The 142,593-nt window shown below is 42.1% G+C and overlaps 11 protein-coding genes and 1 pseudogene across 15 annotated transcripts in view; 7 read left to right on the top strand and 5 right to left on the bottom strand.

Annotated features, from left to right (window-relative positions):
- Positions 1–57,814: 57,814 nt before the first annotated feature.
- fzd8a (frizzled class receptor 8a) lies at positions 57,815–60,560 on the top strand. Its single transcript, XM_048267150.1, has one exon. The coding sequence runs from the start codon at positions 58,268–58,270 to the stop codon at positions 60,002–60,004; it is 1,737 nt and encodes a 578-aa protein (XP_048123107.1). The 5' UTR covers positions 57,815–58,267; the 3' UTR covers positions 60,005–60,560.
- Positions 60,561–65,519: 4,959 nt separating this feature from the next.
- LOC125309905 lies at positions 65,520–66,121 on the top strand (annotated as a pseudogene).
- LOC125309136 (myelin-associated glycoprotein-like) lies at positions 65,880–71,318 on the bottom strand. The gene is made up of 8 exons (XM_048265865.1): positions 71,229–71,318; positions 71,052–71,128; positions 70,571–70,918; positions 69,995–70,297; positions 69,621–69,881; positions 69,434–69,527; positions 69,057–69,111; positions 65,880–68,878 (listed from the first exon to the last, which is right to left on the bottom strand). Exons 2-8 carry the CDS (start codon positions 71,095–71,097, stop codon positions 68,717–68,719), a joined length of 1,269 nt encoding a protein of 422 aa, XP_048121822.1. The 5' UTR covers positions 71,098–71,128; positions 71,229–71,318; the 3' UTR covers positions 65,880–68,716.
- Positions 71,319–73,904: 2,586 nt separating this feature from the next.
- On the top strand, positions 73,905–77,043 carry emc9 (ER membrane protein complex subunit 9). The gene is made up of 6 exons (XM_048265870.1): positions 73,905–74,097; positions 74,458–74,654; positions 75,022–75,098; positions 75,228–75,297; positions 75,471–75,565; positions 76,474–77,043. The coding sequence occupies exons 2-6, from the start codon at positions 74,460–74,462 to the stop codon at positions 76,652–76,654; spliced, it is 618 nt and encodes a 205-aa protein (XP_048121827.1). The 5' UTR covers positions 73,905–74,097; positions 74,458–74,459; the 3' UTR covers positions 76,655–77,043.
- irf9 (interferon regulatory factor 9) lies at positions 76,808–84,608 on the bottom strand. Of its 4 annotated transcripts, none has more exons than XM_048265869.1 (10): positions 84,473–84,608; positions 84,015–84,070; positions 81,334–81,456; positions 80,933–81,113; positions 79,763–79,902; positions 79,281–79,359; positions 79,105–79,158; positions 78,604–78,987; positions 78,376–78,491; positions 76,808–78,153 (listed from the first exon to the last, which is right to left on the bottom strand). In XM_048265869.1, the coding sequence occupies exons 2-10, from the start codon at positions 84,066–84,068 to the stop codon at positions 78,034–78,036; spliced, it is 1,251 nt and encodes a 416-aa protein (XP_048121826.1). In that variant the 5' UTR covers positions 84,069–84,070; positions 84,473–84,608; the 3' UTR covers positions 76,808–78,033. The 4 variants fall into 4 exon arrangements, with proteins under 4 accessions (XP_048121826.1, XP_048121825.1, XP_048121823.1 ...); XM_048265868.1 differs by having other exon boundaries at positions 84,015–84,173; positions 84,473–84,542; XM_048265866.1 differs by having other exon boundaries at positions 84,428–84,512.
- A 305-nt stretch (positions 84,609–84,913) lies between these two features.
- Positions 84,914–95,691, bottom strand: LOC125309135 (E3 ubiquitin-protein ligase RNF31-like). Its single transcript, XM_048265864.1, has 23 exons — positions 95,558–95,691; positions 94,889–95,110; positions 94,596–94,742; positions 94,263–94,418; positions 94,109–94,177; positions 93,675–93,975; positions 93,279–93,438; positions 92,644–92,789; positions 92,290–92,462; positions 91,418–91,639; positions 90,772–91,110; positions 90,375–90,560; positions 89,923–90,129; positions 89,319–89,492; positions 88,659–88,757; positions 88,391–88,480; positions 87,097–87,211; positions 86,867–86,979; positions 86,641–86,754; positions 86,117–86,165; positions 85,889–85,985; positions 85,221–85,383; positions 84,914–85,106 (listed from the first exon to the last, which is right to left on the bottom strand). Exons 2-23 carry the CDS (start codon positions 95,081–95,083, stop codon positions 85,059–85,061), a joined length of 3,363 nt encoding a protein of 1,120 aa, XP_048121821.1. The 5' UTR covers positions 95,084–95,110; positions 95,558–95,691; the 3' UTR covers positions 84,914–85,058.
- A 305-nt stretch (positions 95,692–95,996) lies between these two features.
- psme2 (proteasome activator subunit 2) lies at positions 95,997–99,364 on the top strand. The gene is made up of 11 exons (XM_048266333.1): positions 95,997–96,211; positions 96,683–96,715; positions 96,877–96,939; positions 97,032–97,118; positions 97,247–97,289; positions 97,374–97,471; positions 97,712–97,780; positions 97,883–97,950; positions 98,369–98,423; positions 98,588–98,674; positions 99,171–99,364. Exons 1-11 carry the CDS (start codon positions 96,164–96,166, stop codon positions 99,249–99,251), a joined length of 732 nt encoding a protein of 243 aa, XP_048122290.1. The 5' UTR covers positions 95,997–96,163; the 3' UTR covers positions 99,252–99,364.
- A 7,483-nt stretch (positions 99,365–106,847) lies between these two features.
- Positions 106,848–109,232, bottom strand: lsm5 (LSM5 homolog, U6 small nuclear RNA and mRNA degradation associated). The gene is made up of 5 exons (XM_048265959.1): positions 108,738–109,232; positions 107,741–107,836; positions 107,554–107,581; positions 107,384–107,456; positions 106,848–107,129 (listed from the first exon to the last, which is right to left on the bottom strand). The coding sequence occupies exons 1-5, from the start codon at positions 108,781–108,783 to the stop codon at positions 107,097–107,099; spliced, it is 276 nt and encodes a 91-aa protein (XP_048121916.1). The 5' UTR covers positions 108,784–109,232; the 3' UTR covers positions 106,848–107,096.
- An 86-nt stretch (positions 109,233–109,318) lies between these two features.
- On the top strand, positions 109,319–126,355 carry avl9 (AVL9 homolog (S. cerevisiase)). The gene is made up of 16 exons (XM_048265958.1): positions 109,319–109,531; positions 111,935–112,055; positions 113,998–114,083; positions 114,182–114,253; positions 115,539–115,628; positions 115,827–115,893; positions 116,736–116,776; positions 116,951–116,989; positions 117,212–117,281; positions 117,475–117,977; positions 118,260–118,394; positions 118,795–119,014; positions 120,901–121,018; positions 121,548–121,601; positions 124,042–124,130; positions 124,359–126,355. The coding sequence occupies exons 1-16, from the start codon at positions 109,448–109,450 to the stop codon at positions 124,481–124,483; spliced, it is 1,914 nt and encodes a 637-aa protein (XP_048121915.1). The 5' UTR covers positions 109,319–109,447; the 3' UTR covers positions 124,484–126,355.
- Positions 126,356–126,942: 587 nt separating this feature from the next.
- Positions 126,943–136,119, bottom strand: kbtbd2 (kelch repeat and BTB (POZ) domain containing 2). Of its 2 annotated transcripts, none has more exons than XM_048265956.1 (5): positions 135,867–136,119; positions 132,918–133,034; positions 132,257–132,482; positions 130,682–130,847; positions 126,943–130,092 (listed from the first exon to the last, which is right to left on the bottom strand). In XM_048265956.1, exons 2-5 carry the CDS (start codon positions 133,024–133,026, stop codon positions 128,530–128,532), a joined length of 2,064 nt encoding a protein of 687 aa, XP_048121913.1. In that variant the 5' UTR covers positions 133,027–133,034; positions 135,867–136,119; the 3' UTR covers positions 126,943–128,529. The 2 variants fall into 2 exon arrangements, with proteins under 2 accessions (XP_048121913.1, XP_048121914.1); XM_048265957.1 differs by lacking the exon at positions 135,867–136,119 and adding an exon at positions 135,289–135,848.
- A 197-nt stretch (positions 136,120–136,316) lies between these two features.
- LOC125309208 (bucky ball-like) lies at positions 136,317–140,013 on the top strand. Its single transcript, XM_048265955.1, has 6 exons — positions 136,317–136,479; positions 136,683–136,844; positions 136,976–138,529; positions 138,772–138,879; positions 139,482–139,619; positions 139,706–140,013. The coding sequence occupies exons 1-5, from the start codon at positions 136,473–136,475 to the stop codon at positions 139,601–139,603; spliced, it is 1,953 nt and encodes a 650-aa protein (XP_048121912.1). The 5' UTR covers positions 136,317–136,472; the 3' UTR covers positions 139,604–139,619; positions 139,706–140,013.
- A 1,169-nt stretch (positions 140,014–141,182) lies between these two features.
- The window catches only part of buc2l (bucky ball 2-like), a 3,142-nt gene continuing 1,731 nt past the window's right edge, over positions 141,183–142,593 (top strand). Inside the window, exons 1-3 of the mRNA XM_048266701.1 lie at positions 141,183–141,248; positions 141,476–141,663; positions 141,757–142,593. The exon at positions 141,757–142,593 is cut by the window's right edge and continues 1,257 nt beyond it. Of these exons, the coding sequence (XP_048122658.1) occupies positions 141,480–141,663; positions 141,757–142,593 (1,021 nt within the window). The 5' untranslated portion in view covers positions 141,183–141,248; positions 141,476–141,479. The remainder of the gene's footprint in view (positions 141,249–141,475; positions 141,664–141,756) is intronic.

Below are 142,593 nucleotides of genomic sequence, written 5' to 3'. Positions count from 1 at the left end.
TTTCGCTGCATCCTCGTAAAAACACACAAAACTCAACTGTCTGTCATTCCTGCTGCCTAATCGAATCACTAGGAATAATTGTGGCCAAAGTTGCTGTTGTTGCTGTTGTTGTTGTTGTCGTGCTCCTGTTGTTGTGTCTGAGGCATCTGAGCATGCCCACAGGAGCTGCTGGGTGAGTATCCGGGGAGAGGTGGCTGCTAGACTGCCTGCTCATTAGTGCTCGCTGCTCGCCAGAGCCCCAATCTGCCTCGTTTGCATACCGAAGCAAATAGGAAGTGAAGGTGACTCACAGGCAGAGAGGCGAGGCGAGGCGAGGATGCTGCAGCCACGAGCACCTGACGACCGCCTCCAGCACAGGATGGTTTGATTGCGGGATGAGCAACAAAAACAGGAGCAACCTGGAGAAGGATGGGATGGCAAGTGAAAAAATGATTGTTCTGTGCTTATTATGAGGTGCATCACTACGTGGGCTAATCGCAATGCAGCGTACACCAATGTAAGCTCTTCCACCAATCCTTATGCATCCCTGAGCTTCTGCATCCCTTATGCATCCCTGAGCTTCTGCTGCCCCAAGAAGCATCTAACTGTGACAGTGTACAACTTCATGTATTAATACATGTTTAATAACAGACAGAGGGGTGATGTGGCAATGGAGCTGTTAGTCTGCCTTAGTATGGTGAAAATGTCCTGCAGTAAGTTGATAGCTTACGAGGGTCACAGTCAAGTGGTCAATTCCTCATCAGGTTATGTAGAGTGGACTGGAGAAATGCAGTATCTCATGGTCTTGATCTTAGAATTCTGAGTTCCTTACATATTTATAATCATGTTTGTATGATAATCCCAACATGTTAAGTAAGGGATAACGGCCGCCGAGGTATCCTGTTATACGGAATTAATGGACGAGGGCGAGTGGCAAAAAACTTGCCTCCGCCCGAGTCCATTAATTCCGTATAACTGGACACACCTCGAAGGCCATTATCCCGCTTATCACCCGGTTGCCACTGTAAAGCAAAGGAAACACACGGTTTCGTTTAAAAAGAAGCTCAAGGGCCCCAGCTGTGGCGCAACTGGCTGGGGCACCTGCACCGGACGCCGGTGACCCGGGTTCGATTCCCGCCCCGTGGTCCTTTCCGGATCCCACTCCGACTCTCTCTCCCACTCACTTCCTGTCATTCTCCACTGTCACTATCAAATTAAAGGCATAAAAAGCCCAAAAAAAAAGAAAAAAGAAGCTCAAGTTCAGCTTGTTGTACAACTTCCGAGAGCATGGACAGTTAGCTTGTTTACAGTTGATTCCATTGTTGCGAAGCCTGCAACCGTAGTCCTACTATGGTTGTTATAGTTACCATTCATAAGCATTGATATGGAACGTTGTCCTGTTATTCAGAATTAAAGGCAACCCCGCCAGCCAATCAGAAAAGAGTATTTCTTCTCTCTATTGTGCTATTTACATGCACATAACTGAGAAGACTGCTCAGAACTCAGAAACATACTCCTTGTCCACAGAAGTCGTGTGTGACACATGCTCTTCCATGTGGAGATGGCATATTAAGCCCATGAGAGGAGTGAAATGGATGGCCCATTAGGCACTGGCCATGTATGTTGACCTTATGCAGGCCACACTATCATGCGCGTATTAATATTTCAGCATGCTGCTTACCTGGCTGCAGGCAACACTATCCCCAGCCCCAACACCCCCCACACAAGGCAGTCTACAGAACAACATCTCCATACAAACCAGGCCTTGTGCGATGAGGAGGACAAAACAGAAAAAAGATGGGGAAAGTGTTGGCCAAAAGGATGAATCTAAAGTAGCATAATGCCATTGCTGCACTGCTTCCCTCTTTTGAAGAAAACCATGAAAGTAATGGGTTCGGATAGGTTGGATGTTACAATAGTCCACAATGCAAAACCAGACAGAGATTTTTGCAGATGTTCCTCAAATAAATCATTACATAATTAATGGCAAGAATGGGAGGCACCACTCTTACATACATCAAAGCTAGTCTGTGTGGTAGACACACAATTCAGAGAGGGCCCAACACAACACCTGAGCTTCCACAGCACTGAAGGCTGTATGAAATAAAAGTTTCAGAGTATTTCAGGAGTTATACATATTTCTTTTCCCACCATTTCCCTCTCAATTTGTTCTTTTCTTTCTCTAAATCTAAATCTAAAATGGGGGTGGTGGTAGTGTAGTGGTTAAGGAGCTGGGCTAGCGTGCAGTAGCCTGAAAGTTGTCGGTTCAATTCCCGGCTTCCACCGCTGTGCCCTTGAGCAAGGCACTTAACCCCAAGTTGCTCCGGGGACAATGTGATCCCTTGTAATAGCTGACATATGTAAGTCACTTTGGTCAAGAAGTGTCTGCTAAATGCAATGTAATGTAATGTAATGTAATGTAATGTAAATCTGTATCTCAGTCAGCCTACTTGCTCACCCAAGGATGAAGGTAACAACTGTTTCCAGTTGAGTTTACCAAGGTATGTTTTTCATTTGTACCCAAATTTTAATTAGTAGCCTACCTTTAATTACATCTATGTTGTAATCTTTAATATTTCAGTGAATAATCATTGTAATTTGCCGGTGATCTATTAAATGAGGGCCATGTCTTGTTTAGTTTTGGCATACCTGGAGTGAATAATTCATTAACTGTAGTTATTAGCTATTCACTCCTAGACGATAAATGTTTAATACGCGACGGATGGTAGCTTCCTGTGGGTGTTTTCCTGGAAGACAAACCTCTCTGGTTTATTCCTGAATGCCAGTTACAACAGCGGCAACCTTTTTAAATCTGTCTCTAAGATGTGTAAACAATCATTAAGGCAGAGAAGTCTGCGTTCATCCCTTACAGGAGCTTCATAGGAGATGAACACATCGCCAGTTCCCCGACACACACACACACACACACACACACACACACACACACACACACAAAACTCTTTGCACAAGCACAAGCACTCAGGAGGCGAGAAGTGCGGGACAAGCTTTTCTTAGGCAGAATCAGTGTGTGCCTACATGGGAAATTCTGTGTTCCCACATACACACATGTAAACAAAAAATACCTTTTCACACACTCTCTCACACACACACACACACACACACACACACACATTCTTCCTGTCTTTCGTTTTGTTGGTGCTTGCAGCGAGGGATCTACTTATCCTGATGATAATGTACTTTTTTTTCCCCCCCGAGTGGAGCTACTGCTGCCGTTTTTTATATAAAAAAAAGAAAAGTGCAGGATAGCTGGGCTTCTTAATTAGCGCAGCGCTTTGAAAGGGCCTCGCTTCCCGCCATGGCAGGTTGGCAGCACCTGATTAGCGAGGGAGTGTCGAGAAATAGCATACACGCACGAGTACAAAAAGTTTCCCAAAATAAAGGGTGAGAGACATGCAGACGCTCCTGGGCTTCTCTCCTTCTTCCTGCGCACAGAGGGGTGAGGAGATGGGGTTTGCATATTTGCCTTTTTTTAACCTGACAAATTAGAGAAAGAACCAGATAGAGCACAGTACTGCACGTCATGTTTGCTTCACCAGCAATACTTTGAACAAAAGACACATAGCCTGTACCTACATTATTACTCACACAATGTTATTTTGTTTGCTAGTTTGTTATCCAAATAACTAAAAAAAAAGGTCACCATCGTCTATTTTGACTCCACCAGAATATTTTGTCATGTTCTGCATTGTTCTGAGTTGAAGTCATCCAGTCTGCCAAGATCCTCATCTCTGGAGTCTGCAAGTGGTGGGGATGAGCATGCAATTAGTCTGAATCCAGAGGGAATGATGTCCAGGACCTCCCTGGCTAGGTTTCCTGATGCTAGCTCATCTGAGACAGAGATTGCTGAAACAGCCTGTAATGTTACATCTGTTATGGTTCAGTACAATCCAGTTATGGGTGTTCAGAGCTGTGTTTGTTGTTTTTTGTTGTTGTTTTGCTTTGTTTTTCTCAAATTGCTCAAAATGTCAGTAGTATGTTTAGTTATAAATACCACCCACTTGGATTACTCATCCAGTGTTCCCATGCTAAAACCAAAACCGCTCTCATAAAGTTGTTTCTTTTGGTTTCAAATTCCCCAAGATATCTGATTCAGCGGCATGGCACAAACTGTGCTTTTCGCCGATGGAATATTATCTGCATGGGAGAGGTCCGCCATCTTGACCCTGTGGCACAGACAGATGGGGACCACCAGAGAGAGAGCAGGGCGCAGGACGTGTTGCCCCGATCAGTGTGTCCCGAAGCAGGCCTGTGTGGACATCTGTCCCAATCCCCAGACAGGTGACCAGCAGCCATCCACCACATCTATTAAATATGTATGAAAGCTGGGTTAGGCCTGAAACAGACAGAGTTTTAGGGTGAAAAATTAAATCAGGGGAGGAGAAAGAGATAGAGCGACAGTGAGAGAAAAAGAAAGGGAAGAAATGGTACGGCTAATCAATAATTCGATCCAGCAGCGCACTCATTCATTATACATATCTTTTCATGCAGTCAATTTTATGCATTCGTATTCCACGCCGAGTGACACCGCCTGAAAATCAGGCATATTTAAGAAATAGATTTCAAAAATTTAAATAGCGCTGCTTGCCTGGAGGTCTATTCCCCCTCTATTCTTCCTGCGTGGCCTTTATCCATATCTGTCAAGAGGAATATCATGAAGCATTTATGATTTCCCCCTCTTCCTGTCCAATCTAATATGAGCAATTATAATCCACAATGACATACACCCACACAAACTCATATGGGGCCTCTCCCCCCTGACGCACAAACATCCATGAATGCATGCACTCCACATGCTGAAATAAGAGCGCAACCTTAACATTCACAATCATGTAACATTCTTCCTCATTATTCTCCATACATATCATGCGTTTTGCCCCAGATGGTCCTGTTCCTCCATTAGTACTCTAATTAAGTGAGAGTACCTGACTGGGGCCTTGCACATAATTGACCTGCACTAGAGTTAAGCGCGGGGAGCCAAGGGCACGGGCGACTAATGTAAGGAAAATCCAGTACCTGGGGAAAAGGGCAGCATTCAGCCTAATCCCCTGGCCTGCAGGCTGCAGACTTAATGACTGCACTGTGGGGACCCGGTGTTAGCACTACAGGGACATGAGGGCCATTGTCCACACTAGGCCTGTTTTTTTTGTTTTTTTAATGGAGGCCACGCAACATGTGAGGCCCTTGCTCCTTTCCAACCCTAGCCAGCCCACAGTCATACATATCACCCTCATCTCCCCACCCTTCGCTCTTGCCAGGGACTGCCTACCAGCTTTATCTCTGCTGATGGAACGGCTTGAGGTTTAAGGCCTTGCATAATAGGTGAAGGCAATTTAGCTTAATCTGCACAAAGACAATGGCAGGTTTGCGGGTGTTGCAACTGTGGTAAATGTGTTTAAACAGAAGTAACTGATTAGCCTGACTGAGTTTTTAATGTCAGCCTCCACACACAAGGAACTCATATTTTTACAACCTAGCCCTGCAGCTGTTTCAGTTGGGTTAGGTGAGTGTAGTTTCAAAGAAATATGTCACAGATTTTCACACTAGTCATACAGCATGTAAAAATAGTCTATTTGATGTCTTCGTACATGACATACACCTACACATCTGCACTTTCCTGAAAAGAAGCACTCATTTTTGTTATTTGTTTCCACATCCAAATGATTTGAAAGAAGATTATAATTGGTTGGCCATGAATGAAGCTGTATGTAAGAAACATTATGTCTTAACTGTAGAGAGTTACTATAATTCCAGCCCATCTTTGTGTCATCAAGCTTATCCAATCTGATTTGATAATGTCTGCATGCTATTTCTTTATCCTATTTCAGATGGGGTTTTTTTCCCCTTTGGCTGACAAGACAAATTACCAGTCAAATTGATCTACCATTTGTCTCTTAAGTATTTAGTGTGTGATATGGGGTGGTTTAGTTCATGCAGTCAGAAAATAAAGTGGTAATATATTGCTTGTGAACAGTTTGGCTTGTGCAGCACTGTTGAAGCAAAACTTTCAATCAGTTTTCCTACGTAAGGCCTGGCCATGTCTTCACACTCATGTTCCACAAAAGTGTGACACAACCTGACATGTTGTAGGTGACAGGATCAGGTAACGTTGACATGGGAAGGCATGTTAAGTCATATTTGTGGCATGTGGAATGTGTGGCTGTCCGAAATACCTTCGTACTGAGAACTGATGCCAGAGAAGTAGTGTGACACTTGTCCTTCGATCCAAAGCCAGAAACACTGTTTAGAGTTTATAGAAGGGGAGGGAACATGATGACTCACTTCAGGCAAAGTGTTGTTCTGTTTGTATAGATCAAAAAGATACTGGATTAATTGCACTTATTCGTTACATATATTTCCTTCTCCATTTATTGATTAGGGTTATTCATTGAACACAGGATATCACTCCCCGGATGTCAGTCTGGTTTTCATTTGAGGGAGTGTTTAACTGCATCTGGTGAAGGTGGTTAATGTTTAAGTAAGGTGATTAGGCAGCCGGTAATGACTCTAAATGTAAATGCAGCCCTGGGCTCGTCCAGCACTCGACCGTGACTGCCCTGGCTGGACGAGCACGTAGCACACCACAGCTATGGCAGGAATGTAGAGGTCAGCTTCATAATTAACCTCTCTTCATTTTTGGAAAGGAAAGCATCCTCGTCCACCCTAAACTCATCATCTCACTATAGGAGAGAGAGAAAGAGAAAGAGAGAGAGGGAGAGAGAGCGGGAGAGAGAGAGAGGGAAGGATGGAGGTAGACACATGGAAGGGATATCGGAGGATGGATAGAATAAGACTGAATAGGGGGAGGGGAGAAGGGAAACAGTGAGGTAGAGCCAGACAGATGACAGAAAACTGGCAGAGAGCAACATGGCCAATGTCATACTTAGTGTGCTCACATGATCACTTTGCTCCTCAGTCAGCTCTCTTTGACAGAAAATATCTCTATCATAAAACATTTGCCATCTAGTAAACCTGGTGTCACCATATGTTCAGGGATGTAACTCCCCATGGCTGAGATTATTCCCTTACTTCATTTACACTGAGCCCTCAGAGATTAATTCAAAATCTCACCAGGGAAGATTCTCTCTACATTTTATCTCATTTCACTCCTCAGCTTAGCCTTTACTCATATACTACACAAAAATGACTTCCTCACACTTGAGACGCATATCACCTCCTCCCCCCGCCTCCTTATGATGTTGCCACGGTGAAGGCTGCGTGAATGAGGTCAAAGGTTAATGGCTGGAATTTTTTTTGCAAGGCTTTACCACATGAGTTCCTTGTACAGTCGGCCATGCTTTGAGCTTCAGTATGTTGCAATTCCTGAGGACACTGGCCTCCACTTTGCTGTAAAATACAGTGTAGGGACATTTCTCTATCTTCTTTCATCACCAGCTGTAATTAAGGAGATGGACCTGAAAGGGCAATTTCCGTTGCCTCATCCCCACAGGCCACTGAGGGAGAGGCACAGGAAAACTTGCCTTCCTGCTCGCCTGCTCTCCCCTTCTCACTGTAAATCACTGTCTCTCTCTCTTTCCCCCTCTGTCTTTCCCTCCCTGCCTCTCTCTCTCTCTCTCTTTCTGTAGACATAATTGAGGGTAGAGCTGTCAGTGTCCTTGCTGACAACCGTATGTAATTATTACAGCCTGACAGGCTTGTCTGTTAGCTGTGCACTGGTTGCTTCCCTGCAAAAGGAGAGGAGGGAACAATAAGGACTGGGTACAGAATAAGAAAGGACGAAAGATCAAATCTATTAACTGACGGTTGGATTTTTCACTTTATTACTTTGGATAATCTCTCTCTCTCTCTCTCTCTCTCTCGCTCTAGATTTTCCTTTCTTTAAGGTGATACTAGACCTGTTTGGTTCGGGTTCTATCTATAGATTGTTTTGGTTCAATTGCAGGTTCGATTTGGGAAGCTCACAATATTTTGGTCTTCCATGTGGCAATTAGGATGTCAAATCAAACGCCATAAAAGCCAGGAGCAGAACGAACTTCATCTCTATTTTCAGCCTAGCGTCTGGTGTATTTTTCACAAGACCCTAAAGTACAGTTGTGGGAAGACGACACACACACACACACACACACACACACACGCACACACACACACACACACACACACACACACACACACACACACACGTGGATGGACACTGACTAGGGAAACTACCTAATGCAACCAAGCACATACTGATACTGTGGACCAAAAATGCATAGACAAATGGACGCACACACATACATAACCTAGGCCTCTTTCCTCGATCACAGTCATATGGAAATTACCAAGAGAGCATAACAATGTCTCAGTTGCTGGCTGGGGCCACATAAATCTTAGTGTTTCAGCAAGCGCCCTCCTCCCTGACCCTCCACACCATCCGTCATGGGCTGTCCCTCCCCATGACCTCTCCAACCCACACACATATCCTGTTCTCTCTCTTTCTCTCTGTATCTCACACACACACACACACACAAACTACTGCCTAAGTGACAGATAGCACTTTAAACACCCTCTTGACTGATTAGCTAAACATGCTGGAACACACTCTTGTATCTCATCACCACCCAGTGCTGTGAGACTGAAATAAGAAACCTTAATTATTGTATCAGTTTGCTTGTATATGACAGAATTACTGTATCTGAGCAAAAATGTTTATTGCCTTACATTGTTGTATACTACTTTAGTATGTTCTGTGGGCATGTGAACAAAAAAAACAGCCCATTTTCTTTTCACACACAGACCTCACCCGTTAACAAAGCCTGTCCAGTGGCAGATCACCACAGCTAGGTTCAAGCAAGGACACTGAGGAATTCCATCTGCATGTGAGGGGGCAGTGAGTGACAAACTGCTCATTCACAGGTCACTTCCTCTGAGGTCATCAATCAGGAGCTTGCATAATGTAATGCCAGTCCATCTGCCAGTCATGCCATGATAAAAAAAAATCGAAACAGCATGCAATGCAATGACATAATTCACATTTAATCATTAACATTATTAAACTGATTAAAATAATCTCTGTAACTCAAAGAACCTGCAGCGTGATTTACTTCTTGAGACACTGATCCAACAATTTATTGTCCACTATAGTCTGTGTGTTTGAATTCAGGACAGTAGGAGAGAGAGAGAGTGTGTGTGTGTGTGTGTGTGTCCATGTGTGCCCATGTGTGCCCATGTGAATGAGTCGCGTTGGGCCTGCCTCTCTTCAGTAATTACTGGGAGAGGCATTGCGCTGTTGGGGTTGGGTACAAGCCGCCTCTCCGCAGATGCCTCCTGATGCGATGACAAGCTCCGAAGGCCCGCTGCACAGCTGGAGCCCACCCCTCCCATCCCCAGACATCAGACAGACCGCCACAACCACCCCCCCACACACACACACGATAGCACTTTAAAACACCCTCTTGACTGATTAGCTAAACATGCTGGAACACACTCTTGTATCTCATCACCACCCAGTGCTGTGAGACTGAAATAAGAAACCTTAATTATTGTATCAGTTTGCTTGTATATGACAGAATTACTGTATCTGAGTAAAAATGTTTATTGCCTTACATTGTTGTATACTACTTTAGTATGTTCTGTGGGCATGTGAACAAAAAAAAACAGCCATTTTTCTTTTCACACAGACCTCACCCGTTAACAAAGCCTGTCCAGTGGCAGATCACCACAGCTAGGTTCAAGCAAGGACACTGAGGAATTCCATCTGCATGTGAGGGGCAGTGGTGACAAACTGCTCATTCACAGGTCACTTCCTCTGAGGTCATCAATCAGGAGCTTGCATAATGTAATGCCAGTCCATCTGCCAGTCATGCCATGATAAAAAAAAATCGAAACAGCATGCAATGCAATGACATAATTCACATTTAATCATTAACATTATTAAACTGATTAAAATAATCTCTGTAACTCAAAGAACCTGCAGCGTGATTTACTTCTTGAGACACTGATCCAACAATTTATTGTCCACTATAGTCTGTGTGTTTGAATTCAGGACAGTAGGAGAGAGAGAGAGAGTGTGTGTGTGTGTGTGTGTGTCCATGTGTGCCCATGTGTGCCCATGTGAATGAGTCGCGTTGGGCCTGCCTCTCTTCAGTAATTACTGGGAGAGGCATTGCATGTTGGGGTTGGGTACAAGCAGCCTCTCCCGCAGATGCCTCCTGATGCGATGACAAGCTCCGAAGGCCCGCTGCACAGCTGGAGCCCACCCCTCCCATCCCCAGACATCAGACAGACCGCCACAACCACCCCCCCACACACACACACACCCCGAAACAACATCATCCAGCCACCCAAAAAAAGAAAAACGCCAAACTGTCTGTGCCCCGCACATGCACTCTGTTCCATTGCCCTAGTTGTATACAGTACATACATATTTGTTACTGAGAGACGTTACATTAGGAATACATCAGGAACTACTTTGAAATCCTTTGTTTACAAAATGTACTCATTTGCTAACTGTAATGGTACAGCTCTCTTGTCTTGTGAGTGGTGGTTTGAATCACTCATGAAGCAGTAGCCTGTGGAGACCAATTGTGTACAGCTGATACAGAAACATAGTCATGAATATTTCCATTCATTCATTTTCAATAATGAGGGCTCGATGAATCATAAAAAGAAGACCTCTGTCATGTATGACGGAGACATAAACATTAGAAGGTGTTCTTCATAGACGTAAAAATGGATGTTACTACTCTGTCTTTTGTTTTGCTTTTTTCATTTATGGCATGGTGGGGAGATAAATAGCCAATGCCATGCTCTGAGGGTCTGTTCCATCAGGACCACTGTTCTACAGCCAAGTATTTGATCTACACATCTGTTTTGATAATAGATGAAAAATTATGTCTTCCAGGGGTGCACCACCGCTTTAACAAATGCCTTAAACATCACTTCTTAAGTGATGCGATAATATAAGCATTTACAACCTTTGAAGATTTCAAGTCACATCCCTGGCAGCTGTGGGACATTTGCATGCTTTTTAGAGGCGAGTGGTAGTTGCTACATTGGATTACACTAACCTCTAGGTGAACCTAACACGGGTCTGCAGTGAGTGCTAAATATCCCGGGCATGGGCTTAGATGTGTCTAAACCAAACTGCATAAATATGTCAAACATGTCAAGATGGCTGTAAAATGGTGGGCATCCATCATGATGCTAGAAAAGTTGGTATGAAAATGAGAGCTAAGTAGCTGCTTGAGTTTTAGCAGGCTAACCAGCAGGGCAGGTTTTCAATTCAATATGTATTTGAATATATGGTAAAACTTTACACATATTTCAACAAGACTTGGTTTGCTGAATCATTCTTTTAAACCACAGTTTAAAGCCAATAGTATTGACAAAAAAAAATAAATCTTACAATCTTGTGCTACTAGTCCAAGGCCTTGTGAAATCGTCTGTGCCCCACATGCATCACAAACAACAGTCAAACAGAAGGTAGCTAGCTAGTTTTTCAGTCTGCAAGTTAGCCTACTGTAAACTGAAGAGATCAGTTCTTCTGTTTTTGGGAACACAAGAATGTCTACACACCTGCCATGTGTTTGTAAAAATAACCTTAAGTTAGATTTAGATAGAGGTAGATTTAGCAGATGCTTCTATGCATGTGTTTTTTCCTGCAGCTCAGGGTGTCTTTTTAAAATAGAAAAAGTTCAACTGCTCAGAAAAAAGCCCCTTACATCAAGTGCTTTTTTGACAGCTGACCAATTACAAGCTGGTAATGAGATGTTCATAACCAGCAGAAATTGAGACTGAAGAAACTTATTACGATTGACTTTGAGCACAATGAGCTAATGATGTAAGAATTAAACTGTTTCACCATATTCATTTATGAAGTTATAAACTGGACATGTCCCAAATTGTTTGGTCAGCGTTTGTCTTTATTGCAGTCGCTCGAAAAAAACTAGCATGTTAGCTATCTTTTGCTACCTTTTGATTAGCTCACATTGTTATAGCAGCAAATTGCCAGATTTCTTCAAATCAGAAAAGCGCCCTGGACAACTTTTCTTGTCAAAAAAAGATGCCAAGCGTGAACATAGGCCACCATTGTACTATGTAGATTCTTTAAAAATGCTTTAGGTAGATATCAAACTTTTATACATTAGCTTACCTACTGTTGCGCAGTTGCCTAGCTGTTAGCCATAGCCTAGTGGTCATCTCCAGACTTGGTTTCAAATATAGCTGTTTGGTGAAGTAAATGGCTGTTGATTTTATGTTTCCATACTTTAATTAGGTTATTGCAACTTGCCTACCTTGGGAAACTGAAGTTTCCATTTTCTTACCATTTCTTACCTTTCAAGGACATGGAGGTTTAGCAATCAGGTGTATGAGAGGCAATGCTTCATTGTCATATTTTTATACAGACCTTTTTTTATTTAATCTTTACTTTAATTTCACTTAAACCTGACATTGTCCAGTCCTGGTGGGAAAAGATGGTTTCTAGATGTGTACTTGGTTTGCATTTGTATACCTTTATATTTAATATGAACACACAATGGCCTCCTGAACATTATCCTTGGATGAATATGCCTTTTTAAAGAGAACAAATCCTTCACTAACTGCACAAAGTTTGGAGAAAAGCACTGCCTAGCCAGAACAAAAGTCAACCCTCACCCCTGAATCGCTCCAAAACGTGGGCAGGGCGCTCCAGAATTTGCCTTTAATTCACAAGGACCAATAAGGACTGCTCAAGGAGGGCCTTTTAAAAAACATGACCAATTTCCTTCTTCAATGGCCGCCTTTCCCTGCAGCCCAAGCCACTGCAAGCTGGAGAGGGCAGCCAGCTGGTGTGTGGAAAAGGGGGGAGAAAGAGAGAAGGAGGATGACGAGGAAGGATGGATAGAGTGTAGAAGTATAGGGGGGAGCAGAGGGGTAAAAAGGTGAAAGGTTACAGAGAACTGCTCCCAATCAGCACTGTTTAAACAATTCCACCCTTCCCCCCCTGTAGAGTGGACAGGTTGCATGAAGAGAATCGTCCGTGGGCCAGTGGAGTTGTAAGAGAGGCAGAAAACTGAAGGGGAGGAATGTGGTGTTTACTCACTGGGTGGGGAGTGAGAGAGTGGAGGAGAGAGAGAGAGAGAGAGAGAGAGGTTGAGCAAGCTGAATAGACTCAGGGTTGGGGGGTGGGCAAGCTCACTAATTAACATCTACTTGACGCCACACTGTCTCCCTAAGTCCATCCAGCTGCATTTTTCAGTATGTCAAAAAGTTTTTTGTCCTCAGGACCAGTTAGGTATTCCCTACCTCGTACAGTAGAGTTTAGTGAAGATTGCATAGACTAAAACCAACTTCTTATTCTAATTCAAATGTCCTTAAATTCACACATTGTATCAGGAGAATTTAGTTAATTAAAGAAATTATGAGTTAATTAACACATAGTTAATATTGGAGACACAGGACTTTCCCTAATTGCCTGAAAATGTTTTAAATCCATTTAAATGAATCTGTGTCGCCCCATCTGTCTTCGGCGATTACTTTCCCAACAGCCACTTGGCTTCATTCTGAAAGACAGACAAATAATTGTCACGCATTTTGTCACATATCTTCACATCGGTTGTAATCTCCTGCTTTTCCAAAATGTGATTTAAGTGGGCCTCATTTACATAGAGAGGAACTGAAGACTGACAGCAATTTAGGGTTTAGTGTAGGAAAGCTGGATTAGTGTTATGCGAACTCGGTGTCTGGTCTCCTCCACATCTCCATGTGTCTTGAGGGAGTGACTGCGGACTCTGAAACTCAACCTTAAACTCCTAATCCCAATCAGCAAATGGAGCTCCTGTCCGAGGTCCTACCCCTCCCCACTGATACCTCCAATCGTGGGCCTCCATTGAATGGAAATGGTGCGTAAACAAATCCAATATGCACTGCATTGTGCAGGGGCTTGTGGAGCCCAGATGGAGATATTTCAGTGGTACAAATCACTACTCGTATTGGCTTTTCCTACAATAGGTGGTCTTCCGTCTGTTTTTTTTTTTTAAACACCATCATAATCCCATGGTATTTGCATGTGGGGTCATTTAGCGACTGCAGTTTGCCCTGAGGCACCTAGTTAAGAGCCAGGGACCACCACAGAATGCAAGACAACACTAAACTGACAACCTGTGAGGCCCAGGTCCACAAATATGACACTCTATCAGCCATGGTGAAGATGGATGACGCAGCTCTCTTTTACAGATGCATATATCTTCTCTTCGTCATGTGGGTGCGTCTGTGTGTGTAAGAAAGAGAGAGTATGTGTGTGTGTGTGTATGTGTGTTTCAGTAGCCAGGGAGGGACAATAACTCACTGCCGATGGAACGTGTGAGTGTAAGAGTCTGCGTCTCTTCTAGGGTGGAGTGTACAGACTAGTTGAGGCGCTGCTGAATACAGTGCAAAACCATTTCCTGTCCCGCACACGTCTCAGACGTGGTCGCCGGCCCTCACGGCCCCTCTGGAGACCGACCAAAAGGGTGTGGTGGTGGTGGTGGACGCAGGACTGTATTGTTACAATGGGCTTTCAGGGACTGAATGTGTTCTTAGTTGAGATGGGGCCAGGCCACAGATATGGACGTGAACATAGCTTCCGAGGGAGCCAGTTTCCACTGCTGCCTGAATGGAAAATGAACTAGTTTGCTGTCTAAACACAGCGCTGTAATTTCTTGCATGGCCAAGCGAAATCACCTGTATTCTACTACATTAAAACAACACAAAAGGGAGTGTGTGAATTCTCCTGAGACGGATGGAGTTGTGCATTTAAATGAAGTCAATTATGTTAGTCTACCATATCACAGCTGCAGGACTTCTTTTCCACCATGTTAAGCAAATTCCCTTTGCATATTTCCTTCATTTGGTCATTTGCTCAAAGAGCACTAATTGAGTTCCATCAACCATGTCTGACATTGATAAATTTCTCTCGATGTGGGGAAATGCCAACATGTCCTGGCTTATGCACTGCTGTTCTGCACCAGAGGACTCTACCTCACTTGTTCAAACATAATTCACATCTACGTTGGTGCTCAAAGTTCCATGACAAAGGCTGTGGGGACACTGTTGACAAAAGACACTGAGCCTCCAAAAATGTCCTTAAAATTATACCTTTCAGGGAAATGTGTGTTATTCTTTGTCCAACATTCACGCTACCCACAGACAGTAGACGGACACAATTATACCAGCCTTCCACTATTTGGAGCTTATTTATATAATGTGATGACTTTGTAATGGACTCATGCATTGCCCTACAGACACTCTGCTTTAGGCCAAGGCTATTACAGGTATCTCCTGTGAAGCCTTCTTGCCTCAGTTGTCTTGTCTCTCCTGATGTGCATGGAAATCAGACATACAGCTGCAGATGTGATCATGTTTTACAGCGTTTAACTTTTTTTTTTTCACGCAGTGCCTCTTGCAGTCCTCTAATTTGTCATGGTGAACAAGGTGGATACAGGAAAGATGTTCTTTGGTCAACACGCACGCCTGAAAAAGGTACACAACTTGATGAACCCCTTATTAGGGATCAGCCTTAACAAATAAAAAATAAGAGCCTCCACACACAAGACAGACGTTACAATCCACCACAACAACGAGATGTCAAACTGCACAGATCTGGGCCCCTCTCTCCTGAAAGCTGTCACATACCACATCACGTTCTTGTTCACTAATTAAATAGCACTGACGTGTAGATTCCCATGTTGTCTTACTCTTCTGTGAGCCCACTAGGCTGCTAATACAGAGCGACATGTGTTGTTGGTGTTATATAAAGGATATTCATTTTTTTATTCCTGTCACTCTTCAGTGTGACAAAAATCTGAGCGGTATGTGCTTGATGGATAGACTCAAACTACAAATGAAAATTATGAAAGTTTTGATTTTGAGAGGGCTGGGTGAAATGATAACAAACCAGATAAATAATGAAAAAAGAATAAAGAAAATGTCAAATCAAACTTAATGACTGACAAGTAGATGTCTCTCTCTCTCTCTCTCTCTCTTTCTCCTTCTCTCACTGGCATGGAACACAATTTGCAGAGGGAGCGTGCAAATATGAATTATAGAAAAATGTAATGGATCAGGACTTTGATTTCCTCTGGAGGTGCCTTGAGATGGTATCCTTTCTGAATATGAATGTGATACATATTTTCATTATCTTCAACTATCACCCAGATAGAGATATGCTGCAGAATCAGCTATCATTTCTGTAGAGGGTTCATCATATTGGATGACAAGTTGTAGGAATTAGGTAATTGTATCCATCCAGTGTATACTCACTGATCACTAATGTTATGTTCAGTGCTGAACTCACATATTAATGAGTAAAGGATAAAACAACATGTTAGATACTTATCCATTATTATTTAATGACTACTTGTGAGCAGAATTATCTCAGAGAGCTGATGTAATCTATAACTTAGACCTATTGAGATGCAGTTAAGCATTAACTATCATTGCTATTCTTTTAGATACAGTATGCGTATCAATATACAATACAGACTTGCAATATTTAAGGTGTACTAGAATTTTGAAAGAGACTTACCTGAGACAATGAATAACTATATGTGATCAATGCACCAGTTGTTAAGTAGTAATGATAGGTTTATGTATTCCATACACATATTGCTTGTTAATTGTTTTTATTTGTTTGTTTGTTTAACATTTCAAGGAGAATATCATGCATTACTCACACCCTCACACTCACTCACTTAAAAAGATTGATAAATCTTTAAATGCCCGGTCAGTAAGAGAGGCTCTCTGATTAGGATACATTTTGGAGAATATTTAAAGGTGGTGTGTGGTGAGGTTGTTGCTAAGGGCAATTGCATTTTCAGCAGTGGTCAGTGATTTTGTTCACCTCACCTTCTTTTGGAAAACCTGAACTCTAGCAGCCTAAAAATCATATTTTAAAGACAAAACCTGCATCTCCTCTGTGGCTTTCACCTTTCAATAATGCATCACTAACCATCACCCAAGGGTCTCCCTCCTCTCCTTCCTGCTCTCTTCTTCTCTCCTTGAGTACACTGGTTTGAGTGCAGGTAAGGCAGTGGGTATTGATTTGTGATCTGAAACACTGTTCCCTGCCTCTCACCCCTCAGACAAACACACAGAGACAAAAACAAAAACACACACACACACACACACACACACACACACACACACACACACACACACACACACACACACACACACACACACACACACACACACACACACACACACACAGTTAGAGAGAGAGAGAGACAGAGAGAGAGAGAGAGAGGGGAGACACTTAGACACTGGATTCTTTGTTCATGTTTGTTCAGGTTCAGTAACAACCCCCTTCCACACCACCACCCCCCACTCCTCAACCTAGTTGGTCTGCTGAGAATGGGCTCACAGGAGCGAGGAGGAGGAGGAGGGCAGGGGGTGGGGTGGAGTGGGGTAGGGCGGGTAAGGAAGGAGTCCGAAAGAGGCCGCCTGTGGTCTCTTAACCTCTCAGCTTCTCTGTCCACATGCAACATGCCCCCACCCCCATCCAGCCCAGCGATGGTCCCACACACACACACACACCCCCTGCACCCCACTCCAACCTTCAGCCACCCTCACTGGGCCCATCTCAGAGACGAGTCCCTAATGACCTGGGCACAATGCCTTCACCCTGCGCCACAAAGGGGCCCAAACCAGATGGCAAATTAGCAGCGATTGTTCAAAAACAATGTGGTCTGTTACTGACAGGCGAGTGGGGAGATCTGGAGCCTTGTATGGACAACGTCTTTTCTTCCCCCCCTCTGGAGCCCCATCTATCTCTCTCTCTCTCTCTCTCTCTCTCTCTCTCTCTCTCTCTTTCTCCCTCACTCTCTCCCCATTCAGTGTTTGGACTCCCACTTTGAGGGGAACTGGTAATAATTATGTCTGAGTCAGAGGCAGTGAAGCCTTTCAGCACATGCGTCTGCCATGTTCAATCTGTACTCAGGCCTGATCACTGTCAAACTCTCTCTGACTAACTCGCTCCCTCTCCCTCTCTCCTGCAGTCTTGCTCTCATTCAGGATACTGCTGCAGATCATTTGACAGATGTCATTTTGTAGCAGGTGTCACTACCAAGTGGAGGTTTTTGAAAAGATGTGTTGGTCAAGGTTAGAGGAGATGAGCGATACATTTGGATTTGATGATTTTGAGTCAACAATATCAGTATGAAAATGTGACATTTGCTTCACTAAATTTACACAACTATACTTTATTTGTCTTAGGAGATAGACAGATAAAAATCAATAATGTTATTTATCACCCATATTATCCATATATCTTTAAAATGTTTAATAAAAGTCTTTATAATGTGTTTTTACAATGGTTTCAGTGGCTCCGTGGATCTGTAGAAGCACTATATTAGTGTGATATAAATGTATATCTCGGCCAAGCTGTAAATATGAAAATGAAAACCAGGTCTTTTGGACAACTGGTGCAGTGCTGTGTGTGTGCAATGGCAACAGCTTGTGATGAGGTCGTTCATTTGCGCTTATATTTGGATCTAACAGGATCCATCAGACCACTAAATGAGGGGCCTTCCTCAGCCATAACAAACCAGGCCTTATTTTAACCCTCATGCTGAGAAGGTTTGGGAACCTACTTCTGATGTCAACCACTTCGCTATTCGCCATTACCACGATTTATTACTATTAAAACCTAAATCAAAAGAATCCAAGGCCAACACAAACCACCATTTATATAAAAATGCTCTGTAGTTCTCCTCCAGGGTACAGAATTATTCTTTTTTTCTTTTCTTTTTTTACTCATTTTGCTTGGTTGGTTGTTTCTACACCTCAAAACTTGGTGCACTATTAAAGAAAAATATGAATGTAAGTGTTGCATGACGTAATATTAACAACATAACTTTCCAAAGTAAGATTAATGTGACCGGTGTGATGTGTGCTTTTGGGTAACACTGGGTTACACCATACACTAAGGTAAAACAAATTATAAATTAAAAGCGTAGACAAAACATTGCACCATTAACATTAAAGGGACTCACACAGCTTGCTGTGGGTCTTTTTAGCCTCAAAAATGCCCTCACTCCAAAGGTGGATCATGTAAGCTTGGAGGGGACCACACAGTCAGCTCAAGTCTGGAGACGGCGCTGGCACCGAGTTCAGTATGCAAACATTCGCCCTACTGATGGTCCAACAGAAACCGTCCGCCTGTGTCATCGGCTTCCATCCGACTAGCATTAAAGGTAATTAGCTCATAATTTACGGACAGAGCAATCAATTTCAACATTGGCTTTAGAAAGAGAGAGAGAGGGAGGGAGAGAGGGGGAGAGAGAGGGAGGGAGAGAGAGAGGTTGGCAAAAGCGGATCAGGCTGAATGCCCTCTCTCCAGCATATCTTGCCAGCCATACTGTTAGCAGTGAAGAGAGAACGCACAATGAGGCCTTCACAGGAAGTGACTGAACACGTGACGAAGGGTTTTAATTCAGATTAAAAAAAAAAAAAAAAAAGTGACGTTTTCTGTGTATTCACTAAAGGTGCTCTTTTGAACCTGGTGCATGGAGGAATTTGTTTGACTATGTTGAATCACACCAGTGGTTTAAGTGAAAATAACTATGTAAGTTTTCTAAGCCCTGCAGCTAATTCTTTACTGACAGACTTTTTTCCTCGACAAAATAACACATGACTGGGTAAATGAGTCTGCATCAGCACTCATTCTCAAGTGTTCTGACTTCTCTGTCATCTCAGTGTAGTGGACAGAAAGAAAGACACCTTAACAAAGAAACAGAAGTAAAAGAAAATGGCAAAGGCTGTTGCAGAATTATGAACCCATTTGTATGCCTGCGATCTTATGATGCATGCTTTATACAGACATCTACATCAAGATCCAAATCTCCAGAGAACTGTAAATTAGTGCATGAAAACAAAAGCAAACAATAAACTAAACTACGGCAACTGTTTCTGACAGCATTTTGATCCCTTTGAACTCTTCACTTTTTCCCCAAACCCTCTCCTCCACCTCACATAACGCTGATTTACAATTCATGACCTCATCTGAAGCTTCGTGTGGAGGAGAGGTGTGGGAGGGAGACTGAGAATGAGCCAGGGAGGAGTAGAGAAAGCAGGCCCTTAGGGTAGGGGGAGTGCTCTGTGTCGAAACATGTCAGGTTCCAAGGAAGGTACACAAAGCAATGAGCACGTCCCATCCCCGATTCACTCTCGTTCTCTCTCTGCCTATTACATGTTTGGTGAACAAGGGGCTAGTATTGAGACTGCTATGTGTATTTGCTAGAGAGGAGAGATGCTTTGTGTCCCACTTCTCTCTCTCTCTCCCTCTATCTCGTCCTTTCCTACCTGTCATCTGCGTTTTGAGCCACCTTCTTCCTGTGTCTTTTCGGCTTAGCTTTGTAGTCATCATGTGCCTTTGTGTTCTGCCAGCTTCAGCCTGATTGAGGATACTCCCCTGCCCTGAATTCTATTTGTCTCGTTTTTCCTCTAAAAAAAACAATCATTTGTAAATCTACACTGCAATTAAGTCATTTCACTGGAATTCAATTCTATTATTACTGTGAAAGCGGAGATGTTGGATGATCGTCTTCTGCCGTGCCAAGGTGAGGATGTATCGTTTGTTGTTCTCTGGCTCGCGGCATTGTCATCTCTGTCATGGGTCTTGGCACTGGTGCAAACTAAATATGTGATGAGTAGCTGGAGGCTTTACTACAAGTGTTCCTTTTTCACCTGCCTCCACCAACACCCACTATCCACAGCCCTGTGGTTAATTATCTACTAAATATCAAACAGGTGTGATCAGTTTACCAACAGTGCAGCCCTCTGTCACTCTCCTTGATTCCCGCAGTGATAAGACAGAAACACAGTTTTTCCCTCTCTAAATCCTTTTCCCTCATTCACTTCTCGCTTGACACGCAGATTAACTGCTGCCAAAGCCTGACAGACACGCAGCCCTGCTACAAGGTTACTGACTGAAATCTGGAATGAGGTGCGAGTGTGTTTGTGTGTGTGTGTGTGTGTGTGTGTGTGTGTGTGTGCGTGTGTGTGCGTGTGTGCTTCCTCCCTCCTGCCAAACCCACTTCCTGTAACATGTCAAACAAAGTTTTTTTTCATGGCTATAGGCCTCAGGGCAAGTTTGTGTCAGGGCAAGCACATACACAGAGAGGCAAGCAATTAGACAGGCAGACAGACATGTTGATGGGACGACAGACAGACAGCGACATAGAGACACAGACTGTCACACAGATGAAGAGGTAGGTGGGCAATTTAAAAGACAGGCCAATAGAAAAACTACCCACACCTCATTCAGATGTGTAAATAAATAGAAACATTTGTAATAAAACAGACCAGGTCTGCAACATGTACTTTCAGCACAATATCATCCACCACAACTCTAAATACCCTCACTGGAGTACAACACTATTAAAACACATCCTTCTTATTTTTAAACATCAAATGCTATTTAAGGGACATTTTCTTTTTTTTCTACACAGCACAGGCAGTCAGATAATTGCTTGATCAGCAGAGTGCTGTCAGACACCAGAGGCATACCTAAGCAGAAACAGACAGGCCAGGTATGCACTCCCCCTCGCTTCATTGCCTTGGGCCTGTTGTGGATTTAACAAGCATTAGGTGATGTGCTGCTATTCCCCTACAGTACACTAATCGGATGACTGACCACTCCATACAGGTCGTGGAGATTTTACTGATGCCTGTTAGCAAAAAGGTGCGATTGCAGCAAAAAGAATTGTTAAAGCAAAAAATAGGCATATTTTTTAACCTCTGTTATTTGAACCATGGTCCTATAAATAACATTATGATCAACATAAATCTTTATAAAATGTTGCTGTTGCAGGAAATGCTGCTAATACACCATTTCAATCTAAAGGCTGTACTGATATGATGAATGCCCCCCTGCCTTGTCTGATCTTTTCATCCACACTTCACTACTAACTCTTCAATCAAGCTGTAATGCCTTGCTACAACAGCTTGCTTACAAACTAATGGGTTCCTTGTGCGTCAAAGCCGATATGAATCATTCACTTTTTTTAAATGAGTCAACTTCTCAAATAGGTCAGCAAACCTCCGTTTTTTTCCGTTGGTTATTTGGTGAAAATGTTTTTGATAGAATTTCATGCATTACAGCTTAAAACCAAATATAGAACTTCTTAAACTCAACCAAAAAGTTAGACAACTATTGGTTTCTGAGATGTACTAGAGTGGACAAATGAGCCAAGAGCATTGATAAGATGTGGAATATCTAGACAACCAACCTGTACCTCCTGAAGAAGTGTTCCATAACAATGTGACATTCTCATCTCACTCGACTTGGCCTCTGAAGTTATAGCCAAAGTGTAGAAAATTACAATCAACCATTATATTTGCCACTGTAAATAAGAGGACAAAGGACATAGTTTAGTGGACTAACAAAATCTATGCTGAATAACACACAGGCTGTGAGTGGACGACCATCAGGACATAATGACATGAAGATAGTTGTCTTACCAAGTAGCCCAAATGACCCTCTCAGACAACAGAGCGGGCACTAGGTAACTGCAGACACTCTCTAGAGCCCAAACCCAGATAAACTAGTGCTGACAGAATGTGTAAGTCTACAGATCTATTCTACTGCTGGTGCTAACAATAATTTTGCCACAGTTAATCTCTAATAAAAACTAGCTAAACTAATCTAGGCCCCTTAAGAGCATATCATGATCTGCTACAAATATAGCATGCAGTGATGCACCTCAGCTACTGCTGACTCATGAATTAATAATTTCTAGAAACATAATTCATGACAATCGGCAGAGCCTGTACTGTCAACCTGAATTATTATGTATGCCAACAGTTTTGCTACAGCCTCTGCCTTCTTTTCCATACAGCTGAAACTCATGTTTGAGCACGTGGACAGCTCCCATTCTATTGTCCCAAATAAATGACTGTCAATTTCAGACAATCACCTCACTACCATAAGACGCTCAGTGGTGAGAAAAAAAAGTCACCCTTGAGCTGCAAGCACTGAGAGAGTTCCACTAGTATGACTACCACCACCTGGCAGTCCCCTGACTGTCCTGAGAACCGTGCTTAGATACATCCTCAGTGTCATACTTACAGAAGCTCCGATGTGAGGTTTATCTGAGAATCCTTAACTTTTAAACAAACCCCAGAAATAAACAAAACAGTGTTTTGACGTCATTTCGCATTAGCCTCATTTCGCAAAACACTTCTGTTGTCGTGACTAAGGGCAGTTTTGCTTGCTCCTTATTTAGGAGATGTTTTTGTTTCCTGTCAAAACCTGCTGTGGTCTCAGCACCCCTCAGCCTGTAGAAATCCTCTGGGGTTAAAAGCTGTGAGTTTCTGTGCCTCCAGAACCACAGTGGCAGAAAACAGTGGAAGTGGCTTATTTAAGAGGTGTTCTCTGGTTTTGGCAGTGCTCTGAGTTAAGTGGAAAAACATTAGCACTAGCTGGCTTTTTCCTCGATCCCCGCCACTTACTCAAACTCCGTAGCCATCGACCCTGACAGCCCAGGAAGCTGCTGGAAACCAAACATTAGTCACCGCTGCGCGGGTTGAGCTCTCCCAATATATATTTCCCGCTCAGGCTGGGAGAGTGTATTATGAAAATATTTGCACAGTGCTGCAGAAATCAGCTCTGGTCGTCACCTTCTACAGGGGGGGCTTGGATTGAAGGGAGAGTCAAAGGGTGGCTCAAGATTTTTCTATGTAATGTGTCTATGGCAGAACAGAGCCATGAGTTTCACGCTGGCAGGTTGTTGCATGATGTACGAGCGTGTCACAATCCAACAGTCCATCATGTATCATAATGATATGTAGTATGAATAGTATGGATGTGAATGTGGGTGTAGGGGTACATGGCTGGGTATGGTTTGCGTGAGTATGCACCCTTCTTCCGAATATTAAAGACCGTGGAGTGTAAAAAAAAGCCAGCCTGCCAAAGTCAAGAAGATAAAGCTCTTAAAATAGAGAAGTCAACCACTACATTCTAGCTGTCACCACGAACCTCTCTCTCTCTCACTTTTTTCCTCTTTCCCTCTTGGTCCTCCAGGAGATTATCTTGGCACTGTGTCTCTCCTAGTCTTCTGAGGATTTCATGGCTGACAAGCGTTGACCAAACACAAACTAAGGCACACACATCTGGTAATTCAGTCTCAGCACAGGACCCTGTTTGCACTGGGAGCTACAGGGAAGAGAAGATACTCAAAGGTGCTATTTAACATGATGCTAACCTGTCACAGGAGAATGTGCAAGGAAAACAACCGTCTGGGCCTCTCTCTCTCTTTCTCGCTCTCTCTCCATCTCTCTCTCTCTATCCCTCCCTCTGTCTTGCTCTCTTTCTGCCTCACTCGCTTTCCTTCCCCCTCTCTCCCTGCTGCTTTCTTCATTACTCTTCCAAAGGGCTTAAGTTAAGTGAAGGTATAGTCTTCCTCACTCTTCGGTGGTCATATACACATGTCTATATTTGTGGTTATATAACATTATATATACAAATAAGGTATGCGCTGACCGTCTAAGAAAAACAGATATAGTGAGTTTTAATGAACAGTACAAAGCCAGCAGGGGAACCATTCATCTGCTGTCAGTGTTAAACTGATGAAAATGTCCCTTTTGTGTATCACCTAAATACTGACATACTGATGGATGCCTTTTTATGTTTTCCCATCAAGCTAGTGGAGCCGAGTGATTTATTCCTCTCATAAATCTGCTAAATGCATCATCAGAAAGAGCCAGCAAGGTAAGGCTGTGTTGGAAAAGTCTTCCATTAATTGACATTCCTGCCAGACACCATTCCCACATATTCCCTGCTAATATACTCATTGCAATTCTCATTGCCACCGCACACACTGCACCTAACTATCCCCTTTCTGCCGTTATTTCCTCCTTGGACACATTCCTTCATTCCTGTACCAGGAAGGTGCTGTCCAAAAGCAACAACGTTTTCTTTGCCATGTATCAAACCAACCCTGGAATCCAATCTTTCCCAGAGGTTTGTAGAAATAATTTGTATTCTTCCAAGTCTGGAGCGAGCATCTGTCAATAAAGTATAAGTGAACAGTATGATTGTACAGCTGGCTGGCCAAACGCCATCTTCCACAGAAGAGGAAGGAGAGAGAGAGAGAGAGAAAAGAGAGAGGGGGGTTGGAGAACTTTCCAGGATTTGGTTGTTTTACTTTGGTCAGAAACTGACTTCATCTCTTCTACAGTGCAGCTGCTGCCACATAGTGAAAAACAGCTCCTGTATAGCAATTTGTTTTCACCTCTCTCTCGTTTGCCTTTCACCCACTTTCTCTTTCTCTCGCTTTCTCTCTCTCTCTCTCTGCATATAACATTTATCAAAGTACTTTGGAAATCGAGTATCACAAAATCTTAGTATTATACCTTGTGACTAACCCATGTCCCAGTTTAACTTTTAGACCTCACTTTTTTTCTCTTTTGAAGTGCTTGTTTAGTTAGACCCACTGAACCCAGAAGACTTTGGAATTTGAACAGGGAAGTCAGCATATTTAATAATAAAAAAAAACACTTATTTAGAAAGACCTGATGACTCTTCTTGAGTCCTGTTCACACTTCACATCTTGATTCACACTTCTTTCTGCTGTTACCTCTCCTATGACAAGGACAACCTGAGCCGTTCAGTTTTCAACAGAAAGCTGCCAGCAGGCATCTCGATTAAGTTGTGTTGTGTGGCTCTCCGGCCTCAGCGCACACACAAACACACGAGGCGGTTTACAAAGCAATCCCGAGTCCCAGTGTGAGGAGAGTTAATATACAATCCAGAGGCGTGCTGTTAAAGCAATAGCCTTCCTCTCCTGAAAATTCATGAATACACACTCGGTGGCTCCTGGAGGACAGTGCAGGTAAAGTTCCTGCTGACGCAGGTGCTTTGTGTTTGCGGTCTCAGGACCCGGTCCATGGCGGCTGGCCAATCGTATGTCCGTCAGTGTGAGGACAGGGTGGGGAGACATAAAGGAGGCCCAGGCCTGGTGCGCCTCTGTCAGCCACAGTCACTCAGCTCCTCTGCATGTGTGGAGGTCTCCCCTGTCCCGTAGAGCAACTAAACCTGCCGAGAAAAACATACACAGGCGCCTATTCTCCCTGGTCCTACACCTCAACTTTTCCAGCAGTCGCCTTTTCCTGTTATTTTTTCTTCTTCTCTGCTCTCTCTCTCTCTCTCCCTCTCTCGTTCTCTCCTTCTCTCTGTTTCATTTTCTTTCTCTTTTTTTCTCTCTTTCTCCTCTTTTCACATGCTTTTACAGTGAGGTACACTGAAAGCTCTCTTTGTTGCCATGGTCTACAGCATCTGAATGGGGCTAAACAACCCCCCCACCCCACCCCCCACCCCCCCAGCGCCCCCTCTTCCTCCTCCCCTCATCCATGGAGCCCCACACACCAGACTTCAGCGCTGAATAGAATTCTTCCCCTGACTTCTCCCTCGCTGGGCCACAATGAGAAACCACTCCTTTTCTGTCAGCCCTCGCTAATGGATAAGACAATATTTGCAGGAATTGAGGAGGGGGGTGGGGGTGGGGGGTTGGGGGTTCATTTGCATTCAGGCACACTGCGCTGGCTTTCAGTGAAGACTGGTCCTCACTCAGTTCAAACTGCAGAAAAGTCCATTCTGTCCAATTTGCTTTGATTCTCCTTCCAACATTTTTTTTAGATTCCTTAGTTCTTTTAAAGGTCATTTGTGGTCAGATGCTTGGTGTCTGCGATTCAGAGCTGAGAGACAGGTGTGTGTGTGTGTGTGTGTGTGTGTGTGTGTGTGTGTGTGTGTGTGTGTGTGTGTGTGTGTGTGTTGTGTGTGTGTGTGTGTGTGTGCACATGCATGTGTGTGTGTGTGTGTGTGTGTGTGTGTGTGTGTGTCATTGGTCTGAAAGACTTAAAAGAAAACTACTCAACTTGATTCATTTTAAATAGTCTCAGGATTGTCGTTTAGTAAACTGATATTGTTTTGGGGTAGTCAGCAGCAGTGCATAATTGATCTAGTTCATTCCCGTATCAAATAAAGTAATTCTTGAAATATCTTAAACCAATACCACTTCACAGCAGACTTATAATGAGTAATGCAGTAACACTAAACACATTTCTTTCTCAAAAAGGTTAAGCATACAGTTGTAATTATTGTCAGAGTAAAGATATTTTTATATTAATGTTTGATTATATATCTGGGGACAGATTGGCAGGAAGAAGGAGGCTAAGCAAGAGTTTTGATGCAAAGGCTGAGACCATTCCGTGGAGTGTTGCCATAGAGATGTCTTGACATGCACATTGCATCCATTGCAGCTGAATTATTGACTTTTGTTTTCTGAGTCAATGCGTTGCATTAACACTGAGGCAGATTAGCGTATTAAAATGAGCCTCTGGAAGAAAGCCATATGCCACCAGTCTCCAGACAGACCTGCACTTTGCATAATCACAAAGCAACAATGAAAACTATATTTAGCTGCCTTCATTGTAAAGATACTGAGCTACTCTGGCCTATATTTTATTCATGACATTGTTGGGTCAGAGTCCTTGGCTTAAGGTAGCCTATCTATACTCTTTTTCTTTCTTTTAACATCAGAGGGTTTGTCCACACAGCAAGCATTGTCTACTCAAAGAGAAATCGAAAAGCTAGCAGGCACCAATTACAAAATAGGGCTTTTCCATGTGAAAGTCACAAATCAGACTTTTCAAGTGAATACAATGTGATCTATTGTTAATGCTATCGGAAAGTCACATATTACCAACCGTCCTGTATGTCCACCTCTTACGTGTATGTGTCACTTAATATTAATTTCATTACAAACCAAGACAGCGGATTCCTAAAGAAACGCAAGCACCTACACCATAAGTGTATCTAAATTAGCTATGTACCAAAAACTTAATTTTACCATGACTCGAAGAGCTGTAAAGAGTGTTGTAAGGCTGCGTGTACAAATCCGCTTGGAGCTCCAGTGGAATTTTGAATTGCGACGAGAATTCTCGGGCTAACCGTTGATGTGCCGTGAGAAAGGTTGGGAATAGGCACCCACCAGCCCAGCACTAAACTCCGAGCGTGTGGTAAACAAAATCGGATATTTCAGGCACTAAAAGTTTCTCGGTAAGAATCAAACTAGATTTTGTTTAAATCTACACACCTATGCCTACTGCAATGTAAGGTTAATTTATCAAATGTTATTTTGAAGTATTAAAAAACATTGGTGTTTTAGAATTTTTGAACGAAATGGTTGGTAATTAGCACGTTTACGATATAAACAAATTTAAAAATTGAAAGTGCATTGTCACTCTATTTTTACAAAGTATACGTCTGGTAAACTTCAGGGGGATTTTTATTTTCTTGGGCCTGGCTGACTCGTTTAAAGTGTCCAGTGTGTTTCTGAGTGCGTCTGAAGTAAAGAGATGTGCACAATGTCTGGGCAGGACTGATCCTGTAGGGCCTCCAAATATCTAAATGTGCCATGACAACATTTCATATCTCATATTGCGTATCTTTAAATTTACATGTGCACAATGTTGACTCAGGGTGTGTATGTGTGTGGGTCTGTGTATGTGTGTGTGTGTGTGTTTGACTGTGTTATTTGCACAGGGAAAGGCAGGTGAGAACTGTACAGGAGGTATCATTAGTGGCACGTACCACACACTTCTCTGTCTTCCTCTCTGTCTCTCCAGCCGTGTGTGTCTGCCAACAGGGCTGTCATTATTTTCTCACTTAGAGTCATTTATGTCTGTGCCCCCTCGCACCGTAACTTTGCTTTCTAACTGAGCATGCCTGTGATTACCTTCTGTGGTCAGACTGGGGGGAATCAAACATGCGCCAAGTGAGATGGGAAAGGAATCACTGGATTACCAGGCATCGTTAACATAATGACAGGACCAAGCAGACTCAAAAAGGTTCATTTGGCTAAGTGGCTAAAACCGCCACACATATTTCATGTCATTTTTTCCTTGCACGTTTCTGATACACCTGTCATCGTTTTTAGCATCTCCGTAGTCTGTATGTTTGACTTTCTGTTACCGGTGACTCAGTTAGGTGAATAACACACCTTGCCAGCCATCCGGAGCTGTGTGTGCTGTGAGTTAAATCTCAAATCTCTGCTAAAGCACCCATGTGAGTCGCAGGTGAGGTGGGGAGGTCCTGGCGCCACAGTGTCCACACCATCACATCCTCCACAACGTAGCCTGACTCGCTGGCTGGCTGGCTGGCTCGTCTTGTCTCTTCTCGCCTCGTCACGTCTTGTCTGCTCAGCCTGGGAGGGGGTGCATCTCCACGGCTCCAGCGTAATCACATGCACCCAGACTGCCAGGGCCACTTACTTTTAATTATTATTCCACCCCAAATTGCCGTGATTGAACTCTCTCCCTCTCCTCTGCTCACTGTTTCAAGTTGTTAGATGGGGGTACGTTTTCCTCCGCATTTCTGTGGAAGGGGAGGGATACGGGGGAGAGCCTGTGAGAGATGGAGCGTGGAGTTATGCATCTGATTTTCCTGTGGCTTCCTCCCGCGCTTGTTTTAATGCATTCAAAATGATTTGACATCATGCACTCCAGAGTCTAGAGGGGGAAGCAGTGTGTCGACAGCCGAGCCTGAATATCTGATCAGTGAGAGGGGGCAGAGTGGAGAGAGACAGACCTCGGTGAGAGAGAGAGAGAGACGGACAGACAGAGAGAGAGAGAGAGAGAGAGTGAGAGGGAGGGAGTGATAGACACTGTCAGAGGCAGACAGAAAGATCAGGCTGATGGTGTGTAGAGAGAGAGAGTGAATGAGGGAGGAAGACAGGGGCCTTCCAAAAATGATAGTTGCGGCCGGCAACACTCCCCAACTCACTTCTGCTGCCCTGTGGTCTGCGCCTGGCAGCCTTCTCACCGCAATCCACATTTTAGCCTGCAGTCATGAGCAGTCCATCCAGGATAGCGGGTCCAGCAGGCCTGCGGGCGCTTTCCAGGGCCCCTATGTACCTGCCTGCCAAAGTAGCACACAGCTGGAGACGGCAGGCCAGGGCCAGGACCAGGCAACCCAGCTCTGACTTTTCCACGGGGCAAATACCCACAGGTCCATCTGCCAAATTAACTTGACACAGGAGCTGGAGAAAAAACACTGACAGAATGTGCCCCCTAACCCTCACGCTGCATGGGCAATCCAACCCTACAGCACATCTGGTGTGTGTGTGTGTGTGTGCGTGTGTGCGTGCGTGCGTGTGTGTGTACAGTTGTGTTGGTTAGACGGATGGATAAGCACATGAAGTGCTGCATCCAAGCATCTGACCACCATGATCAAACCAAGTGTTGGTTATTGTGAATGAGTCATCCACGTTCAGAGTTTCCGATGACTGAGGACGCCCAAGGGACCATCGATTTCAATGCCATATCATATATCTCACTCAGATTCTCCCTAACATCATTCACAACCACTATTAGAATCTTACCACATGATTTAGACTAACAAAGGTCGAGGAACATAATCATTTTCAAGACACACAGGGGAGACTAAAAATGACACATTAATGCGGGAGCGGGACAAAATATTGCGGGAAAAATCAGTCCCGCGCAGACCTCTAGCGCAAACTGCCTGTCGTGGGAGCTGAAAATGGCAAATTGCGTTTTTCGTGTCATGCATATGCATTCATGGGAGGATCCAGGGGAAAGTGGGAGTTTAGCATAAAGAGATGGGAGGGGAAGCGTAAAGAGCGCCTAATTATGCATTCCGTGGTATGTACAAAGAGTGCTGGTGAAAGTGCACGTCTATTCTGCGCCTAAATACTTCCGCCTTGTAAAAGCAGGTGTTAATCCAAATTGCAGTTCAATGCGTCAATAAGAGAACCTTTCAAAGACAACAGAATCGCTATTTAGAGCACCAGTCTTTGTACTATCAAAAGCAACCTTAACTTTCGTTGGCCTTTCGAATGTCTTACTTTCACTTTTACGTCATTCACTTGAACATTTTCACGACTTTCCTACTTGCTAGATTTGACCAATCTTTCATAGCCTACGTGCAAAAGCAGCTTGAGTAGAACTACTGATCTTCATTATCTCCCTGCTTGTTCACATCTTATTATGTATGGTATTATTTCACAATCACTAAACATTTTATTCTTTTTAATGTTGTCATCAGTTAACTTCATACAACTGCGCTTGTATGTAGGCTATTCTGTTCAGTTGTGGAAGGCACAGATTACACTATGAATTGAAAGTTTGATAAATACAACGTAACCTTGGGTCTGACAGTATTCGCAAGCTGTGGTTTTTCCATGGCGCTGATAACGCTACGTTCGCAAATGTACGTACATCTGGCCCTAAATGAGGAAGGCTATGTATGGCAACAGTACACCTGTTTTAACTTGTTCTTAATTTGACCATAGCCCACACAGAGTTTGCACGTCTTGAGTGCTTGTCAGCTGTCATGTCCACACTGCAGGCCACTCAGTATCCCACTGCTGGAACATACAAGCTCTCAGTCATAAGTCACTCCCTTCCTGTCAGCTGAACATATTACCGTGCAAAAGTAATTGTTCCATGCTCAGGCACAATGTCTTCGTCCACATACAGAGGTAGGAGAGTCCAATGAATGCCAAAAAGGACAATGTTTGTCTTGTTCTAATCTTTGTTGGGCCAGTGAAAAGGCTGAATGAATGCAGCGGGCTCTCGCTGTGCCTCTGACCTCACAGGTCAGAGGTTACCACGGTAATCAGGTCAGGAGGGGTATACGGTTTCCCACCAAGGAGACGACAGAGCAGGCAACCCATCTGTCATGGATAGAGAGAGAGGATGCATACTTTTTTATACAACCACTTTCTCTCTCTCTCTCTCGCTCTCTCTCTCTCTCTCTCTTCCTCCAGAACCACAGACACACAATGGCATACTACATGCCTAGCTAGACTTTCACAGTCTGCTGAATGGTCAGATCATGTCGATAACAGGAATGTTAAAGAGTGAACATAGATTCCGTTCCCAGCTCCCCAAGTTTCTACTAGCATGCTGCTCAATTGATGCATTCAGGTAAACCAAAGGCAGCATGTTTAAATGGGAAATCTGAGTTCCTTTTCCTCCAGGCTGCTGCTTTGTCACATGGTCCCATTTAGCTTAACAGAGTGAACTACTCACCAGTGCAAAAAATAAATGAATGAATCACAACCACATAAGTATACAGTGCAAAGTCAAATGGGCCAGCGCGTGTGAGTGGAATGTAAGCAGAGAAAGAGAGCGAGATGTTTAGAATTGCTAATGGAGCATCAGACCATTTCAAAGTGTCTAGCATTCCCTTACATCAGGTTCCAGCCCCCTAAATGGATGCCCAATCAGATAGCGAACCCCCACTTGATCCCAAAGAGGAAACATTAATGCAGGAGGGGGAATGCAGTGGATTTCCCAGGGTGCTCGGCAGCCGGACTGATAGGAAGGGACTTTAATCTCTGCAGCAGGATTTAGATTTCTATGACGGCCCAACCCCCCCCCCTCTCTCGCTCTCTTTCACTCTCTCTCACTCTCTCCCCATCTCTCTAACACACAACTCACACAATTTCTCTCTTTCACTCCCTCTCCACCACTGATTATGGTGTGGCTTGCAATGGTATCATCAAAGCAGCAAGATGGCAGCAGTGACTGTTCCACATCACAATAAAGTCATCAATGCCATTCATGTTTTTGCTGGAAAATACTCATTGGATTCTGTTGAGACAGAGAAGTGACACAGAGAGGTGTGCATTACCCATGGCTCACAAACTGAAGGCATGCAGATATTAAATAAATTTGAGATTTTTTTTTTGTTATTTCTTCATGACATCACTGGCCAGACTTGCCTGTCATTGTGTATACTTTGGACAGACAACCCCAGCCCTCCTCCAAAGGACCTGTAATGTCAACTGACTCTCTGGGAACCTGAGGGAGTGTCCTGCCCAGAGACATGTGAGATCAGATTGTGTGTGTGGTGCGTATCTCTCTCTCTCTCTCTCTCTGCCTCTGTGTGTATGTGTGTGTGTGTGTGTGTGTGGGGGGGGTCTGTGTCTGTGTACGTCTAAAAGTGTATGTGAGAGACTGAGAAATAGAAAGAGTTAGAAAGAGAGAGAGAACATGTCTAAAGCAGGGTGGTCCGGTCCAGAGGGGTCACAGACAATAGGCCTGTCATGTCCATCCTGTGAGGTGTCCATTAGAGAGGATGACAGAAAGTAGGAGAAGCTTCCATCAATGTCAAGCTTAGCCATTTTCACAGAAGTCATGCTATTCATATAACAGGCAAAACATATGGACTCTCATAGGCACTATAAAGTCATTGAGGAAAACAGGAACAATTTATCTAAGAACACATATTACATCAACATACAACTGTGTGTGTGTGTGTGTGTGCGTGTGCGTGTGCGTGTGCGTGTGCGTGTGCATGTGTGTGTGTGTTTGTGTCTATCATTCATGCAAAAAGCCACAGACACTCATTCTGATGGACTGAGAGTACACAATAAGTATAGTATAAGTATATATACTTTTTTGAGGGAAATTTGGTCTCTGCATTTAACCCAATCGGTGAATTAGTGAAACACACTGCACACAGTGAACACACAGTGAGGTGAAGCACACACTAATCCCGGCGCAGTGAGCTGCCTGCTTTATGTACTACCAATGACTATGTGAGTGTATGTTTGAGTTTGTGTGTGTGAGTGTATGTTTGAGTTTGTGTGTGTGAGTGTGTATGTTTATTTGTAAATGCACACAGTGGGATGATAAGGCATGGTTACTTTTGAGGATAGTGCCATAATCCTCCAATTACCTTCAATTGGAGCGGCAGTCACCCCCTAAATTAGGTTGCTCAATAAAAGCATGCTCCTGCTGCCAAACAGCAGTGAAACAAAATAATGAATAAATATCCTGGGTGAAGCTCACCACAGTGTGTCTCAGTCAGTAAAAAACCTCTACAGGAATTCCAATTAAGGCTGAAACTTTTGGCATCATGGTAAACAAAGGGGAGGTGGGATAGATGGCATGAAGGGAGTGTGTGTATGTGTGTGTGTTTGTGTGTGGTGTGTGTGTGTGTGTGTGTGTGTGTGTGTGTGTGTGAGAGAGAGAGAGAGAGAGAGAAAGTGTGTATGTCTAAAAAAAAACTATGTTTAAATACTGATGTATCCATCTATTTTCAGGTGTACTTGGATTTGATTGTGGCCTCTGCAATTGGTTTTTGCATAAAGAAGTGGGACTCAACATGAAAGCTTGGACTTAAAAAATTGATCAAACGGGCAAATGGATGATGCTCTTAGAAGCATGGCTCTTTTCTTGCTCTGACAATGGAGATAATCAGGAGAGGTGTGACAGTTTCACAAGGACATCTAAATCAGTATACTGGTAAGCAATGAAGGTGTACATGTGGAGACGAAGACCTATAGATGTGATATCTCCATTCTTGACTTGCTTCTAGGACATTTGCAATAGACTAAGAAACTAAGAGTGAGTCCTTGTAATAACATTTTCACAAAAATATGGCAGTATGCCTACTTCAAATCTTGAGTAACTGAGATGCCATCAAAAATACAATGGCCTCTTTTCAGCTGTTTACTAACAGTAATTCCAGGGAGAACTCAGAAGTGAAAGCATTTTACTTGTCCACTTATCCACTCCACAACACACATATTTCACATAATTGACAACTGTGTCTAAATCTCAATGAACTGCCTAAGTCGCCACATAACTTTGGCTATAATCTGGTCATGAACTCAAATCTAAAAGTGTCTGTGCAGTCAGCAGCATGTAGATACTCTTAAATAGACAACAGCGTTGGTGGTTCAGCAGAAATGTCATTCAAATGTATAACACCAGAAACAACCGGTCCTGTAACACACACACACTTGCCACACCACACACTCCAGGCACAAAGTCCTAAAAGCATTGTGGCTCTCCTCAGCAGCTTCACTGATTTGGAAATTAGTGAGAATATTCAAAACATAGCTTTAATAATTGTGTTGTTTTATGTTTCTCTAATATTTCATTGAGATTCATGGAATTAGTGCAAAAAAACAAAACACTGAATTTAAGATATGAAAGCTACTTACGCTCAAATTCTAACATTTAAAGGTTATGTTAATCTTGTTACGCGGTTTCTAAGCTAGAACATTTTTTGACACATACAGCAAACATCTCCTCATGATCCGCTAGAATACATTGTAAAAAATGTAGTGCGTTTGGGCCATTTACACGTAAACAGAGTTTTAGCTCCCTCAAACTGATATTTTTTTAAATACCCTCCAAATTGAACATTTCTTAAAACGCTAGATTTGTGGATCCATGTAAATAGAGTAAAATGTAGATATTTTTCAAATGTTGACGTAATTGATTCTATGTGTATGTATCGCGTATCTTAAATACCACCAGTGTCAATGGTAATCTGGCCCTGGTAGGCTACATATGGTACAGTACATATGTTGATTTGTGTAAAGTGTAACCGTGAAGTTGTTAAGGGTGTTGGTAGGTTTTTGCACATTATAATCAATGCTTGACATAACACGTGTGGATAATTCATAATCCATCTTCATCTCACATTGTAGGCCTATCATACTGTGTTATGATCCATGCTGCAATGTTTTCCCATCCCTGTTGTTATTTCCGCCAAACTGATTAACTAACACAACAGTATTATGTCTCCTGTCATTCATGGGGTCAATGCAGACAACTCTGTGGTTTATTTTAGCAAATTAATCAAACTTGTCATTTCATTCATTGACATGGGAGAATGACAGTAGTGCATTCATTGTTTTTCAATAAGAAGCAGGCAGGAGGCATTTGACTTTCAATAGCGCACACCTACAGCTTCCTGCAAACTCGCTAGTCTGTTTTGCAAATGCTAAGAAGCCTTGCCTCATCTTTGAAGGATCCGGCTTGGCAGGGCTCAGTTCTACCACACGTTTGAAAAACAGCCTATATTACAAGCAATGTAACCTGCTCAGAGTGTGGCAGAAGTCAGTGTTGTAGTCAAGTCACTATGCCTCAAGTCCGAGTCCAGGTTCGAGACTCCAGTATTCAAGTCCGAGTCAAGTCCAAGTCATTAAAAAAAATGTCAAGTCAAGTCCGAGTCGAGTCCACTACTCATCCAAGTCAAGTCCGAGTCGAGTCACTATTAAAAGCAAAACTGACAACCTTCGGGGCATTCATGTCTCCAGGCATTTGGCGCCATTAAAGTTAACGTCCGTTATTGTAAGAACATGGCGTGATGTGTGATGTATGACATGAGGCAAAAACACTCCATTGCACTAATAATTTAGATATTAAAATCCTATACCAAATAATATTCTAATGACATATTACAATTATAGCCTAATGACATTACAAAAAAAGTAGAGTCCTCGTCTCAATTTCCGAGTCTGCATGGTCTGAATGTACGAGTCCGAGTCCAAGTTCGAGTCATTCAGTGCTTAAGTCCAAGTCACGAGTCTCTAAATTTAGCTCATGACTCGGACTTGAGTATGAATATAAGTGTATATACTCTTTTGATCCCTTGAGGGAATTTTGGTCTCTGCATTTATCCCAATCCGTGAATTAGTGAAACACACTCAGCATACAGTGAGGTGAAGCATACACTAATCCCGGCGCAGTGAGCTGCCTGCAACCAAAGCGGCAGTGAGGGGTTAGGTTAGAAGCCTTGCTCAAGGGCACTTCAGCCACTTCCTACTGGTCGGGGTTCGAAACGGCAACCCTCCGGTCACAAGTCCGAAGTGCTAACCAGTAGGCCACGGCTGCCACAACTACAACACTGGCAGAAGTATTGTTCACCCTTTTAAGAGTGTATTATTTTAATCATATTAAGGTAAAAAAAACTCTTTAGGGCTGCTTTAATGGCTTGGACTACATCATGTCAGAATGAACTGTACATCTACATGTCTTTTGCACATACTGAAAGTAGTGATATTCACTGATGACACCTGCAATCTCTTACAGAAGTGTACACCATCTTAGTCAACCATTTTCTATTTCAAAGCACATTGAATGACCTCTAAAGCATATTGAATGACGTCTGTGTATGAAATGCACTATATAAATAAACGACTTGATTTGACTATTTCAACTATCATAACCTCCTTCTGCCATGGGTTTTGATTTCATATCATCTCACGATGAGTCACAGAAAGGCTTCACAAATTCCTTGTATTATGTGCATGTGTATGTCTATGTGTATTGGTACTGTGAGTCTGATCACCAGAAATGATTATAGGAATCCAACAGAAACCACAGGGAGAACAAGGCTTCTCCCTGAATGCTGTTAAAATGAACACTGAAAAAATAAAAGCAAAGGAAAACAAATTTCTACACACAATGAAATGGCAAACTAAATGGAAAAACAAAAAAGATGGACCAATAGGTGCTGAGAGACATTTCCACTGGCTTAGGCAAGAGGCCCCCATACATCTCCACTCAATGCTGAAACCAGGTGGCTTCAACAAAGCTGGGCCCTGGCTGGAAAAACAGTATTTGCTCAGTTGAATTGGAACGGATTGTCCAGAGTAAGTGAAAATGCGACAGTCAGTTTGCTCACAGCAAGTTTCCATTTACAAGACAATGACATGGCTTCCCATACCATCAAATAGGGCAATGGGGAGAGGGGGGGAGTGCTTAGAGTAATCACTTGTGTACTTTGTAGGCCAAATAATCATTAGCACCTGCAAATTGGGAGGAACTGCTTTTAAGACTGGCTAGGAACATAAAGAAGATTAGTTTATAGAATGTCTTCCTTTTTAAACTAAACACACAAAGTTCTTTTCATCACTCTATTAGTTAATAGACTGCAATACACGTCTGTTTTGCGCTTAATGTTTTTGGGTGTGACAAAGCAATGCTTGGACAATAACGACTACTCATGTCTGTTTGTTTTAATGACATTAAGATAACATTTTCTCAGATAATTATAGCAAATATTATTGTCTAGTGAAGTCTGCATGGGCTCATTTCAAGCCTTTATTTTTTATGTGGAGTTTGTGTTTCAGATAATCTCACTATACAGATTGTGGGTAAGAGCAGTTGTTGTGTAAGATAACAGTAAGACACTTTGCCTTCATTTTAGAGGAATGGAGGTTTCCAGAAGTGTGAGATTGGTGATCTGTCAGTTAGGTTAGCGTTGCCTCTGTCTAATGAGGCATACAGGGCTGGGCAATGGAAAACTCATTAGCTGCCATTGTCTGAAGCAGAGAAATAGCACGATAGCCCGAAAGGAGGTCCACATTGTCAGTTATTCAACGTTTTGGAGGATCCACCACTGTTCATTGTGTGTTAGTGTGGTTATACATGCATTGAGCTCTGAAATATTTTAACACAGGCTATGATCATCTACTTGCTATAGAAAGAGAAATAGCCTTGGTCAATAGTTGTTAAAAGGATTTTTAAAGCAACATGTTGCAACAATTTTCTACTTCTGATATAGACACTTTAGAAGTAAAAGTTTTGAGCGCAACTATTTTTTGTATCAAATTAATCTGTGAAGGATAGACACCTGTCATTCCCATTAGCCATCCAGGTGTCCATCAATTATATTGCTGAAATATACTAGCAAGATTTGATCTATGCCAACTTGTTATTAAAGTTTGTTGATGTTTATTAATGTTGCATTACCTCTTTTTTAACAACAGACTGTAAATGTTTTGAAAGTGAAATGCTGTTGCATTCTTGCCTGATAGGATTTCAGCGGCTCAACAGTCTGGGCTCTTCGTAATCGTGTTTGTCGTTCCATGATGCAACCAATGTGACAGGTCTTGACCGCAGACCGCAGGCTACTTTAGCATCTGAATTCTAATATATGCTGCATGCCAGGGGCGTTGATTTGCGTGGGGAACGAAGGACGTGTCCACACTAATGTCAGATTACGACTGAAATGTCCCAACCAATATTCAGGTTGAAATGGGGGGAAAAGCTCACATGCGCTACAAAGAGTTAAATACTTTCTCACTTTGCTGCGGATCATCTCGTACAGATCGTGTAATATGCAGTCGCAAATCGCGCTGATTTGAAGTTACCTATAACTAGATGTACCGCATATCGGTACAAAATATGACCGCCGCTCAGTCCTGTACATCCGTTCCGCGAAAATAAATCACACTTCAATTTGTCTCCATATTTTACTCCATCCCCCACTCTTGAAACTTTTGTGTATGCTTGTTTGGCATGCCTGAGTGTGTGTTGGGCTGCACAGAAAGTACCCTCTACTGGTGCTGAAAAGGTGAATAGATTGTAGAATAGCCAAAGAAGATGTAGAATTGTTATAAAACCTTTTAAAATCTCTAAACAATCACAAGTAGGGCAGTTCATCACAGTTCATCCATTGCAACTGGATTGATGAAAGGTCACTTACACCTGTAGGCTACATTGTATTTGGGAAAAGCAAAAAGGTATCAGCATAATGTTATTTTTTTTTTTTTTGTATGTATTTATAAACAAAAACATCTCTGTCAGTTCCATGCCGTTTTCAACAGCTATCAAAAACAAAGGTCATTTTTGGATGGATGGATTTTTTTTGTGAATGTTTCTTCTTCTACATAAGATTTTAGTCATCTTTAGTTCATGTAATACTTTATTGTCAATGCACAAATTAAGTAACAGTAGTCTGAAACGTTATTGTTAATGCACAAATTAAGTAACAGTAGCCTAGTCTGAAACGAAATGCTGTTTTACATCTAACCAGTGGTGCAAATAACTGACATGTCCAAATGGGCCTTGATGAAATGCGCCGCTAGACTGTTCATACACATTTTAACGGGCCAAAGTTGAAAAGCTTTTGTCCGTTATTGTTAGTGCAAATATAGGCTGATTCATGTTCCCTTGCATTGTTTAACTGAGGTCCATGGCTAGTCTGGCTTTCATCAGACCAAGCTCAATCTTTTAAGAAATCAAAAAATAAATAGCGGGGCAGATCAGGCTGGGTTCACCCAGCCTAGTCCATAGGCACCCGATATTGTTTAATTTTTCGATTGAGATATACACTCTGGCTATTCTAAATGCAAAACTGCATCAGGGAGTTATGACAAAAACGGTAACTAACAAACTAGATCCTAATACAAAGTTGTTAGCTTCCCTAAGCTACAGGTAGGATTATAAGGTAGGCCTATTGACAACATAAATTGTCAATAGGCTATGCTGGCGACACAAATAAAATCTCCTTTGGAAACCAATGGCTTTACGCCTTTACAGTATCAAGCGGACTTAAACTGTCATATCATTGGCGAAAAAGTTGTAATAACATTCACGCAGCTCCATGAGTCAAGGAAAGCGAATGAAGTAGCCACTTCTAAATGGGACCCACTACACAGTAGCTTAAGGTGTTTTGCTAAAGCAGCCATAATGAAATGAAGGTGTCATTGTTTGGATACTTCACACACGTGCTTTTAATTTCACAGACTACAACTACCAAGCTGTAATCAAAGCACATCGATTCCCCTCTCACACCCTGCACGCACTTAAAACAAAATAAACAGGCGTCTCAGTCTCACGCATGTATAGGCAAAACTGTATCAGACCGGTGTAACGTTGGTAAAATCTTCCATTGCACAGAATGATTTTGTAGCACGTGCAATAAATGACAGTCGAAAGATACAAACAGTGCTGCTATCAATTTGTTTTGGTATAACCGCATTTATAGTTTTCTACAAATGCAATCAATCAAATGCCTCCATCACTCAACCAACGCTTAACGGTATCATTACCTAGGTCCTTATTGATATTACAAGATTAACGTACCTGCAGTAAAAACCAAGCATGTCCAGAAACATCCTTAGATTTATTTCGCTTCAAGAAGAAATGGGAATTACACTTCATGTGAACATCGCCCTATCCTTATTAGATGTTCGCAATGTAAATTACAGTCCTTGTATGAAGCCCATTGTTTTTCCAACCCACTTTTAACTTCCAACAAAATTACGCTCTCACTGCAACGATCATAAGCCATCTAGTGGACAAAGCGACTACTTCTCGCCAATACTGAAAATGCAGCCATGATGATGATGAATATTTATTTTGGCTTTTCTTTAATCCTACTGATTTTCATTTTTTACCGGGGGCAAATCACAAATGAGTGATTATGAGCCAGGTTGATGTGGGCCCCTTGAGACCAACATACCATAAAAGATTCACAGAGAACTGTGTCTGCCCTACCCTCCCTTTCGGGGTCCAGTCCAGCGGGGGGGGGCTGCAGATGAAAACAAAAAATGACGGTTCCATGCTATCCATGTGGGGGTACATGCTCACCAAGTTTTGTGTACCCCGGTCTTTTCAGTGACCGGGGAATCCTTGTTGGTGTCGTCACTAAATGTACACATAAATTATTTTATTGTAAGGCCCCCCATGAACGAAAGTACACAAAACTTGGCATGCATTCAGAGGGTGTCATAATGATCCCTCTTTTAATTTCGTGCAGTTTTGACCTTGTCAGCCAGAGATATTGAGATGAAAACACCTCATTTTTTGCTTTTTAATTTTTAACTAGGTGGCGCTATACATGAAATAAGTGGTAATGGGATGGGTTGACATGCCCCTTAAGACCAACATACAAAAAAAGGTGGACCTCCTAGGCCCTACGGTTCTCGAGATATTCACAGAAAACTGTCTCCGGCCACCTACAGGCCAGTTGGTGTATAGTAACATAAATTAATTTATTGTGTGGCCCCCATGAACGGAATTCCACAAAACTTGGCGTGCATACATAGGGTGTCATAATGATCCTACACTTCCAATTTTGTGCAGTTTTGACTATGTTAGGTCACAGATACCTTCAATTACACCACCTCATTTTTACTTTTTGTGTTTAACTAGGTGGCGCTATACATGAAATGAGTGGTTATGGAATGGGTTGACATGGCCCCTTGAGATCAACATACAAAAACAAAATGGTCCTCCTAAACCCTACGGTTTTCGAGATATTCACAGAAAACTGTGTCTGCCCTACCCTCCTTTCCGGGGTCCAATTCAGCGGAGGGGCTACAGATCAAAACGAAAAACGATGGTTCCATGCTATCCATGTGGGGTTACATGTCCACCAAGTTTCGGTACCCCCGGTCTTTCAGTGTCCCGGGAATCATTGACGGAAATTTGGGCATCTAAAAAAGAAAAAAAAAAAAAATCTGACTAAACCTATATGACCGCCGCTTCGCTGTGCGGCGGTCATAATAACTACCAGTGAGCCGCAGTCTCCTGCGCTGCGCTTCAGCTTCACTTCACTACAAGGCATATGAAGTGCGTCCAAATTCATCCATTCTTCTCTGTTGAACTCCTCGAGTAGGCTACTCATCACACATGTGTCACATGAAAGAGCCTTTTCTCAGCCTTTAAACGGTGCTATAGCCACTATTTGCTGTGATAAACAGTTAGCGAGAAAAATTAACTTCAAGAGATTTAATAATTATTATCTGTGCCCATCTCCACATCCATTCGTCTCGGTGGAATATCGTAGGCCTACACACTCTTCACGCAACACATGACAACCCAAATATCAGAATAAACAGCAGACCTCACCGAACACAAAGGTGTAATGTATTCCCGTGTATAGTTAGCTGGTCAAAGTCAAAGTCAAAGTCTGCTTTATTGTCCATTTCTTCACATGTCAAGACATACAAAGAGATCGAAATTATGTTTCCCATTATCCCATGGTGGAGACAAGACATATTTGAACCAATTAGGTCCACAGACAAACATAATATTCAAGTAAACAATATAAAAAGTAAATAAGAAGGCACATACAATGAAGAAATAAGAGCAGCAGAGTACCAGAGTAATCCGGTTTTGAAATAAATTGTAGAAAAATTCAACATGGTCTTTCGGCTTTAAGCATTTCTTAAAACTGAGCTGTGCTTACATCGCCTAGATATCTGTAAATATTAGAATCAGAGAATATACAGGCAGCTTATGGTTAAGAGTTGTCAATGTAGCCTTAATGATTCTTTTCACAAAATGCTAAGCATGCATGTATTTAAGTTTCTTAAAACTGAGCTGTGCTTAAATGGGTCAATGCATGATTTCATAACAGACCAAATAGAAAATAAATGTTAAATATAGCCTACATATGTATACATATTAAAATCAGATTATGTGCTACACAGTATAGATCTGTTGGACAGTAGCACATTTTAATCATGGGTAGTTGGACAGTAGCACATTTTAATCATTTTATATATCTATAGTGGCTGGTGAAAGAGTTGAGTGGCGTTTTTTTTTTTTTTTTCTGGGGGATTAGTGGGTAGTGTCCCCACCAAAGCTCAGACCAAACCTACGCCCTTGCTGCATGCAGTTTGCCACTGTTTTTCTATTCAAGGTCTTCCCTGACAGACATTGCCTGGATGTCAGCATCAAAAACCTCAAAAAGTCGCTCAAAACCTAACTGTGCCTTTCAGGTTTGTGTAAACTGCCCATTTGATTGACACTAATGCACCTCCATACCATCAGATGCTGGCTGTTGAACTGCGCAACAAGTTAGATGGTCCTTCTCCTGTTCAACCTGGAAGATGCAGAGTCCATGATTTCCGAAAAGAATGAGACATTTTGACACACATAACTACAGGACAGTTTTCCACTTTGCCTCAGGGCCCATATAAGACAGTTGTGTTGTGTGAGGCCCATATAAGACAGTTGTGTGTGGATCTGCATGTCTAAATATGGTGTTTTCTTTGCATGGTACAGTTTTTAGAGACCAACATGAGGAACATGACTCTTATAGGGAAGCTATAGGCCTACACCAGACTCCTTTTTACACTACTCCTTTTTGCAACTATACTGTAGGTTTACGAGATTTGCAGATTTATCATATTCTGTTTTTATTTACATTTTACACAGCAGACCAACTTTTTTGTAGAGGGGTTTATACTACTATCAATACAGTGTTCTTGAGACATCCTCAGGTGTCACGTCTCTGGGCATCCATATTCATATGGAAAACAGTGTCAAGATGTGAACAAGCATAGGGATTATACTATTCTAACTAACATGTGTAAATAAATAAACATGAACTTGTTTAAATAAACATTAACACTTTCTTTTCATAATTAATACAACAAGAACACATTATAGGCTACTTAATGAACTGCCATTATACAGCAAACTGAAGACTGGGAATAAACACTGGGAAAGTTTTGAGTGTCCTCTTTCATGACGATAAAAAAACAGGCTAATTACATGTCAATAATTAAAGGCTTAATGCTTTATTGAATGCTTTTGCTCTGCTTGTCTAACCCTCTCCAATGTGTTAAAAGGTCTTACAGATTCTTCATTGTGCAGTTTTCAGATCTAGACTAGATGGGCATAACCCCCGCCCCCTCTCTCTCTCTCTCTCTCTCTCTCTCTCTCTCTCTCTCTGTCTCTCTCTCTCACACACACACACACACAGAGGCACTAACAGCCTCTGTCCATTTCTTATTCTAAAATCAAAGATGAAAAAAACATAAACACAGTGTAATGCCTTGCTTCACAATAATTGTAACTTCTTACAGTGAAGATCATTAATCAACTGCCTAAATTGTTACGATGAAAAAAGGTGATAATTTTGAAAGACTAAACTTAAATTAGACACCAAAGTTCTGAATTAAACCTACAACAAACCTTTCATTCTTTTATCATTTATTCCCTGCCATGTCCATTTGAGTGAGAGCCTCTGGCTTTTTCCCAAAGTGTTGTTTTTTGAAATGCCCGAGAAGCAGGAAGTTAGTGAAAAAAGGGGAAAGAAGGCAAAGAAAGGGCTCTTTTTTATACCTCAGCCCAATTTGTCCTAAATGAAGGCATCTCGGCAAGCATTCCTTGTGTCCCTGACAATGGCCTTACTTCCTTTGGGCCTAATGGGGGCTCTGCCCTAGTCTTTGTCATCTGATTAACTGGCCTATTCAAAGCTCAGCCTGCTAATTGCATAGCCTGTATAGCTCCCCTGCTTTACTGTAAGAATAATGAGACACAATTGCTGCACCCAGAAAATCTCTGGCCTGTCCAATCCCTAAGTGCCCACACTCAATGCGCAGTGGCTGAGAATAGAATTCTGTCTATTGTCAAAAAGAGTATGTGGGGTTTTTTCCTCTTGTAAAATAAATGTATTTATTTGAGGCTGCTTCATAATTAGGCACTAGAGAGAGTGAGTGTGAGTGTGCGTGAGTGTGTGTGAGGGAGGGAGAAAGAGGGGGGGAGAAAGATAGAAAGGTAGAGAGAGAGGGAGATAGAGATAGAGAGAGAGAGAGAGAGAGAGAGCGAGAAGCATAGGGCTGGAGTGGCCAGGAGGAGGGAAAGGAATCTAGAAAGCTTCATTCAATACCAAAAGGCCTCCAGATACAAAGGAGAGAATGACATTTCTGATATAAGACTGAAACCCACACAGAAGGGTGAAGCAAAGAAGGAAAGATGGAGGAGGGGTTGCTGAAATTGGCTGCCAATTACATCTCCTCATAATGTGAATCTAACAAATGACATGAACATAGTTACAAATAGTGAAAGACAATTCATACCAAAAATATTATATACTATAGCCTACTATATACAAAACTGTTCTGTAGCATCTATTACATCACTAAATATACGCAAATGCAAATGCCTGTGTATACATACATACATACATACATACATACATACATACATACATATATATATATACCAGTTATACTGCCTGCTCCTAACCCGATATGCACGCACACACACCCAACGCCCCTCCCTCCCACACACTCACTTTCTCTCTCACACACTCGCGCCCACACACACACACACAAAGTGTGTGAGAGAACATGAAGTGGCTGCAGGTGAACAAGAAGAATAGGTGATGTGCTGAGAGCGAGCGAGAGAGAGAGCTTGGCTACCCTGGCAAAAAGGATCACCAAGGGAACGGTGTGTTATTGCTTGTAGCTAGGAGAGGCCAAAAAGGAGACACTCAAGCTTCAGGGATGACTGAAAGAGAATCCACAAACAGACACAGATTACCCTCCATTTCTACAAATATATTTTACATTTTGCTATTTATTTTAGATGCCACAAAAATGGTAAATACTGCTTAGAAGAGAATGACAATTTGAGAGACAAAGAGTATTATACTGACTGAAAATGTGTTTTTGTTTGTTGTTTGTTTTAATTAACTAATAGCTAAAAATATGTTTTAATTTACTAATAGCTAAAAGTACTGAACATGAATTCAATTCATGAATGTGCAAGAGAGATGATGAAAACAAGATTGTTGTTTAAAACCTAGAACCTACATAACCTGAAATATTATTCAGTCACTCTTCTTGTGATGAACGGTGTTCATTTTAGTTTATTATAGTAAATAGTGAGTCACATATTCTAAAGGTCTGAAACAGAAGAACAAAAGATAACATCGAGGAAAACAGACGGTTGTGGTGAGGATACACAGAAAGTCATGTTTCTGTTTGACAAAACAACTGCCATGATACTGGATATCTATGAGGTCATTGGAAGTGTTTGAGATACAATTGCATTTGGTGACAGAAGTAACTTCCGGAAGGAAGTCCATATTTCATTGTATTCATGCATCTCCAGTTACCTGCCGCAGTGAGGGCTGAAAGTGATATGTTGTCCGGATGCAACTGCTGACAAATGAAGGTCTTTGCACAAACAGAGAAAGCCACACTTTCTCACAGGACAGCACTCACACTACCACCTTTTACAAGATGGTCAAGGGTAAACAAAATGAACTATTTTTGTCTACGGTAGCCCTGTTATTCATAGCTCATCTCTGAGACAACACATTTGGCCACCCTTGTGTGGGGAATGTTCATTTTAAACACCAGTAGTCATTTCTGGAATGTCCATTCTGGGGTTTTAGCATGTTTACTCACCTGCCAATCACTTCCTACTCTTCCTACGAGGGAAAAAACAGCATTCAGGTCTGTCTAACGTGCAGCCACAATGTGAGTGCTTGTACATTAGCCTTCTGGCCCTCTCTTATCAGCCTGAGAGTCTGTGTGAGAGGCTCTCTACCTGAATGGCCTTTGTTCCTACTGACCCTCTCCTGCACAAGTCTCTGCCTCAAGCCATTCCTCTCTGGATTTGTCCCATCATCAGGTTACAGAGCGAAAGAAGGAGTGAGAGAGATAGAGAGAAAAACATGGTAGGGTTTAGATGTACGTGTTGTGTTCTAATCAATCACATGTCAGTCACTTCAGACGTGTATATGCCCCTGCCTATACGTTTTTAGCTTAGTTCTGCACTACTACGCCCCTGTGAACAAGCAAGGGTGGTGGGTGTGTGGGAGAGAGAGAGTGAGCACATTCGTGGTTTGGGTGTGTAGCTTTACCTTTGTACCTTTGCATAGCTGTGAGGAAATGACGAGATGCAAATACAATACAATGAGAGGGGTGGCTACACAACTCAAAGTACACAATCAACAGGCAAGCTCTGTGTTGAATTCAACTGAGATTGTGTATCCTGCTGTCTTCTCTACTACTGTCATTGGTCCTTGTATGGTACCATAATTCAATGTATGGTACCTCGCAAAGATTAGAGATAGAGATGCTACCATGTGTAAATATATTATGTTTGCAATACATATGTTTTAAATGAGAAAACTTTCAAAACTGATTTGGGAGGGGACAGTGGAGGGGCTGTGTGTTTGCATGACCACAAATACTCCAGCACTGTGTTGATCCTGGCAGGGAGTATATCTAATTTTAAAGTGGCATATAAATTACAAGCTTGGAGAGCATTACAAAAATCCCCTCGTGTATTTATGTTGGCACTGCATGATATTATATGACATCACTCTGTTAAAAAGACATTTTTAGGCTTGATTAATGACACTGTAATAGGCACCTAAAACTGTAGACAACACAAAGCCAGCACTTACCAAACACACTTACTCAATAGCTTGTTCCTATAGATACAGTCCGTAAAATGATATATTGTATTTATATTCATTCAACTTTTCTGCTTTGTGAGCTAAGAAAAGCACTAGTCACTTATCCATTCTCATTATTAATATTCTGTTTTTCATCATTGCATTGGAAGGCTGTGGAACACATGATAGTTTCTGAATATGTAGCCATTGATTGGTTAAATGATTGACACGACGGTCCTCTGTGTCAGCACAGAGATAACACCCTGGAACATCTGCAGATTATGCTGTGCAGTACCTCAGCAAATCACCTGTGAGTGCAGATAGCCATCTAATTGGTGTTTGCCATTTAGTCTACTCTTTACCTCCTTTGGCCAGATAAGATCTGCCATATGCTGAGGGTGAAACCTCCATTGATACAATCAGCCCCCAAATAAAACAAAGAGCCCCACACAGCTCTCACCACCCAATCTCATTTTGCTAATGCCACACAGTGCGTAAACATGCAACGCCCCACACCGTTATGCAAATTCAATTGGTCCAATTATCATTTGCCAAATTAAAGAGAGGTCTGTCACGAGAATGGCTTTCATCCCCTGGAGCTGTTGTAGAACCTGGGCCTTTTTATTCCTTCATTCTTTTGACATTCTAAAAAGCGAGAGAACACACTCAGAGCTCAGAGAGAACACTGACCTCAGTTCCATGGTTTGGGATCAATCCCTCCTCTGTTTTCAGCACCAAAGAGACATCACTGGATATAATTCTACATGAATAAGACAGAGCGAGTGAGGTTGGGACAGGAGTGCACTCTTGATATTTACACTATAAATATTTAATCATTTAAAAAATAATTAAAAAAACAAACCCCCATCCTCAAGTTGCACAGAGAGCATTAAAAACTGCAGAACAATATGTGTATTCTCCAGGACAATGAGTCAGCGCAGCTCTCCAAGTCCAGGCAACAAGCACACTTACCACTCATGGATAGAGACCGACAGAACATCATTACTTCACCCTACATGACATACACAAATACAAACAATACCCTGGCCCACTCATACATGCAGTACTACATAGAGACATGCCATCATATTACTATCATTACCATATTATTATTAGATTTGCATATATTTGCTGTAATTTACATTATTTTGAGAAACATATTTGACATGTCTAATAAACTATTTTAAATATTAAAGATGCTTTATGTGTTCCTGAATATCTATATGAATAATTCTCGGTGCATAAATAAGAAAACTCAAGTGTGTAGTGCGTTTCAGTTATTTCTTTTCTTGTGAAATCAGGTTAATGTAGTTAACCATCATGAACACACTGCACCTTTGGACTGAGATGGTGTTATCCCAAAGTCAAGGTTTATGTTTATGTGCTTGGGACCAAAGGTCAGTAACAGCGTTCAGAGGCCGTAAAACTGCGGAGGTTTTAGCAGTCCTGATTTCAGGAATCTCTCTCTCTCTCTCTCTCTCTCTCTCTCTCTCTCTCTCTCTCTCTCTCTCTCTCTCTTTCTCTCTCTCTCTCTCTTTCTCCCTCTCTCTCCCTCAGTACACAAACAATTGCAGGTACACTGAGCCCAGAGGCATTGCTAGACACAGACCTGAGGCAAAGCCCCCATTACTCACATCACACAATATATTTCTTGCAATACAATGTGCTATATAAACTCCTTTTGAGTAGGCCACTATTGCATGCTGAAACTTGAACAACTACTTGTAAAGGTAAAATGGGCAAAAAAGATACTTCACATACACACATTGCTGTGTGCATTGCTGCAGTGCACCGGATACAACATACACATGTGCATACTGATTCACACTGCAACATGTGCACCTTAGCTGGTATTTTGGGTTAAACTACTCTGGTTTGACATTGTGGATTAGGGGGAAATATATCCTTTTCCTGTTATTATCCACGAATACAGGAGCTTGTTCAAACTCAAATGTGAAAGTTTACTGGGGCATGGCAGATCCATACAGAGGGTAGAGACACAGTCAGGGTTTCCGTTGTCCGGTAATTGCCGGACATTGGCCGAAAAAAAACTGTAATGTCCGATAAAATTAAATCTCTCCGGTCAAATTGGCCGATTGAAATAGGCTAATAATCCAGTCCTCCTAACACAATTTTAATTAGAGAATAAGCATAAAATGTAGGCCTATACTAAAGCAAGAATACGTTCTTTGGCTATGTTTTAAAGGAACAGGCTCTGAAAGTGGGTTTGAAAGTTATTAAACAACATGCGCATGCTGCGTTTCAAATAGGAAGTGCACGCTTAAAACATCTAATAAACAATAAGCGAATGAGTGAGATGGTTCAAACATGGCCAGGCCCAGGCAGAGTAGCCTTAAAAGTTTTTTTCAGAGGCCAGATGCGATGGATGATGATAAAATGGTAACGCCTGAAGCCTCAGATGTGTCGGGCGTATCTGTCGGATTCAGTGATGTTGGAAGTGGAGTTGCATGGGGTGCGGCCGCACCAAGACACTTGTCATTCTCCGTGTAGACAGACCCATGGCTACACTGGACATGTAACTGTGTTTTGTTCCCAAAGGATGTTTTCTCTGTCTTTGATCGGCAGGGTTAGGGCTTCCTCGATGAGGAGATTGCTGGTCCACGGATAATTTGCGGCACAATCAAATGGTATCATTGAACTGTGGACTGAAAGAAAAAGAAACTAAATATTTTCCAGAATAGGAAATATTTCTTAATTTTGTTATCAAATAAAGAGGCATAGCATTGGTTAGTGGTGTGAGCGCTCATTCAATATGTGTGCGCATCTGAGCGAGTGATACTGTTTAACCACTGGAGATAACGTGGGTAGCAGCAACAAAAAACGTAGCCTATTTAAAACAACGAACAAAGCGAATAGACCTCTCCGGAATAAGTCCCGCCTCCGTAACTTCCGTATCCATCCAACTTCCGGGCGTTGAATGTCTATGGGAAATAGCATGGCGTTTCGAAATATCATACCGGTAAAACATCTGCAGGTGGCGAAGTAGAATGGTGGGCTGATTGGCCTACACACTTCTGCCATCTAGTTTCCACTGGGTTTTTTGATTGTCGGTGCCGTTAAAGTAAAGTGGGGGAGTCGCACGCTTCAGACGCCGCGACTCCCCCAGTCAAGGTTGCATAGCAACGGCAATGTTTCATAGTTTGTCTTTACCGAAATGGAGTTCGTGACACCAGAGCCTGTCTATGGAGGTGGCACTAACCCTGCGTGAAATCATCATGTTTGATAGGTTGTTAATACATTCTGAAAACGTTACTGTTCTGATCAAGGTCATGCAAAATAAATCTATCGACTCAATACGATTCAGCCTCTGATTCCTAGTCTGCATATCATTATCTGTTATTTGTGAAAAAAAATCTAATCTCGTCATGTCTTTAGTGTCTTCGTCGGCAATTTCTTTCTTTTTCAAATATCTCAATAACAGCCAACAAACTCGCACAGTCAAACCAAAGTTAAGTCATGTTGAAAAGAGGCTGAACCTTGCAAACGATTTACATTTATAGACCACTGAACCCACGCATGAATCACACATGAAAATGACCATCACGTTAGGTTGTGACTGGGTTGTGAGCAAGATCTAACGCCCTCCTCCGCCCGCATACATCGGAACTAGCTCCCGGTTAGCATTAATAATCGTTTACTACTTAAACAGCACCGACAATCAAAAAATCCAGTGGAAACTAGATGGCAGAAGTGTGTAGGCCAATCGGCCCACCAGCTTTTTCTACTTTGTCACCTACAGAGTTTGACAGTTACGATCTTTCGAAACGCCATGTTATTTCCCATAGACATTTGACGACCGGAAGTTGAATGGATACGGAGGTCTATTCTTGCTGTCCATGAAAACAGCATAGAGACTGGCTAGATCTTAGCATGTTTAAGTCAGGCTAATGAACATGTTGCATTCTGCAGCCTGATTATGTCATTCTTTAAGCTACATAGCCTGTCTCCAGTTTTCCTCAACTTGACTCATTAAGAAGCGATAATAGGATATTTGACCGGCATATCATCAAAAGGTCTAGCCTGACGAGCCAGACCCACATTAAAATGTAGGGTCTGGGCACTCACCGTTCGCAGTGCTCAGTCCGAGGGGCGGGATAATCGGTTATCTTTCAAATTCTCTCTGCACGCAATAGGACAGCGCTATGAGTCCCATGCATTTCCCACCAGCGGAGCTAGTTTGCTAGTTCAAACTTTTGCCAACTTAATAAAAGCTTAACTCGTGTCACACTGTTCGCCAACAGCAACATTATCTATTTGTTTTCAAGTAGCAGGGAATTCAAGCCAAACTGTTGCAACTCTGCCATCAATCATTACTAACGACTCTATACAGATTTGATTGGCGTGATAGAAGTTTAATTTTTCGAGCTCACAAGCCAACGGAGAGTTGCTAGACTAGCCCTGGCAGCAAATTTTATTTGTCTAGATTTCTCGGCTACAAAAGGTCCGGAAAACCTTTGACCGGCACCATTTTTTTCAAACGGAAACTCTTGGCTTTCCCACGGTTAAAGTCATTCTAAAATCTCTGGCAGTAACTAAACTAAAACCAATTCATTCATATCAGACTATTGCAGTTCCTCTGTCCCAGTAGACTAAGTGGAATTGCTTCATCAGAGTCTGGCAATTCACAAATCCCCTGCAGTATTAAGTCTGCGACACAGTTACGTACACATATCCATGTAATGTAGGTAAATGTGCCATTCGTTATCCAGTGAGCTGTGTGTATAATTCAGCTGGTGTCAGGAACCATCCACAAGCCTGCCAATCTTTATACAAAGACATGGCGGAATGATTAGAAACACCAGTAAAGAAATGTTGATGCCCACAGGAATAAGGAAAAAAGACAAGGGTGGGGGGTAGAAAATGTGTTTATGTGTGTGTGTGTGTGTGTGTGTGTGTGTGTGTGTGTGTGTGTGTGTGTGTGTGGAGAAGTCACTTCTGCTACCTCAGCTGAGTCACAGGTCAACCCAAAGGTCCTCATCCTATAAGCATGGAGAGGGCAGCCCAGTTCTCCTTCATAGGTCTGCATGCCCACAGCAGTGTCAGTTTCTCTTCAGATGTTCTCTCGGCCGACTTCAAACAGAGCGCGCTCCGAATCGGCATCAGTGCCACGTCATACACCACGCAGCCTGTCATCCTCCATGAACCTGCAATGGAAATGAATAAGTAAGCTGCTCTTACCCACTTTTACACACTCACCCCCCCATATAAATAAACCTGTCTTAATCCGGCTGCTAACAAGCTCAGGAGGTGCACAGGGTGGCATGCTGGAGGAGACACGGTATGGCAGTGCAAGAGTTTGACAGGATGGTTGCCTGCCCAACTCCCTGCCTGGAACATCCAAAATGTCAGAATTCTATCATGATGATGTAGCCTTCCAACTGTCCTGTGCTGCCATTTTTACATGCTCTCTCTCTCTCTCTCTCTCTCTCTCTGAGAATCCGTTGAGAGAGAGACATGGTATGGGTATAGCATGGGCATGGCCATAGTATAGAATGAACCTCAACTGAAAAAGTCTTGAGTTGTTAGACTGTGTTGCTGTTCCCCATGCACATCAGTGTGACGCTGAAAGACATGACATCTAAATAAGCATCTAACTCAGCCTAGCCCAGGGCAGGCATCTCAGTGACCTCTGACACGCTCAGAAGCTCAGAAGATGGCTGGGATGAAGAGAGGGGTCCCACAGCTCCTGTGTGGAATTGGCTGTTGGCCTTTATGTCAGCAGTAGGCTACTTGGTAAAGTGAGTAGAATATGAAGAATATGAAGAATATCAAGGTGAGGAATACACCTTGAGGGGATTTTTTTTTACCTTATTACAAGATTTTGTTAACAAGGTTACAAGATTTGTTACAAGTTTCTTTTTTTACATTTCAGTCTGAAAACTTTAAACGGTTTAATTTTTTTTTAAAACTACTAATGTAGTGAATTTAAAATATAACAAATATTCTCGAGGACCACAATAATAATAAAATAATAATAATAATAATAATAATAATAATAAAGCTTTATTTGTATAGCACCTTTCATACACAGAATGCAGCTCAAAGTGCTTTACATTTGAAACATGTAACACAATAATAGTCAGTCAGTCATTATCAATCACTTTTCTTTGCTGTTTATGTTATACTCAGCAACATATCAAAAATATAGAAAATGACGTCATAAGACTGGCAGCCTTAACCCTCTTACCCCCCACAAGCACGCCATATGGCAACTGTGGCAAGGAAAAACTCCCATATTCCAGGAAGAAACCTTGAGCAGAACCTGACTTAATAGGGGGAGCCCATCCGCTTCTGGCTGGCTGCGCCCTCCACAATGAAAATAAGCCTCAAGGCTAAATTATGTTTTCATCCTCAGTGATTTTTAATGTGTATAATCTCTGTACTGTGGAGTCAGTTTGAAAATCATTAAATAAACTCAATCAAATAATCAATCAATCAGTCAATAATTTTTCAATACAAAACCATTAACTCCACATTCTGACGTTTTGAAATGTTTTGTTAGACATTACAAAAATACAGGGGCTCTAGATCACCCAGTTAACTCTGCTCTATGTGTTTTTTTTTATCTGCAGAAAAACAATTAGAATGGGTACAAGGTTTGTTTAATCCAATTTTGTCTATACCCTAGCTGCTCAGTCACATTAATCTTGTATAGTATGGTGAAATGTCCTTCCCATATCTTAGGAGCCTACTGACTGTGCCCTCAGTCAGCAGACAGACACAGTCTAGTGCTAAACTAAAGGCCTACACACACGGCCGGCAACACAACAGCGATTTATGCCTGGCGACCGGCAATATTAAATAGAATCTATTAAAGTGAATGGGGCAACGCATACGGCAAGTGGAATGACGGCCGTCACATTGCTCTAATCGGCCCCTTTCTATTTTTCAGGGTGATTTTGATACGTCATAATAGTAAACAGCTGTCTGGTCAGTGTATCTCCACTGAATCAATGGGTGATCACGTCGCCAGTAGTGTGTGTAAAAGCAATTAACAGAATTCCACTGTCGCGTTTGACTGTCACATCGCCGGCCGTGTGTGGTGAGCATATGACTCAAGTGCTTAAGAAAGGTGATGAACAGCAGCATTACACCTGTCAGTGGCGTCAAATGTCAACAGGTTCAGAACAAAACATCGGGGGCTGGACTCGCTGGGGGTTGGAACCCAACCTTAATAATTTTGTGTTCACAGAAATATAATCTTTTACAAAGCTCTTCCTGAACGGAAAAGAAAAGCTTTAATTCTCATACACCTGCTTTAATGCTGAAAACTCTCAGAGAGTCTGATGTAGTGCAGTAACAGTCCTTAACATTTTAAGACTATGTCATGTTCTGTCTAACGAAAGAAAGAACAACAGAGACAGAGAGAGAGAGAGAGAGAGGGAGGGAAAGATGGTGGAATGGAAGGGAGGAAGAGAAACCAACACTCCATTTCCTTGGCCTGTCACTCCCCAGCAGTGGACTGAGTAGAGGGGCCGGCACTGTTTGTCAAGGTAATGAGGCGAAGGTGAGGTAATTCATGGGGTGCGTGCTCTGTCACCTCAGGGTACCACAGGGGAGGGCCTGGCACAGGGTATCCACTGGGAGATGGGGGTGCCTGAACTGTAGCCCAGCCCCCCAACATGAAACTGATTAGTAGCCAAGCCCAAAGCAAACAGACCCAGATGGACCGAGAGAAGGTGGAGGGGTGGCTGAGTTGAAGAGGGGATTGGGAACTTGCCCTCCCCCCTCCTCCCCTAAGAAGAGCTTGTGTAGAGAACAAACATGGTAAATTAACTCGTAAACACAACACGTATCTGCCACCAGTCTGTTAATTGACTTAGTTGCCGGCTCAAGGGAGAAACAGCCAACCCCCTCTCTGAAATTTACCATGGTGGTGGTTGTCTTTTTGATTTGATTTTGATCGTTTTGATTGTTTGGCAATGCTGACAGAGTAACAGCAAAATACAAAACCACTGACAAGCAACAACTCACAGCTCATGGAGGTTAAACTACACATTTGACCATAGGTAAATAGTGTATAGACAGACTTGCCCTGGCAGTCTTTCTTCACATGCTCCCCTGTCACTCAGCAACCCCACCCTGAGGCATAAATCAGGAGTAAGTGCATGAGTTTGCTGTGAATCATTACCTGTCTCTCAGACTAAGGGAGTCAGTGTGGTGGACTATTTATATTTTACATCCCCTCTCTCTCTCTCTCCCCCTCTCTGTGTTTTGTGTGTGTGTGTGTGTGTGTGTGTGTGTGTGTGTGTGTGTGTGTGTGTGTGTGTGTGTGTGTGTGTGTGTTTGTGTGTGGGTATGAGCGAGACACCGAATATTAACTAAAGAACAAAAGCAAAGATACTATCACAAACACTAATTGGCACAAGGTATTGCTCTGACTAGCCAAACTTGCCTTAATTGAAAGGCACACATATGTAATGTCAGACCTCATACCATTCAATCCAATTGCATTGTGTGTCCTCTCAATAAACACAATTTGAATGGTTTGCATACAAACTAGAAGGTTCATTAGCTATTCTGTATTGTTACATTAGTTTACTTTGTGGGGAGGTCATTACAGAAGATGTGCTCTCCTAAACAAACTGTTTGTTCCTCCATTACACATTTATAGAGGTTTATTATTTGCTTTTTTCATTAATTGCCTCAGTTTTATTAGAAATGCTATTAGTTGTAGACCTAGACTTGTAAACTATGTGAGATATATTGCTCATGATCGACCCACTGACCAGCTGAAACAAACATCCAGATTTACAACGAATAAAAAATATAGGTATAGGCCTACTTTAAAAAATTGCAATTAGTCTTAAAAAATAATTTAAAAAAACATAACACCACTGAATACTCGACCTCAAATGCTGCCTGTATACGTTTTCCTTGCCACATACACAGTCCGTGGTAATTTGAAAATTAACTTTGGAACAGATGCACTAATTCCATTTCTAGGCTCTTAGAACAGGAATGTAGGGATGATGTGTAATTCAACCCTCCTTTGGAGGGAGGCTTGTGGAGGTTTTGCTGGGGTTGAAAAGCAGACTGAGGGAGCTGGGGTGAATGGCTCAACAATTCAACAGTTGGACTCTGAGGCTAAGGCCTATCTCTGTGTTAATCAATATGGGGAGCAGTAACAGAGATGACCAGTATGAGCTATGCTTGATATTTATCTGCTGATTTTATTACAAGCTTCAGTCTGGACACCTGTTTGTCCTTGGCTGGTTCCCCCGAGAATCTGGCTTTGAGTATGACAAAAGATTTGGATTGGTTTCTAAACAAATATGTCCTCTTTTTAAAACATATAGGAATAAATAACACAACTTGTTTACAGGCTAAGATGTGTAATTAATGCACAAATTACAATGTTATGCTGAGTTGCACAATTAAGTGTCTAGGTTAGGAACACTACACTAGGTTTCCTAACGTTGACACTGTTTATCCAGTGGTATTTCAGAAAATCAAAATCTGTATTTTCCACTGACCATGGAGGACACTGTTGGGGGTGGAGGTAGGTTGTCACAGTGGCCCTGTTTTACAAACTGCTGGGCTTGTTCTGAGTACTCAAGTAATTACACCCCCTGCGTGAGACCTATGCAGAGGTGCTAAACGAAACATCAGCACCTCAATTAAAAAAATAAACACTCCATTCGGCGTGGAAGACAACCCCCTGGAAGTCCTATCAAACGCAAATTAACCGGCAAAATAGGAAGCGCTCGTAACAAATTATGTAGGAAAAGTAGAATGTAGCCATTTTAACACCACATGTCAAGCGAACTGATATAGCCTTATTCGTGCAATTGGTTAACTTAATTTCATAAAACTGATTCCAAAACAAGATACCTATTTTACAAATCTGAGAAAATTCAAGATTGGGGTAGGCAATTGTTGTAGGCCTATATGCCGACTGAGTTTAAAAACACATATTTGCACAGGATAATTACTGATAAACGATTGTTATTTAGTTTAACAAGTCCCTGAGCAACGCTGACAAAGACCGAAATAGAGTACCATAAGGAAACTTGATTGACTTGTCCCAATGTTCCGCCCCTGCTGTTCACTGATTAGACCATCCAGCGCGGGGGTGTGACTCTGCAGCCTGCCGTATAAATATGCAAAGCGCCCCATCAGCCGCACGGATTTGTATGGGAAGACGCGTAGTTAATACACGCAACAAATGTAGATTGCGTATTTTAGCGGGAGAGGCAGTTAACTTCAAAACTTCCACCCGTTTTCAAAGACAGCAAACGAGTGAATCCCCTTAAAGCGTGAGGCAAGGCAGCTGTTTCCTGGGTGCTGTGGATTACGCCGCGAACAAGGAGAATAGCCGGTGCTCGGATTCATTCTCATATCCTCAGCCATTTTGACTGCACGCCTAAGGGCTATTTTTCTTTTCCGCTCCTCCTCTGTACGTGTACACGGTTTGCAAATTGGTTGCAACTCCGTGCCAAATAAGTGCGGTGAGATGGATTCGCTTTTCAATATTTAATTGGACAGCGTTATACCGAGACAAGCGGCCAGACGTGGAGGACTTGAACGCAGTTGTTTTGTCAACAGAGGAGAGACCTTATTATCTGAATAAGGATGGCGTGCTACCTGTTGGGAATTTACCTGCTACTTGCTTTCGGTATTTTGCAAAGCTCGAGTGGCACCACTGCAAAGGAGATTACGTGTCAAGAAATATCTGTACCTTTGTGTAAAGGAATAGGATATAACTACACGTATATGCCAAACCAGTTCAACCATGACACTCAAGACGAAGCGGGCTTGGAGGTCCACCAGTTTTGGCCTCTCGTAGAAATACAGTGTTCACCGGATCTCAAATTCTTCCTCTGCAGCATGTACACTCCTATTTGCCTAGAGGACTACAAGAAACCGCTACCGCCTTGCCGGAGTGTCTGCGAGAGGGCAAGGGCAGGCTGCGCGCCGCTGATGAGGCAGTACGGCTTCCCGTGGCCAGACCGCATGAGATGCGACCTGCTACCGGTGCAAGGGACTCCAGACACTCTTTGTATGGACTATAACAGAACTGACTCCACCACTGTTTCTCCCGTTCTTTCAAAGCCTACCAATTATCCAGGTAAGACGTATAATCCTAACAAAAACAATAGTCGCCGACCCAGCAAGCCCAAACCCCCGGGATCACCCTGCGAACCGGGCTGCCAGTGCCGTACACCCATGGTGCCGGTTATTAGCGATCGACATCCGCTTTACAATCGTGTCAAGACTGGACAGACACTGAACTGCGCAATGCCCTGCCACAACCCCTATTTCACCCAAGACGAGAGAACGTTCACGGCGTTCTGGATTGGACTGTGGTCTGTGTTGTGTTTCATATCCACGTTTGCAACAGTAGCCACTTTTTTAATCGACATGGAAAGATTTAAGTATCCGGAGAGGCCAATCATATTTCTCTCTGCCTGCTACATGTTTGTCTCCATCGGTTACATTGTTCGACTAATCGCAGGACATGAAAAGGTGGCGTGCAACCGGGAGTATGACGTGGAACACATACATTACGAGACAACTGGCCCTGCGCTTTGCACTGTTGTGTTTCTTTTGATATACTTTTTCGGGATGGCCAGTTCAATCTGGTGGGTGATATTGTCGCTCACATGGTTCCTGGCGGCCGGCATGAAGTGGGGGAATGAGGCCATTGCAAGTTACTCACAGTATTTTCACCTGGCTGCTTGGTTAATCCCCAGCATGAAATCCATTGCAGTTTTGGCTCTTAGTTCAGTGGACGGCGACCCAGTAGCAGGGATATGCTATGTGGGCAATCAGAATTTAGACAATCTCAGGGGCTTTGTTTTGGCACCCTTGGTCATTTATTTATTTATTGGCACAATGTTCCTTTTGGCAGGGTTTGTGTCACTGTTCAGAATCCGCAGTGTCATCAAACAAGGTGGCACAAAAACGGACAAACTGGAGAAGCTGATGATCCGAATAGGCATCTTTACAGTGCTCTACACTGTACCTGCCACCATTATAGTTGCGTGCTATTTTTATGAGCAGCACAACCGACAGAGTTGGGAAATCAGCCACAATTGTTGCTTAATGGAGCAGGACCTTAAAAAGCCGGACTATGCCGTCTTTATGCTGAAGTACTTTATGTGCCTTTTAGTGGGTATCACGTCTGGCGTATGGATTTGGTCTGGAAAGACGCTGGAGTCCTGGCGGACTTTTTGTACGCGCTGCTGCTGGGGGAGCAAAGGAACCAGTGGCTCAATGTACAGCGACGTAAGCACAGGATTAACGTGGAGGTCGGGCACTGCAAGCTCAGTGTCTTGCCCCAAGCAGATGCCATTGTCGCAGGTTTAACATAACGGGCTGCTAATTGTTGTGGAGATAGCCCATTCGCCTGTCTCTGACATTTGCATACAAATTAACTATTGCTGGTTTTCCATAAGAACGCGTTTGGGGGACTGGTTTTACAGATGGATGCTACCTGGCATGACCACTACTTAATTCCAATCCACTAACATCCCTGACAGGCTACAATCAGTTTCTGGTCAACTGAACTGAGAGTAGGCTAACCGCCTCGCTGCAAATCATTCAGAATGGTTTGCTCTCCAAAAGTGCATACTGCAAAGTGAAACTTTTGTAATGTTAAAGTTGTACCACGGTGTCAGGTAGTTCAGAGTACCTTTCACAACAACTTCGAATATCAAAGATGGTTTCAAAATAAGCCTTAATGTCATAGCGCCCAAATATAATACGGGTTATTAATGTTTTTAAAGGATAAAGTGTATTTATGTAATGTACAAATGTGTAAATTCTGTACAAAAGGAGATTTATAAAATATTGTAAATTTGTACAAATGTAGATGTCACTTTGAAAGCCAATATGACCTTTATTTTGTCAATAAAACTATTCCAAAAAATATTGTATATCTGAATTCTTCTTAAGTCTGCCGACACCTCAACACCCCACAACCATAGGCTATTCAGTAGTAGGCTAATAATGAGTACTCTGTGGTTCCTTGCGGTCACCGTGTTGAGGATGCTTGCAAAGGATGCTTTTGTGATGCTCTCTAAAAAGGAACCCTTTTTAACTATCCGACGCGTAATTAAAGGCAGCGAGCTTGCGTTGGAGAATCTCCATAATTGTTGAACTCTTAACGTGCTTGCCTAGTGGCTTGCTACTTAATTTACTAAAAGAGGGCCAAATGAATGGGGTTTAAATGCAGAGAACGGGCTCTTTTCATCTGCGGAAACTTTGATCTTTCTTTTCGAGCCAAGAATAAAGGTGACATGAAGATAAAAACGTTTTTCGTTTTTTTTTTTTCCTAGTGTCCTATTCTCAACCGTTGTGCTTTGATGGACGTTGCTGAATTTTAGGTCTTGGGGGGCCTCACTTACTGTTACAAGCACGAGAAGAATTTTGGGAGCATTGCATCAATGTCTTTTCAGCAGCAGTTGTCTTATATGAATGATAGACCTACAGGTTAAGACTAAATTGAATGGCTGTCCACAGGTGGTCTACTTAATTATCCCTGCAGAACTGCTGTGGTGAACACATTAATTAGAAAACTTTCTCCTAACATTTTGGCTACATCAATGCATTCGTTTTATCTGTAGAAGTTCATCAATATAACCTATACTCTCATCACGGTCAACAATTAACTTTTTTTCTCTTTTTTTTTGCATAGCCAGGTAAAAAACAACAAAGTGTATTATTTATTTAAGTTACATTGTCATGGAAAATGCCAATCACATGTAGGGCCTACTCGTTAGCCTACATCTGTCCCTGTGCATTCCAAATTTAGTTTTGTTTACTTCACATAGGCCTTGTCAACATTAGTACACAACTGTCTAGAACGCAATTGGACTAAGACACAAGGGAAACACGAACACTATAGGGCTATATAATCCCAAAATAGTTAAAAGGATCAACTTAGATAGAAAATTGACAGTGAATAATCTGCTCAATTTTGTAATTATCAGCGTGAACTGGCCGTCTTATGTAACATTAATCTCCATAACATGGCACACTGCCTACAGGGTGCCAGGTCAAAATGGCTTTGGACTTTTGCGGATTGCGAAAAGAACGTGTTGAAAACACTGAAGTGCCAAAAGTATTTCTGAGTCCGAAAAGGTATAATCATACCATGTTGTGAGTGGACTTGCATGGTTTTGAATCCTTGTTTTTGCAGTCTACCATGATCCCTTACTTGCTTTGATAAATTTGACAATCTTGTGTCTTAAACATTTATGTTCGTCAAAACAGACTATTTTTAGACCCATAAACGCATTTGCAAACTGTTTTGCCGAAGCAAAGCTGTTCTTATTTATTGCATAACGCATATCAATACATACTATGTCACTGCAACTGGTCGAACATACATTGTACCTGACCTGCAACAGAGGAGAGGCCAGCTTCATCCCAAAATGGTCCCGTTGGATGTCTCAGGTATTGGACTTTGTCTCGGCCGGACCATCATTTCAAAAATATGTAAACAGTGCACCCTAGTGGTAAGTACACCAAAGTGTTCAGTGGCAGTATCCATTATTCCGAACACTTTCAGAACATACATGACGTTTGTATTATTCTGTAGAAGAGATGTGAGTTGTTTCTCCCCAGACAGTCCTCCAGAAATTAACATTCAATTAGAATTATGGGGCATATCCTAACTGCTGATGTATACAGCCTATAGGGCTATCAAAATTCCCTTTCATGGACCAGAACCTATCCCCAAGGTCAGATGACTTGTTAACACTACTGTTCAGACTAGGCTACTAGGTAGTAAGGTGTGGTATGGTCTTCACCACTTTAGGCTTGTCTGACATAGAAGTTTCACAATTTTTTGTTTAATGTTTTTTGAGTGTGTGTGTGTGTGTGTGTGTCTTTTCAGGTCAAACACTGATCCAATAATTTACTTCAAATATATATATATATAGATGGATGGATGGATGCAGGATTTATTTTCACTTTCTTTACTGAAAGTCTGACTTGTAGCCTGCACACAAAGACTTGTAGCCAAGAACCCACACTGATGTCATTTAAACAATTTTATTACCTTTTATGATCTGATTGTGCAATGCTTTTTTAATATCTAGGTTTTTTGTTTTTATGTTTTCTCACTGTTTAAACCATCAATCTGCAAAGGACTTTAGCTTGCTAAACAACTTGTTAAATTGTTAACAATACAATTGCATTGGTATGAAAACAATTTCATACTTAATCTAATATATGACAGAGAAATTGGTGTCTACTTGTTTTTTTGAGGTTATGGGGTAGTCCTGCATATGAAGTGAGATTTAATCTCAAACATCCACATATCCTATAAATAGTATGACAAATAATCATCTAATCGTCATCAATCATTTCATATCTTCAAATTACCACTTTTGATCAAAGTACACATCATCATATCCTATTGCGAAACAATTAAAAATATTTCACGTTTTGACTAACTCTCTCAAACATATCGTCCATGCTTTTAAAGAAAGGATGTTCTTACCAGTTAATAGCAAGAGTGAAAGATCTCCTATTTATCACCACAAACATATTCAGATAGTATTGCTTATGATGAGAAATACGGTTTCACACCTTTTAAAGAGAAAAAATGGAAAGGATACAAAGAAATATGGATAATGTGTCTCGCATTTCTGGGAAAATTAACTCTTTCAGGCACACATTGCATCATATACTATGTGATGCATATGAATAAATATATTTAATACAGACATACAGCAAAGACTTCAACTAGACACAGACGTAGACTATTTTAAATGTGTACAGGACACAAATGACCCCCATTACCATTAGCCATTTAATCATATATCTTGTAAAGATAGCATGCTTTATTCTTTATGAAAGCATTGTGATGGGTGTTGTGTGCTGCTTGTGAATGGACTGACACACACTCTTAAGAAAGCCATTCACACTCATCTATTAGTCACTGTCTCCTCTGTTCATTCTCCACATACTGGGTATGTCAGTATTGAAATTACTTCTAGTGTTTGTCATTGTGTTCACATCAGTTGAGAATATTATTCATTAATAATGCTCAAATGTATCACATAAACAAGACTAAGAGTATCATATAAACATCAAGAGTATTATTCCGTAATAAATCACAAAAAATCTCCCTTACAACAATGGGTGAAGCTACGGAGCCCCTAAGGGGACATGAGCAAAACAAAATCTAAGGTTTAGTTTCATGTGCTCACGTGAAACTTTCAGGTGAGCACATGAAAGTTTCACGAGCACATGAAACTAAACTTTAGATTTTTTTTTGCTCATGTCCCCTTATAGGGGCTCCGTATGGATCTGTAATAGGCTCATCAAGAAATAATGATGTGAAATGTTCACAACACATTGGCCCAGGACAGCAATGGCCACCAGAGGGCACTAGAGTAAACCATTTGTGGTTGGGTTGGCACATGTTTAGTTTTTCGTCCTGAGTGCCGAGCAGGGGCGCTGCTAAAATTTGGGCCCTATGACAGGCAATAGTTTTAATATAGGTCGAATATATAGTACTATAATGCTCTTGGGGGCGGGGGCAGGGGGGGGTTGTTACTCGTCCTAACCACACCCCCAGTGGTGTTGAGTGATACAAAATGATTCCCAGATGAAAATGTTTTCTTGTGTGTTTGCTTATAGTAATGTATGCTATGTACTGTAGGTATACAATGAGAAATGGAACGTTTCATTACTGGTGGTGTCAGCAATTTCACTCTGTCCTGTAAGTAAATGTAGAAAAGCTTGTCACCAGACGCGCTTATTATTTTCTAGATTCTGACTGCATTTTTTTTATCACAGACAGTAGGTTTCACAAAAATATATTTTGAAAGACTGCAGATATTTTAGATTGATCTGATCAGAGGATGTACTATCTTATCTAATTGACAATTGTTTTGAACAATGCAATCTTGTTCAATTGGTGATTGATGTCAGGTGTTGGTATACTTGAGCGGTCATAGCCTTCTGTCATAAGTACTGGACTCACAAATGTTAGCAAGAGAGATAAGAGTGTCTATTGATGTGCACAGACATCCATAATAAAACAGAGCAGTAGAACAGTCCAAAAAGGTGCGGAATAAAAGGGGTGATATACCTGTGCAATACATCTTATTTGGTGAAATATGAATATAAGAAACATTCAAACATTATATATCTATATATGGTTAAATTGTTTTGTCGCCATTATATCTAATTAATTCAGTTTAATTTGGCTTTTGGCACTACTTGGCGGCACCATCAAAGAAAGGTAAAAAAGAAAATTGAACAGAAAATTGACCATTTATTATTTTTAAAATGTTCCACATTATCGGTGCTTTTTACATTTCTTCATTGGTTAACCCTAGGATCTACTAAAAGGAATTACACATAGCTTGAATCTATATCATCTATATGTGCAAAGTAATTGCACACAAGCCTCAGATTATAAATCACAAATCGCATGGAATTTGTCATTCTTAATGGAATTGAGGAAAGGAAATGATTTCAGGAAATGATTTACTCAGAATAGGTTTATAGGACAAATGACAAAGACTTGGTTCCATTGTTTTTTACAACTGCCATGGTCATTACAGGTAATATTGGGTAAAGTAATGTGTACTATGTTGTGTTTATTTATGTTGTGTGTTATGTTGTGTGTAATTAGCTTGGCTTTGGATTGAATAGGTTATAATTTCAAAACACACTCTCTCTGTATCACAAAACACACCACAACCATAAAAAGACAATGTGTGGTAAACATGTCACTCTTTTAATTTGAATAGTTAATAATGTTGCTCTTTGTGGAAAAGCAACCCTGTTGGAGCTGGTTGGTGACCCAAGTAGAGGTTCAGGGACACGCCTCAATGCCATTGATGGTAACTGAAAAACAATGACCAAGACCCTTGCGCACACTGTTCATCATCCTAACCCATAGTGGAAAGTTGATTTGCTTAAGAAATACAAAGCCTCTGTGATCATTACCGACAGAGGAGACTGCTGCTCAGAGAGACTGAATGGAGCTGAACTAATATTGGTAACTTCCATGGAAATGATGGAGATCCAGTGTGAGTGGTGTACCACATCACCATGGTGTATTATGTTTTTACTTTTGACAAGAACAACATACTGCTCAGCAGAAAGCAACTCTTTTCAGGTGTGCATGATACATTTACCTTTATTCATTTAGCAGATGCTTTTATCCAAAGCGACTTACAGGAGGAGAATAACATTCAAGCTACAGTGCAGAGGAGACCTTAGAATTATTATATAATACTATTACTGGATAAGAGTGCCGATATGTCAAAGTGTGATAGAAGGAGAAAGTGATAGAAGAGAAGGAAGTGCATGGCGCACTTATATCCCTGCTGGGCTTTCTAAGACCTGCAGCTGTAACAGGATGGATGGTCACTGTGGGTTGTGGTCATTCGTGGATGGTCAGAGTTCCTCACATTGTGTGAGGTGGAGGTGTATTCAACCAGTGATGTGTCTTAAAACTAGAAAGGATAGTTCAAGTGATCAATTGTAACTGTGTGAAGTCATCCAAAACATGAATTTACAAACACCCATCCTTCTACACTATAGGGACCATTTCAGGTGTCCTGGATCCCTGCTGGGACATCCATGACCATAACATGTAACAGTATAAAGTTGCTGGGTTATTAATGAGGACCTTTGATGTGAAGGTGTATGGAGACAGCAGTCATGGTGTGGCTTCTGACTTATCACCTGAGCTTGTGCACTAATGCTCAGTTGATTTATAGTGATGTCTCCTCGCTGTTACTCACTTAATTACATTAATTCAGCAAATGAAATAAACATATTTCAAGAACTACTCAGGAGATATCCTATCTTTACTTTATGTCTTTACAAAATGTGGGTGAATACTGTTGGTTAATTCAAGTCAAGTCACTTTATTTCTATACCACATTTAAGAACAACTTGTGATATATACCAAAGTGCTTTCCAATCAAAGGTTTAAGATAATTAAACATATAATGAACCACTGATAGAAGTTGAGAGAATAAAATATTTCAAAACTAACCAAAAACAAAAGAAAGCAACTTCTCATCTCATCACCACAGATAAAATACTTCAAAGTAGATATTCAGCCTTTCAGAAATGACAGGTATGTCTATGTACAATTGTTTGATCCACTAGTGGCATCACTAGCTAACTGTACTTCACTACTTCAGTATGTTTTCACATTCATGTGTTTTCAAATAGCCCTGCAAGCGAATTCACTGGCAAACGGATTGCTCTCAGAAGAAGCACATTTTGGGTGTGGGTGTGGAATGGTCATATTTTTATTGATTGTAAACAATAATGATGAAAATGTTTACGAGCCATTATTTTTACAGTGAGCACTTGATAGAACATAAGGGCAATGGGATACTTGTAACTTTTGACATTGTCTAGAATTTGTGTGCTCATTGCCACTGAACTAAATGAATGTCAACTCTTACTAGCTTAATAAAATATGTAAACCTAACCATGGGCCAAAATTGCATTGCATTGAAGACAAATAAATTGATTTTATATTTCAAGATACTGCCCTCCCGTGGTCTGTCATGGCTACTACAGGCATTTTACACATTTAATTTTTCCCACCCTCTCTTCCCCCATATATGTACATAAATATATGCCACCTAATTTAAAGACAAAGGCTCCAAAAATAAACTTAAAAGAAATGCCACCTAGCCTCTAAACAAAAAACAAAAACAATTGTAAAAATAAAATGTTGGCCAGATTTGTCTCTGTCTCTTTCTTTTTTACCAGCATATATACATGGCTACCAACATTGTTGGTGCAGCAAATTTGTTCCTTTTTCTCCATGTTTTTCTTTGTGCTATATTAATATTATTATTATTATTATTATTTATCATAGAGATAATGCATATTACACAATAACAACTGGATGTGAATATCTATTATCATTTTCCTTCCTGCCCAAAACATCTGAGGGGGGGGGCTATGAAATCTGCGGGCGGGCCGAATTTGGCCCCTGTGCCGTATCTTTGACACCCCTGCTCTACAAAGTCACAAACGTTTGTGCACTACCTCACTAAGACAAGCCTGCAACAATGAACAAAGCATTCTTTGGTGACACCTCAATACATCTGTATTTGCATTGCAAGTATAGACCCCTTCAATGTTTGTAATCATCTAGAGCCTAGGTTGGGTGTACGCACAGCATGGGGTCAGAAAAATTGTGCAGCTAATAAACCAGCATGTTGAGCTGTCAAGGCATGCACTGTCACTGTCAAGGGCCGCAAACTGCGAATCTTAGCGATTGTCTGCCTGATCCTGAGCTGAAAGCAAAATGGGTAGACAACGTTAGCAAGTGGCCAGATATTTATTAGCCCTATATACGGCTATCTGGTTGACAAGCCCAGCGTGGATACATGCAAAACAGTAGTAAATGGGTGAGTGTGTGTGTGGTGTGTGGTGTGTGTTTGTGCTTGAGTTTGTGTGTGTGTGTGTGTGTGTGTGCCTTATATATGTGTTTGTGTATATGTGCCATAATTTGAAACTTTGTGTGTCTGACTCAACTACACAACAATATTAGGGGGTCTTGTGGCTGAACTTACATCACATAAGGGGTAAGTTGACCCATCTGAGAAAACAATTACTATTAGGTAAATTTAAATCACGATTAAAAATTGTGAATATAAATAATACATTTTTACCAACATTATTTCCATGTTATTAGTCAGTATTTAGTAATTAAGTCTCACCATGAGATTGTATTGGTATTCATAAAATAAATACTACAACTGATTTGTCTACAAATTTGAAACCTCCATGTCAACTTACCCCCAAGGCTCTGGTTCAACTTTCCCCACAACCATGCATCATATTGGGAAAAGTGCTCAGTCTAGCAGCCTAGAGCTACCCTAGCTATAGTAATATTAAGATTCAGTACATGCAAATTAAATTTAGGGTCATGAGAAAAATTGTGAATAGTTTCTGAGATACAGGTGCTGGATCAACATACTCAACTTACACTACCGTGGGTTTAGCTTACATTATAGGCTATGCAGACCACTAAAAAGGCATGCTATGCATCAAACAATTTTGTGTCAATGATCAGTGGTTGGCATAAATGGCATTATCCGTTTGTGACAAAAAATCACTGTTGTTTGCTTGGAACTGGTTGCAATACACACTGTCATGTGGCTCTGAGATGCCTGCAGCTTTGTGGAGGGTCTCCTCTGTCACGTTGATGTAAATATCTGGGTCCACCACTCTCTGACAGATAGAACATTGACCAGATTTATGAAAAGCTACTAATGACCCTTACAGCAAAGCAAAACTTTAGTGGCAAAGTGATGATTGTCTGTGAATTGTTAACATTTTGTACAAAATCAGGATAGATTAGATTTTATATTTATCTGACAGGCTGTAGATGAAGAGACACTGTACATACCCCCTTAAGATCAAGCTCCTTTCTGCATGGCTGCTGTGACTGTGGATTCTTATGTCTATAGGGTGTTCAGTGAACATGAATTAATGTTTTAAATCTAACCATGGTAGGAACAAAACTCTGATAGGATTGCAAAAACTAAAACATCTGGCAATGAGTCCGAGTGACAATGTTAAAAATAACTCTAATAAAACATGTCGCTGCTTTTGGATGGAAACCTTGTAACTTCATATTTGTTGTTGGGTTTTTTTTGACAACACAATGTTGAAATATTTTCACAGTTTTTTTTTTTCAATTTCCTGAACACTAATGTATTTGGAGATACAAGGTTTCCACCCGACAGCAGCGATAATGAGACTCATGAATACATAGAATCTTACCTGTGGCATAAGACAACAACAAGCAAACATAGGATAAATCCAGCACCAGCTATTAGCAGCCACCATCCTGGTTTCGAATGTGCACTGGCTGGCACTACAAAATGATAAATTACACACTAATCAACAACACTCCTCCAATAAATTCAGATATGACAGTGGCTATTAACCTAACTGGTCTAATACTCACTCTCTAGTTCCAGCCCTGAAGAGTTGGTTGCTCCAACTGAATTTCTTCCCTCACAGTGGTACACAACAGTGCCACTGTGAGTTACATTGAAAGTGAAATTCTGGGATGTCCAGTCCATTTCCTCCAGATAACCACTTGTGTTCCGGAACCATCTATAATTGTCTATAGGGGGCTTGGATACACCAAGGCAGGATAATGTGATGGGACTCCCGATTTCAAATTGTGAGGTGTTCAGTGACACAGAAAGATTCTTTGGTCCATCTGAAAGAAGGCAATATGAAAGACTGAAAGAGGAAATGGAAGTTGAGAGGGTTGCAGAAAATAATGGAAGTAGCATACATTGGTTTCACATGTGTGAAGCTGAAAAACCTCACAATACACAGTAAGCAGCGCGGTCTCCCGGACGGGGGTGACGCCTTGATGGTGTGTCACCACACAGCTCACATTCAGGCCATCGTCCGAGCATGAGGGCATGAAACTCAGCACAGAGATGACTTCCAGAGTGCCATCTTCTTTTGTCCGCAGGATTTCCCTGCTGTGGTTGAGCTGTGGGCTCCATGTCAGAGTTGGGGGATCCTGGGGGCACAGGGCCTGGGAAGAGATCGTACAGGTCATACTAACCAGGACGCACTCCTGAATGGACTGCGGCAAGGTCAGGTGTGGTTTAGGGAGCACATCTGGAAGAAAAGGTGGAAGTTATACCTTACGTGCATTTCTGTTGTTGGTACAGGTAGATTTTTCCATGAACAGTATATTGCCTTTTAGAATATTAGGCTATGGGAAAAGTCTCAAGATTTGCAGAATCGCAAATTAGATTACAGACAGTACACAGGTATTATAAACATATTCAGAAACATTTGATAAAGCTTGTCCATTTCATTTAAGTACACATCACAAATAAAGACAATAAAGAGAGAATAAAGTCTTCCTGGAAACTAAATTTTTCATACCATTGACTTTGATTGAAACATACTCAGTAAAGGTTACTTTCACATTGCTCTCCAGTCGAAAGAAATATTTGTCCTCATAATCTTTTGTGAAACCATATAAAACTGAGGTGCAGTTCCGCTTTGTAAGGTCACCGAGTATCTCTCCCTGAAGTTTGTTTTGGCTTTTAGAAGAGTTGAACACATCAACACCGCCTTGAAACCACTGGGACCTTTTTCTCCACACCCCTGTGGCGGGACTTGTCACATCTGATTCCTTGGTGGTGAAGGAACATGGGATCAAAATGCAGGAGCCATGGATTGTTTCCAAGTTTGGAGGCATTTTGACAGAGTACTCTGAATATATAACAGCTGTAGCCAAAAGATGTAAGACCAGCATTTACATGATACTTTTTATTTTTCATGGTCAATGGTCAATGAAAATATTGTGATGTCAATGAAGAAACAAATTGAGAATTATATAGTGAACATAAGACATACTCACATGAAAGAAAACATCCACACAAAATAAGTTCTCTGACCAGAATCATATCTCAGTGATATTGTTTACAATAGAAACACCTTGAAAAGCAAATTATATTGTATGTTGAGTTCATTTTTGTAGACTTCCTGAATACCCAGTTACAGCATCAAACTATGGTCATGACTATTGTCTCCTTACCTGATCTGTTGACAGCTGTACAGTCAAACAAATTCTGACAAAAATAAACTTAACAGCACAAGCATATCAATGCTGACTGGAAACAACATAATTCTTTAGACATACTCGATTGGTTGAGAAGCAGAGACAGGAAGACGCTCTCACTTCCTCAGTGAACAACTGCCCCTGAAAGACATAGTGCCAGTAGCCTAAAATAAACGTATCTGCTGATAGTGATGAAATGGTGAAAGGGGCATGCAAACAATTGATCTGCATATTTGACATATTTTCAACAACAGGACAATATTATCTACAGTGTTAAAAATGAGCTAATGGTGTTTTGGGTTAATGCATGGGTAAATGTGCCCTGTTCCTCAACACCATACTTTCACTCCAGATGAACCTTCACACATTGACACTGCCTTCTTTTTTTTTCTGCCAATGCATCAGTGCTGAAAGGTCACTCGCAGCAAAGGTTCGTCACAGCAAAAGTTATCATGGCTCAATTGGTCTCAGCCCTACCTTCTCACTACAAAATAGATGCTTCCAGTGAAATACATTAATTGTGTTTCAGGAAGTGATTTGAAATGAAACAGTGAAACAATGATGTTAAATATTCCCAAACCTAGGTTAATTCAGAGCCTGTTTTGTGTATAAATCACACACCATCATTAAAACTTGTCTCTTACCACGACAGGTTGTTGTCAGCATGGTCGTGTCATCCATATAGGCTCAGAAGCCCATTCAACTACAAACCGTAAACCAGAATAAACAGCAGAGCTTACCGAACACAAAGGTGTAATGCAATCCCCTGTAGGCCTACAATAAGACATTGCAGAGTAGGCCTAATCCTAATGAAATGTTAGCAAATTTCTATATTGTCTCCAACTTTAGGCTTTAAGTGTCTTAAAACTGAGCTATGCTTAAATACCTATATATCTGTAAATATTAAAATCAGAGGATATACAGCTCATGGCTAAGAGTTTGTCTATGTAGCCATAATTTTCATTTTCACAAAATGCTAAGCATGCATGTACTGTATTTAAGTGTCTTAAAAAAGGACAGGCGAATTATGAGTTCTGTCCAACATTGATGGTAGGTTCAGAAAAAAAGTCAGCACATTTTAATCATATCGCAATAATACCAATAACCGTGATCATTTTGGTCATGTGTTTTCATCAAATGTTCATACACCTCTAGTGGCTGGTAAAAAAGTTGAGTGGCTGGTAGATTTTGGAATCCTCCAGCCACAATGGTAGGTGGAAAAAATATTTTATTTCCATCCCTGATACATACGTACACTCATACACACATTCATATTTGTAAGTCTCAATCTGTCCATTTCTTTCCACAAAACTCGCCAGAGGTCATCAGGGGTTATTTTTATTTTTTTTCTACCGGGGGGGCATGCCCCCGGACCCCCCTAGAATTGCTGAGCTACTACCTTTTTCAGGTGGGTAGGGCGGCCCTTTTCATGTCTGTGCCCAGGGGCGCAGAGGCTCATAATCCTCCCATGCCACAGGGTAAAAACACTGGTTGTCTAAATCCCTAAATCAGGGATTATACATAGCAAAAGAGTCAGGGAACAGACATTTTTTAAATTAGCTTTAGGGAAAAATGTAACGCACACGCACTATGACTTCACAAAATCTCACTCCAGCCAAACACCCAAAGTTGGCAACCCTGCTGTAGCTACTTAGTTAGCCACAATTATAGCATTAGCTAATGCCATTGTTTGTCTGGGTGACCATTCGTCTGAATTATATGGCTTGATGGTAGGCTATTTTGGGCCGACGTTGATGTAATCGCTTCCTGCCAGGACTTTTACGGGCTTTTCACAAATCACGGAAGAAACGTCGACACAGTGGTATAGTAGCAGATGCAGAGGCAAGTGTTATTTAAATAAACTCCTTAAAACTCCTGGTGCACTTACAAACTTTCTAATGCCTCGTTATTGGACTAAAGTCAGCGTTGTACTACTGTAGAAGTTTCGTACCATTCAGGGCATTATTAGTGGGGTAATTCTGAGATAAAAGTTGGTTCGTTCACGACTGCAGAGCGTCATTAGTTTCTGACAAGCTTACTCGACCAGGGTTCGACCAAGGGAAAAAAGGTTCTGGGAGGGTGTTTGGCTCGGGGTTATGGTGCAAACGACCCTAGGGTGAAATTACTTCGAACCATCGCTTTAACCCTGACGCCTAGTTGCCAGGTTTAAAAAAGTTATGCGAGGAAAATATTTGTATTTGGTGTGAAACACACACATAGGCCTACCTGTTTTTATGCTTTTTTGTTTGTTTTTATAATTTGTATTGATATTTATTTTATCATTATTTTATTTATAAGCTAAGGTTGCTAGCACAGGTGTCTAAAAATAGATAAAAAGACTTGCATGTTCTGTTTGTAGTCTTGTGTTTGAAAATACATGAAAAAAAAAAAAAACATTGCATTTTAGGAAATAGCCGTTCTTTTTTTGTATTATTCTTTAACACTGACATGGCCCTCCAATCAGATGACATTGGCAGAAGTGGCCCCCAGCGCATTTGAGTTTGAGACCCTTGCTTTAATTTCATGCATTATGGAAAACAGACCTGCCTGTCGCCTATTGGTTGCAGATGAATTCAATGCCGGAAGTGGTCAACTATGTGCTCCAGTCAGGCTCCAGTAGGCAGGCTGATTGTGATGTTTGTAACGAATCACATTGCATTTACGGGCGTGCAAGCTGGTGTCTGTACAGGAAGTCAGAAATTGATCAGTTTTCTGAACGGGTTATTATGTCGCATTCATTTCAGCTTCTGTAATCGACATGTGTTACGAAATATAGTTTTAAACATCAAGTGATTAATTACTTCCTTTGCGCATTTTGTGTTCGACAGGACTATAACCACTGACGGTAAGGACGGGGCGCATAGCCTATAATGCCATCGAACGAGATGTGTGCTAGTTAGCCGTTTTTTGTTTGCTTCATCATCGTTAGATTTCGCCAGTAAAGGTACAAATGTTATCAGTTTGTGCGCGGTAGTTCCTCCACAAAATCTTCACTGCATTTAGAGTAAACATTATGTGTCATGGTTGTGTTGGTGCAGAAACTACAATAGGGTTCGCTTACTAGCTCGTTTCGAGACTAGTCCGCCCATTCATTTTTGCGTCTTGGTCTCTGGTTGTTCTGGAGCTCTAATAAATATTTGTTACAATCTTTTTGACTATTTCTTTCATCTAACTCATAATGATAACTCTCTTGGCATTGAGACAGAGATGGGGGAGGTGGAGTTATCCTGCCTGGCCTATGTGAAGATGTATCTACACGCTTGCTTGTTTCCACGGTGCAGCGTGAACGGCCTGCTGTTATCTTCCAATCCAGCAGGGGGCGGCGTGTGTGTTACAGACTGTGTACCTCTGCTCCACTCTCACCTGCCCCTAGCACCCATCACCCAGGTTGCCCTCACACAGGTAGGCCAATGCTTTGATTAAGTAGGCTGTCTACAGAAATGTCAGTTTAATCCTTTCTCATAAAATAACATGTTTATTGTCGATCATGTAGGCTATGTGTTTTGATGTGTATGTGTTGTATATTGTCAATAAATTGTATTGTATATTGTCTGTACTACTGGAGCACACCATTGGCCAGAAACAATGTCCTTATGTGGACACTTGGCCAAATAAATCTGATTCTGATGGCCATATTGTGAATAGAATATATTTTGAATGCAATTGCTGCAGAAAGAGCTTATAGGAATCTGTTGACTTTGGATGTGAATAAATAAATGGTCACATTGACACTTGCAATGTCTTCTTCAATGCAATGCATTATCTTCAGGTGGATGTATGGTGTGCACAGACACAGCAGAGGATTGTGGGATACTATCAAGCCAATGCGTGCATATCAGATAGCAGGTGTTTCATCATGTTTCCCATCAATACATTTTGTTTCCCCTTACAGCATTAGTATGTTGAATATTGAATATATCTCTATCCCTAAAATATTGTACAAATGTCTGAGCTTTTAGTTTTCATCTCTTGCAGTCCAACACCTTGTGCCTTGAAGATTGCGGATAAGATTGCTGAACAGTGTAATGGAGCGGTGCTGCTTATGGTAAGACTGTCTTATTTGAATACACTGGTAGTACAAGCTACTGTTATTTATTGGGTTCAATAATTAATTAATCAAATGCAGTGTTGAACAATCATAACTAAGTAGAGATGGTTAAGTTTTGCTGAAATGTGAATTTTTATCGGGGACATGAGGTGTTTTTTTTTTTTTTTTAGATTGATGGTGCCAAAATGTCTCCAGGATACAGGGTGCCTCCAATAGTGATGTATGAGCGCAAAGACTCCCGCTGGATACTGAAAGACAAACACACGTAAGACATACACATGCACCTGTATGAAGGGGGGGATTGCACACTTTTTGGAAGAACGAAATATACAGGATGTCTTCCTATGCATTTATTGTGGTGGAATGAACAACCCTGATGGGTTCAGGTCTTTAAAGGAAAGATTCAGAGTTAAAACAACCTGGGGTCTATTTATGGATGACGAGTTCAAACTTTCGTTTGGGAGCAAAATTCTGTTAATCTGAGGAGTTTTGAGCTAAAGTGTTGTTTGCATTAGCAACAAAATGGTGGGCACGTTTAACTTCTTCCAGCGATGTGCAGATATGACTGAACATGATGCATGTTTGTATTGTAAGATTCCGTGAGATCTGTGCAGCGAGATGAAGTCGAACTCGCCAACTAATTTGACGCTACCAGACTTTTCAAGATGCCACCCTTGCGTTTTTTTGAAAATGGTAATGACAGTCCCACCCCTAACCTCACAATGGAAATGCGGAAGAAATAGCCCCATCCCTTGACCTACATGCTGTACATCCGTCAGTTTTGTTACATTTCCCTTCCGTTATGATTTCTGTGCAAGCAGCATCAGCCTGGACCGGTGTGCAAATAGAAGCCAACCGGTTAAGCACAGACGATAACATTACTGTGAGCTCTAGCATGGCAAGATAATGTTCGTTCCCCAATGTAATTTGCTAAAATTTGCACAAACATTATGCCAAAAGTAAAACAACCAAAGACTTGATACTTGTTATTCTTGATATTCAAAAATTACTTTATCAGCTTTAAAGTTGAATTGAAATTTAAAGTTGAATTTCATTTTCTGTGGGACTAGAGATTTATTTGCTAATTTTCCCAAGTGTCCATGCATTGTATGAGTAATTCATTAACTCATTACATGAAAACCCAGATCATGCTAACATTGTTTCTTCTTTCAGGGTAATGCTAAGACAGTGGGAAGAGACACGTTCAATAGCCAACCAGCTACTGGACTCAGGAGATCACACACTTTTGGTGGATTTTGATAGCCATTTGGATGACATAACAAAGGACTGGACCAATCAAAAACTGAATGCTAAAATAGCAGAATTGGCATCTCCTGTCAACGGGAATGTGTGATTTTATGTATGGGTGTAGGAATGGACATTAAATAAACTTTATGAAAAACTGATGTGAAATGTTCCAAAAAATGGCAACTTTTAAAATTATTTGCATTGATTAGATTTGTTGTAATGTACTATACATTGTGTCATACTATACCAGACGCTGAAATAGGTTAAATATGTATTTATTTTTTAACATACACACTTCAGAACCCTTGACAAACAATTATGTTTTCGATAAATACAACAAACAAAAAAAAACTACTAGTTCTGTGCCTTTTACTAAAATAAATTGTTGTAGTGGACATTAGAAAGTACAAAACAAATATTTACTTCTTGTGGTCTGTGTTGCTGTATTCATACACCTGTTAAAGTATGCTTTTAATCTACATTTTGACCAACTAATAGCGTGTCATTGTCTTCTTTGAAACATACTGGAATTTTCGGATTACATTATTTTTCACTATTTTAGAGGATGTGACTGAGCACTTAGGTATTCAGCTCACTGTGAGTGACACAAACAGTAGAATATGTACAGTAAAACACATTTAAGAGCACAAGGAATTCAACACTTTGGCCTGTAATCTGCTTTTTAACTCATTACTGACAGGTTCATTACGAAGCAACAGTTTATGGACACAATTTAGAAAACCTAATGGCGAACATGATTTTCATTTACAATGCAGTGTCATGTGTAACTCTTGTATCATCCTTTTGTCCAATTAATACTAATGTATATGGGGAGTGCAAAACCCTTACTATAAGCCACTATAGACCCATTACAATCAACAACAGTAATCCTAATGACAAACAGGCATACCCACAGCTAGTTTCACAAAGAATTATGCATTTAGGAAGGTAGTCCAGTTACTAAGTGATGTATTAGATCTGAAATACACATTTCAGGTGGCACATTATAGTTAGACAACAAAGGTTCGCATTCCTACTCCCTTCCTGTGTTTGAGGCAATAAGTAATACACACACTGATGAACTCAATTCTAGATAGTCAGTGCTCTGAATTTAATGCTTATCAAGAATGTGTGGCTAGGGATAACGGCGGTCATTTAACTTCATCATGTCAAATCGTGTCTATTTTTTTCTCTCATTCCTCACTCAACAAGGTTTGATACTTCTGGGGAGTTGGACGCCACAAGTATGAAAACAGTACATTGAACTGTTTTGGGTTGGAAGGAGGTTGGAGTTATCTAGTGTTAAGTGTCATTTCCATCGACTTTTTGTCCCAGAAGAGTGTCAAAATACCACCTGTGGACCAAATCCTTCAGTGTAAAGTGCATTGATAGACTTGGATTTTTCCATGTAGAGCAAGTAGTGCTTCTGCCATTGGTAATGCTTCCACAGGTACACCAGGGTAGGGGCTATCACTCAGGATACCTTTAAGACTGGGGTATCTGGATGAGATTGAGAGTGACTTCTCCAAGGTTTTCGAGGATGGACACAGACTCCTTGAGGGTGTCAACCTCCATGATCTGTTGTTCTGCCCAGGGAAAGGAGATCTGATAAAAAAAAGAAAGTAAGAATCCAGAGGAAGGATGGTTGAGTGAAATTGAGGAGGAAGTAACATTGGCTTAATCCAAAGCCAAAGTTGTAAACTTATTACTATCAAACATATTATTCCAATGTAATTACTGGATCAAGGAGTCTGTAATTACTGTTCAATACATTGATCACTGCAGAAGAGTCTGGAACTGATTCTGGCTAAAGTCTAGTTTACATACCTTTACAATGATGAGTTTAGTGGCAGGGTCATCTGAACTGAAGAGCTCCTCCCCAAAGCACATGGTGATGCTGGTCTGTGGAGCTGGTCCCCCATTAGTTTGATAGTCTTGCAGTTCTATGTCCAAATCACAACATGCAATTGTGAACGACAATAACAAGGCAAACAAAAATGGGGATTATTGTGTACTGTAGGCAGCACCTTGAGATCAGTGACAGAAATCACTCACGTTCTCTAAATGCCTCCCTGCTGAATACCATCACTGGCTCGGCAGTACGTTCCATCTTGTTGACAAAATCGGGGGTGTCAGTATGAGGCCCCCTCCAGAAGACCCGTCCTTGGCAGTAGCGCTTTGCGTACACCCCAGCTCCCGTAGACATCAGCACCACACCCCTCTCCATGAAGGGCAGCAGGGTGGAAATGGCCTGCATGGCTGGTTCAGAGGCCATTGAGATAGGAGGATCTGGCAGGGGGATCCGGGGGAAAGTGGTCTGAGATGAGGGAGGGACTGGAGCCACAGGCATGTAGGTGATTTTGACATCACTTCCCCGAACCTCGCGTTTGAGCACCTCCTTGCCCAGGAACTGCACAGAGACCAGGAAGGAATGGGGTGCTGGGAAAGAAGAAAAGCAGTGAGCCTGGACTGACCTGATGTTACAGGGTTTTTAATCAAGATTAACAGAAGCAAACAACTGCAAAACTGTCTAAAGATTGACACATGATACGTTACCTGTGGAGGGAAGCGGTGAAGTCTCGAATGTAACATTCAACTGGATTTCTCTGGCTGCAAGAAATAGGATTTTCATGAGCCTCAACTAAATCACATCTCCTTTCTACATCAGGTCAGTACTATGCTAGAATATGAGGTTAAGATAATGCGTTGTTATATGAAGAACTAAAACTTACGGCCATCATTCTTCAAGGTAACTGTGGGCTCAGTGACCTCTACAACCTGGGTGTTCACCTCCGAGACAGCTTCCATTTCCTGCATGACATTTTCATAATCACACATGGAATTACCTACGCTAACAAGTTAATCCAAGATAAAGAACTGTGCTTCCACATTCTTTTTAATTCAATTCAATGTTATGTCCACAAATGCTGAAATAATTGGTTCTGAACATATACTGAACCTGGGAAATACTGTATTATTTAGCAAAAAAGTGAAACCAAAACTAATGTGATAAAACCAGCATAAACACACAACTTTTACACCAACTGGTGTTATCCGTTAAGTTGTTATTGTTGTAATGTATTATATTGTGATATAGTATTATATTGTGATATAATCCTTGGTCACTTTTGAAACATTTATAACTTGTAAGCAACAGCTCTAATGAGGACAATTGCTATGAGAATAATGACAATTTTGCTGTGAGAAAACCCACCATGTTGATTTTCTGCACTGCTGACTGTTCTTCCTTTATCATCTTGGCTGAGAGCTCCTCCTCGCTCTCTGATTGACTCCTCCTCTTCCTCCTTCTATCAGTGCGTGCCTTCGACGGGTCTGGTTTGACATTCACACATCCTGCATGGGCAAAAGGGAGTTGCTTACGATGGCATTGGTCTCCAGGGAACAAATTACAGTTGTGTAACTGGTCTGATAGCACGTCTCCATTCCAATCTAAAGTGCAGGCAATGTCCGCACTCACTGGCCTACGCTGATAAACCCCTTTTAGAGCAGCTGTGCTGAACATGCTTCCTCTACCAGCTTCCCTTAATGTAAACACAATATGTCTACAAGTGACATGCTATGAGACACCTGTTGAAATCAGTGCAGGGAAGAATGTAATATTTACCACCTAACTATTCTCTGTACAGAAATTCAGAAGAACAAAGGGAAAGTATTTTTTTTTTTTTTTTTAAGAGATGGTGTCCCCAAAATCAGTTCTCAGTAAAGCAAACATAGAGATGTGTTTAATTTGTACACTTAATAAAAAGAAAATGTTTCTTTGTCATCGACCTACTAAGAAAAGCAGTAGAGAGAAGACTTTGGTAATGAAAAAGTCTACTGATCTACTCTACTGTATTTTCCGAAACTTCCTCTTGTGGTTAGCATGAAGTCTACTGCTGCTCACAGTACATGTCCTAGCAGTACAATGTCTGCTTGACTGTCTGTTTGATGGTTTGATGGTAACATCTACCACACAATTGTATCCATTCAAACAGACATAATGTGACCACATCAAATCCATTATTTTGTATACAATACTGTTTCATGAGGTCTGTTACACTGAATAATGAATAGTCTTTTGTTTTTTGGGAGTGTTAACATGCCACCTCAGCCTAAGCAATATAAAAATATAGGTGCCATAAAGTTCGCTGTAGATTTACTCTACTTAAAGAAGCACAGAAGGCAGCTATGGTTGTTTTCATGAAAACACCATATGTTTTTGTATCATAAACCAGGAGCTTCTCAGTCCAAATAAATGGTTGTTGGTGGACACTGAGAATGACAGGGAAAGCGCTAGCTATTGCATCCCAAACTCGATGTGCTACAACTTGTAGCCTAAATGTGTGGATAGTGTGCAAAGAGAGGTAGTTAGATATGTTACTACCTTGCTCAGAGATTGGAACCAGACGGTACACTTTATACGGCTCGGATATATCCAGCTGTGACCTTTCTGTAACCTCACTGAATTCGGGGCTCTTGTTGAGGGCACAGCGAAGACGAGTCTTCCAGGAAGCAGGGTCTGTGCGCCCAGCCTCTGTCAGCTTCCCCTTAAACTCAGCCCAAGCCTGCAGGGAGCGTACACCAGTTTTAGCACACCAGCGAATAACAAGAAAACAAAATTGGGAAGTTTGTTTCAACAATGGGTGTGTCTGCATCTGTGGCCACAATGCTGTAATTTCATAAGAAGACATCACTTTGCCTTTTCTCCAGAAATGCGTACGTTTCTAAAATCTTCTCAAACTGCCTTGGCCAGCTGAGTGCACACTGTGGCTATGTTGGAATTACCTTAAAAATGGCAGCATCCTCTTCGCTACGGAAATCTTGTTTGCCTGCATGTTTCCATGGGATGCGGAACATAGTCTTGTTCTGGTCATCCCAAACCAGTCCTGGATACTTTCCACTGCTCACCTGTTGAGTTCACAAACACATGGGGTTGTAGGTCTCTGTCCCCCCAGAAGGATATACTAGAAACAAGGCATGGCCTACCCAGGTAACTTCAGGAGTAACCGCTGGCATGCCATTAAAAAAAAACAGCAGTGATCTTTTAGTGATCAGGGATTAGGCCAGGGGTTCCCAAACTTTTCCACAACAAGGCCCCCCAAATACCACTAGGTTCTGGCCAAGGACCCCCTTGATGTGTTATTAAACCCATCGACAATACTACGGCAAATGTAAAATACATTAAGCTAATCCTAATAATTATTTTAGCCACAAGCACTTCGCGATGGAGCATACAATGTGTACAAAATTGCATTTGGAGCTTTCTGCTATATGAGAGTTATCACTCTACTATTATTCCCAGTCATTATCATGGAAAATACAATGTACAGATATTTGACAAATTATTATAATGGCATTGTATAACAACCCTCATAGTAATAGGTATATTTTAAATTCTTCAAATGTATTTGCTGCTTTTATTTTTCCTTCCAACTTGCTGGGGCCCCTAGCCTGGCTAGCGCCACGGGGCCCCGGCCCCCACTTTGAAAACCACTGGATTATTCTCTACATGCCCACTCAACGCATCTGACTCAGATACCGCACTCCTACAACCTCTAGGGACTGCTGGAACATCTTTTTCAGCATTCACGCCTCTCTCCGAGAGTGAAGTGTCCAGACTCCTGACATGCAGCCGTCCTACCACATGCTCGCTGGACCCTATACCTACGAGCCCACTTCAGTCCATCAGCCCGACCATCGCTCCAGCTATCACACATGTGATCAATGCCTCGCTAACCTCCGGCACATTTCCAACAGCGCTCAAAATGGCCCGGTAACACCGTTATTTAAGAAAGCTTCTCTCAACCCTGCTCAAGTCGAGAACTACCGCCCTGTCTCACTACTGCCTTTCCTATCCAAAGGCATTGAACGAAAGCAGTCTCCAAACAGGTCTCTGACTTCCTTTCACAGAACAACCTTCTGGATCCAAATCAGTCTGGGTTCAAAAGCGGCCACTCTACCAAACGGCTCTGCTGTCTGTAACAGAAGCCTTAAAGAAGCCAGGGCGACCGCCGGTCATCAGTACTCATTCTGCTTGACTTATCGGGTTGCCTTTGACACGGTTAATCACCGTATCCTTCTCTCTATACTTCGCTGACATGGTAATCTCGGTTCTGCTCTCTCCTGGTTTGAATCCTACCTCACAGGACGCTCGTTTAACGTATCATGGCTTGGTCAGCTATCTGCACCTCACCATCTCTCCACAGGGGTCCCCAGGGCTCAGTGCTGGGCCCCTCCTCTTTGCTATCTACACCACCTCCTTGGGACAGATTATCCGTTCGCACGGCTTCTCATACCACTGCTATGCAGACGACACACAGCTCTATCTGTCCTTTCCACCTGACGACCCCCTGGTTTCAGCACGGATCTCGGATTGCCTCTCAGACATAGCTACATGGATGAAGGCACACCACCTCCAGCTGAACCTCTCAAAGACTGAACTGCTGGTCATCCCAGCTAAACCTACCATACACCACGACATCAACATCAAATTTGACTCCCTGTCTGTTTCACCGACCAGGACTGCAAGAAATCTAGGAGTTGTTCTCGACAACCAACTAAACTTCTCAGATCATGTTGCCTAAGTCACCCGGTCATGCCGTTTCGCACTCTACAACATACGGAAAATCAGGACTTACTTGACTCAAGATGCTACCCAACTTCTGGTTCAGGCAATAGTCACCTCACGACTCGACTACTGCAATGCCCTCCTGACAGGTCTCCCAGCCTGCGCAGTGAAACCACTTCAGATGATCCAGAACGCGGCGGCGCGCCTGGTCTACAACCAACCCAAAAGGGCACATGTTACCCCGCTGCTCATCCAGCTACACTGGCTACCTATGGCGGCCCGCATCAAATTCAAGTCTCTAACGCGTGCCTACAAAGTAGTCTCCGGTTCTGCTCCCACCTACTTGAATGCCCTCATACAGACTTACACTACCTCCAGACCGCTGCGCTCCTCTGACGAACGACGTCTAGCTCTACCACCGGTACGCTCAAGCCAATCCAAACTTTTCTCATCTGTTGTTCCTCGTTGGTGGAACACACTGCCAGTTCCTACAAGGGCAGGGACATCCTTTTCCACTTTCAAAAAACTCCTGAAGACCCAGCTCTTTAGAGAACATCTACTCTCATAGCAACACTTACAACAAGTCTTACTGATCCTAGCACTCACCAGCCGTTTTAAACTGACAAGTAACTGTTAAAAACAGCACTCACCGACGCACTTATTCTTACTGTACTCTAATGTTTTTAAATTGTGAGAATTGTTCTAACACTTACTGTTTACCATGTTGTTAGTCGCTTTGGTTAAAAAAGCGTCAGCCAAATGTAATGTAATGTAATGTAATGGATTAGGCTACACCCAGCTACCAGCCACTTTCACTTTTGACGTTACAGCCCTCAGCGCTCGCACGGAGGTAAACCCACTGAGCTAGCGCATCTTTGAAACAACAGACACAATTTACCTGGTCCACCATCCAGGAGCGCAGTCGGCGCGTTGACCGAATTCCCGAAGGCATATCTGCAGTAATGACAAAAACGGCGTATTTCTCTGGTTAACCTTTGGTGACTGCCGTTGCCGTCAGTTTTCATGTCAACACAGTTCTCCCCGATGACCAGTGTGGCTGGATGAACGACACGTAATTTTTTAAATATCTGTTTAACAATTTTAACATCATACTCAATTGAATTTAAACGTTAAAATTAACGTTAGATACCATGCTGGCTAAAACATGTATAAGAACGTCAGCTATTACCAACCGTCCCGTATTTCAGACCTCTTAAAACTCTACAACTCTAAAAGTTAACGGTATTTACTGCACACATGTTTCTTAAATATATAAATAGCCAGTATAGTTTACTTCATAACGTAGCCTACCAGAGAGCTGTGAAGCCTTCCGTCGGATAGAAGCTAGTAGCCTACCTGGCGATCCTACTATGCCAGTGGAGGAAGTTCCTGTGGTTCCCAGATCTCAGCTGCTAGTGTAGAAAACAACTAAGCCGTTTCCCAGAAACCACGTGACATCGAAGAAATCCCAGGCATGTATCTTTTGAAATCGATAGATGGCGGTGTTTTGACCTCTCTTGAGAGAGATCAGTTGTAAACAAAATAAACAAACAACTGCACATCTTTAGCTGTTTGCGGCAGAAAAGTGTGCTATATTGTGTCCTGCGCTAAGAGACCATGCTTTCGAAATAAATGTGACTATGCTATGCGATTGCATTCTCACATTTTTAATTATATTAACGGTTATAAGAGTTACATTTATAAAAGAGAAAACATGTTTATTTCTGTATTAGGCCTAGTTTGTCGCATCATGAGACTATTCAACCAAAGAAAATAAGTGGAAGACATATTTTGTTTTAATATTTTATACAAGACACCTTTTTTTTTTATTTAATCACATTATTATATTTTAGTGGTTTAAAAAGATCAAAACCCACATGTCTGTGGATTCATGTTCTGGATCTTTCAGAAACAGTAAAAAGATTTGCTTTATAAACAGGAGTTATTTCTTTCGAGGAACCTTGTCTCCAAGTGGAATCTCCAATATTTTCTAACATGGAAAAAGAAACACACACAAAACTCACATCAGTATAATTTCAACTATCAGATTCCCACACAGGATACTGCAATACACAATAACCCCCAAAGACTCTTTAATAGTCACCTGCAAAAGCCTTGCATGGTACATTCTCTGGTCCTCTGCCTCCTGCGTTAGGTCAATTTGGTGTCTCCTACAGGCAGCCTTCAATTCTGTCTCATCAAACAGATGAGCTGGATCCAAGGTGTGACTATTGATGAGACTCACCAGATACTCACGGTAATGTTTCCTACAAACAAATAAAAAAAAATACATAAAAGAGTCCAAACATTGTCATGTCTCTAATAATTCTGACATGTGAGAGGTGGTTATAGTGAAACTTCAAGACACTGTCTCTCAGGAGGACACACAGCATGTTAAACAGCATCATTACATGGCATTTGGTTAATCATCAACAGATCTATTGCTGCAGTTCCCTGCGTTTTTAAACTGTTTTAAAAACATAACAGGGTTATGTCTACACAGTCAGTTACAGCTAAGGTATAGTCATGTTACTAATGTTGAGCTCCCAGCCTCCCACTTACACAGACAACTCCCCGCTCAAACTGATGATCAGTCATCTTTTTACTCTACATTGTTTACATAAATTACATTTAGGACATTTACAAGTCCCATCTAGGATATTTACAAGTCCCATCTGACAACTTCAATCAGCCTTTATCACTTCAATTAGTGGCTCTACTGATTTATGAGAATATGAAATGTGTTGGTGGGGAGGGGAGACTACAACTCACTCGCACAGTCCTGCCTGTCCAGGCTGGGTCTGAATCCCACAGGGAGAGTCCATGTGCTGCCCACCCTCATCCTTCTGTTCCATCACTCCACATGTTCCTGAGAAAAGGAAAAGAAAGCGTGTGAGGGATCACTCTTATCAAGTGAAAAAAAAGAGTGTGTGAATTAAGCAAGACTGAAAAAGTGAAAATAAAAGAGTACAATTGTTTGTAGAACAATTCTTGCCATACCAGTCTGAGTGCCATTCGGCGGGTTTGTGTTGAAGTCGACTCCATTCCTCTGTTGAAATAGGGTTAAGCTTTAATAGGGTCCCATGATTCAGTAATTCAAATGACCTCTCGTAAGCAAATCAAAGTGAAACCATTACATTCATGGTTTCATTCAAAGCCTACAATAGACTACATCACACAATCTCATTAAAAGGTTTGAGGTTGGTGCTTGTCACATACTGTTTCAAAATCAAATGTGCAATTCTCTAACCTCAAAAGGGGAAACATGTACCGGTAATTGCTTAGCCATCCTCAAACACTTTGCATGTTCTCAGTACAGTGTTTCAATGCTCAACATCCCCCTTATCCACCTCCGCTGTTCGCTGATTGGCTGAGCGATTCATATGGGCAGGAGGGTGTCTACACTACCATCTCAGTGGGAACTGAGCTAAAAGCAATAAGTGAGCAGAGCCAGGCTATAGCGCCTCCTAGCGCCCCCCTGGACTACTGCCATTTAACATTTCGTCAGCTCTCCCTCTTCCTACCTGGAGAAGCTCCTGCAGTCTCTTTGGCTCCCAGTCCCGCAGGTAGAACAAGCAGTCCCTGGGGTGGTGGGCATGCAGCCCTGTGACAGAGCACTGTATCACAGTACAGCCAGTCTGCAAAGGAGACACACTTTGTTCATGTATGTGGGTAAATAACTGTATGAACAAATGACCCCTTACCATCGAAAGCAATTCAAGAAGACTCACACAGCACAAGCATAGTTACCTTGTGGAAAGGATTGTTACAGCCACTGCAGAACTCATATCGACACTGGGTGCAGGTGAAATGCATGCATCCTCCTCTGGTTAAAGCATACTGGTACCTACAGTTGGGACAGACTAAGGAGGGATTGTGTGTTTATTAGTTATGATTGTACTGTGCATGCTTTAAATGTGGTGTCAAAATGATGTCCCTATTACACCATGCACTTCAGGTATAGACCCCTGGGGACTCACTGATTCCATTGTCTCGCAGGTAGCCGGCGAGTCCTTGTCTTTGGTATTCTGGGTCATTCTCTCGCTTCCAGGCTTGGAACACGTCACAGGACACACCCTCATGCTGATCTTCCCACTGAAAAGCATTATCAGTTGGTCACTTTTACACAAGGCAATTGGGAATTGCAAAGTACCTCACATATTGATATGGTCACAACAGTTTGGCCACTATAACGATAACTCAATGCATTGCAAAAGATTTATCTATGATACATCACGGTATCTGTCACAACTGAATGGAAATAATGTACAAAGTGCATAGAGTTTAAGTTTAGTGCCTTTTAAAAATATAACATAATCTGTGACAGTGTGTAGAGGATTACCCTCATTCATTTGATAAGTGACACCACAAGGATGCATGTAGCGATTCTGGTAAGTTAATTGTAAGACATTGAAAAGACATTGTCTGGATGACCGTATGGGCTCTGTGCACTAGCTTGAAGTCGGCAAGCCAGTTTCCTGTTCGTTGACATCGCTGTCAACAAGCACCTGAAAACGTGTGCTCACCGAAAATCCTTCCCTCCTTATTTTGTGCAGCCACTGAACGGCTTGTGTTTTTAGGAAAAAGGTGGAAGCTATAATCGCTTTAATAACGACTTGAAGCCGAGCAGTGGCACACATCAGTGCTCTTTAGAGCCGCCCATAGACATTAAGACTTACATACATTGCATCTTACATTTTGATACAACTAAAGCACTCATCTTCAGGTGCTTGTTGACAGCCATGTCAATGAACAGGAAACTGGTTTGCCGACTTCAAGTAAGCTAGTGCACAGAGCCCAAATGGTCATCCAGACAATGTCTATTCAGGAAGGAACTTTTTGAATATTTCAGGGGGGGAAAATCCTTAAATTAATTCTGCACATATTTAAACAGTATTTCTTCAAAGACGAAGAGTCTAGGTGCTGAAAAGGTATGTCTGCAGTCCAGACCTGTCTAATTGAGAGCATCATTGAATGAAAAACAAGATTAAGAAGACTGCAGACTGCTGAGCAGCTGAAGTCCTATATCGGGCAATGTGACCACATTTCATTCTCAAAACTCTAGCAACTGGTTTACAGAATGTAGTTAAAGAAGAGGTGAAGCAACACAGCTTTTTTTAAATGAGTTGCTGACATTAAATAAAACCTTAAAAAAATCTCTCTCCTTCAACAGTTGATATGTTGTCTTTGAACTATTCTCAGCTAAATATAGGGTTTGAGATTTGTAAATTATTATTATTTCCAAAATGCATCTTGCTGTTGAAAGATACTCACAGGTTTCTTACACTGGGCACAGAAGCTCTTTCTGCAGCTCTGACAGGTGACCTTGAATTGGATACCATCATAGATGAAGCCATTTGTACACTAAGAGAAGAAGGAGAGATGTTTTAGTGATGGCAGGTAATAGAGAAAGTCTCTGTGCTTCATAAGTGATCACTAGAGAGGTGCCATCTTTCAATGAACAGGCACTGCCCTGAACTTGAATTAGCTGATCTGAGTGCACTCTGTAGATGCATGGACCTAGAGGTGAACGGTTACTCACATGAGTGCACCACAGGAACTTAGGGTCCTGCATGAGGGCATGCTCCGTCAGCTTCTTGTGGAAGAGATCAAAAACATCTCTCGCAAGGCAGTCCCGCAGCTAGAGGATGAGAAAGTCAGTCACTGGTGTTTCTAGACTACAATCCTCTCCGAACCTGTTGAGTTGCAACATGCAATCTGTGGCCTAGTCCAGTGGTTCTTAAACTTTTTGACTGCAACTGCCTACATCTAGGGCTACTTATTATCCTTTCTAATATTATTAGTACATTTTTAAATGTGTTCGACTTTTTAGTAAGAACATGTCTTCAGTTAAAAGAGAACATAATTTTGTGGCCCCCTCTAATCACATATTTCAGTTGAGCCCACCTGGAGCCCACCCCACCACCAAGTCCACAGCACTATGCATATAGTACCAACTTCCTCAAATGTGCACTTCACACTCCATACTTGGATGAAAGATCTGACTAATATATACTGTACATAAACAGCAAATAACTGGACAAGTCCCTTTCTTGCATTCTCAATATAACAAAGTTTGGTCATTTTTTGTTGTTACTCCCATCCCAATCCCATCCCAATCCCATCCCATTCTCATCCCATTCTCATTTCTTCCTATCCACTGACCCCCTTACCACTGTGCCTTCTCCCTGCTCCCTCCTACCTGAATATCTAGAGTGGAGAAGTAGTTGTCAAGGTGCTCTGGGTCGTTAATGTCTGGTTCCTCACAGTTTGGACACACCATATCTCGGATATGTTTGTCTCTGATGGCAATAGTGAAGTGACGGGTAAAGCACTCGCTGCACATTAAACACTGACATGAAGTCAGGGACTGCATCTGCAAGATGAAGGACAACAGTGATAGACCCCACACACACACACACACACAAACACATAGGACATACCCATTTACACATCTGGTGTGTTTGTTTGTGTGTGTGTTTGTGTGTAATATATATGAAGGGTTCAGATCCAAAAGCCTCTAAATGCCACCTACGTCAAAAATGAGATAAAGATGGTGAGTGAATGCTCTCCTCACATAGTATACGTTAATCAAATAATTTAACTTCAAAACACACCAAATAACACTCTCTTCCTGGTCTGAAATATCGATTTCTATGCAAAAACCTATAGGAACCGGATTTTAAATGCTCATTTAAAAGAAATGTGGTCAGACGGATTTAGAGGGTTTTGCATCTGAACTCTTCATTTATATATATATATATATATATATATATATATATATGTGTGTGTACATGTACACACACCTTGTTCAGAGGAAAATTGCTGTAGCACATAGTGCACGAGTTGTTCAGCATGCGTCGGATAAAGTCCCGATCTTGGCTCTCTTTGACAGCCTGCACCACATCCTCCAGAGAGTAGTCCATCTCTGGCTCTTGCAGCAGAGACAGTACCAGCTCACAGCGCCCCCAGCTAGGCAGATCATAGAGCGCTAGCAGCCTGCGACACATCCTCTACAGGGAGAAGTGGAGAGAGCCACAGAGACGCTTTATTGGCTTTAACTTGCAGTTTAACATTTTCTTTAAAAAACGAAACATACCGGTACTAATGCTAATGCTAATATAGAGAAATGAGAGACAGAGTCGCCATATCACATCTTTACATAAATGCCCATAAATAATGCCATTAGAACTGAAAAAAAAAAAAACATAGCTAAAAATGTCATTTGCAAAAAAGCACAGTCAGCATAAGTGAGGACCTGTTTGTCTGGGTTGTCGAGATCAATGGGGGCCTCTGGCAGACTGCTCCACACACGCTGGTGAAAGGGCTCGAGAAGGGGCCGCTGCAGAACAGAGAGCGCCCCCCGTATGTCACCGCCACTCTGCCTCAGGGCTGCTTCACACTGGGCCCGGTTCTGGAAGCCCAGTGAATGCAGCTCCTGCATCTACAACATACATACATGTTAACACACACACACACACACACACGAAAAGGGCTAAGTACATTGTACAAGTACATACACACCTATCTGTTTCTAATTGAGAATCATACGTAACAGAAGTAAATATGCAGTAACAAACAAAACACACCACCCAAAGTGAGATAAGAGGATTGTTCAGACTCTTTAGAGATCCTGTTGAGCTTGTCCAAGTTACCTTGGCTTGTCTACTCCTCAACAGCTGCCGCACAGCCTTCTCAGTGTCGCCCCCTGCTGTTAGCCAAGCCTGTTTGGCCTCGGCTCTGGACAGCTGCACTTCCCCACGCCGATCTCCTGGAGCCGTGCCAGTGCTCATGTCTGATGCGCCCTCCCTCTGCTCCACTGCAGAGTCCCCATTCCTGTACGTTTGCTGCACAGACATGGCCATGGCGCAGATTTCGTCCAACAGGTGGGGAAGTTCAGACGCGATCCAGTCACACGGGTTGACGTTGCTATTGCTGGAGACGCAGAGGGCAGCGTACACCTCCTCTGGGGTCATTCCCCTCTTCTCCCCTTCCTAAGGCACCAGAGGGATCACAAAGACAAGGAGGTGTTACAGAGCTAAACGACAGAGAAGAGGCAACATAGGCTCTTTATACATCATATGTATTCAATAGCTATCCATCTTTTTATAGATTTTCAGGTTTTTTAACCTATTTATGTTCTGGTGTGCTTTCCTACTGTTATAGCTGTATCGTAGTGGTATAAAGTGACTGGAAATTTCAATTTCCCTTTAGGAGTATTAAAGAAAAAAAGAAATCTAACTATCCACCCATCCGTCCTCGAGGTGTAACCGTAGTTTATTGGCCGATTGATCTACCCACCCTGATATGATTGACAAGTTTCTGGCCCTCCTCCTTCATCTTCTGCGCCTGTAGTTGCATGTTCCTGGGCTTCGGTTTAGGCTTTGAGGGTGTAGTGTTGGTGTTGGTTGGCGACAGAGGGAGGAGCTTATGGCTCTTTCGAGGCTCCTGGCGTGGCAGGTTGCACATCTCACAAAGCCCTGAGGGCGATGAGTTGGCAAACGTGCAGTGCTCACACATCCACTGAGAAAAGAAAAACAAAAAGATTCCAATTAAGAGAGAGGAATGTGGAGGGAGCTGGAGAACTTGACTGTTGAGATGCTTAGCACACTACAGTAGATACTTAACATACACAATGATAAGATGGATCAGCATACGCTTCTGTCAGTCCATTATAAAGTCTGGTGTGGATATCGACCAGTCAGAAATTTCTGTCCCATACACCAAAGAGTTAACCTGACCGTAGCCAGATGAATTTCGTTCCGCTTAGCTCCGCCTAGCTTCACTCACATCCATCTGGGACCTCTTCCATTGAGAGTGATTTCTGCAACCGATTTTATGGTACAGCCAATCAGGACGCAGGGCGGGAGTTTCATAGATGTGACATAGCGTAGAAGCGACTGTGAGACTTATCAGCGTCACGGGTTGGCTTCGATGTGAGTTGTTGAAGTAGCACGTCAATAGATGACGGACAAGTGGCTTATTCAATCATATGCAAGCATTTTTTGATTAGGCCCAGCCTTCTGAAGCAACACTTCAATGGATCGGTTCCAGATGGATGAGTGGAGCTAGGCGGAGCGAAATTCATCTGGCTAGGGTCAGGTTACCAAAGAGTACCTGTGCAAACTAATTTCCCAGTGTATAGAGATGAGCAAACAGAGCCATGAAGTTACCTGGTTCTCGCCCAGCTGGACTGGTGGTGTGGGTGGTGTGGGTGGTGTGGGTGGAGCTGGGAGAGGACGGCTGGGGCTGACAGAGGGACGCGTGGCGAGACGAGGACGCTCGCACACCGTACACAACACGCTGCTGCCAGGGTTCACCACTGTACAACTCCTGCACTGCCACTCTGAGAGAGAGAGAGAGAGAGAGAGAGAGAGAGAGAGAGAGAGAGAGGAACAACAAAGACAGGAGATAAAGAAAACACAATAATGCAGATTGGAGATGTGATGGAAACAGCATGGCACAGGTGAAGAAAATGCATGGTAAGTATGAGGATGAACGCAAGTAGACAGGTGTGCCTGGGTAACCTGTGATGGTGGATGGCTGCAGTGATTCTTCAGAGCCCACTGGGACAGCACTGGCCAAGCGAGGGCAATCACAGCTGGCACACAACACGGCCTGAACATTATTCACTGTGGTGCACCGGACACACTCCCACGTCGACAAAGAATGACTGTGGGTACACAGAACAGTTTAGTAAAGAAATGTACAGGAATAACAAACATTCACACCCTCCTCAATACTGAATGCTGATTATATTAACAGATGATTCTAAAATACAAATATACAGGGTAAGGGTGTCACATTGAGCAATAAATAACTAAATATAATATGAAATGGTAGCTTTGCTGTTCCTGTGGCTGGTGGCTTAACTCATCTACTATAAGCACTTTACAACTGGATAAAATAGGCTGTATACCCTGAAACACCCAGGCTCTCCTGGATGCTAATCATTCATTCAGGTATAAGGACACAAGGGCAACTGTTCATATTTTCAAAGCTTTCAATCAATAGGAGATGGTGGTATACTGGTCACAACACGGAATCAAAGGCAGCCATCTGCTTCACTAGTACAGCTCCAAACCCAACACACCAATGACTACAATGAGTTGAAAAGAAAGTACATTCTGAATAGATATTTTCACCAATATTGGTCTCTAACCTCAAAGCTTTAACCGGTGGTGTGTAATTGATTTTCTGTCTCTTGTGTTCCCTGCGACTTGGATGGGAATGGTATAGCCGGTCACATTCAATGCACAGATGTTGGCTGCAGGAGGCACAGTGGTCAGACACAGGGGAGACTCCACAAATGGAACAGCTTTCTGAAAGAGGAACACATTAGTTTTTAGTAATTTCTCAAGAATTAGTGCCATTGGAAGTAATATCTGTGTTTGGTTCCGGTACAGAAATACGGTACAATTATTTTCGTTTTTGCATTCAGTCTGTAATTGGTATCAGTGCATCCCTAATTAGTAGTTTGTCTGTTCAGTCATTGTCTGCTCTAAAGCGAAACATGCATTTCATGCAAGTCATAGTTGACTGGTGCAGTTTTGCTCACCTTGAACCCTATCTCTTCTGTGACTGGCCCTATCAGGGTGGCGGTGGTATAAGGCATCACAGGCATCACAGAAGGGCCTTGAGTTACAAGAGGAACAGAGGAGTGTGGATGCCCCGCCACACATGTCACACACTTGGTGGGGTCTGAAGGAGGGCTCTAGAGGAGGATCTGACTGCACTACTAGCTGGGCTGGTGGAGTGGGAATCAAGGATATATCTATGGGGGCATGAGTATGGGTGGGGATCTTGGGTTGAAGTGGTGGAGATTTAGCGAGAATAACACTGGCATCAGGCATGACCTCCTACAATGAGAGAGATTGAGAGAGAAGAGAGTGAGTGTGTGTGTGTGTGTGTGTTTGTGTTTGTGTGTGTGGGGGGCTGAGAGAGCGAGAGACCAAGAGAGATGGTATAGACAAGGATAGTTCTCATACATACTTCAGGATTATTTTGTCCCTGAAGAGCTGGTATAACAATCTCGAAGAACTCAGGATGGGGATGCACCTCCTTACAGAAAAAAAGGAAATATTTGGTCAGTATCATCACCTAACAAGCTTGTATGAGATCCCTAGATCACAAAAACAATGATGACCTTGACAAGCATGTCCAACTCTGTGCGCAACATCGTGACTTCCACAGTAACCTCTGCCACCCTTCTAACATCAGGCTCTATGACATCATCTGGAAAGCTAAGGCCATCTGGGAGCTGACTAGTATATCCATAGAGAGAAAGCACTTCCCGACCACCCTGTGGAAAAACAAAACAAAACAAAGATCAATTTTGTGTTGTGCACAATACCTCAATCTTTATGACTTTCACAAATGCACAAGACTTGCTTGCAGTCATAAAGTCAGCACTTAGACTCACATACACATACAATTCGACAATTACATATGTATGTAGGCTCAGAGGGTTCCCATCTACCTTAACAGCATCCACAGTGGTCCTAAAGACTGGGTTATTGTGTTTGACACTGCGCCAGTATTTGGGCCTGTTGGGGTTGGTCAGATTACAGCCATATTTCTCCAGAATACTGACTGCTTTGAGTAAGCGTGCAAAGCACTCAAGCACCTATAGGGAGAGGGGAGAAAATACTATAATTGATAAGAAGAGAGCACAAAAGGAAAGGGAATTGAGCAGACAAAGACGGAGACAGACACAATGCAAAAACGGAAGTGAAAGAGAAATCAGAAGCCAGCTCTTATATATCCACACACCTCATGTTTACTTTGTCCAACAGCATTCTCCGAAACCATTTTTTCAGCGTTGATGTGTTGGTACCGCTCAGACAGGGGTAGGGCCATCTCAGCCATTGCTGTGACATCTGCCCTTATTTCTGGGATGGAGCCTGACAAAGCCAGTTGAGACTTTGCCCTCCTTCTGAGCTCTTCAAACTGATTCGAAAGTGCCATAACACCGCTGACTTACATATGGGGCTTCTAAACAAACACAGGTGAGAGAAGGTTGAGCAAAAAGCACAGAGGGGAGGGGACCTCACAAAGTCTGTGGATGGGAAAAGTCAAAACACTGGCTAATCCAATCACAAAAATCGAACGAACGACATAACACGATAACATGATGCACATTCATGTACTAAGACGTCTAGTTCTTATATTAATGCTCTCATCAACTATCATCACGGACTTTGAACAGCAACAAATTGACAACAATTGCCAACGTTGGCAATGGCATCCTAACAGTACGTTAAAACACAAAACATACATTAACGTATCGCTACGACATTCCACAACTGCGTTAACTTGCAAAGCATAGGTTAGCTATCCTAGCTAGCTAACAGTGTGTTGATATCGAAAGTTTGTTTACAAGATGTTCATGTTGGGTAACGTTATCGTTCTTTCTAAAACTCAAAGATTGTAACGTATTACCATGAAGACTTAAAGCGTGGTAATATGTCCACTCTCTTCAATGGTCTTGTCACCTTGGGAGGTCTACTCGCTTCCAGTGAGCTCTATTCGGGATGTTCACACAACTCTGAACACATGCGGAAGTGCATAATTTCTAGAACTTCGAAATGTTACGGCGTTACAGGAAGAGTTAAGGTGGTCTGTCTGACATACCTCTTTCTGGGCACATAATTGTCATGATTAAATACATTCTGTGGGAACAGACACCGACATTATCTCAATTTTAGAACGTTAGCATGAAAACATTTTTCATTACATAAAAATCTTATAGCCCGTTGGCTGAGAAAAAATACTTTACTAAAGCGAATTGCCTATTCAAATCTGGAGTTCAGATTTCAGTTGTACTTCCTTAAAAATGATTCTGCCTCTGCATACTTAAGTAGGAGGTGGCATCAGGTGCAGACTATCTCCAAATCGAAAGTATCAAGAGGAAATTGAGGACATCACGGATTACGACCTTCTTTTATAGTCTATGATTGTGTCTCTGAAAAGTGAAAAATATTGAGCCTATTTTAGATATAAGTGTTGTAGATTCAGTTTTAAATAGACTAACAGTTAAGTCTCAACATGTCTAAAACTTCTGTACTCAAGATAAGTCGCGAGAATATAGTTAAGGTAAGATGACGGGCAGTTATGCAGCACAGTTTATTCACAAAACAGTTTGTGTACAGTCAATGGGCTGACTGTTCATTAAAGTTATTTATGAATGCTGGATATTAAAAAAACTTCGTTGGGCTTTGTGCTATCAACGTCAAATGTGTGGCCACGCTGTATGCGAGTGAATGCCGAGGGCACAAAACAAATAGCCTACTGATTATTACTTGAAAAATATCGGCCAGCGTATGATGCATGACCATAACGTGATGTTTTTTTTTACAGACTTCTTATATACACAATATATGGTTTTGCTCTTTGCAATAAATTCCTTAGTCATCGCGCAGCAACTGAAATCGAAAGTGTAAATGGGGCTGGTATTTCCCTATTGTCGCTGTACGTAGGCTGCTGTACGTAGCCATTGTCCAATGCAAGATAGCAGACACAATTTAATCCAGAAACTTTTATCTGATTCTTCCTTCTACCATCCAGGTTGAGAACTTTCGCCAGTCACTCTATCGACAGGTAGGAGCAGAATTCATACCTGTTTTCAAGCAGCTGTGTTGCTATGATCATGACGGGTTAAATTGTACTACTGAAATCGTTGTAATTGTAGGCCTGTGCTGTTCATTTTTTAATAACACATTTTTAAAATAACACCTTGGAATCTACATGTTTATGTTCAGGCGGATAATCTGTTTTCAAACCACATCCCTCTGAAGATAGCACAACTGGACGACTTGCTCCAGGTATGCATGCATGCAAGACCATAACTCAATCCATGTAATAATTTCCTCCACTAACTCCTATTTCGATGTCTTTTTCGCATGCTTACTCTCAGGACAAACGCTTCTCCATCACAGACCTCTCCTCTATCCATGCCCCCTTGGACATTCCCATCCCAGATCCCCCAGTCCCAGAGGAGGAGGTCAGCAGCACTTTATACACATTTATTTGAGTAGGCCTATGGATTTAGGGTTAGGGGGTGTTATCAGATAAGGGTTCACATTATATTACCAAGGTGATTAAATTCATTAACACAAATTATTTTCTTAGGAGATGGAGACTGATAAAGATGATGAAAAGAAGAAGAAAAAGGGTAAATGATCTACATTTGATACTTGGTAATGCCATTCTTGTTATATTTCATAATCATTATATTTCATTACACATTACCTTACAGCTCCAAAGTGTGGCTTCATCAAGGGAAATGAGAAAATTGTGAAGCTCCTGGACATAGTAAAACCAGAGATTGTGGTTTTGAAGGAGACCTGTATCACAGTAAGAACAAACACATTCCATTTTGGAGCTCACCTACCTACAACTGTCTCTCCTCAGTTATGAATAGCATGAGCTGGCATCTCTGGTTTTAACAAATCTTTTAAAAGTACATAGCAGCCATACACAGACACTGTTTCAGATTATTTAATATTTTAATTGTATTTCAATACATCCAAATCAAAATTGTGTTGTCTACATAAAAAGTACATCATAAAGATGCTCTGACCTGATATCTCTTAGGTATCCTGTTGGATTCAGCATCTCATTCCCAAAATTGAAGATGGAAATGACTTTGGGGTTGCCATTCAAGTAAGAATATTTCCACTTTAATCACTAATTGCTGTAACGATCCATTACATGTCCTTGTATTTTACGTCCTGTTTTGATATTGTTGTTTTCCTCTTTCTCAAGGAAAAAATAGTGGAAAGGATAGCTGCTGTGAAGACCAAAGTGGAGGGATTTCAGACTAACATAAACAAGTAAGTGTAAATGTTTTACTTTTTACATTGCTTTAGCAAGAAAAGTGTGGGGCGGGCCCCACTAGTGGAGAATAGAGACATATCAGGTGGGGTGTGATGAACAGGATAATTTTTTTTTTTTTTTTTTTTTTTTAAATTATGCCTTTCTTTATTTTTGACAAGATTATAGATTCAAAACAAAATAACCACACACAAACATGAGTCATAAACAGACCGACATGAATTAAAATGGCATCTGAACCAGCGGACCCAGACAGGAAATGCAACGTGGAACCATTTGCAAGAATGGCAATATTTTTTTAACATTACCATTTTGCAGAGTTGATGGGGTCAGGTGGGGCTTGAGTGGGGAATGACAGAAAAAGTTTGAGAACCACTGGCCTAACTACATTCCTTTAATCTCTTCTGGTGATTTTAGATACTTTTCAGAAAGGGGGGATGCAGTTGCCAAAGCCTCCAAAGATACTCATGTGGTGAGATGACCATTTGTTACATTTTATGTGTACTGCAGCTTTTAGGTGTGCAGCTGCTGTGAAGGAATTGCACATTACTAATAAAAGTAGTTCTGGGGAGAATACGGCATGATTATAATGTGCTTTACTTAGACTATCTCTCCCCTTCACACATGTACCACTAGATGGACTACCGTGCTTTGGTCCATGAGAAAGATGAAGCAGTGTACTCTGAGATCCGAGTGATTATCCTGGACATTCGTGGCTTCTATGTAAGTAATCAGGCTGGGTGGGTTCAAAGCTGAAATATGTTTGTTTCTGTGATTCTATTGAGCAAAGAGAGAGAGACCAATCGCACCTCTTCAAACCCAGCTCTACAGGGCATCAATTTACAGCTTGACCACAATGACAAAAGTCAGATTGGTATGGCAGTCAAATATAGTGATGACATTATGTAATTCTGAAGCAACAGTGAATGGTATAGTAAATGGAAGTACAATGCACAGGAACACTGGAAATGTTACAGTAAACCATAGATCTTGCAGGCCATATTACTTTGAAGACCGGCATTACATTATTCATACGATGAGGAGATTTTGTTTTCTGTAGCTTTTTGCTAACCCTTTCAATGTATTATGTTTAAGTAACATTTATTTTTCTTTCTAAGTAAGGCTATTTCTTAGTATTGCATTTTAAAGAGTTTATTAAATGAAAATAACAATATGAATATGAACATCCTGACGATATGATTTGTATATTTTTGCCTAGGCTGAACTGTATGACATCATCAGCAAGAACCTGGAGAAAGTAACCAACCCAAAGGGAGAAGAGAAACCCTCCATGTACTGATTTTTGTTAGTTTAAACTGGGATTTTGCATTACCATTGACTACAATACCAACATAACTACAGTTTTTGTTGTTCTCTATTTCAATCAATTAAAACAGCCTTGGTACAGCGAAATGTTTATGATTTGGTCTTCTCATTGCACAAACATTTATCACAAGCAGGGATGTGAGTTTCGTTCAATCCCTCTATATCAAACAATTTAAAATGCACTGGATTTATACACATGATGGGCATAAATTAGAACCTTCATCGACTAAAAAATCTGAGCAGTGTAAAGAGCCGTTGACACCTGTGGGGTATACTACGAAGCACGTTAGACATATCTAGGCTATGTAGACATATCGAGGCTTCACAAAGCCTTGACTCAGGGGTATACGTTAAGTGATACTACGATAGCAGTTATGTGATATTTGTCAAACTAGGCTTTCAGCTCAGATCTGTGCGCGTTCTCGGTGTTGGGATGACGTTGGCCAATCGTGAAACGTGGAGACGCACAAGACCGCCTATATTAAAAAACAATTACTTCCGCATTTATGAGCGATAGTGTAATCTACATTTAGTACGGTGTCTTGTGTAATCCTGCTGGATTTTCAAATTTTCACTATCCATTTTCACACTTGATATCATCATCATTTATATAATGCATAATTAAGACTGGGACTACTATCACTTGGGGGTCAGATGTGAGAAAACGTTGGTAAAGAGGGTATTTTGCCTAATGTTTAGGTGCTGATTCTGAATATCATATTCAGCTGTGTTTTTTTTTTGTTTTAAACCTGCTAATTAGCATTTGTGGCCTAAAACTGGCAGGCAACACAGAACGGGTGAATAGGGTAAAAAATGTAACTCCTTGATATTCTTATGAAACGTTACTAGTTAATTATTTATGTAGAGACAATATTTTTTTGCATTACAAGTTTTTTGAAAATATATGTTTATGGATGTAATTTAACAATATCTCATTAATTATGCACTAATTTGCATACATTTCAATTAAAAACATCTGAATATTGGATAGTTAACATTGAATGTAGTCATGTTCAGGTTTGCCTTCAGAACTTTTTCTGGATTCAGAGCCTTAAAAGAATGGCTTGTTCAAGCGCCAGTCCTAGGTTATGCCGATTTCTGTCGTCCCTTTATCCTGAAAGTCATGCAAGGGACTGATCCCTGTATTTCCAGATACCTGGTTTTGGTGACCAGGACGACCATATACCCGTTAAGACAAGTGGAGTGAACCAAGGGAAGTCCGCAGTTGATAAAGCAGTGGTCCCAGATACAGGAAGTGGATGGGACCTTGTACCGAGCGATCCAGGCTCCTCCTTCCAGGGATCCAGTGCTGCAGCTTTTACTGCCAAAGGTGTTGCGAGTTGAAGTGCTATCTAGCCTACACAACAACCGCGGCCATCTGTGGGTGGACAGTACCACAGATTTGATACAGAGGTGCTACTGGCCCCAGATGTGGCATGAGGTGTAAAAGTGGTGTTCTGAGTGTGAGCACTGTGTGGTTGCTAACTTGCTAAAGCAAGACAACCCAAGCCAGAACCTTCTTGGGAAATCTGTTAGCCACTAAGCCTTTGTAGATAATCTCCATTGACTTTATTCTCTTGGATTGGGCTAGCACAGGACAAGAGAATGTTCTGGTAGTCACAAATGTAGCTAAGATTCTAACTGAGAGATGGTTCTATGTGTATGGCGTGCCAAGGAGAATCCACTCTGATCAGGGGCGCAGCTTTGAGGGGGAGCTGTTGAAGCACCTGTGTGACACCTACAGCATAACAAAGACTAGAACCACCACTTATCATCCAGAGGGGAACGGTCAATGTGAACATTTCAACAGGACACTTCATGACTTGCTCAGGACCTTACCCCTTGTAAAGAAGTGTATATGGCCCCAGTTGCTCCCAGCTCCTGTTCGCCTATAATACCACCGTGTACCAGTCCACACTGGAATGGAATTGGCACACACTATAAGATCAGGCCGTATGGGGAAGAGGGCCCCCTTAAGACGTTCCACTCATAATACTGCCGGACAGCATTCAAACCTCTTCCACCAGTCTGTTTCACATGAGTTCTCTGCCAGTGTCGCAGAAGTAAATATTCTCCCCGTCCCCTTCAGGCCTTGGCAGTAGATAGGTATGCTACCAGGACGGTGAACTTTAAAGCCAAGTGTGTATGTGGAAAGGCTGACCTGCAGCGTGGGTGGTGATCATATACGTAGCTTCCTCTCTGGGAGAACAATGCCGGTCATTTGAATTGTTTGGCGCATGGGTGCTTGTGGTTGTTGGAAGAACATGACTTTATTCTTAATTCTAAGACTTCATTGCTTCTCTCGCACGCCCGGCCTGTTGGCTGTGGATAACCCGTTGCTTTTAAAGAGAGCAAATGCACATGGTTTAGTGTCTGAGCAATGTTTTCCCTTGAGTTATTATGACCGCCGCACGGCGGCGAAGCGGCGGTCATATAGGTTTAGTCAGATTTTCTTTTATTTTCTTTTTTTTTTCTTTTTCGCATGCCCAAATTTCCGTCAATGATTCCCGGGACACTGAAAGACCGGGGTACACGAAACTTGGTGGGCATGTAACCCCACATGGATAGCATGGAACCATCGTTTTCGTTTTGATCTGTAGCCCCCGCTGGACTGGACCCCCCGAAAGGAGGGTAGGGCAGACACAGTTTTCTGTGAATATCTCGAAAACCGTAGGGTTTAGGAGGACCATTTTTTTTTTGTATGTTGATCTCAAGGGGCCATGTCAACCCATTCCATAACCACTCATTTCATGTATAGCGCCACCTAGTTAAACACAAAAAGTAAAAATGAGGTGTTGTAATTGAAGGTATCTGTGACCTAACATAGTCAAAACTGCACGAAATTGGAAGTGTAGGATCATTATGACACCCTCTGTATGCACGCCAAGTTTTGTGGAATTCCGTTCATGGGGGGCCACACAATAAATTAATTTATGTTACTATACACCAACTGGCCTGTAGGTGGCGGAGACAGTTTTCTGTGAATATCTCGAGAACCGTGGGGCCTAGGAGGTCCACCTTTTTATGTATGTTGGTCTTAAGGGGGCATGTCAACCCATCCCATTACCACTTATTTCATGTATAGCGCCACCTAGTTAAAAAAAAAAAAAAAAAATTAGGTGTTTTCATCACAATATCTCTGGCTGACAAGGTCAAAACTGCACGAAATTAAAAGTGTAGGATCATTATGACACCCTCCGAATGCATGCCAAGTTTTGTGTACTTTCGTTCATGGGGGCCTTACAATAAAATAATTTATGTGTACATTTAGTGACGTATTACACCAACAAAGGATTCGGGACACTGAAAGACCGGGGTACACAAAACTTGGTGGGCATGTACCCCCACATGGATAGCATGGAACCGTCATTCTTCATTTTGATCTGTAGCCCCCTGCTGGACTGGACCCCGAAAAGGAGGGTAGGGCGAACACAGTTCTCTGTGAATATCTTGAGAACTGTAGGGCCTAGGATGACCAATGTTTTCCGTATGTTTGCCTCCAGGGGTCATGTTAACCCATTCCATGTGCACACATGTGCATAAACAGATACACACGCACACACATACATTTACAGTAATCATACGTATCACACATACTCACACAGTAGACATATGTACACATGCATGCACATGCACAAACACACATACGCAGGCAAACAAACAAGCACGCACATACACACACATACACACACGCCCACACACATAAACAAAATTTGTACACGCACACATGCACACAATTCAAAATTTTTTCCCGTCATCTACTCCCTGAATTTTTGGTCATTGATACCCGGGACACCGAACCACCGGGGTACATGAAATTTGGTGGGTATGTAGCCCCACTAGACTTTTACGGAAAAATTTCATTTAGGTCCCCGACCACCACCACCCCAAACCCCCGTGCTGGGCCCCCCTAACTGCAAAAAAAACCCAGTTTTTCCTAAATAACTACCTGAACCGTGGCACTGAGGATGAAGAATATTTTATGGTATGTTGGTCTCAAGGGCCCACATCAACCTGGCTCATAATCACTCATTTGTGATTTGCACCCCCACCCCCCGGTAAAAAATGAAAATGCAATATTATTCTGCTTTAATCGCCCCTATCTTCAGTTAAGATGTTCAGAACTGCACCAAATTTTATGTGTATGATTGACCTGACATTCTCTGGGGGTATGCCAAGTTTCGTAGAATTTCATCCATGGGGGGGTCTAAAAAAATTAATTTATATGTACATTTAGTGACTGTACACTCATTGGCCTGTAAATGGCGGTGCACACATATACACATGCACACACACACAGGCACCCACATACTATTGGTATTAGAACGGCCGATACATAATTACAAATTCAGTAGGATTAAAAGAAAGCCAAAATAAATATTCATCATCATGGCTGCATTTTCAGTATTGGCGATAAGTAGTCGTTTGTCCACTAGATGGCGCATCGTTGCAGTGAGACGTAATTTTGTTGGAAGTTAAAAGTGGGTTGGAAAAACAATGGGACGCTTCCTACAAGGACTGTAATTTACCGCAGCGAACATCTAATAAGGATAGGGCGATGTTCACATGAAGTGTAATTCCCATTTCTTCTTGAAGCGAAATAAATCTGAGGATGTTTATCGGACATGCTTGGTTTTTACTGCAGGTACGTTAATCTTGTAATATCAATAAGGACCTAGGTAATGTTACCATTAGCGTTGGTTGAGTGATGGAGGCCCATTTGACTGATTGCATTTGTAGAAAACTATAAATGCGGTTATACCAAGAAAATTGATATCAGCACTGTTTGTATCTTTCGACTGTCATTTATTGCACGTGCTACAAAATCATTCTGTGCAATGGAACATTTACCAACGTTACACCGGTCTGATACAGTTTTGCCTATACATGCGTGAGACTGAGACGCCTGTTTATTTTGTTTTAAGTGCGTGAGGGTGTGAGAGGGGAATCGATGTGCTTTGATTCCAGCTTGGTAGTTGTAGTCTGTGAAATTAAAAAGCACGTGTGTGTGAAGTATCCAAACAATGACACCTTCATTTCATTATGGCTGCTTTAGCAACACATCTTAAGCTACTGTGTAGTGGGTCCCATTTAGAAGTGACTACTTCATTCGCCCTTTCCTTGACTCATGGAGCTGCGTGAATGTTAATACAACTTTTCGCCGCGATATGACAGTTTAAGTCCCTTGATACTGTAAGGCGTAAGCCATTGGTTTCAAAGGAGATTTTATTTGTGTAAGCCAGCATAGCCTATTGACAATTTATGTTGTAAATAGGCTTACCTTATAATCCTACCTGTAGCTTAGGGAAGCTAACAGCTTTCTATTAGGATCTAGTTTGTTAGTTACCGTTTTGTCATAACTCCCTGATGCATTTTTGCATTTAGAATAGCCAGAGCGTGTATATCTCAATCGGAAAATTAAACAATATCGGGTGCCTATGGACTAGGCTGGGTGAACCCAGCCTGATCTGCCCGCTATTTATTATTGTTTTTTTTTAAATTAATTTGTGCATTGACAATAAAGTATTACATGAACTAAAGATGACTAAAATCTTATGTAGAAGAAGAAACATTCACAAAAAATCCATCCATCCAAAAATGACCTTTGTTTTTGATAGCTGTTGAAAACGGCATGGAACTGGCAGAGATGTTTTTGTTTATAAATACATAATAAATAAATAAATAAATAAATAAATAACTAACATTATGCTGATACCTTTTGCTTTTCCCAAATACAATGTAGCCTACAGGTGTAAGTGACCTTTCATCAATCCAGTTGCAATGGATGAACTGTGATGAACTGCCCTACTTGTGATTGTTTAGAGATTTTAAAGGTTTTATAACAATGCTACATCTTCTTTGGCTATTCTACAATCTATTCACCTTTTCAGCACCAGTAGGCTACTTTCTGTGCAGCCGCACACACACACTCAGGCATGCCAAACAAGCATACACAAAAGTTTCAAGAGTGGGGGATGGAGTAAAATATGGAGACAAATTGAAGTGTGATTTATTTTCGCGGAACGGATGTACAGGACTGAGCGGCGGTCATATTTTGTACCGCTATGCGGTACATCTAGTTTGTTTTTTGTATTAGTTCAGGCTGTGAGAGGGCCATCCGTGGTTTGCCTGTTTGTTTGTACCTTATATTCTTTTGTTTGTTAATTTTGCCTGTTCCTCAACTACCCATTCCTATGACACCCATTCCTAGTACACAGTGGTGTACTGTGTTGCCTGTACTATTATAGATTATTTCCAAGACACATTTATCTTAAGGTAGACAATAAAATGACATGGCAGGTCAAGGAAAGCATCAAGAAAAGCAAAGATAATTTTTGACATAGGCAACAAGGGTGGAGGTGTTTTTACACTTTTCAGACACTCAAAGTTTGAAAACTATGGATATTGTTTTAGAACCAACAACCTTTCTACATTATCTGGGGGTTTTGTGTGCAAAAAGTGGAATTAATTCTTTTATTTGTTATTATCGTTTGGTTTTGTTTATGTAAAGCACATTGAATGACCTCTGTGTATGAAATGTGCTATATAAATAAACTTGACTTGACTTGACTTGACTGTCAAAAAATTAGAAGAAAATGTGAAAATCACTTTTCAGACATAAGATATAATCACTTATTTTAAAACATACAGATAAAAACACTAAAGATGGATCATGAACATTTGAAGACAAAATATCTTGTTTCTTAAGACTCTATTTTAGCAAAATATGCAAACAAATCAATTTTTACATGAAAATCCAGCGGGACCCCATTTCCAAACACAGCTGTACTAACTGCGGTCATTTTTAGTGTCTAGCCTATAACATCAAATAAATCAATTGTCATCAGATGTTGTATGGTATGCACTTCCATAGTGGCATATTTGCACGCACAACACAATTAAAGCGCATTGGAGATCCAAAATGTTTGTAGAGGCGGAGCTCCACCTGTAAGATATATGACAGAATCCTACACGTGAGGTAACTTCGTTTTTCAAGACAATTGATTAGTCAGTGGGCGGTAGATTACACGATTTGAGCTATAATTTAGCACATAACGCGACCAGGTTTAGTTGCGAGCATAAAATACCATGGTGATATAGCGACACTAAAACAGATCCACTTTCGCGTCACAGCATACCCTGGCTTTGAGCGCAACATACCTTGCTAATCGAGATTCGTAGTATACCCCACAGGACCGGTAACTAAAAACTTAATTTTGCTGTTATTGTTCAAGTATAACTCTAGTTCATATGAATGGCCATGAACACACCGAATACTGTAACAACGACATGAATGTCACTTTCAGAGCGATTCCCCCCCCCCTTAAATCTTAAACAATTTTAAAGACCGATTTATCAACATGAGGAGAGACTTTCCTTGTTGTTGATCAGTGTGGATGCTTGTGGAGTCATATTGTCATAGTCACAGTTAGGCTTATAGTGACTGTTCCTGGTGTGAACAGCCCTTAATTCATATTGTGGGAAATGATCAAGCAAGCCCCTTCTTGTAAAAAGATTGAGAATAATACCTATATGAAACCAGGGCAAGTAAAAACAATCAGTCTAGTTCCACATTGGGCACAAATGAATTTATTCATAACAAAACCAAGACTCTCAGCGGTGAAAGGAGCCTCTCCATCATCTGACACATAATCCAGCCTATTTACAAATTATGAATCAGTCCAAATTAAAATTCCAAGGCTCCACTAGAAAAAAATTACAAATGACAAAAATACAACATAAATGAAAATAAAAACAAGTATAAATGAATGAGGGAAAGCAAGTACAATTTCTTTAAAAAAAAAAAAAAAGGCGCACATCAAACGTCTGGGCCTTCACCTCCTGGAATAAGCTACAAAATGAAAAATAATCAGTATTGAAAAAGGCCAACACACAGACATTTACGTTACGTTTACATTACATTTACCGAAGCGACTTACATGTTAAGTATTATATTGCAAGGTCATTATTATTGTCCCAACTCGGGGTTAAGTGCACAACGGTGGAAGCTGGGAATTGAACCCACAACTTTTCAGGCTACAGCATCCTTAACCACTATACATTGTAAAATAATTAAACTTTGATTTACATATTTTTCAAACGTACCATTGTAATGTTGTTGCCATTTAGCAGAATCTGGTCCAGTTTGGTTATCCTCCTACCTTCTGGTGTGATCTCACTGAGGAAAAGATGGTTGTAATTTGAAACAAGTCATATAAAAGGGACATTTATTTTCTGTTTTATGACTGCAAATGTAATCTATAAATTATACTTACAATTCTGTAACATCCTCCAGCACCATGTCTAAGAGTGATTGTCAAGGAACATTTTGGAAGTATTGTAACAGCAATTGTAACAGATTCTGTTTTATCTTTGCCCTACTCAAGTGCCTACCTACCTACCTGCAAGTCAATCTCCATTCAAAACATCCATACATAAAATACAAATTACATAAAAGGATACTGACAAAATCATCAAAACCCAATAAGGTGCCGACAATCTCTTTGTCATTCTTCATGACGATGTGAATTCTGGAACCAATACATTTGTCCACAAGTTCTGTTGAGACAAGAGAAAATGAAAATACCTATCGTGTTCTCTGCTTGGTGTAATGGACTGTCTGATGAAGCTTGAGATTTTTTATTTATTTGCATTGCTGGTTACTTTTGCTTCAGCCTTTGAACATATGATTGCCGCTGCTCCACATAGCTAGGGGGTTGTGTAGCAATGTGATTGGGGTGGGTATTAGATAACATGGCACAGTCAAGCCAAGGGTCCCATCCAAACTTGGAGTAATGTATTTTTCTGCCCTTCTCCTCCCCTTGCCTGAACATGAACATATTTGTTCCTACCCGAGCTGAGCTCGATCTTCATGAAGGCCCAGTATAAAGTATATAATATCATGTTACAAAACATGGAACTTATAGACTCAGTGCATAATTTACTCTGCATTTACTTTATATTCTTATCTTCAAATCATAGCTCTACAACTTATTGGCCTAGGTATATAGGTATAAAAAACCGTTATTTATACAGCTCAAAGCGTGTTGCGTGTCCTGTAGCTCAACTTTACAAAGCCTGACAAATGCGACGTTAGTAGCTCTTCGGCGAGCTGCAAGTTAGGCTGTATTCATTGGTTGGATTCACTTGAAGTAAATGGCAAACATTTACATTTTCACGCTTATTTCATTTGGATGAAGTACTCTAGACTAGAAGTTCACGTCAATGCGCAGCTTCATAGGCTGCAATCAAAGAGTCTTCGCCGCACACCTAACGTTATCGGTATCTCACATTGGTTTCGCTAACTTTGCTAGCTAACCGGGGGCTCTGAGAACACTATTCTCAATAACTTGCTTTACACCAGAATAACATAGAAGTTTGACGGAGCTGTTTAACTCTTCATACGAACATATAGCAAGCCATTTCCCCTCGATTCACGGAGGAAAGCAAAGAAACGTACCCAGTGGAAGCAGTTGAGAAGGATTTGTTGCAGGTGTTGCCGCCATGATGGAAAGTGTTCAAGACTGTATAATCAATCAAAGATCTAACTCTGTCGAACGGTAGGGATACTAAACGGTAACTGATATAATCGATTCAAAGGCGGAAACTCTCTCTGTAGGCCGACTGTAGATCTGATAAATGTTTTCAAGATAACCAGAGAAAATTGGGGTCAAAAATAACAACCCGTCTCCTTTACCACTGAAGTAGTCTGAACATTTAGTGCTGATCAGACAGGGGATCAATCTGACAGGGAAAGGTGACAGTCTGACATTGCCTGTATGCCTACACGGTTCGATTTCTTTGGCTTCTCAAGGCTATGCCTTCAGTATTATACTACATTAACAATACACCAGAGAATCCGTAAACGCTATTACACAATTCATACACAATTAATGACACAATACACTATTAATCAGTTCAGTATTTTCCCTTAGTTGCAAGCCTTGCATTGCACATCATGTTCGAAGGATGGCGCTGCACGGAAGAGAAAAATAATGGGTGACGTCATGCAAACCCCATCACTCACACGAAGCGGAAGCGCAAACCTGCTTCTTGTGACTGCGAGCTTGAAAACAGCCATCGAGTCTCGCAGAGGACTGTCACTGTTTTCTGTGCACACTTGGTAGTTTACTGAATAACAACATAAAGACAGCTAACGTAACAAGGGCCATGGAATCACATGGCAAGGATGAGCTGAAAGGGCCCGTGCTACATATCGTGGTGGTTGGATTTCATCACAAGAAGGGTTGTCAGGTATGGGTTACGTTAGACTCGCGGCATGTCACTAGGCTCATCATTAGCTTGTCTACAGTAGGTAGCTGACTTTAAAACTTTTGTTCAGATTATCAAAATTGAGTATAAGGGTGTTAATTTTACGCTGTTGTTGGAAAAGAGTTTGGCCATGTTGTGTAACACCATCGTTAAAATGAAAAAGTAAACAAATAGCAATCCATAGAACTAGCGACTGCTATGTTGGTTGGTTAGCAGTTTGGGGAATGAATGATACCATAAGATGATAATCTGGATCTATGTACAATGTTATGCATCCTTCAAAATAGCGTACTTCCTTGGTGTTTGTCGAGTTTGGTTTTTAGTGGGGTAAACATTAAACTTCAGCAACTGGTTTTAGTGGTGTTACATTCTGGCATGTAATTGAGATCACGTGGGTTTTGCAACAGTGCAGGATGGAAATACAGCTATTACAGTCCTCTATCACATAATTGAATAAATTGTCCATTAATGGAAATATTTCAAACCCTAATTTACTCCATATCACACAGTAACCAGGGATGGTGGTCCGTCGCTCTTTCGCCCTTTGGCAAGATTTGCACTCTGGATTATGTAATGGAAGAAATATATCACTAGCCATTCATTGTAAATACAAGTCATGACAGCGTAACTACAAGGAACCAAGAGCAGTGAAGTTACTTGTTATTAACGAGACTGGCCCTAGCACTACAGTTACAGTCATGTATCGGTAAACACGCAGCTTATCAAATGTAGACATTGATCAACGTGTCTATCGTGACGTTGCTCATAATATTTATCAGGCTAATTCGTGCAACTAGTTTGTCTAGAAACTGACTTAACATCCACTGTAAACTTTATTGTAGAGACGCAGTAAGAAGGCAGCTCATTAGTAAACGTGTGTATTGTAAAGTTCAGTAATGCTCCACTGTAGAATCAACCCATCAAGAGGAGATGCCTGGGCCTGGACATTGTCATAGGCATAGACATTTGACTTTTCATTATTGGGAAGCTACAAATGCATGCAATTTTAGGATAAATATATATAGAATTGTGTGAGTGTGTGTGAGAGAGAGAGAGAGAGAGAGAGAGAGAGAGAGAGAGGGAGAGGGAGAGAGGGAGAGAATGATGGTGTTCTCAGCTGTTATTTGCCATCTGTGCCTTTCTTTTGTAAATGGGTCTTAGGCTAGGTTTGCACTGGGTGTGTTTTAGGTTTGGTCATGGGGGGCAGCACAGCTGTTGGCCACTTACCTTAATAAAGGTAGGCTACTAAGTCCTGTCCTGGAGATGGTCTGACCCCCTGCTGATCATCTACACCCTCTATTGTATGTGATTAGACCTGCTGAGTGGAGGGACTGCATTGTTTAATCTGGCCTCGTTTCAGAAAGGGAGAGAGATAGAGGGAGAGGGAGGTATTAGCTTCCACCTGATCGGGGTTACAGGCCTCCCTCAGAGTATCAAGAGATTAGGTTTGTCTCCCGGTTAGACTCTTCTCCCTCCTGATCCTTTTCAATCTAACAGTCTGTATCTATTCCATTTTTTCAGCCTGTTTTGCTCACTCTACCACTTTCTTTTATCAATCCTCTCTATCTCTCTCTCTCTCTCTCTCTCTCTCGCTATCTCGCTATCTGAGGTAGAGTTTAGGCTCAGGCCAGCATGGTCTTTCTATTACTCCAGCTGATCAACCGTACAGGCCACTAGACTCTGTCTTTGGTACACGGGTGTATATTCATATTTCCTATCAGAGGCAGCAAAAGACGCACAATTCACACACACACATCATACATCCTGTACGTGTGTGCGTGTGCGTGTGTTTGTGTGTGTGAGACAGAGAGCCAATCCCAACTCATGTATTATTGACATCTGTCCAGTGGTCTCTTTCAGAAGAGGTCAAAATAAAAAGAATCCAAGTGCAATGTGAGGCAGCAGCTCTAACGTTCTTGCATTGTTGATACCTGTCTGTAGACTACTGTCTATAAAGTGGGAGTGAGTGAGTGAGTGAGTGAGTTAGTGACCAAACCTGTCCTGAGATGTTTTCCATTTAGTGAGTGATAAGTCCCCGATGTCTATGATGGCCAACACATTGGAAACTGGACACCTCATCTATAATAGGTTGTTGAGCTTTATTGTGTTGGCCACAAACAACCTTATTTTAGCATTATTTTACTCTCACTTAAGAGCCATCAAAATGAGCATCTTCATAGTTCAGTGTGAATTGTTCACCTTCAAAGTAGTGAATAAAATAATTAAAAACTTAAGAACCTTACTAACATGTGATTGTGAACTGCAAAAAGGCATTCTGATCTATGTTTCTTTCTTTAACCAATACACACATAGTAACAGGACAAGCTATTCAAAAATATCCATGCATTGCTAGAACCTCTCTCGTTGTGATTTTGTTTTGGCCAGGTGGAGTATTCGTATCCTCCCATCATCCCTGATGAGGGCCATGACAGCAGTCTCCTTCCCGAGGAGTGGAAGTACCTCCCCTTCCTCTGCCTTCCGGATGGGGCACACAACTTCCAAGAAGGTGAGTTTGGACCAGAGTCAGAGGAAAAATAGAAGATTAGTAGATTAGGTCATCTGTGAATGTGTGTTTTTTTTTTTTTTTTTTTTTTTTTTCATCTGAAAGCCTAGACTATTTAACAGACATCAGGCTATTTATATAAATAGTGGTTTTCAAGTAACTGACTGTAGATTACTCAGAACCTCCACACTGCTACTTGCTCATGGTGCTTCCTCTGTTCCTGGATGTGTCAGAGAATATTCACTCCAATGCCACAAGTCTCTGTATGTTTGACTTCATCGGTCTACGTTGAAGCTCACCAAAAGCTTGGTATTTGGGAGAGGCGGGTTTAAATGATGGATGTTGCATGTCAGTTTGAGGGTATATGGTCATGTGAAGGACAGACAAACACACCTGTCACTCTCCCATAGCACCTGTTAGCATTTTAGCATGCTTTTATTAGTGCCAACTGTGTTGTTGTTTTTGTTGTTGATCCTTGCAAGTCTTGCATAGATAGTGTGCTGGTTTAAAACCAAAACATATTGTTGTTTCTGGTTGTTTTAATAGACTGTTCTATGGTGAAACATGACCAGATGATGGCTATATTAAGAGGTGTCCTCTCAGTTGTTTAATAACTAAAAGGAACAAAGCTGTAGGCTAGGTCCCATGATGAGGAGATAGCTTAGCAGAGAAGCTCTCTGCTGTGAGTGATGCATTGAGCTGTGGGCAGGCTGAGGAACTAGAATCTAAAAAAAACATGAGTTTCTCACAAGACTAAATAAGGATGCAGGAATTTGTGGCTTTGAGGACAGAGGCCTATTCACTCATGAATGAAGTAGAAGGTTCTCTACCACTCTGCCCACACACGCTGTAGAAGATGTTAGTTGAACTTATTGATGTATAGGAGCATGGTTTTACACACATAGGTTATATGCACTCAGTAGTGGTTCCTGAGTGATGCTGCCTCTTGTGCAAGGTCTTCCTAACTGTGTTCTGACCTCAGCTGTCCCTGTGTCATGGGTTTGTTTTCCCTACTGAAATCAAGACTCTGTTCAGTGATTTGGAAAAAGATGGAAATGAAAACATGAGTGAATGAGCACACATGAAACACTCCAAAGTACATTTGCCCATTTCCCTGACATCTGAGTCTCCTCTCTTCTACTGACTATCTTGTTTGTTACTGTTTTATTTTTTATCACTATTTTATTTTATTTTATTTTAAAGGTTGTATCAGCGATTTCAGGCCCAAAAAAGGCCCAAACATAAATGACCACATTCGTCTAATCTTTCCTAACGATCCGCTAGCTGGCTGCCCCATAAGCAGGACGTCAGTAAAACGCGTCTCTGGAGGCAGCTTAGGCTCCGAGATCTGTACACAAAAACAATTGCTACCAACAAGTGTTGGCAACCACTCAAAGGCAAAATAAAGTGTTCCAACCAATAACTGACGAGATGCACATTTAGGAGAGTTTCAATTGCACGGGAGGCAGGGGGAAGGAGTAGCAAGCTAGCTCTCTGTTTTGTTTGAACATCAACAGAAGTGATGTTACCCCACAATCGCTGATACAACCTTTAATTGTCTGCCTTACAATCTGTGTTTTTACCAATTTTTTAAAAATGTCTTCCTGGTGCTGTACTGTGTCAGGACAGCTGTTGGATCTGTGTGTAACAGAATCTTCCTTTCAGAGATTTTCTTTTGTTGTTGACACTCACATGTTGGCCCGAAAGGTGTTCACTGACCAATCTAGTCTGATTGGTTAACAACATAGTTTGACCTACAGTATGTGCTCCTGACTCCTAAACACCGATCCTTTTCCTTTAAGCTGTTTTGAGTCATGCTTTTGTTGCCATAAAGGTCAAACAAGAAACTCAAGTTTAATGACCTGACTAAAGTTCTCTTTTGAGCTTAGTTGTCTTATTGTTATGGTGCTGAATGATACATTCCACTGGGTTTTGTTTGTTTCAGACACCGTTTACTTTCATTTACCACCCCTGGATGGAGAGATGAAATGTGTCTATGGTGTTTCCTGTTACAGACAGATAGAGGCTAAGGTAAATGTGCTATACAGCACAACTCTTAAGAGGCACTAGTATTTCAATTCCATTCACATGTTCATGTTCCATTCTTAAAAAGCTCCCTCTTGTTCCAGGCTCTTAAGGTGCGGCTGGCAGATGTTACCAGGGAAACGGTGCAGAAGAGTGTGTGTGTCCTCAGTCGAGTGGTGAGTCAGCTGACAGACAGCCTTATGACAATTGGTCTCTCTGTACGTGTGCATGTGTGCATGTGTGTGTGTTTGTGTGCGTGCGTGCATGTGTGTGTGCGCGCGAGCGTGCGTGTGTGTGTGTGTGTGTGTGTGTGTGTGCATGCGTGCGTGAGAGGGTTCAGACCACACAGATAGAAGTAATGTGTGGTTTGTGTAGCTACCTAGCCATTTTTATATTTATAATTTTCATTCATAATAAAGGCTTTTTTTTTACTTTAGGCCTGTGAATCATCACAGGTCACCATGCTGTGGCAGGTGCCTTTAAGCTCTCATGGCCATGTCCTTCACAACAAATCCCATGCTTGTTGGTAATAAATAAATAAAAAATACTGTAGATGTCATAGCCAAACTAATATTCTTCATGAATCACTTTCAGTTTTGAGTTTAGGGGAGATTTAACAACATATATTCAGGGTGTTTCAAAAACATATTAATGTATGGGTGTACTATGCACGGCTGTTTGCATCTGCTAAATATAGAAAAAAGTCAGCTTATTAACAGCTTAATAACACTGTATTACAACTTTGTTCTCTGACATTTTATGGAGCTAATTGAAAGATCTCATCTTATTCCACAAATATGAAGTTGCTTGTCGTGAAATACCGGCCAGGCTGTTGTGTGGATGAGTTTATCGGGACATGGATGCGAGAAAAGTCTCGTCCAGAAGGAATGCTCAAAATGTACTGTGAAGGAACAGCTGCCATGGGAGAGCACTGGGAACTGAGGGGAGTGGTTGAGAGATCTGTTTGAGGGATCCTGTTGCTTGCAAGTTGCTGAGTTTTCAGCTCAAGTTCTGGTTTTGTGTTCCCTTACTCACACGTGCCTTCCTCAAATGTAGATCAATATGTTTATGTCATGGTATTTAGCAGAGGCTTTTGCATAAAGCGACTTACAATGCATAGCCCCTGTTGACAACCCTACTTTACCTGTTTTCCCTGATTTTTCCACTAATTTATTAGTAAATATGGTGTGTTAAACTTGTTAAACTGTTTGGCATGGTATATGAGGGAGAAACTACCTGCACATCAAAAGTTCCCCATCAGGAAGCATGTTGAAGGGAGCATTATGGTCAGGGCTGAGTCACTGTGTGTGTGGTTACTGAGTGTATCCATGTGTGTAAAGTGGGATGTGGTGCATGGACAATAGCGATTATCAGCAACATTATCAACAACATGTTAGCCACTACGACATCATCTTTTTACAGGGAAGTCACTGTTGTATTGTTCCTCTCTCTCTCTCCCAGCCTTTGTATGGCCTCCTTCAGGCCAAGTTACAGCTTATTACTCACGCTTACTTTGAGGAAAAAGATTTCTCCCAGATATCCATTTTAAAGGTATGCATATACTGTACATCCAGTTGGTGCACATGTAAAATATCTTACTACTGTTGTTGTTGTGGTGATGGATTTTTACCAAGTAAAAAACTTGTTTTACTACTACTACTAAGTATTTTCTACTCTGCATCTCTCTCTCTCTTGCACTCCCTCACTCACACTCTCACTCTCCCTCTCTCTCTGTCTCTGTCTGTGCAGGAACTGTATGAACACATGAATGGCTCTTTACGAGGCTCGTCTCTGGATGGATCACAGGTGTACTTGGGTAAATCTATTTTACCGTCCTCATTTCACACAAAACACCATCACACAACAATCCATGAGAGCCTGGGGAGGAGAGCCTGTTAACTGCTGGTAGACCATTTAAGAGCTGTGTTAAAGTCATAAAGGAGTTACTCTCAGTTGCTCTTAGCTATGAACAACTAAATGAGCGATAAAGATCTTTACCTGCAATTGGGTCCTTGCCAGGGTGCTATGTGAGATTTGGTTGAGGGTGGGGGTTGCCAGAAAGGGCAGAGAGTCTGCAGGTCAGGGTTTCAGGGCCAGAGGCGTTTGTTATAAAACATTCAGGGGGAAGGACGAGGTGTGCAGGTGCTGCTGGGTGGCTTTTATGTGTGTGCACAGTCTGCCATCACTCTAACAGCACAATTGAGAAGTGTTGAGAAGGGTTCAGACATTTAAGCCTCTGTCTCTGTTTAATTGTTGCAGGGCTTAAAGTGGCTAGGGCTAAAAGCACCGTGCCTGAATTCAGGCGTGAGCTGGTATACTTAAGATTTGAAAATAGGCAACAGTATATATGACGTCCTCATAAATGTCTGATAACTTCAGGCACAGACATTTTTATTGCTTTAAGCCCTGTTGTTTTCTGTAAAAGCCTGCAAGTTCTCATTGTAAATTCTCAGTGTTATAACAGTAATTAATCTTGATACATCATGTCTAAAACAATGGCACATTTGTCCCTTGATTAGCAAAGCTAAGCTAGTTATTGGAAAGGAAACAAAAAACACATCTCATCATTCAGTTAGATTAAGAAGTTTAGAAGCACAGGTTTGACAGTTCTGTCAGGTGAAATAATCTCATGTCTGTTCTCCCCCCATGTTGCTACAGGACTGTCTCCAAGAGATTTAATATTGCACTTTCGACACAAGGTAATCCTCACATTTCTTCAAACCCAAGCTTCTGCTTCATCCCTGACAGAGTTTTTTTTTTCTGCCACAAAGTACTTTACAGTCGTGCAACCGGTGGTTCAGTCCAGGGCTTTCTGAGTTTTGTTAATTCCACCAGAGTCTCTGTAATGCCCTTTCTCTTACTCTGTCCCCCAGGTCCTCATTCTTTTTAAACTTATTCTCCTAGAGAAGAAGGTAAGACCTCCTAGTTATATGTATACACTTGAGTTTGATGTATTACTTCAAGAATATTCCTTATGATGTTTTGCCGTGTAGAATTAGATTCCTTTTGGAATGCGCTTGATAGAAATCTTTCCTTTTTCTAAAAGAAAGCAATTACCAGGCTCTGAATTAGTGCAGATTTCTCATGGAGTTCAATCAGGCTGGTAATTAATGACTTATTATCTCATCCTGTAGGTCCTGTTCTATGTGTCTCCAGTGAACAGACTTGTTGGCGCCCTAATGACTGTGCTGTCCCTTTTCCCGGGTAAGCTGCTAGACACTCTGTAATAAAGATGGCACAGCAGACCAAATAGCCAAAAAATTAATGATTGTGGTGGGATTACATTAATGTCTGTAGCTTGGAGAAGATTTGTTCTTATTTTAAAGTGGAGGAAAGGAAACGGTAATGTACTTTTTTTCCTCAATCACAGTCTGTGCTCCTTTGTGTTTTCCTTTAGGCATGATTGAGCATGGCCTGGCCGACTCCTCCCACTACAGGCCAAAGAGCAGCGTGTCTGAAGAGCTGCCCCCGGTCATCGAGGTAGTACCAGGCGCTGAGGAGTTTGTGTCTGTGTCGGTCACAGATATCGCCAATGCCACACGCGAGCTGGAGGGGGCCACAGACACCCCGAAAGCCACACCCTCCCCTGGCAGCCCCGTCAGGGAGGACCCCCATCTCCTGAAACCGCCCCAGCGCACCTCGCCGGACTCGTCCGAGAGCGACTGGGAGACGCTGGACCCCAGTGTGCTGGAGGAGGCGCAGCAGAAGGAGGAAGAGGAGGAGGCCGGTGGGGGGTCGGGGCCAGACATCAGGGAGAAGGACTCAGAGGCCTTTGAGCCCAGCTTGCCCATCACGGTGCAGCCACAGTCGAATGCAGGCGGGCAGGGCGTGATCACCCAGGGGCTGCTGTCTGGTTTGGAAGAGGACCAGCATGGCCTGCCTCTCGCCATATTTACTAAGGTAAGTGAGGGACATGCACATTTGCATGTGCACACAATCAAAATGAACCACTCACATGGCTCAGGTATGCAATGAAATTCAGACAGAGATATTGTGAAATGAAATAAATTCAAGAAGTGTATCAATGTTTTGTATAACATTGAAACTGTTTGAAAATGGCTTATAATCTATTAACATGTACAGCTAAACTTGACTCACATTTAGAGAAGTTACACAGCAAGTCTCTAGTGTCTCCCATCTCAGATCATATTGCACTGTGTTAACTTTGATATGCGTTGCCAGGGTTACCTGTGCTTGCCGTACATGGCCCTACAGCAGCACCATCTGCTCTCAGATGTGACGGTGCGGGGCTTTGTTGCTGGGGCAACCAACATCCTCTTTCGTCAGCAGAGGCACCTGAGTGACGCCATAGTAGATGTGAGTCCTCCTTTTCTCCTTTTCTCTTTTCTTCTCCTCTCTCCTCTTCTCTTCTCTTTTCCTCTCCTCTTCTCTTTTCCTCTCCTCTTCTCTTTTCTTCTCCTCTCTCCTCTTCTCTTCTCTTTTCCTCTCCTCTTCTCTTTTCCTCTCCTCTTCTCTTGTCTTCTCCTCTCTTCTCTTGTCTTCTCTTCTCCTCTCTTGTCTTCTCCTCTCCTCCTCTCTTGTCTTCTTCCCTCCTCTTCACAGAGACTGCTTGTCATGGTCATCAAGCCATTCAAAACTATCAGTGCTGAAATCGTGTTTCCCAGTTTCAGCTATTTTATTGTAATGCACAAGACACAGTTTTTGTTTAACTGTGGCACTTTGACCCATTGATTTGAGCCCATGACGATGTGTTTAGGTGGAGGAGGCCCGGATCCAGATCCAGGACCCGGAGCTGAGGCGGCTACTGAGTCTGACCACAGCTGACTTGCGCTTCGCAGACTACCTGGTCAAGCATGTGACCGAGAACCGCGAGGACGTCTTCCTGGATGGGACCGGCTGGGAGGGAGGCGATGAGTGGATCAGAGCGCAGTTCAACCTTTATGTGCTCTCTCTGCTTTCCTCCACACTACAGCAAGGTAATCACACACACACACACACACACACACACACACACACACACACACACACACACACACACACACACACACACACACATACATACATACATACATACATACATACATACATACATACATATATATGTATGTGTATATGTACACACATGTGCACACGTATGCACACTAGAAGTAGAACTATTGGGTAGTAGGAAGTTAGGAACATATAATGTAATAATGTAGGGCATTCAAGATAGCATATTAAACTCCAATTTATTTGTTAAGATGGAACAGAATGTTACTTCTGCATCCACCCATCATCTACTAATTTTGTGCAGATTCCTGGGCAAACAACTTGCAAGCTACAGTAATCATCCACATTCTCTGTCAGTTTTCTTCCAAATTGTGTTCAGTTCTGTTGGTCCTTGGAGCTGGTTAGTTTAGTTTCAGCACATGGTTGACATTGTTGTGTCCTGTCTTTCTTTCTTAATGTGTTTGGCAACCATACCACTAAGTGTCAGTGTAAAGCCTCAAGTTGTATGTATGTAAGCGGAAACCTCCAGTGTTGAATGAAATATGAATCCAACACGGAAGTGCCAAAACCTGCAGTTCCTCAAATGGCCACCCGAGGCTGGCTTCAGAAGGGAGTCGGTTCCCAATACCCATAGACCTCTTTGGTAAAAATGTCAAATTTTACTGCAGTAATAAATATGTTTACAGCTTCGTTCCACTTTTTCATAACTTATTTTAAATTATATAAAGCCATAAAATTATGAATGGAATATGAATTGGCTAAGAGTTGGTCCTAGTCAGGAAATTCCAAGCCAACACATGTTGAGCTTCAAATCTGCTTTTCAGAAAATCTATGGGTGACGTCACAGAAGGTTTGTCCACTTTCTGTCTTTTTCACAGTCTATAAATAACATTTTAGTTGGAGATCACATATTGTACCTCTTTTGCCACAATTTTAAATAATTTCTTGAGGTCTCAATGAAACATCAGTCACACTTGGGCCAAAATACCAAAAGGAAGAAGCACCACAAAGCCGAGTTAGAACTTCTCTAATTCTTCATTAAAGGTGCACAAATTCTATGCTACACTAGCCTAATGCTACACATCATACATTTAAACACGTTTTTGCTACAGTTGCTGCAGTATATTTGTGTATATTATAACACATTCACACACCTGTATGAAATTATGTTTTGTAACTTGTCCCTGTTGAAGAAAGGGATAATACAACACACCAGTTGCACACTCTCAAGTTCTTAATTAATGAATAATTTAGGTCAACATGACTCACTTAATGGACAAGCAACAGCCACAAATAGAACATTTACATTCACGAGCAACAGCCACAATTTATGCTTAATTCCTTGGACATTGTTTTAGAACTCTCAGAAGGGAAACACAATCTTGAGGAATTGTAGTTAAAGAAGTTACTAGTTATAAGAAAGGTGAAAAGTCAGAGTCCTCGTTGAGACTGTCTGTCTGTCTGTCTGTATCTCTGTCTGTCTGTCTGTCTGTCTGTCTGTCTGTCTGTCTGTATCTTTGTCTGTCTGTCTGTCTGTTCAGCCCTTCATCCATCCATCCTAAATCATTCCTCTTCCATTGGGCTGCCTTCACTTTGAAGTTACATAACTGGAGGAGCACATACAAAAGACTTAAGGGCAAATGGGAGAATCCTGCCCAAATTTATGAAAATCAATAAAGTAGAGGGACGGCAGAAATAGTCTTCAACACACCTATTCACACACACAGATGTACTGTCATGGCTCAAACTGACCTAGCCGTTCGCTGTTCTTGCCAATGCCATTGAGATGCATGTTTCACTGATATTAGCTGATGAATTGTTCATCTTAATTAATTCATGTGTGTAATGAAGCTTGGCCCTCTGCTCCATCCAGATAATGAGAAGCTGTTGGCTGATTATGGAGCTCCATTCGTCTCAGCCTGGAGGATCACACACAACTTCAGAGTGTGGTACAGCAACAAGCACCCAGCCATGACTGAGATTACACCTGGGTAAGATATGGGGAATGGGTGGTGGTAATGACATAGCCCTTAGATTCCAGACCCAAATCCGAAAGATAAAGGGTCTGGCCATGAATATTGTAATGGCCCAACTCGAGGGGCGGCACCAAGCATGCATTTGAAAATCTCACTGCACACAATTGGATAACACTATATGACCAATGTTTACTGATTGATTCTGGACTTCGACGCAATTGGATAACACTACAACTGTCATCTGTTTAGCTTGCCTCTGGCCTGCCGATATCAGATACACAGATGTGATTGGTTCCCCGCGATGCGAGGGGCAAAAGTAACATGCTTCATTACTCATTGCCAGAGTCTCTGGCTGAGCAAATTGATATTGTGTACAAGAACTCTGGATTCCCAGGGTAGTAATACAAATAACAATAACAAAACAAGTTGTACCCCAGCCAGAGACCAATTTTGTGCTGTTTACAAACAGAATCATCGTTTTTTTGTGCCTGTTTAGCCTTACGGTGTCCTTACCACTGTCTGTATTTGTGTCCCCCCGCCACAGCCATCCTTTCCTTGGTCAGTATGGTGTGGCGGACATGAAGCTGCGTCTCTCACAGTGAGTACCGCTGCTTTTCTATGGCTTGTACCTTCAGCTATCTGACACATTCTGATCTCGCAGATGTCTGTTCCTTGTTGGCTATTCGTTGAAGAGCAGTTGTGAAATGAACACCATGATGAAATAGGAAATCTAGATCCTTCAAACGAGCACTTTGATGAGTTCATGTGATACGTTGCTAGAGGCACCATATTAATTTGTGTCTGTTGGAAGAGGAAAGCCAACAACATGCTGCCACCCTGTGGTAGTCAGAGGAAGTAGAAAATATCTGTCTTGCCATCAGGCACAGGAGTTAACTTGGCAGTGTTCTGAAAAACTCTCTTGATTTGATGCAATTATGAAACATCTCATCTTCTCTCATCCATCTTTCTAAAATGCTCTCAAAGGATTCTAACACTGTAACCTGCTGTGTGCCTCGTTCTGTGTCAGCATAGTCCATCTAAAATGTCTGCTGGCTATTCACTCACACATTAGGTAGCACAGCAGCTCTTAATTTCGTCCTTTCCTGGCCTGTATGGAGTGCTGAGGTGCTGCTTGTCATGATGGAGAAGGAATAAACCGAAGCCTCCTTACGTTCATAGTTAGATAAATACTAAAGAGCTCAGTCAAAAAACAATCTAGCATATCGGTCTCACTGTTTTGCATTTTTGTGTGTCTGTGTCTGTGTCTGTGTGTGTGTGTGTGTGTGTGTGTGTGTGCTTGGTTTGGTTCCAGGAAGTTCAGAGTGGGAAGGTGATCTGGGCTAGTATAGGGTTTCTCCCTGTGCCCCATCCTTAAAATGAAAGCCTCTAGGATTACACAGGGATATTTGCGCCCCTTGTGTGTGTGTGTGTGTGTGTGTGTGTGTGTGTGTGTGTGTGTGTGTGTGTGTGTGTGTGTGTGTGTGTGTGTGAGTGTGCTAATGGGTGTTCATGTGGGTGTCTTCATCCGCCCTCATCTATTGATAGCTTTATGGTGAGAACCCCCGCAGGGCCACTTGCTGTTGATATATTGGCCTCTCACTTCCTGTTCAGGGTAGGGTGTCAGGCACCCTGTGAACTTTGTCGTAATGCCTTGGTAAACAAATAAACAGACATGGTTACGCTATCTAGTGCTCAAATAGATCAAATATACTATTCTGTATTTGAACTAGCACAAGAAGTCACATTTCCTGTGAAGCACACTTTGTTTTGCCTCGTCCTTTGTCCCCTCCTTCACCTTGCATCATCAGTAAATTCAATCTTGAGCAGGTTGATGACTGACAGTGAGAAAACGAGTGAATGAGAAAACAAGTGTGTTTTTTTTTATTTGTGCGGGTGGTGTGTTTTTGCATCCTTTGTGTTGGCCTGCACTCACCCCTAGTCACTTCCTCTATCCCTTCACAAGGCAAGTGGAAAGGGAAAAAAAAAAAAACAGGAAAAGGGCAGTCGGGCTTTCTTTGAATTTTAATGGCCACAGTCAGCAGCACTGGGTTGCCCTCAGTGGAAAGTGTGTAGCATTGAATATGAGGCCAACAATGCTGGTATTGAGTGTCAAAACAGAGAAGGGTAATTCTGTTACAAAGGGCCCTCAGATCACATTTCATAGGCATGGCTCCTCAGTCACTGCTAGAGACCAGACCTAGAGACCAGGGCTTTTCTAGTCTTGGTATTCAAAAGACTGTTAAAATGAGAGACTGGGAGTGCGACCTGTAGTCAGGACATCAGTAGTGGTGGCGCAGTGGTGTGCTGTAGCAATTGGGCTCTTGTGGGTCCGTAGGAAACAGGGACAACATTTTGTTTGGATAAAAAACTCTTTTTTAAAATTGTATTGTGAGCTATTTATCCATAATATAATGAATGAATTGAATGAGGATTTTTTTATTTCTTAAAATCAATCACACGTTTGTTTTGTCATGTGATAGTTTACACATTCACTCTTTTGTCTGATGTTAGCTACTTATACATTAGGTGATTATATGTCTAAATTACATGATCTCTCAATTTTATTACCGGTATACAAATTTGTTTTAAAAATAAATAGAAAATATGTGCAATACTTAGCTACCTGAGACCTGGCCTGTGAACAATTGTATTACCTTGGTCAATGAGATTATAGTTTTAGTGTGGTTTGTCTGTAGGCTGGATTTGGCAGAAACAGCTGGCCTGATTTTAATTAAACCTAAGATGAACTAATTAAGAAGCCATTAAGTTTTTGGACCAGGTCCAAATCACTGGTCAGATCTGTGAATTTAGTTTTACTTTCACTAAAGCTGCTGTATAGGCCTTATAGTATTTGGCCTTGCAGAGGTCTGTACTCTTCAAGTGCCCATGTAGTTACCTAATATTTCAAACTGCAATTAATGACAAGGGAACTTAATACCAGGAAGAGAGCATTTAGATATGCAACTGTGTGTGAGAGTGGATGTATTTTTGGACACTTGGCAATGGTTGTTTATTTTCTGTCCTCTGTGCTATTCCAGCTCTGTGCAAAATAGTGAGCGCGGGAAAAAGATTGGCAATGCTGTGATGACCACCAGCCGGAGTGTGGTTCAAACGGGGAAGGCTGTAGGTGAGTGGACGGGAAATGAGAAGCATTCCCATTTTTATGTCGTATTGTGATGCCAACATCCCTCCTTGCTGGAGATTGATTGGATGCATTATTTCATTGATTAGTAACTGTGCACATTTTGAGTGTATGTTTAAACTGTATGTTTAAATTCTTCTATTATCAACAGTTTTCCAACTATTTTGAGTCCTTTTATGAGGATACAGCTAATTATTTTATCCTCTCCCTCAGGTCAGTCTGTAGGGGATGCCCTGACCAGTGCAAAGTCAGCCATGTCATCGTGGTTCTCCACCTTGGCCCAGCCAGCTGCTGTGACCTCCCCAACCTGTCCTGAGACCCATGTACCCGATGAGTGACACCCACACCTCCTCATGAACTATGATAAACCTTCAGCATGTAAGCAAACCAGATACAGAGGCAATCCAGGGACACTGATCACCCCTCCTGCCACATTTCCTTGGATTGTTTAAGATAACTTAAGGTTGGTTCATGGTTCAGGTAGCACTGATGTTCTACCACGATTGGATTCTTGGTATTCCAACCATCGTTTGCCTCCATGCTATCCATGGCTCACTTGAACTTCAGCTTCAGGATGAACTTGATACATCAGGCACTGTCAACCATGGACTTCACGGTCAAGACAGCAAAATGCCATCTCCACACTAGCGTACATTTAGATCTCTTATCTTCATTTGTTACCACTGACCAGAACTGGCCAAGCATCTTACACCAATCTTCCCAGTGTCTTAGTTGTTTCTTTTGATCAAACACTGCAGACACTAACCCTTGGCCCTGAGAATTCCGTTATTATCTTTTAATCCCTTATCCGTTAATATTTCCTGAACATAATCTGAATGGAGTCGATTGGAGGGTGATCATGAAGGATCCAAGTCCAGGTGTTCTGGGAGTACAGTATGTTTATGTTTGTTTATGTATCTCTGTGTGTGTATACATATATATGTTTGTATGTGTGTGTGTTTGTTTGTGTGTGTTAAGAGTGCGGTGGGTGCTTGTGTGTCAAAGCTGTCGCTGCAGGGAGTGAAACATCCACGTGAACACTGCTGTAGGCCAGAATAGCTGGCTTTATTTTAGTATCTTATGAACCGAACGGGATTTTTTCTGCTGCTGAAGATTTGGTGGTTATGTGAGTTTCAACTAAGAGATTCCCTTGCCCATGTAATAGATCTGGGGTCTTATATCACTATAGAACGGCCTCTTATGGCATTGACCGTATATAGTAGCTTTTACGAGGTTGCTGTCCAACAAGAGGCCATTGGGAGAGATGTCAAACTGGGTAATATCATTCTGAGTTCAAGACCGTCTAGTATGGCATCGGACTAAATGACCCATGGCCCATTATTAACTGTTGCAGTTGCATGTATCTCTTGGTAGCCCAATATCCCTCTAAAAGGGGATGATCACAGGACATCCACAGGGTTTATGGATCCTCTCAGCAGTGAAGTGGTTGATTTCATTCTAGTTTAAGGGTTATTTACCTGGACCTCTTCATGATAATGCTGCCAGTCTTTGAGCTGTCACATCAATTTGATGAGATCTCAGTCTATTATAGGTATTACTTGCAGTCTGCCCTGATATAGACTGTCCTATCGGAGGTTTTCTACTGTTGATGTTCAGGTTTGACCTTTGGCATCAGAGGTAGATTGGATAACATTCAAATGTATGCATTAGCATGTGCCTGAGGGTCAACCCTTCCCCATGTCCTCCATTGCCTACTGTATTTTTGAGACTGTACAGAAATCTTATACTTTAATGAAGGACTAAATGTAAAACAATGGACGTCTTAGACTGAGAGTGCAGACTATGTAATGCGTTGACCTATTATTATATTTGCTTTTTATTTGCATGGGTGTTTTGCAATACACCCATTTAAACTGTAAATTGTTTTGGTGAGAATGCTGAATAGACCTAAATTAACTGAAATTGAGGATGTCTTAGGTTTATGTATTTTCTATTAATTTAATTGAGGACATCCGATGCTCTCCTTTTTATCATGTTTTCCCCAATATCACTATTGCACACAAAGCTGCATTAGCTGTTTTATCTGATAAAAGTATTTACGTGTGTATGTATAAAATATGAATGTATTCCTTTTCCAACGAGAGCTGTATAATTCTCAACCTATTTTCCTGATAAATGCTTTTAAAGTCAAAAGAAAACAAGTAGAATTAAGACAATAATATTGATGTAATAAACAGGAATACATCTATTAATCTGGTGACACGCCCTTATTTTTCTGTATACAGGAACAGAGTTTTATATTTAAAAATAAATCTGAAGAAAACAACCCTCTTCACTCCATCTTTTGACATAGCTCCTCCTTGAATCTAGCCTGGTGCTGGGCCTGCTTGTCTCTATTCAGATATAGGTCATCCTAACAAAAGCCGGGCAGAGGGGGGCTGGTGGGACACAGAGGCATGACCAGACAAAAACATCTCGCCCACGTGCCACTCAACAACAATGCCGTGCCACCATCATCAGACCAGATGAACCAAGTGACCTTACCCATGACTTTGAGATTAATGGGCAGGAAGGGGGTGGCTGGCTGGCTTTATTGAGCGGCTGTTTGTATTGCTGCACTCACTGAATAGCAAACACACTGCGTGTTTACCAGGCACATGGCTTTCAATGGCAGTGCCTTTGGCCCTTCAATGTGTACCAGCCATTAAGTATAATCGGCATAGCTGCCTGATTATGTGATGGTGAGATTTATCATTTATCAAAATATTACTACTTAAGATGTCAAATATCCATGAAATCACAACCACACTCACAAAAGAAGGCATGAACAGGACCATATTTATGCATGTTTTTTAATAAATTAATGTTCATTCAAAATACAGTGCCAAAGGAACATGATGCAGCTGAACATGCTAGTAAGGTTTGACATGAAGCACCTGTGCTCCTGTTCTATAAAGATAAGAGGAAGCTCCTCTCCTCCCCTGACCTCTCCCGCTACTGTTAGTGGTTGCTGGGACGATCTCCGTAGCAACAGCTTTTGGGCATTCCCTCTTCATGACCCAATCAGCAGCAAGATTCCTCAATATTTTCACTCAGAAAAAAACAAAAAAAAAACAGGGAAATGGATGTCTATACACAATCACACTACAGTAATATCAGATATTAAATAATAAAAAAGACACTAATACAAAATAGACCTGGTTACTTTCCCCACACTAAAACAGTTTTTCTTTTTTGTAACATATGAAAAATATATATATTTTTAATATTTATATATATATATATATATATATATATATATATATATATTTCAGCAGCTTGGAAATAAAAATGCATGAGCCCAAATGTATTTTTGGCTGTTCAACTGAGAAGAGCAGAGAGGTGCATGTTTGTGTGGAAGAGACCCGCACTTTCTCCCCCAGAGAGGAAAAAAAGTGAAAAAAAAAAATACATAGAATTCCAGCAATACGTTTTTGGGGGAGAGAAGACCGAGAAAGCAAAGGGAAGAGACTACGGACAGCAAGGTGGGAAGAGTGTGGGCTGGGAGTGGGAAAGACAGTAGGGTGACTGGACCAGCAGCCACCTTTCAACACCCCACCCCAGGCAGACTACATCCCCCTTACCATGCACCACGCACACACGCACGCACACACACAGACACACGCACCCTGTTCTTGCACATGGTTAGCATAGGAGCAAATCATCTGCAGCTCAGTGGAGTAGGAGGGAGAAGAGAGGGAGGAGAGGTTTTGGTACAGTTGCCATAAGGGTCATTCAAAGGAGGTTTGCCACTAAGTGCATCATTGTCATTATCATAATCGTCATCATTGTCTTTAGATTATCACATCATGAAAAGAGAGTATCAGACATGTAATAATACTTGAAGTAGCAATTGACATAAAAAAAAAAAAAAATGTTTCATTTTCTATCTTTGAGACGACTAGTACTTTAAGGGATTACAAGTTGTTTTCTTTTTCTCTTTGTTGACTCGAGGCATAGTTTGGATGATGAAACGGGTTTAAGTGGTGTGATACTGGAGAAGGTTTACCAGAGCTTTGAGGTGCTCAGTTGGGCTGGGTTGAGCTGGTGGGTCCAGGGGTGTGGGGTGGGAGGGCTGCATACTTGGGGCTGATTCAGGGGGCAAGACCCCATTTTGGTATGCATGTCACCAAAGAAGTTTCCTTATAGAGCACAGCAAAGACGGAAAATGCACCCTGGTTATCGGATGAAACGGAGCCTCCCCTTCGCACTTGTTTTGTTCCAAGCGCCTCCCCAAAATCCATTTATGCATTCGCCTGTTTTTCTGTCCATCCACTCACTCCTCAACCTGAGGCACAGTCCAACGCATCGATCACGGTTGAGGAGAGACTTGGGTTTGGTGTCTGTTGGGAAGCACATTGATCAGGGGAGGTGTAAGATGGAGCTATACGTGCGGCAGCGAGACGATCTCCCCGTCGATCTCGATCTCCTCCGCACCATCATTCGAGAACAGGTACGTCGGAGGCTTCCACGGCGACTCCTCCAGGCAGGACGGGTAGAGCTTGCCCACGGCGCAACGGAAGTCCTTGCCCAGGTCCCAGAGCACGCGTTCCGACACCGGCTGCCGCAGGCACCAGCAGTCCCGCTCGCCATCGTACTGGTAGAGTGCGTACTTGGCGCGGTCGTTGAGGTGCGTCTCGCGCATGAAGATGCACAGCTGGTTGAAGAGCACCACGGCGCGCACGCACGGGTCCGAGTAGCGCCGCGCCGGGATGCTAGCCGCCGCGTGCCACTCGTTCTTGCCGACGTCGTACACCTCCACGGTGACGGCCGAGCCATCTAGCGTGCTAGCCTGCGGCCGCGTGCCCGAGTTGCTCACCACATGCAGGCCGCCCACGTAGAAGATCTGGTCGCCCAGGGCGGCGGCCGAGGCGAAGCAGCGACTGGTGCGGCGTGAGGCCATCTCGGCCCACGCGTCGGCGCGTGGGAAGTAGCAGTAGGTGAGGTCGTGGCTCATGACGTAGATGCGCTCGCGAGCCGCCACTGCCGCACTCCAGCTCCAGGCGCACGGCAGCGGGCTCACCATGGTCCACTCGTCGCGCTCGCGGTCGTAGCGCTCCACCGTGCGCCGGTTCAGCTCGCCGCCCACGCTGTCGCCGCCGATGGCGTAGATGTGGCCCTCGCAGTAGACCAGGGCGGGCCGCGTCCGCGCGCACAGCATGGGCGTCTTGACCACCCAGGCGTTCTGCTGAGCGTCGAACCAGAAGAAGCTGTCGGTGGCGCGGTAGGCGGCCTGCAGTTTGCCCGCCTTGCCGTGGCCACTCCCCGCCGCTGCCAGCGGGCTTTTCAGCGGCACCTGACCCCCGGCGATGTAGACGTCGTTGTCCGTGGTGACCAGCGTGCCCACTTTCTGCAGGTCGCCTGGCGGACTGCGCAGCTTGTACACCTTCTCGGCCTGTGGGCTGTAGCACACCACGGCATACTGGGAGCCCACCATAACTTCGCTGCTGTTAGGATGCTCAGCCTCCATGAAGATCAGCATCTCCTCCTTGGTCATGCCCAGACGTGGCTTGAAAAACTTGGGCATGGACTTGTAGAGGCCCTGGACCACCACCGACTTGTCGTTGGGCGGCAGGCCCTGGAACCAGGCGCGCTGCGTCACCTCGGACAGCGCGTCGATGCGGATCTGACTGAGCACGGACGACAGGTGCTGCGAGCGTGTCTCCATGTTGTATTCCAGCCACAGCATGGCGGCCTCCCGCACCGTCTCCTCCTTCTCTACGTTGAGGTTGTCGCTGCTCAGCACGTCCAGCAGCAGCTCGTGCGACAGCTGCAGGAAGGCCTCCTGCCGATAGACCACGGGGAACTTGTGCTCCACCATGCGCTTGGCGCTCTGCTTCAGCTCGCTGCAGCTGAACAGGTCGCCGATGCTCAGCATGCGCACACAGTTATCGGCATTGATCTTCTTGACCAGATAGTCACGACACTGCAGCAGAACGTCCTCCACCTGAGAGACCGCAGAGAGAAGGACAAAAAAAAAAAAAAAACACATCAGGTTTGCTGAGCACTGTTAGAAATTGATGCATCACATTGATTCCCATGGGAGCCCCTGGCATTCACATCAATGTGTCGGGACATCTCAAGGTCAGCTGAGTGCGAGTAGAGGTTTGGTTGAGAGAAATCTCCAGCTAGACTTTTCTTTCTACTGAAATGACCTTTAAAATATAGGCACACACAATAACCATTTGGATGTGCCTTCACACACTCACAAATATTCTCTCTGGAAAACCAGGAGAAGCCGAATCCTAACTAGTGTCTAAAGATATGCTTCCCCATAAACCCCATGAGGTGGATTAGGGCCATTATCATTCCTATTAAATCAGTTAGTCGGTGTCTTTATCTGAGAATCTTTGACATGCAATAACCTGTTGGGCCAGGTCAATATCACTGCACATGGCACATGCAGCTGGTGTCCAATAGTATGTGTAGGGATTGCAAGCTTTGACTTTGTCAGTGCTGAGCTAGGGGGGGAAATGATTACTGTGGGGTTCTGTTGGAGATGTGGAGAGCGTGATCCGCTGGAGGTGGTTACTAACCTGGAGGAAGCACGCCGTCTCGTAGAGCGGCTCCACCGTGCTGTCATTGACGGCCAGGTTGCCCGTGTAAGCGTAGGTGATGATCGTCTGCAGTGTGCCAGGGTCCACATTGCGCAGGTGAACATGAGTCTGTTTGCTTTCACTCAGGCCACTCATGAACATGGCTCTGAAGAGGGAAAAAATCAAATCCAAAATCAAAACCAATTACCATAGGAAGAAAGTACACATGCATATAAACATTAATGTTTAAAATGTCAATACTGAGCGCACATAGGACTACATAAAATACATGTATTCTGTTTAGAGAAAAAGCATCACATTACTAGCTATATTACATAGAAACCTACTGTAGTGATTTCAATCATTCACATTTGTGCCAATTAGAAAACTGCGTAGATAGATAATGCAGTGATATTACAATACCACAGTAACTTCAAGTACCCCAACATGACTAACATCAGGGGGCCTGACACGACATCAGTCCAGTTGATCATAAAAATTGTATTATTAAAAAAATTCTACATCTGTAGTTAAAAAGAGGACCATTTTTAAATTCGGTGTAGCCCATTCCGAGAAATGTATATTGTTACATTAATTGTTAAAGCAACACCAAAGAACTTTTCCTCTGTCGCACGCACGCCATTTGTTTATCCAGCACCGGCTTTGCAAATAAAGATGTCCACAGACAAGGTAGAATATGTTGCATGATTTTATAAAAATACGATGTATTGCGACATCATGCAAGTCAAATTTGCAGTCTCTTATGTCTCATTCCAATTTTGAAAACATTATTTTAAGGTACAAAAAACTCTTTGGTGTTACTTTAATTGTATATAGTCTCAAGATTCTATTCCAAGACTTGGAATTGAAAGTAATCAACCAACTACACCAATCACACACAAACAGGGCAGGGTATTGGCACCGATGGCCCATGGGTTGAGACAAAAAAAGGCGATGAAGGGAAACGGGGAGGAGGTGGAATGACAGAAGAAGGAGAGGAAAGAGGATAAGAGAGGAGAGCAACAGCAGGAAAGAAGCGATGGGAAGTGGTGCTGGTGGGAGTGGAAGTGGGAACGAGCAGCAAGCAAGCAGTAAATGTGTCAAGGCTGAGCTGGGAAAGTGTGGGGCAAGTAAGGCCAGGCCTGCACCTATGAGCATGTAAAATTGACACCGGTCAACAAAGCCTGCTTGATTAAAGTTTGTGTGTGTCTGGAGATTGAAAGGAAAAGGAGTTCACTAATCAGCAGCTGTTACGGACACCAGCTACAAGAGGAATGCTATCCCTTGTTAGATCATGTGAAGGCAAAATGGTATCGCACCAAGATGACCTATTGCAAACTGACGCGTTGACAAAACTGACTTGTAAGTGTCAAAAGTAAGGTCAACTTGCACAATGGTCACTATTTTTTTATTAGGTCTGCTCAAATTAAAGAAGGTAAATCAGAAGATGGATGATCATGCATCTCAGAAACAATCATGCATCTCAGATTATTCTGAATAACACATCATAGACAGACAACATGCACTAAATGCACCAACATACACAAACAAAACAGTTCTACAACAGAATCTTACCTGAAGTAGGAACTACAGGTGGCCAGCACCATTTTGTGGCAGGGGAACTCATTGTCCTCCACCAGTAGTGTGATGTCAGTGAGGAGCTTGTGCTCGTAGAAGAACTTGAGCTGCTCCAGCACGGAGACAGCGTAGTCTGTGTTTACCGGCCGGCGCTCTCCCAGATCCGACATGCTCGCGTCCCATGAGTCGCGCCCCAGCTTCAGGAGTCTAGCGTGTGCCGGACCTAACCGGACCCCAAGCCCAACAGGAAACAAAAAGATTTTAAAAAATTGGGAAATCGGAATCACGTTTGGGGGGGGGGGGAGAAAACACTCCAACTCTATGGTGATCCCCAGCACAGCCTCAGTTGATCCAGATCCAGTAGGTAAAAAAGAAAAACTATGCAGGATATCAAGTGTCCACTAGAAATTCTACAGGAATACAGAAAGTGAAGGTGTACAGCAGACTGCACTTAATTCCCCAGTCTTATTTCTATCATCATTGTTTTCAGCATAGGCACAGAGTTCCGTTCTCTCTCCAGAAAAAAAAGAACAGAGAGAGAACAGAAAAAAAGTCCTCTTCAGTTGCCGTGTCAGCTCCGACGCAGTTTGGCCAGAGAGCAGAGTGAGAGGTTAGGTCAGTGCTAATCGATGCAGTAATTCCCTCAGTCAGGACGAACCGTCTGGACTGGCTGGCCTGCTGTCTGCCTTGAAGGTGAGGGGGGGGGCAAAGGACCTGGAGGTAGAGAGGAAGCAAAGGGATGCCGCTACATCAGTGCGTCTCCACATTCAGGATCCTGTGTAGGACAAAGGACAAGCACAGATGACAATCAGAAAACTGGACACGACTGGGCATCCTACAAACATGCAACAGTCTCCTGAATATAACTGTTTTTCTGCTTCTATGTAAATGGATCAAGGCAATTTATGATGAATGTCTGAAAAGTGGCATGATATTAAATGTGTCCAGTAGAATTGAAATAAATATCACACAGCATGAAACTCATTTTAAAAAAAACACACCAATTCTCAACATTAACCTGACACGATCTTTGCGTAGACATATACTGTAGCACTGCCACCCTCCTCCTTTCCCACTGCCCTCAGTCTGCCTTTCTGTTCCTATCTCTTTCTCACTGTCAACTCAGCACATATCCAGGATCCCTTCCGCATAAGAAAAATGCACAGTCAACAGTCCTCGGCTGTTGGCAGGTCATCTGCTAGCCTCGCAGCCCCTACATCACTGTATCTTGCTGGCTGAGCCTTCAGCCGGTCCACCGTGCCAGCTAGCCAGCATAACTGTGGGTGTGTGATAGAACAAGGCGCACTAACGCAGACAATTAGGAAAACGCTACTAGTCTACGTTATGTTATTAATCAATGAAGTTTGAAAGAGTGCAAAAAGGGATGCATCCTCCTTTGCCCATTTTGCAACCCACCATGATGGGTATTTTTGGCATATGGTCAAGCCACTGTCAATTTTTCTGAACCAAATACTGGCATCCCAGCCCAACCCTCTTCACTTGGTTGGATACTACAAGACAGTGGTGCAGCCAACTGATTGATGACTGCAAAACTACCGTTTTCTTCAGATATATATATATATATTTATATATATGTATATATATATATATATATATATATATATATATATATATATATATATATATATATCTGAAGAAAACGGTAGTTTTGCAGTCATCAAACAGTTGCTATATATATATATATATATATATGAGACACAGTAATATGAAATAGGCCATATGCCCTTCATTCCAAGGTTTTCATTTCAGTATTCAAACATTTAATGTTTATATTGCTACATATTCAAGTATATAATAAAGACAATAAGAGAACGGATGGAGGGGGGCACTTAGTGATGGGTTTTGTAGCTACAACAAACTAGGCTACAAACACCTCGCTTGACCACAGCTTCACTGAAAGCCAGCAGCATATCATTCGCAGGCTTCCGGTTAGAACGTTAACTAACGACCGCCACGAGTCTATCCGCATACACCATGCGCCAAATACTACAAGTAGCAAAACTGAATTATTACTATACAATGAATCACCAATGGTCACTGCATTGTACGGTAGGGCAATTGTTGGATACAGCATTGTTTCCCGCTAGGTGATTAACATCATATCATCTTTGCGACTACTATCAGCAATATCAACCCAAGAAAGCGGGTAGACCGTTAACGTTAGCTGACTACGATGGCTAACAAATAAACCTGAATCACGACTGATGAAATGTCAAAGGATCTCACAATGAAAGTGATGGGTAATTACCATTATAAAGAAAAAAGGTTACAAAGTCAGTCGCATCTGAATATCCATAGTTGCTATGTTTATGATCAGACACATTTGAGGATCAGGCGAGTATGGTGCATTATGTTACTGACGAGACTACTCCCATTTCTCTCTCTACCGACCGACCTAACGTTATCAGTCTAACGTGAGATTATTTTACGTTATTATTATAGCAGGGTGTGGACTATTCAGAGTGTCTTAATATGTACCCAACTGATGTAGGCTATTCAGACAGCTGGATTGCATTAGCTGAGTAACTAAAATGACCAGCATATCATAGCTAGCTGAAATCAAAATGAGGTAACGTTAGCATTAACGTTACCTAGTTAGCAAACATTGCCAAGGATGCCACCTTGTCCAGGAATCCAATGTTAGTTAATACTACCACACATTTAACACATATCTAGCTACTTTTGTGCACATTGTGTTTAAAAGAACACAATGTACCCAAGATTAACATGACCGAGAATCAAGCTAGCTAAGTATACGTCAGGTTTCCTAAAAAACGCTCGTCCCCATACCGCTAGTTAGCCTTCTAGCTAGCCATCTAACGTCAGTGTGTGCTTCATCTGCTAAGTAGCTAGCTAGCTAACACTTAACGTAGCTGGTCACTGCCCCATTTTCACCCACCACCAAAAACATCCAGTACCCACACCCCTTCCCCCAAACATGGATTATCGGAAAGGCCTTAGCCAGCTGGCTAGCAATGTATAATTAAATATATTAACTACATCGTTACCTTTCGCGAGTAATCTTTAGATATCCAAATTCTTTGATGGGTTTTGCCGGGTGTCGGCCACTGTATTTCCACCAAAACAAGTGTCCAGTTATATTTCAATAGGAGCTAGTGCTACAGAGACAGATCAGCAGATGCGGCTGCTGCTCTTCCCTTCCGGGTCCCCCTTCTCGGGCAGTCAAGACTTAATACACCCACGCATACACATAGCCAGCTAACGTTAATGTTACATCAAATAATAAGCCAAGCCAATTCAATTCAGACAACCTGCTTATAGTTACATTTTAACTATTTGTTATATTGATCACAACGTAACCGTCTGTTAGTAGTCGTGCTAACTCAAAAGCTAACGTTAACTTGCATGGAGTGGGATAAGATTATGCATTAGCATTACGCTGTTACTAGCCAGCTGTCTACACTTACGACGATACCGCTGGAGATCGATAGCTACCTTGATATGCACCCAAGCTAGGTGGAAACCGTTACATTGATGGTTTGCAAGTGATTCAAGCTACCATGGCCATAAACCTAGCGTAACGCTACTCTGCTTCTTTGATTATCTGAAAAGGCATTTTTCTTACTGTAAGAGATGTTTCCATAAATGTAGGTTATCTGCTTTCTTCCAGCCGTTAAACAAAGTATGAGCTCCGGAAACCGAATTTACACAATTACGGCGAGAGGCGACTAGCAGGAAGCCTCTATTAACCGCGCAAGCGCCTTACAAGACAACAGGGGCTAAACGAGGATACTGGGCATGCGCCCAAGATTTGTAGCACATCAGCAAGGATTGTCTGCCCTCTGCTGGAAAATACTTCTGTCATTTTATTTAGGCCTACAACTGAAATTAAATATTTATAAACATGCGTGTTCGTCTTATTTCTGTGGAGATCATATTAACACTATATCGTTTTTGTACGTTCGTGCTATTAGAAATTCGCTTAAAGACAGTCAATCAGGGAACAATCAGGAAACAGGTGTATCTTATAAAAGTCACTAATTGCTGTGAAACTGCGAGAATTATTTAGCTAACAGAGGTCCTTGTACTAACCACGACAAGGTGGCAAAAGAATAATATTTATGTATGTTTTAATTAATTGTGTATATATATATAAAAAAAAACTCGCAATTCCTTTTCGCTTTATCCTAACTTGGAAGACTCCAGTGTCTTCTTGCGGCTAAATTAAAACATGGACGGTAATGCTTTACACAATTGGTTATGATTCAAGTAAATGTAAAACATCAGATATGGTTTCGTGTGTCTGCAAGTGAAATCCAAGTGTAAATCAGTTGCTAGCCCTTAAAGCACAGTGGACACATTTCGAATGTGTTTCACGGTGGGAATCTGAATAGGCAGGTTAGGTTTATGTAAATTGTTACAAAATAATTTCTTCTTGCAGAGGCGAATCAATCTTCACAATCAGTGGCAAGCGGTCAGTCGCAGCAACGGCCTGTCAGTCATCCACGACCATTTTGCTATGTACAGCCACCCTCTCAACCTTATAACTCGTACCAGTGGCATACAAACAACCCATACAACCACTACAACTTCCCCGGATCAGGTTTGGTTATCACTACTGAAGCTTAACATTGTTAGCCTACTGCAAAAAAGACCAGTGGCATGTCAACTCTAATGTTAATGTACTCATTTTGCATTTAAATTTGGCACTAATGTTGCTATTGCTTTCACCAGGTTTACCTTTCGGACGTACATGCTTCTCTCCCTACTCTTATATGCAGTATCCAGGATATGTCATGCCTCATGCTCCAGTGCATCTCCTTGACTACAGAAGAATGTATGACCCTCACTTCAACCCTGCAGCATATGACACTGTTCGTCGCCACCATCACCATAGCAATGTGTCGAGGGAGACCACCTGCTCTGGTGCCCAGACAGACCCCAGTGATGCTTTGAACAAACTGATTGAGTGCCTGGATAAACTCCGTGCAAGCGAGACCTCCTCTGAACGAGAGCTAGACTCAGGCGTCATCTCTCCGACATCTGGAGTCTGTTCATTGAGAGATGAGTCGAAAAAAGAGGAACCAGAAGAGGGTAATAAGCAAGAGCCAATACGCACCCAGATTCCCCCAGCATCTGCTGGGGCTTTGTTCAACAATGCGACCACATCTGCGTGCGAATCAAATACCAGTCAGAGACAGCGGGAGGGCTGGTCAATGGATTCAGATGGTGAGCCACCTCTGGACACTTCATCTGTTCGTGAGAAGCATGAGCTTGAGGAGGAGGAGGATGAGGAAGAGAATGACAATGATGTACATTTTCATTTTTGTCATACTGAAAAGCAAGTCTTGACCTCTGACTATCCACAAGATCATCCTGTTTGCTGTGGAGAAACCAAGAGCTCCTCATTTGAAGGGTTTCATTCCCACATTGACTCCAGTCAAGGGCCTGAAGATGGCATGATACAAGGCACAGAGGAGATCTACAGGGTAGTCCCTCAGAGTGAAGCAAGAACGGCAACCAAGGAGTCTGACATGGATGATGGTGATGACCTTGACCTGCCATACCGAATTGTTCATCTGCCTTTTGGCAGGGTGCTTTCTGCTGGAGTCATTCAGAAGAACCTTCCTGTCAAGGCTCCCTCCGCTGTCCCTCCACTCTCCCTTGGCAATCCCTTCTATTATAGCTATTGTCCCCCACAGCTGGCCCATGAGCGCTTGAGTGTCCTTAGCCCCTCTCTGGACGAGCTGTCCTCGAGGGATGAGATGTTTTCCACTGACCTTGACGACATGGATCTGTTTCCAGGTCACGTGTACACTGGGGGAAGACGGCCTGAATTGACTGCCATGGAAGTGCAAAAGCCAGCGCTGACTGAGAGTGGCACCATGCGCCTCAGGAAGTATACATGTGCCACGTGTGGCCTTCGGGTGCCCAAGAGGATGGTCACAACAGAAGCACACATCTCTGGAGCTTATTGCTGCGATGACCAGGGTGACTCCGATGAAGGTGCCGTATATGAAGCTGATAAAGTAGAAAGTATAAAGTCCTGTTCAAGGAATATTAGAAAGAAGGCCCCCACCTGTCGAACCTTAAAGTCCAAATGTCTCCAACACCGAACAAAACCTAGTTCTAGGAGGTTGTACTGCAGAGCGAAAACTGATCACCAAGGACAGTCAGAATGTAAGGCTTGGGACTATCCAATGCACAAGTGCTGTGAAGAATTGGCTGCTATGACTGAGAGGAGCCATAGACATGAGCCCAGAGAGGAACAACATAGACCATGCAGGGGTAACCATTTTATCAATGACTATCATTATTGTGAATTTATTATTATTTCATAATTAAGTGAATGCCACCTTTGTTTTAAGCCCTCATGTTTAAATTATTCTGTCATATGAAATGTTAGTAGGTAGTCTTCGATCTTTGCATCAGTGGTGTATATTCTCACTTTCAAACATTGAAATAGTTTAAGATGTGGCATAAGTGTAGTCAGAAAGTTCTGTATACTTTGTTTCTGGCCTCTCCCTCAGAGAAACAGTGGAGAGAAGGTGAGGGTCGGCACCAGGACTGTCGAGAGACTGGAGGTGGAAAGGGTTCAGTTAAACCCCCAAAAGTTCAACCTTTGCCACAGAAACAAGGTACAGTTTTTACTTTGTTTTTCCCCCCGAATTGGTTACTAAAGTGCTGATATGATTTATAGATTTGTTTCTTTGATTTTCCATTTTCATAAAGTATGATCTACAAAATTCTTTTGTCAATGTTATTCTAAAAACCCAACTGTGGCAGCATGGCTATAGGATTGAAATGAATGTGGGCTACTTTAGGTGAATTGGCCAGGTTCCAGTATATAAATCTAGCCTAACACAATGAAAAATCTTTTAGTAGAACTAGGCTTAATCCTCTGTGTGGGGAAACCTTCCCCATGTTTGCTCTGTGCAGTGCTGCAATTGCACTCCATCCTTCAGCACTCCATCTGTGGATGAAGTCATTCCCTGAAGTTGCATTGCCTCAGGGCCCATGTGTAACTCCTGGTCAATGTTGTACCCTCTCATTTAGCTTTGAGTCAGACCTTTTACAAACCCAGCCAGCAGCCTCCTTTGTTCATGTAATTACTTCAGTTAGGCTACAACTGACTGAGGAACAAAGGTATCGACTGAAATCTCTAGGAACAGACTGTCCGTAGGGGAAATGTTTTTGTTTTTTCACTTAATCTTATGAATAATTCAATTAAAAATTTCAGCAAGGAGGGTCCAGAGGAGATCTGTGGCTAAGCCACAACTGTGTAAGAACTCAAAAAACCAAAACCCAGAGAACGACAAAGAAGAGGAGGAAGATGAGGGAGAGGAAATAGAGCTGCCTTAGTTTCACGTCGGAATTGGTAAAATACACTGTAGAGAGAACTTGATTTTAATATGTGAGAAGCCAGTAAAATGTGACTAACTCTATTCTCTCTCATCCTTTTAGGGAGCACAAAATGGAAGAACATGATGTCCACATAAATTCACAAAGGGTTTTGCGGCAATGGATGAATTTACAGAGAGGGTCACAGTAGTCACTGAAAAATGCACAGAATACCATAATCTTTGAGTTTGATCAAATTTTGTAAAATAATTTGCACTATGCTAGTTACAATACTTTCATTTTGGTGTAAGGTTATTATGGCACTTATGAATAAAATGTTTTGTTATCATCTTGCTCTTTGAACATTTAGTTTCCCTGGCTGTAATGCTTTGCAGTGAAGATGGCATTAAAATATTTGCAATTCTCACAGATTTGAATCCAATATGTTTTTGTTGAACACTGCTCCCCCTTTGTATGTTAATTATGCATAATTTCAAAAAAATGTTTGCTATTATACGGTTTACTATGATACTATTCTTTACATCCTAAAGAAGACATGAATCAAACCCTCTGTCCCTGAGTGATGAGGCCATTTTAGCTATAACAAACATGACTGTGTATGTGTGACTGCCATTACATTTATCACTTGTGGTATTTATCCTTTGTTCTTGAATTGCGCCATTCAATTATTTAAGATCTTTAATGGTGGCTAAGTAACAAAGGTTGATGAATTTTCTCAACATACTGGGGTTTCCAAAGTGTGTAGAATCCCCTATCTTGTAAGTGCAAAATCCAGGCAACTACATTTAAAAATGACAGTGACATGCGCCAAAGGTAGTTGGTTAAATAGTCATTCTCAACCCTGTTCCTGCCACGCCTACCTAGCTAAACTGATGAGCATTCTTGATCAGCTGAACACACCTGATATAGGTCATCAAGGTCATTGTGGTGACACTGATATCAATCAGGTGTGCTTGCTGTAGGATGAGAGATTAATGTATGCAAAGTAGGGGGACCACCAACCTCCAGGACCACGACTCAGAATGCAATGAAATAAATGATTGATTTGAACACATCTGTAGGTGTCAATAATGTGTGGGTTTATGCTGAAATGCTAAATCTATATTGCAGAAGTAGTTACAAAATGATATGTGTGACATGTATACATTTCGGAAGATGCTCCATATTAGTGAAGAACATGATGTCACACGAGGAGCAGACAGAGATGAATATATGTTTAATGTGCAGGACTGTTGTCAATGGGAGTTTATTTATTATTCAATATTTATGCTGAGTGTATTATCAAATCATTATTCATTTGTATTTTATCATAATTTATTTGTGCTTATTAGCGACTCTGGCTCCAGCTACTAATAACTGAACCAAATAGTTTAGATAAATACACAGGGTTGTTTGTCAGAGATGAGAAATAGCTAAATTGGCAAATGACCACAGCATCCATTTGTGTTAACCAATTGGCCACTAATTGGCTGTCAGAGAGGCTGAGTCCTGCCCGCCTCCAGATTGGTGTGATTTGCCAGGGTCCTAATTTCCATAGTTTTGGTAGCCAGTCAGCTTCTTCAAACACATTTCCCAAATGTTTAAAACCAGAGGAATACAGCAGCACTGTCGTTTGTCTCTGTAACTGCTGATATTTGCATAGCAAGTAGGTTTGGTTTCTTCTAACATGGTATTGCTTCACTAAAAGGGGACGTGGTCTGTAATGTCTTTCAGTATCATGAAACTTAATATGTCAAATGTTTGTGACATTATTAGCTACACTTTCACATTTCCTCATGCTCCTTTTTGTTGTTTTGTGTGGTATTCCTATTGTGTTCTGAATTTGATGTTGGGCAGTCATATTTAAACTATGTTGTGCTTCTCTCCCTACAGAGACATGGCAGCGACAGCTCAGCCTGCTCAAGCACCTCGGCACCCTGCCCCTGGGCCGTATGGAGGACCTCATCCTGAGGATCCACACCAGCGCACGCGGCCTTTTTTCTATGTGCAGCCGGCACAGCCTTATATGCCTTACCAATGGCCAATACCCTACAACCCCTACTGTGGGTTTCCTGGGATGGGTAGGTACTTTAAATGTATTCAGTTTATAATTATTGCCAAACTGTCCTGAATGAACTTTTAAGTGTGTGTGTGTGTTATTTGTGCACATGCAGGTTATCCCCCCATGGGGTTCCCCCCTTTTCCTCCTTCTCCATATGTTGACGCCCCAGGCTACATCATGCCTCACTCCCAGTTACACCTGGTGGACTACAGACGTATGATGAACCCTCATATGGCACCAACAGTGGCCTACCAGGCCCGCCGCTTCCGCTATCAACACACCACCAACCCACGGGTGATGATTAGCTCAGAAGTCCAAACAGACCCAACTCATGGCCAGAGCCCGATCCGAAGCACCTCTAATGGTGGCCCTAATGGCCCAACTAATTGTGAGTCCGGTAGGGACACGTGCTACACTGGCTCCACCTCGACCTCGACCTCGACCTCAACTTCCTCTGCTTCATCTACTGAGGAGAGGACCCCTGAGCGCACGGAGCCTGTGGTCATGGCCATGTCACAGCCACCAACCAGCAGCACCTTTGTTGGCTCTGCAACTCCAAGAACCACGGTTATCCAAGACCATGTTCTGTTCCAGGCTGAGGAGGTCCAGATCAAGTGCAATGGGACTGTAGCAGACTTTAAGATCGCCCACTGTGAAGAGACCACAAAACTGGTGTCTGACCTGAATGGTGGGTTGCTACACCGTAATACTGGGGCACCATACTTATCAGAGGGTGGAACAACCAAAAATCCTGAAGAGCTCAAGAAAGGCGTTGAGATGAGGGGCCCTGCTTCATGTGAGGCAGCTTCCTCTGAGGAGCCCTGTCTACCACCCTGCCCAGACATTCTCCTGACTGGAGTCTCGCCATCTACTGAGTCATTGCCTCCAGCGGAAGGGTCTGCAGAAAAGCCAAATGTTCCAAATACAGATGCTGTGAACACTGCCTTGA

The sequence above is a fragment of the Alosa alosa genome, chromosome 16 (assembly GCF_017589495.1).
Source record: "Alosa alosa isolate M-15738 ecotype Scorff River chromosome 16, AALO_Geno_1.1, whole genome shotgun sequence".
NCBI classification, from domain to species: domain Eukaryota; kingdom Metazoa; phylum Chordata; class Actinopteri; order Clupeiformes; family Clupeidae; genus Alosa; species Alosa alosa.
Note: the sequence above shows the minus strand (reverse complement) of the source record. Positions and strands in the feature narration are given on the sequence as shown.

Bases quoted from the DNA above. Each gene is read 5' to 3' on its own strand.
- LOC125309136 (XM_048265865.1), bottom strand. From the start codon at position 71,097: ATGATTCTGGTCAGAGAACTTATTTTGTGTGGATGTTTTCTTTCAT. The intron at 69,882-69,994 runs GTGAGGTTTTTC...GCCTTCTTTCAG, and splicing joins CGCGCTGCTTACTGTGTATT to ATGGACCAAAGAATCTTTCT. The intron at 69,528-69,620 runs GTGAGTATTAGA...ATCATTTTGTAG, and splicing joins TTCAGGGCTGGAACTAGAGA to TGCCAGCCAGTGCACATTCG.
- psme2 (XM_048266333.1), top strand. From the start codon at position 96,164: ATGTCTAAAACTTCTGTACTCAAGATAAGTCGCGAGAATATAGTTAAG. The intron at 96,212-96,682 runs GTAAGATGACGG...TCTACCATCCAG, and splicing joins GTCGCGAGAATATAGTTAAG to GTTGAGAACTTTCGCCAGTC. The intron at 97,119-97,246 runs GTCAGCAGCACT...TTATTTTCTTAG, and splicing joins CCCCAGTCCCAGAGGAGGAG to GAGATGGAGACTGATAAAGA.
- avl9 (XM_048265958.1), top strand. From the start codon at position 109,448: ATGGAATCACATGGCAAGGATGAGCTGAAAGGGCCCGTGCTACATATC. The intron at 117,978-118,259 runs GTAAGTGAGGGA...ATGCGTTGCCAG, and splicing joins CTCTCGCCATATTTACTAAG to GGTTACCTGTGCTTGCCGTA. The intron at 124,131-124,358 runs GTGAGTGGACGG...CCTCTCCCTCAG, and splicing joins TCAAACGGGGAAGGCTGTAG to GTCAGTCTGTAGGGGATGCC.
- kbtbd2 (XM_048265956.1), bottom strand. From the start codon at position 133,026: ATGTGGAGACGCACTGATGTAGCGGCATCCCTTTGCTTCCTCTCTACC. The intron at 132,483-132,917 runs GTTCGTCCTGAC...GGGTCCGGTTAG, and splicing joins CAGGCCAGCCAGTCCAGACG to GTCCGGCACACGCTAGACTC. The intron at 130,093-130,681 runs GTTAGTAACCAC...GCGGTCTCTCAG, and splicing joins AGACGGCGTGCTTCCTCCAG to GTGGAGGACGTTCTGCTGCA.
- fzd8a (XM_048267150.1), top strand. From the start codon at position 58,268: ATGGCGTGCTACCTGTTGGGAATTTACCTGCTACTTGCTTTCGGTATT.
- lsm5 (XM_048265959.1), bottom strand. From the start codon at position 108,783: ATGGCGGCAACACCTGCAACAAATCCTTCTCAACTGCTTCCACTGG. The intron at 107,582-107,740 runs GTATCCTTTTAT...AATCACTCTTAG, and splicing joins GGGTTTTGATGATTTTGTCA to ACATGGTGCTGGAGGATGTT. The intron at 107,130-107,383 runs GTACGTTTGAAA...TTCATTTTGTAG, and splicing joins ATGGCAACAACATTACAATG to CTTATTCCAGGAGGTGAAGG.
- LOC125309135 (XM_048265864.1), bottom strand. From the start codon at position 95,083: ATGGCACTTTCGAATCAGTTTGAAGAGCTCAGAAGGAGGGCAAAGTCT. The intron at 89,493-89,922 runs GTGTGTGTACAT...TTCATCTTGCAG, and splicing joins GCAATTTTCCTCTGAACAAG to ATGCAGTCCCTGACTTCATG. The intron at 86,755-86,866 runs GTAACTATGCTT...TCTCCTTTGCAG, and splicing joins GTAACAATCCTTTCCACAAG to ACTGGCTGTACTGTGATACA.
- LOC125309208 (XM_048265955.1), top strand. The intron at 136,845-136,975 runs GTTTGGTTATCA...TGCTTTCACCAG, and splicing joins CTACAACTTCCCCGGATCAG to GTTTACCTTTCGGACGTACA. The intron at 138,530-138,771 runs GTAACCATTTTA...CCTCTCCCTCAG, and splicing joins ACAACATAGACCATGCAGGG to AGAAACAGTGGAGAGAAGGT.
- irf9 (XM_048265869.1), bottom strand. From the start codon at position 84,068: ATGCCTTCGGGAATTCGGTCAACGCGCCGACTGCGCTCCTGGATGGTG. The intron at 78,492-78,603 runs GTGAGTGATTTC...ATTTGGACATAG, and splicing joins CAGGGAGGCATTTAGAGAAC to AACTGCAAGACTATCAAACT. The intron at 78,154-78,375 runs GTATGTAAACTA...TTTTTTTATCAG, and splicing joins CTAAACTCATCATTGTAAAG to ATCTCCTTTCCCTGGGCAGA.
- emc9 (XM_048265870.1), top strand. From the start codon at position 74,460: ATGGGGGAGGTGGAGTTATCCTGCCTGGCCTATGTGAAGATGTATCTA. The intron at 75,099-75,227 runs GTGTTTCATCAT...CATCTCTTGCAG, and splicing joins GCGTGCATATCAGATAGCAG to TCCAACACCTTGTGCCTTGA. The intron at 75,298-75,470 runs GTAAGACTGTCT...TTTTTTTTTTAG, and splicing joins ATGGAGCGGTGCTGCTTATG to ATTGATGGTGCCAAAATGTC.